Source organism: Ammospiza nelsoni, chromosome 6 (assembly GCF_027579445.1).
Source record: "Ammospiza nelsoni isolate bAmmNel1 chromosome 6, bAmmNel1.pri, whole genome shotgun sequence".
Taxonomy (NCBI): Eukaryota; Metazoa; Chordata; class Aves; order Passeriformes; family Passerellidae; genus Ammospiza; species Ammospiza nelsoni.
In genome coordinates, this window is record NC_080638.1 from 54,633,152 (window position 1) to 54,775,815 (window position 142,664).

The window sequence follows — 142,664 nt, forward strand, 5'->3', positions numbered from 1 at the left end:
CGGGAGTGTGCAGGGTTGCAGCTGCTGTGCAGCACCGCAGGGCTCAATAGATCTGCAGGAAAAGCTGCCCTCCACCACTGCTGCCTGCAGGGCATTGCTGCAAGGACAGCCTGGGGCAATGAGAGGGCATGAACCTTGGGCTCAGCTCAAGGAATCTCGCTCTGCTGCAGGGAATCTCACTGCCCCCCTTGCAAACACCTTTTGTAGCTCGATAAGCTGTTACCGATGTATCCCGCTAATGGCTGATGGTACACAGTGATGCAGGTGTCAGGAATGCAGGATTCAGGCGGCAGCAGCAGCAGCAAGGCCATGGTTTGCACCGGGGGAGGGGAGGAGGTGTCCTGGTACCCTGGGGAGCCCAAGGGAGGGGGAGAATCTGAGCTGCAGGTGATGCTGTCACCATCTCCAGGCCCTGTCTGCTCCCTCCTGAGCTCAGCTGCATCCTGCCTCAGCCACGATTTCATGGAGCTGGTGCCCGGAGCCTGGCTCTGGGGATGTGGCAGTGACAAGGTGTGGTGCCAGTGGGGGCTTGGGAGAGAGATCCTGCAGAGCAGTGATGGGATTACCTGTGGGGTTTGGCCCAGGAGCATCACAACAGTGCCAAAACCCACTTCTTGCCTTCTGCTGGCCAGCCTGACAGGAGCTGAGTAGCTGTGAAGGATGAACCGGTGGCCTTTTCCATCTCTCAGTGCATAAGAAAATATAACTCCTGCACCTTTTCCTAAAGTACATGGGAGTGCCAATGTGCAGGTCTGCTCCTCCAGAGCCTGGGGCTGTGTAACTATTGGCTCTGCTGTGTGGCTGCTGGAAGGAGCTGGGGACCAGCCTGCACAGGAGACAGACAGACAGACAGACAGACTGACAGACTCTCCAGGTTTGCTTCCCAGCTGGGGAATCCTGACCTGTTTCTGCTCTCTTCTGATAGATAACATTTCTATAATTCTTGCTTGTGTTTGGGACTCCTGAAACCCCTGCCAACAGTGTGTGCTCTCACCTTTGCATGCCTGGAGCCCTTTGGGGTCTGTGTCTCACCAGAGGAGTTACTACATGGGGTTTTCCAGGGACTGTCCCCTTCCCTGCTCTGCTTGCCACTATCCAACTCATTGGCCAGAGAGGAGGCACGGGCACGCACATGTTTCAGTATGAGTCTCTTTTTAATGCATTTATTTTTAGCTTGTTTTTGTGGCCCATAGAGGATTCCACAGGAAATCCTGCAGCCATGGGATCATGAAAAGCTCAGGTTCCCGATTGTGTTACATACGTTAACAGAGATGTGATCTATACAGGGTTTTTTAAAAAGCAGCTATAAATACTTCCTCCAGCTGCACCAATATCCCCTCATCCCTCTGCTCTCCATGGCACCTGTTGACACTCGTGTACCCAGTTAAGATTAGCTGCAGCACAGGGAAGGGGAGCCCTGGCTCTGCAGCCATCCCTCCCTGCTCTGCACAACAGCACCTGGCTGTCCTGTTTGGGGACACGCCTTGGGCTGGCAAAATCTGCAAAATCCCAAATGACCAACTCCCCTGATGGGTTTGCTTGGGCCAGCAGTGGTGTTGGGCAAGAGCCACAGGAACCAGCCCCATGTGGTGTGGTGGCACTTTGCCATCTGAGCCCCAGGCAGCCTCAGGCTCCATCCAGGCAGCCCCATCAGGGTGAGGAGGTTGCCAGTGCTCAGCCCTGCTCCTTCCCAAGCCCAGGCTGGCTGGGGAAGCAGGGGTGCTCAGGGCTGGTGTGCACACTCACATTTCATTCTGCAGCCAGGGGGTGCACTGCCAAGTGCATCATTTCCCTCCAGCTGTGGAAGCTGATGGCTCTTTCACACGACCCCTCCGACCCCTCCAGGCTCACCAGGATGTGTAATGCCTGCAGGGCTGGCCTGTGTTTGGGAAATATGGAGATATGCAGGCATGGAACTGGAGTTCATGGCATTCAAGTGTGTGGGAGACCTCTGGGTCCTTATGACTGGATGCAGAGGGGCTTTTCACCTGAGAGAGGCAGCTCTCAGCCTCCTCACTGCCTTTGAGCTTTGTGGGGGAGAGGTGCTGCACAGGGTGCCCCAGAATGAGCTAGGACATGTCTGGACGAGGAATCTGCTGGGAACATGTTCCATTCATTACATGGTACATGCAGCCTCCAAACTCAGCCCTGAAACACTTTTCCATGGAGAGCAAACCCCAGCAAGGTAAGAGGGAGCTGTGCCAGGGGCCAGCCCCTGCACGGGGGACACTGCTGGGGAAAGTCCAGTTCCAAGCTGGGCCCGTTTTTTCCCTGCCCATGTGTCATCATTCCTGGCTGCTGGTGAGTCAGCCCCTGGCCCTGCTGGTGCCTCCACAGCAGCCCTGCTCTGCTGCTCTGCAGAAAACCTCAGCCATCAGGGGAGCCCATCATGTAGAGGCTGCAGGCAGTGTTCCCCTTCCATGCTGGGGGGGAGCCAAGACTTTCTTAAAGGTTTGTTTATGCAGAAATTATTCAAATCATAACGAGAGATTCCTTCATTTGCCACTTTCTCCCCTACGCAAGAAGCCAATGCCATAACCCTTCACACTCCTCTGGTCCTGGATTTGCCTAAAGAGTCTGTCCTGGAGCCAGAAGAGCTGTCTGATGAAACTTCAGTTGAACCTGAAACATGAAATATTGGCTGCACCATGACACTTGATGTGGGAACTGGAAGATGTACTCAGTTCACAGTTAAAGCAATCAGAAATTTACCCCAGCACTTGGAAACTCTTCTGATCCCCTCCTACACTCTCCCAAACTACACCTCTGAGTGTGCCACACTCCCAGGCTGGATGCTGGGCTGTGCCCCTCTTTGCCAGTGAGGGGGATGGATTGTGAGCCAAGCAAAGTCCTTCTGCCCAGCAGACCCTGCTGGGATCCCAACGTGGGTCCTGTACAGGGGGGTTCAGACAGGTCTTGTCAGCCCTGTCAGTATTGCTGTACTCCAGCAGACCCCGAGCTTGTACAGATGGGATGGCAGAAATCCAAGGAAAGGCTCATGATACCAGCTCAGAGAAGAGCAGAGAGGGGAAAATGGGGTTGTGCAGGCTGAGCTGATAGAGAAAATGGCAAAGTCAGAATCAGAAGGCAGAGGGTTAGAGGTAAACTAATTCTGTTTATGTAGATCTGATGTTCATTGGTGTTTTGGTTGTCCAAATCACCACAGTGAAGCCCATCCTGGGGAAGATGCTGTCACACACTGTGGCACACACCAGGACTGCCCTGGTCCTCTGACTGACCAAGGCTCCTGGATCTGGAGAAGGTCTTGCCAGCAGGATCAAATATAAAGAGTGGAGGAAAAGGAACAGAAGTATTAGCTTTCTTCTGCCCTCCCTGCTCCTCCCAGGCTGTCACTTTAGTCAGGGCTCCTGACAACCCCTTCAGATGAAGTGTACTCCAAGAATGCACGCTGGGGTTATGTAACACTCTGGTACCTTTGGTGACTCACAAGCCTTGTCCCAACACGCCGTTCCCCAGAGCCATTGTGTAACCTCACTGGGAAAGCACGCAGCGGCCAGCCCGGGATGGGGAGCTGCTCTGGGATGGGAGCCATGGCCCCAGAGATCTTCCTTTGTGCCCCAGGATGGGGAGCTGCTCTGGGATCGAGCCATGGCCCCAGAGATCTTCCTTTGTGCCCCAGGGACAGGGAGCTGCTCTGGGATGGGAGCCATGGCCCCAGAGATCCTCCTTCCCAGGAAAGGCAAACCCACTGAAGGATCATCCCATCCCTCTCACACATGGAGATGAAGGAGTCCTGCTGCAACGTTGCTCCTGCAACTGGATTGATGGTCAGGGAGATGAAAAGTGTGAAATTTGTGAGACTAAAAAATTTCTGGTTGGCATCCAGACCTATGGTTTTCCCTGTTGTGTGCCGTACTGAAAGGTCTGCTAGTACTTGTAATCAAAGGAGTCACTGGTAGGAGAACAGGAATAGGGATATCTTCTTCCCTTGTCCAGGGAGCCTTCTTCCTACAGTGAAGGAGCCTGAGCTTTCTCTTATTTAAGCATGGAAGCATCAGCATAGACTTTGCAGCCAGCAGTGGAGATACTGCCTGTCCCTCTGGCACAAAAGGAGGACCAGGCCTTTGAGCAGTGAGGGGTGCAAGGACCCAGGGGCAGCTGCACTGGAAGTGGGACAATATTCCCAGCAGTGGGGTGGGGACAGAACAGCCCAAGGGTGTCAGGATGGATAAACCCATGGGGACAAATCACATGTGTGTCTGTCTCGGTGTGAGAGGCTGTGAAGGAGAGGGACTGTGCCTGTGTATGAGGAGCAGCCTGCCTGGGGCTCCTTGCACACAGGTCCAGTCTGCCATGTTCTGCCATCTCCTGGGACAGCACCCCAGCAGCACAGGGCAGAGGGCCTCAGCTTTCCCCCTATTCTGACTCTGCTGGAGTCTACACTTGCTGGACACAGCTATCAACTGGACAGCTGTACCTCACTCAGCATTTTGTGTGGCTGTTGTTTGGTTTGGATTTTCACCCTGCCCTTATTCTGTGTTTGAATGCATGTGCTGTGAACCCAGCCCAAACACCTCAGCCCTCAAGGCAGCAGAGCTATGGTAATGTGGGTATGTTTGAGGAAGGCTGAGACTTGGCAAGTCAGCAGCAAACTCTGCTTCTCTGAGCTCACAGTGCTGAGAAAGTTCAGACTTCATCCTGCCTTGCACTCGTGTCTGTCAAACAAATGAGAGGCACAGAACAGCATGCTGCAGGTTTGGTGCTGCCTTGTGACTCCAGGGCCAGCTCATCAGCTGGGACAAGTGAGGGTAGCTGCCCTGAGGCAGCCCAGATGAGCAGGTATTTTCCTGACATCTTGCCAGTCCTTGATTTCTGTCCAGGACTCCACACCTACCCCAGCCTATCTTCTGGTGCAAAAGTCAGAGGTTTGAATCATGCAATGGATTTACTGTCTGGCTCATAGGCTGAACTGAAAAATAAAGTTTAAAGAAACTTTTCTTGTTTGACTAAGGATCTGTTTTCTACTGTTTTGTAGCTCTGCAATGGAGAGATAACATATTAGGGCTGAGTCTTGGCTTCAGGACTCCACTTTTAGACTTGTATAAAATCACAGTAACACAGGCATCAGACTCATTATTTTTTATACAGTTATGAATTATACAATTTTGCCCCCTCAGTCCATAGCTAGAAATCACCACTTCCCACATACAGCATATGCAATGCTTTATTTTTAAAAAACAACTTCCATCTTTCTAAAGAGTAAAGGCAGAGCAAAAAAACGAATTTATATGACCTATTATTAAGTTATGAAATGCTTACAGGCCCACAAAACCATGCATGGACTGAGCTTCCTCAGGACAAAGGGCAACTGCAAGGAATTTTGGAGACAGCACCTTGCCTGATGGAAAGCAGAAGCCACTGACTTCAGCAGGAATGTCTGCTCCTAACTGCAGAATTGGTTCCCAGAACTGGCTCACCATGAAGCCCAGAGCTGGTGGAGCTGAGGGATATTCATGAGAAGCAAGCCAATTATTTTTCCTGATTAATAAGGCAGAATGATCCTCAAGCCGTGCTCCAGTGGCTACTATCACATGGGCACCAGGAGCCAGGGCTGCAGGAACACAGAGGCCCTGCCCCTGCCGGGCTGCTCAGGCACAGGGTGTCTCTGCTGCTGTCACCATGGCACAGGTGCTTTCTCTAAAACCTGCTTCAGACACATTTTGTCAGGCTCTAACCACCAGGGCTGGCCCGACAGATGCCAGCTGGCTGCCACACCAGATCTCAGGCAAGGTAGTCTGGAAAGGGAGAGGCTGGGAGATGACAGAATTTGTCCCTCCCCTTTTGGGATGACGAGGTAAAGAGAAAAGATGTGGGCATCCTGGGAACAGAGGGGGAAGTCTGAGATAGGGTGGGATGGCTGATGAGGATACAGAGCTAGGGGAAAGGAAGGAGTGCACCTCAGAGGAGATGGGACAGCAGGAAAGAGGAGTCCCTTCTCCCCATTAGGATGTGTCTTCATAAATGTCTGGGGAGAATCACATGTTCCCACCTGTGTTTCTCCTCCTTCATCAGCTGGAGCCTTCTGGCCCCATGTCTCACATTGGCTGATGCTTTGTGGCTGGCAGCCTTTCACTGGGACAAACACACTGCTAGATCCCATTACACTTCTCCCTGTGGCCTCTGTACTCTGGCTGTGCTGCTGGCCCTGTCACCCCCAGGTGGGCCTGCTGGGGACTGCCGTGTGCTCTGCTGGAACCCAGGAGCAGCCCCACAGATGTGAGCATGTGTGCAAGTGACCTTCAGAGAGCTGAGGTCACACAGGCACTCCAGGGGCACGAGCAAAGCTGCCTCTGCAGGTTTCCCCTTTCACTGTTTCCTCAAGGCTTCCCACCCAGGCTCATCTCCATGCACAACATGGATGGTTCCTACCAGCAGAACAACACCAGAGCCACAATCCTGCTCTGAGAGATACCTGAAGCAGCTCTGTGTGAGCCCTAAAGCAGTGTAACTGCTGAGCAGAGAGGAAATCAGCCCATTCTGCTGTGCTAATATTGCATTTCCATTGCTCCTGGTAGAGGTACCTGCTGTAACCCAGCTAACCCAGCAAAGGGAATTCCTCTCCCACACACAGCTCTGCTCCCAGTGCAGGGAGAGTGTGCAGGGGCCTCTGGGAAGGCAGCATGAACTCCTGTAATTAAAGCCTGGATCCTAATGTGCAAGTACTGAGAGACCACATGCTGGCTGGTTCTCTTTGTAGCTTGAATAGTGTTCCTTTAATGTAGGTGGGTTGTTTTTTTGGTTGGAGGGTTTTTTGTACGTGTGAGAAACATAAATAGGCCTTCATCTTTTATGCATTTCCTTGTGCCTTCCAGACCCAGAGCTCCTCTCCATCATTTGACATCATTTCTAGCTCTGAAAGACGCACTTACTAGAAAAAGATAGAAAGGCATTTTCATTGCAGTACATCATATTCACATACATAAAATATTAAAAGCAATATAGATGCACCCAAAAACAATGCAGCACTTTAGAAAATAGTATTAGTGTTTTCCCTAGGTGTTGGAGAAGGAGATAAATCCTACCCTGAGAGACATTACAGCCTCCATGGACTCCCAAGGGGAGTGTGTGTCATGCTTAGAGATACCAGGAGGGTCTTTTACAAGGGGAGCAAAAGATTTCCTGCTATATGCATGCAGACATAGAGGAATATAAATGTGTGTGTGTGTGTGTGTGTGTGTGTGTGTGTGTGTGGATGCTTACACAGCATTTGTCAGCACTGCCAAGGAGCATTGGCTGTGCCTGCCCCACACTGCTGTCTCCTGAGGACAGAGTGCATTTCCTGAGTCCTCTCCCAGCCTGCGCTGGGTCTCTCCAGAGGTCCTGAAATCGGTGGCACAGTGCCATGGAGAGGCCTGCAAGACGTGGCACTGAATGGCAAATGCAGCCCAGTGGAAACAGCAGGTTTTTCTCTAATGGACAGCCCCACTAAAGGAGCTCTCCAATGTCCTCCAAACATCCTTGCTCAAGTCACTGCAGTCAGACTTTGGCCCCAGGTGAGCCCAGGCTCGGTCTCAGGTGACTAAAGGTGATGGATGTGTCTGACCTTCAGCAGCACCTGGAGACAAGTGCCCTCACAGGTCATCTCCCTCACATAGAAGGCAAAATGGTTTTCTTCCTCTTAAAGGATGTCCTAGAAGCTCAGCCCCATAATAACCAACTGCAATACTCACTGAAGCCCAGTAGGATGAGGAAACAAGAACTCAAACCATCCAGGATCACACCCAGCATGGGACCTAATGCAGCTCTGAGTTCCCTCCTCTTTGTGAGAAGAGATTTACTCCCAGGGCTAGTGTCTGCATGTTTTTCCAGCTGCTAGCTCTCTCCCCATCCCTCAGATCCATGCGCCTTCCCAGTCTGTCAGTTCTTCATTCATGTCCACATGTGTGTTCCCTTCCTGCTCTCCCACTGGGAAGCCTCCCACAGCCCACCCAGCTCCTCCAATGCCATCCTCCACTTCCCCTCCTGGGACAAGGCAGCAGGAACCAGCACTGCTCCCACGTCCCTGCTTACTGGGGTTAAAAACACCTCATCTGCTAATGTAGACACACAGAAGTGCTTTCAGGAAAAGCTCTTTGGAAAACAGGAGCAAGCATTTACTGAACCTTTAAAAACCTGCAAATTCCTCTCCATTCTATTATCTTCCCTTTTTTTCAATCTTCCCTCTTTTATTCCCCTTTTCTCAACAGAAAGATCTTATATTAATAATTATTGATGTCTCCTTTTCATGGGTATTTGATTCCATATTGCTGCTGAAAAAAAAGGGTAAATATAAAAGGTTCCTAAAGCATTCAGTCATACACCCACATTTCTCTCCAATATTATCTTGCTTTGCAAAGTTAGACTGAAAAATCTACAATTATTGTAAAAGTTTTAAAACTAATTTAAAGGTCTGATTCCTCGAAGCTCAGGTCATCCAGGCTTCAGTAGCCACCAAAGAAAGTAAAATCAGAACCAACAGAATATATGAAAATCCTTTTACAGGCAGAAAAAGTTAATGGGAGAAATGTTAAAGGTGTTAATAGTACCAATGCCATATTCAGCATCTCCTATAAATGGGGAAGGGAATGTTACTGTTGGCAACCCCAGGCAATGACAGGAAGTATTTATTAGCTCACCGGGATCCTATATTTGCAAGGGTAAATCCAGCCAGCAAGAATTATCACTCTGCTGACAGACAAGCTAAGGGGCCAAGGAGAAGGTAGGTGGCAAAGTGGGCACTCACTGAGGGCAAGGGAGGGGTGCAGAGCCCCCAGAAAGCAGCATTTCCCAGGCATGAGGGTTCCCAGGGCTCCCCTCCTGCCCTGCTCAGAGCAGCTCACAGCTGTGGCTGCTCTGGTGGTATTTTTATGAATGGTGAAAGGAGATTTTGGTCCAACAAGTCATAGAAGTGCTGGGCTAAGAGAGAGAAGGGCAAAAGAGAATAAAAGCAGTAAAAGGTGATTAATGCTATGTAGTTGTAGGTAGATGCTTGCCTATAAATCATGTGATGGTGTGTAATGTGAAAAGAAAATTGAAGCATGTTATTCAAAGGGAAACTCCATGACACATGGAGAAAACTCTTCAGCTGTGCACCACAGGCTTGATTTTCTCTGCTCAGAATACCTGCAGCAGGCATGGACTCCACTGCCAACAGGGACTATTCATTTATTACGGTTATATAGTGCCAGGCACTTGAAGCAAGTCCTACAAAGCTCTGTGATTCATACAGACCACAGACCTAATCCCAGAATGTTTATTGTCATCAGTGAAAAAAGGCTAAGCTGTGACAGGCACTCTTGGCCAGGAGGAAGCAGAGCTGGTGCCCTGACTATTTTGGGACAAAGACGTCCTGTTCCTCCGTAGCCTGGGCTGGGAGTACATCTTTCCCACTGGGAAGCACCAGCCAGGCTGGCTGCAGGGGCAGCCAGGGGGAACCTGGCCCTCTACAGCAGCTTCAGATGCCTGCTCATAAATACAGATGAATAAAGGACTTGAGCTTATTTTTTGTGCATGTGTTTGAAATGATGATAGTCTTAATACTTGTTTTTCATTATGATAATAATAAAGCATTCCTTCTAATTCATCTTGCTATCTTGAAAACTGTTCTATGCATCTTGAAAACTGTCCCATGCTTAGATGATAAAACAACGCCTCTCCCTCCAAAAGTGTTTTTATGTTCTTGTGTGATGTGAATTATAATCAGGATTGGGGCAATAGCATTAATGTGGTATTTTTCCAATTCAGTTAGAAGCTATTGACCTTCTACCCTTTGTAGCCATAACACTAGGTTGTGATACAGAAACTCAGGATAAACATGCAAATAAAATATTTCTTCTTTCCTTTTACAAAGGTTGTTTATGATTATAGAGTTATTATACTATATTGTTCAAACCCCCCTTGTTTCAGTAGCACATATAATGTTGCTGACTTTGTCTGGGTAATTATCAACACATAAGCACAGCAACACAGATGCCTGTGATATCCAGTAAGTTTTTGGGCAGTGGGAAAGCTCCAAAGGAAAGCAAATGTTGGAAAAGCTTTTGGGAAAGGTAGAGAGAAGGATCTAAGTAATCACAGGCCTGTCTCCTGACACGAGTCCCAGCAGTATAATGGAATGACTCATATGGATCCAGATTAACAAAGAATCAAGGGAGGAAAATATCATTAATGCCAATCAACAGGAGTTTATGGAAAGAGACCCTTTCAAAGTGACTTGTTATCTTTCACCAAGGAGATTGTAAGGGTGAGTGATAAATGTAACAAAGCTGATGTAAAACACTTGGATTTCTTTGAGGCCTTCAACTTGTTGCAGCAAGACATGGTGATTAAGAAACTGGAACAATCCAAAGCCAATGTGACACATACAAATTGGGTGTCTAACTAATCATCCCTGAGACACCACCATGGGTTCCTGGAAGGGTGCTTGGGGCATTGTGAGCAGCAGGCACTGCTGGGTGCCAGCCTGGGACCTTCAGCTCAGTGTCCCACCCCAACCATTTATTCAGTCCTCAGTCCTTGCACCCCTTCCCCTTGCTTGCTGGAAGACCTCTCAGCTGTGTTTTTTCAGAACTGTTTATTTTTCCTTTCCCACCCTGGATGGCCCATGCATTGTGTGAATTTTCAAGATGGTAATTACTTACTGACAATTTTTAAACATCAGAAAAATGCAATATGGTCCCATAACACTGCACAATTAGTTCTTCATCTTCACCAGGTGATATTTTATCAAGAACTGTAAAGAAACAAAAGGATTGTTGATAAGGTTTGTGGATGGCACCAAGACAGAGAAAAAGGCTAAAAATAAAAGATGTGTCACCAGTACAAGCAAACCAGTTTACAAAATTGCATTCAGAAAAACAATAGACATTTGAGTATGACCAAAGGTAAAAATCACACCTGTAGGAATAATAATAATAAAGAGTAGTTTCAATATGGGAGATACCAAAAGGGCACATAAGACAGCTGAATGTGAGTCTCCAGAGTTCAGTTACAGTAGCTGAGAGGGCTAAATGGGTTCTTTGGCATCAGCTAAATAACCTATGTCATATCTGTATTTAGGTTTCATGTTATTACAGATGAAAAACCATGTTCACATCTGGTATCCACAGCACAAACCAATGGATAAGGCAGAAATTAATCAGAGGAAACATGCATGCTACTGCTTACAAATTTGAATAGGATGTCTTTGACAACAGACCCCAGGACTTCAATCTCTTTAGTCTCTTGAAGAGATGGATGTGGGGTGAGCTGGGTCCTGATTTGGAGTAAAAGTCTGATCATCCATGACACAAAAACAGGAAAGTTCCCACAGCTGGAAGATGTCATTAGCAGGCATACCCAGAAGAGAAGCAAAGGTTTCTAAAAGCAAGGAGGAAAAATCACGTGGACAGTCTTACTAAATTGTTCACTGATTCCTTGCCTCTGGTAATATTTAAATAAAAGATACAACCCAAATCAAACACAAGTTACATCAGGGAAATACACAGAGGGACTTCAGGGCTTGGTTCTGCTAAACTTGGAGACTGTATGAGCAAAAACCTGGGTCTTCACCTAAAGTGCCTTCAGAAAATGCTGAAGCTCAGCCTATGTCTGGACCTTGACACACACTCTAGTATGAAGAAGGTGGATTTAACAACTGTGGGCAATACCAATTTTTAGTACAACCTGTACCCCAAAGCCCTGAAATTTATCTTACTGCTACAAAACACTTCCCACGATTGCTTGGGCACCCCAATTCTTAACCAGCACTTGAAAACATGACATTTTCAGGAGTCATCTATTCTTTTCCCATCATTGTGAATAGAGTCATTGATTTAATATCAACCACATAGGAAATGGCATAGGAGGCACAGTAACGTGCCTGACTTAGATGGCAAATTATCTAGGATGTTGCTTTGGTGGGGTCATGTGCTAAGAATGGAAGAGGCTTGCTATAAAACACCTCTTTTAGCTTCAAACACACAGAGCCAAATTCAGAGCTAGCACCACCACCAACTGGCTACTTGTCCTTAGCGTTGCCTTCGTAACCCACATGGTGCCAGGGTCACAGAAAGCCAAGGAGGTATTTTCAATTCTCTGCTTCTCTAACAGTGACCTTGTGCCAAGCCATGAGAGCAGTGCTCTCAGCAGCTCTCTGCAGCACTGTGATTCTGTCCTGGAGCCATGATCCATACAGGCATTTGTGTCAAATGGCACCAGAACTAGTGCAGTTCAGGCACTTGGTAGCGATCCCACCATGAAGGTTCACGTGCCTTGCACCGCACTGCATGGCTCTGCAGGCCAAGCACAGCATGCCTGGCCCTGCAGGAGGGGAAATAAATGAGGCATGCAGTCCAGGAACCAGCACTGTTTGCTCCTGTTTGCCCACGGCTGCAGCCCAGCCCCTGAACCTCTCCCCACCTGAGCAATGCAGAGCAGCCACAGTGCCACGGCCACTCTGCTGTCCCCAGGCACTGGCATGGACCAGAGGGAGAAGCTAACGCACACAAAATCTTCTCCCACCTCTCAGATCTCAGTCTCTGCTTGAAGGAAGATGTTTTCCCTTTCCAGTGTTTTCTCTGCTGTCCACACCACATTTTGCTCTGGCCTTGCAGGAGGTTGCACTTAGGCCTCATCATAACTGAGTGTGGACTATTGATTCAGGTTGCAGACAGTATCCAGTCCTTTTCCATCAATAGCTTTGCCACTGACATTTTAAAAATCTCACTGTTAAAATTATGTATTGCCTGGAAGTTAAGATTTTAAAACCAAATACAAATGCCAATTTCAAATGCAAGGAATTACTTCAGTTCTAAAGACAATTCTAATGATAAAACAATCATGGAAATCTTTCACTGCATGGAATTACCCTAGGATTTCTACAAGAAAAAAAAAAAAGGCATTGGAATAAGAATGAATAATATTATCTATATCCCAGTGGATGTAGCATATTTTAAAATGTGTTTTTCAAAGGCTTAAGGAAAAAAAACAAAAAGTTTCATCAGGGTTAAAGACTATCAGTCTAAACTGGAATTTTATATAAACTAAAATGATTTAATACCTGGGCAGGTTTCCAGCTGGTAAGCACTGTCATAGCTGCAGAACACAACAGAGCACCTATAACAATTACATTGGCTGATTCTCTACTTGTCTCTACCAACTGATGTCTTTCAGTCCCCAGCCTTTAAAGAGCAGTGAGTGGAATACAAATTCCTCAGTCAATTCTGCATTTGTAATCCTTCTTCCAGAATTAAGACTCAAAACCTGTGCATATGAATACATTAAACTTAATCCTTATGTTTTGCCCAGCAATTGTAATCAAGTCCAACATTTTTTGCTCTGATTGCAAATGCTGTTGGACTCTACTCTGTGCAGTGCAGTGTTAAGGGGATCTTAGCATGGCTTTTAATGTCCAGAAGAAAAAATTCTAAATTTTTCCCCACAGTGATGTCATTCTGCATCTTATTGTTTTTTCTGTGAGGTGGCAGCCAAATGAGTGACATCAAAACATTACCTTAACTGGCAGAATCTGGTTCCAGATGTTTTTGAGTCATATTCTCCAGCTGTACTGCCAAAAGTTTTCATAACTGCTAGCACTGCAGCCAGTACAGCTCAAAACACAAATTGCAGCCTATTCTGGTACGATACAAACACTATCACTGAAGTCCCCCTTACAAAATCACTGCCACTATTACTAGTGATAGCACAAGAACCAGAAAGCATGATAGGATTATCAGACTGCTTTCTGAGTTTTCAAAACCTTTATATAGGAAAAGAAATCACCTTGTGATTTGTGAATGTGGCTTAAGCAGTACCTGATAATACACAGAATATTTACAGACAACAAAGAAAGACAAAACCCATACAATCAGCTTTTTTCTATGGCCCAATTTCTAAGAAGAATATGAATGCATTTTGAAATTAACTTCTCTGTTCAAATGGGAGAAGCAGAATATAGCAACAATGAAATGCAGAAGAAAGCACCTGCTATGCAGTTTGTCATTCCCTGTGCAAGTTTTGCTACACAGTAAAACCAGCTCTAATCAATGTTGTCATTTAATGGCAATAAAATAGCAAAATCAGCTACTGTTATTTTTGTGGTCTTAAGCACTTCTTCTGAATTTCTTACTTCAAAATCCCTTTGCCAATCAAAAACGTGACTCTGAAAGATAGTCATCCCCCACAGCTCCCCTGTTCCCCTTGCCCTTTAAATTTGGACTGCAAGTATTAAATGTAGGCTTTATCAAGGGCAGTAGTGGAACTCCTACTGTATCAACAGGCCCAGGAATTCCATCTGACTATCCACCATTGTACAGCTCAGATTTTATCTGAGTGACTACTGCTTCCACAGAGCAGAAATGCAAGTATGTAAAACACAATGCTGCTTTGAATGCCTCTTCGTGCCCGTGCACAGAACTTGCACAGATCAGGGCAGGCACACTCCTAGGTGCAAACAGCATTACGTGTGCTTCCCACACTGTGCCAACAGCTCCAACATGGGCAGCTCAGCCTTCCCAAGCTGGCTGCAGTGCCCACGAGTGCAGGGTGAGAGCTCCAGGCTGGGTAACCACCCCAAGAAACCTCTGCCCAATTGCTGCCCTTTTTCTGACTCTGTCATAACTCAATTACAATTTTTTTACAAACACATCATAAAGAACATATTCTACTGGCAACCAAAAAGAAAAAGATGAAGCAGCAGCCGTGTGGCAAAAGCAGAGTCAGGAGATCTGGATACTTTTCCTGGCTTTGCTTTAGATTTGTGACTGACCTTGACGAGTCAGATATAGACAAATCCCACTCCCTGCTCTGTGCAAGGGGTCCTGCCTGCTTCCCAGGGACAGTTGCTCTGCTATGAGCATGTATTGCCTGAGCAAAGACACACATGGATGCGCAGGTACACACAGAAATACAAACATTTGCACAAGGGGTGAGTCCTGAAATCCAAAATTCCTGTCACTGACACAGAGTAAGACATCAGCTTAATGAGAGGTTGGAAGGAAAATCTGCAGGTCAGACATTGTGGAGCATTTTGTAGTCCTGATGATGAAGTAACAGACATACAACATTATTGGGGGGCATTCAAAGGCCATCTTTCCTTGTTCATGTCTCTAAAAGCAAGGGAAATATCATCTACATCATAGGATGGATTTCAGGGCTGAGCTGGCAAATATTTATGAGAGCCATAAAGTTTAGAAGTCTAGTCTAATCTTTCCACTTTAGAAAGACAAAATGTTACTGCTAGGCTGCCAGATCCACAGATATGCCAAGTCTCTACAAATCCCACCAGACCCAACATTTTTTTTCTACAGAGGTTCATATTTTTTCTGTTAAAAAAAAGGACAAAACCAAACAGAAATAGGTTTGGTTTTAAACCATCTACATGCTGAATATACAGAAGTTATTTCTCTTTCTTGTTTTTCATTCATAATTTGATCTACTCATGACGATACCAAGATCTTCTTTATAGACTTGAAAAGGACTATGCAGAGTAACTACTGGATACACAAAGAATGTTTTGATAGCTCAGGCTTCCACCCTCCCTAAACAAATGAGCCAAGCATCAAGCTGGTATGAAAACACAGTGCTGTAACACTGTATGGGTGTCTGATGGCACAGGTGAGATCTGCCAGCAGCAGCCTCAGACCCCCGCCAGGTGTGAGCTCCCTTCTGTAACACACACCATCCTCTGGGCTGGGAAAGCCCAAGGAAAGGAAGGACATGCTTTGGCAGATGGCCCAAGGACAGAGCCCTGAACATGGATGACCACTCCCGGACTACACTTGTCTGTGTCCCTTCCCTGGCTGTGAGCGGGGAGTGGGGTCTGTCCCCTTCCCCAGCCAAGGGCTGGCTCTGTAGGGAGATGTGCCATTTCTCCAGCCACTCTGTGCACCATCCCCTCTGCCCCACGGGGCTCCCCAAAACCTGAGCTCCCCACCCCACATCTCTTCCCATGGCAGGGGAGCCACAGCTCCCTGAGGGCCTCTTTACAGAATCAGAATCAGAGGCTTTTAAGGGGTTCGAAGAGCCCAGTGCCAACCCCCTTCCGTGGGCAGGGACATCTCCCACCAGACCAGGTTCCCCAAAGCACTGTCCAGGCTGGGCTTCAACACGTGCAGGGATGGGGCATCTACAGTTTCACCTGTTCTGGTTCCTCACCACCCCCACGGTAAAAAATTTCTTGCTAATATCTAATCTAATTTTCCCATCTTTCAATCTGTATCCATTACTGTTTGTCCTATCACCACAGCTGCTCATGGAGCGTCCCTCTCTAGCTTCCCTGCAGACCCTCTCAGACACTGGAAGGTTGCTGAGGTGCCCACACCACCTTGTCTTCTCCAGGCGGAACAGCCCCAACCTTCTCCATCTTTGTAGGGAAATGCTCCAGACCCCTTAACAACTTCAAGTTCCCCTCTAGACTTGCTCCATGCCCTCCTTGTATTGGGGACACCAGAACTGTATGCAGTGCTCCAGGTGGAGACTCACAAAAGCGAACCCGCCCCAAGCCGTGCCCCCCGGGGCTGCTCCGATCCCCGGAGGGCAGGGGCCGATCCCCGAGGCCAGCGGGGCCGGCACGGAGGGCAGGGCCGGTCCCGAGAGGGCAGGGTCCGATCCCCGAGGCCAGCGGGGCCGGCACGGAGGGCAGGGCCGGTCCCGGCCCCGAGGCCCCCGCACACGCCGGGCGGGGGGCGGGACCTTCCGGTTCATGTCGGCGCTGGGCTGGCGCGGAGGAGCAGCGCGGCCATCTTGCCTCGTCGGGGAGCGGCGGCGGGGCGGGCGGGGGGCAGGCACGGAGGGAGGGAGCGGCGGGCGGGCACCCACCGAGCGTCCGCAGCCCGCGGGGCGCCGGCCTTCTCGGAGCCTAGGGCGGGCCGCGATGCGAGCGGCGGCGCGGTGAAGCGGGGCCGCGGCGGGGGAAGGAGAGGGCAGCCCCCCGGGCGGCGGGCCTGCGCTAGCCGTGCCCCGGCGGCAGCGGAGAAAAGCCGGGCTGCGCGGCGTCCCGCCGCCGCCTCCTCCCGCCCGCCCTGCGCTCACCCCCTCCCCCCCGGAGCCGCTCCCTCGCCGCCTCCCTTTCTCCGGCTCCATCCCTTCCCTCGGCTCCATCCCCTCCCCGCTGGATGAGGCGGCCCCCTGCCCGCTGCTGACCCCTGCGGACCCCGGCTGTAGGATGAGCCCGAAGGACTCGGAGGGGGCGAGGCCGCTCCGCTCCCCGAGGAGGATCTAGTGGGGGGGCACCGACGCGACGCCGCCCCCCGCCAGGCACCTCGTCCTTCATGGTGGCTCCCTGCGACCACCATCTCGGAGCAGACGCGCAGCCCGGGGCCCGTGTGTGTGTCTGTGCGCGCCGCCGCCGCGGCCGCCCGAGTGAGGGAAAATGTCCACTCGGACTCCATTGCCCACGGTGAACGAGCGCGACACCGAGAACGTGAGTACCGCGGCCGCGGGGGACCCGCCGCGCCACCGCACCGCGCCCGGCCCGCGCCGCGCGGGCATCGCCCCGCGGGGCGCTGTCAGCAGCCGCCCGTACGCTGCCCAAATTGCCGATTTATGCTGAATTGATTGTTTTTTTAACCCGTTCACAGCACGGTTCGCCGGATCCGTGGCGTTTGCGGGCATCCCTCCCCCCTCCCAAAGCCGGTGTCCCCTCTTTAATTCCCCCTGGTTCTATTTGAGTGTCGCAGGGTGGTGTGAGGATCGGGTTGGTCGTGTCGGTAACGGGGATCGGGGTGGGGAGCGCTGGGGGGCTGCTGCCTTCTCCTGATATGCCAACTTACTGCCAAAGCACCCGAATAAACCTCTGGTAAACAGATGGGAATAATTCAGCTTGGTTAGGGGTGGGCTAGGTGACCTAGATAATAGGCCTCTTCCCTGCTTAATTTGCAGGGTTCTCGATGGTAATGACGCTGGGAGGCTAGTCACCTGTTCAGATGACATTAAAAGGGTTTCTTTATTGGAATTACCCTTTGCGCAAGGGAGCCTGTTCCCTTCACACCGAATACCCCCTCGTTTTTGTTTTTTTTTTTACCTTGACAAAGCCAAGGTTTGAGAATTGACACTTTATTTACAATATTAAGTCAGTCGCAAAGGTCGTCTGCTAAAGGAAGAAAGAACAAAAAAATAAGCTAGTCCTACCTACCACATGAGCATATAGCAACAAACGAAGCTCGGTAGGAGACTCCCTTTCTGCAGATAGAAACTGTGTTTCTCCTGAGTTAAAACTTACTTGATCCTGGTGTATCCTGTCTGACCATTTTTCTGCATAGGCTCTGACATGTCCCCGAATGATAAACAGAAGGGAGTTGTCACTCACTGTGGTCTAAAATGAGTTGATAGGTGAACTTTGTATTCAGCTTTTTGTGAAGGCTATCTGATATTCTTTATGCATCAAGATAGATGCTAAGCTTGACTGAAGAGGCTTTTTTTTTTTTTGCTTTTTTTTTTTTTTTTTTGTGAGGGTTTCTTATGTTTTGGACTGGCATAAAAGGTGGAAACTTTGGTTAAAGATCAGGAAAAACTGTTGGATTGTTCCAGACCATAAATAGTCTGAGAAAAGTGATGGTAGCCCCATTGTTTAAAACAAGACCAGACAAAGCGTTAGAAAACATGCTGCATGGAACAATTACTGCATTACCAGGGATTTAGATTTTATTGACATAATAGGCACTTCTAACTTCTGTGATCTTTATTTGCTTTAGGACTACATGCAACCTGCAGGCTAAGGGCTGTATTGAGCAAAAAGCCAACTAAGCATATTTGGTTGTAAAATCTCAATGAGCTTCCTGTCTTGTGGAAGAAAATAATTAAAATATTATGCAGCCCTTCCTATGCCATGGGGAGAGTTGAAGTTGAAACATAATCTACAAAATACTGTGCAGAGTTTATTTGGATGAATTTGGTCTATACCAAACCTGACTGGACTTTTCAAGCTCCATGTGAATGTATGGAGGCCACATAGTAAATCATTTCAGAAATTGTTCAGATCAGATTCCCCAATTAATTCAAACTCTACTGTGGATAACTTAACAGTGGAAAGACTTAATGTGTGCTTGAGGAAACATAATTATTCACAAGCTGTGTTTTCTAGCACTTGAAGTTAGGTTTTTACATGTCTTCCACTTAAGGCACCTTATTCTCACTTCAAAATATTGGTCTAACACTTCTGTTTAGTTATCTTCATAATCTGACATACATGGATTGTCTTGCTTGCAGAAAAATTGCCTTAAGTTTAGAATGAGGCATATTTTTAAGCTGCTGTATTCTGTGCTGGTGTCCACAGAAATACCTGTAGGCAGTGATATTGACAGGGAGTGATTAATGCAAGCACTCGCCAGATCCAGTCAGCCAAGCCCTCCCCAGTACAATGCATATTCCTCTGGAAGCTCTCTGATGTTTTGGCCATCAGCTGTCTAGAAATTTACCAAACTGTATTTTGTTATGCCTTGCTTAAAAACTAAATTTAAATCTGACATTTAGTCTATCTGAATTACCCCTACAGCTGAGAACACCAGATCTCTTTTTTTAATACCAAATGCAATAATTTTGATTCTTCAGCTAACTGTTCTTTACCCCAAATTTGGGTGTGTTATGTTGGCAGGTAAATTGAACCTTGATTCATTCTCTTTCACATAAGAGAAGTCTAATTAGTTAATATTCAGAGGGCTCTTTGAAGAGGCTTAGGAGGTGCCAAAGTATTCAGCTAGCCTTTGGGGCCATGGTTGTGGACCCTGTTAATGCCTTCTCTCTGCTTGGAAGGTTACCACTGCTGACAAAGTCTTGGCTGGTGTTGAATCTGGTTGAAGTGTGCTGATCACAGCTTATCCATGCCTATACTTGCAGTTTTGAAAATGAAGTTAGCCTCCAGAATGACAGTGAGTGTAAATTATCATTGTCTGTGCTTGCACTTAACCACGTTTAGTGGTTGGCAGGTCCTGTTGAATAAAAAAGTGTAATTGCCAGTACTTGATTTTTATTTTTTTTTCCCTAAGGCTTCTTATCAAGACATGCTGAAGTGGAAATACTGACTGTCACAGTGGCTTTCCCCAAAAGCTACTCAGAGCTACCAAGCCTTTGGTGCCTTTGAGATTAAAGAATTTGGCTGCGAGTCACCTGGTTTTGAGAGGAAAGGCATCCCAGATGATCTGTGATCATAGGAACTTCACACTTGGACAGTTGGAAGCTGGCTGGTGGCCTGCCATGAGCAGAGACACAGCAGCTCCTCTCTGGCCATGTCTTGTGCAGCAGGGGCTGCTCAGGGGACAGAAGTGCAGGACAGGATCAGATCTTCTCTGTCTTTTGCAAAAATATGTCCTGCATGTGAGAAAGAAAGCAGCAGAGACCTCCTTCGTGCGAATCTGGGAGACAGGATAGACACAGAAGAAGGACTTTAGATGACAGAAGAATGAGTAAACCTGTTTTACTAGTGATGAGAAGGGAGAGAAGATGGAGGAGAATAGAGTGTGGCAACACAGTGGAAAAGGAAGATAGAAGGTGGAAAACAAAAGATGAGAGGAGTCACAGAGGAATGTGCATATGGCAGGATGGAGGACAGCCAGTGACAAAGAAATAGGAGCAGAAGGAACAAGATTGTGAGGAGTAGGACAACTATTCATTAAAAAAAATATTCAAAGAGTGGGAAGATGATAGCAAACTATAGATAGAAACAAGGAAATACAGGTGGTATGGAGGTTGGAAGATTACATTTTTAACAGCATGAAACAGAAAAGAATAATCTTGCATTAAAGAGTTTAATTAAAACCTCTGTGTTTGTTGCACAGCTGTGTTTTTTGGGGGGGAAGAAAGAGTAACTCTTTTGAATGTGTTGGTTCTGCAGGCCAATCTGAATTAAAAATTTAAATAATTTGAGGGAAAGCAAGACTAAAATATACTCTTATCTCCATGACTGTGCCTAATGTGAAAAATTTGCTATTGAAAAATGCCAGCATGATGGCAACTGTGCTTGCACAAAAGGATTCTGTGCAGCAGTAGTACCACCCCTTTTTGGTTTTTATTTTTTTTCTTTTATTTAAAAAGATTTAGCAAAGGCAGAGTTAGGTACAAAAATGTATTTTGAGCTACTGGGAAAGTTAGTGCAGTATGTCTTGGTTTATTACCAATTAACTATGAAATGCATTAGAGCATTTGCAGACAATATGCAAGCTTGCATTGTTCTATATATTATTTATCAGTCTTCTCCTATTACAGATAGATCTGTAATTTGAATGCTTTCTTCCGTAGCATGAAATCCTGTGGGGTTTTTAAAGAAGGGACTGAGGAGGGAAGCGTTCCTGTGGCCAAGACTTCTGACAGATTTTCTTCTACAGGGCCATCTACACTATTCCATATTTTTCACCAGTTGTAATAAATGTTCTGGTTTGAATTAAATTGGGAAAAGATGGCAAAATAACTAGAAATAAAAAGTATTTTAGGAATTCACCTGGCACGTATTTTATAGTGCCAAAATTCCCCAGAGCAGAAAAAAATGCTGATGCTCAATAGGCCTGGTACTGTGTCCTCAGAAAATACCTGGTGAGCTGCATGACACTGCGAGTCATCAAGTGCTAGTATTTTCACATTTTTGCAGTGAGACATTTAATTCTCAGCTGTGCTGAGCAGCCTGTGCTGTGGTGTTTAATCACTTGGCTCACAGTGATGGGAGGCTGCTGGGGGCAGCAGCCTCGGGTGCCCCTTCCCACCCGCGGTTTGTGCCAGCTCTGATTATCACGGGGCTCTGAGATGAGTCTGGTCAGCTCTGATCCGACTGGTAGAAGCCCTTAAGAAAAGTGGAGTTATCCCCATGCTGTGGCTGTAAACAGAATGCCCAGTGCAGGTGAGGAAGGTTAGAAATGCTTCCTAGTGGTTTTGTTTTGGTTTGAATTAAGCCAGTCATAGCACAGCGCCCTAGGGCTAGGGTAACTTGAATTGTGCTGCAACTGCAAACAGATACATATTTACAACAGTGTTATTTGGATGTTTTATTCCTGGAAAGAATCTTATTTTCTTCCTTTCTTACATATTTTCAATAACTCAGAAAAACTAGGTTGCAGGACCTTACTCCAGAAAATGTTACATAGTAAGACTTAATTCATTAGCACCACCAAATGTGGCTTATATTGTGGGCTTAGAAGTAGCAGCCTGAAAAACAGAACACAGCTACTGGAATTGCTGAAAGAAAATGAGAGTAAATACAGTATTTAGTACACTGAACTTCACAGCCTTCTTCCTAGCTTTTGTTACCCACACACCTGGTATCCTTACCTGCTTGATTCTCCATTTTAGTTCTAGCCAAAAGATATATTCATGTTGATGTAAGCGGACAGTTCCTGTTGACAACATGTCTCAGGTGACTCAAGTCAAAGGAATTCAAAGAGTGGAGGCATTTGTCTCTCCCAGTCTCCATTTCATATGATATATAAGTAGCATGTGTCTGCAACTTCCTCTTCTCCTCAGTCAAGTAATGCTGCCTCATGGGTGTCAGCCAGATCAAAAATGGAGGTCACTTTTTTTTAGGCTCATGGCATATCAAGGTTGGCTCTGCTTAGCGTGGAGATCATCTGCCACTAAAATTCTTTAGAACATACGATAAATAGGTGCATACTGCTCTTAAAACATAAACCTGAAAGATACTGAGAACACCTGTGATGAGGAAGAAGCCCTAACCCTCCTTGGGTTAGGAGGAATTCTTGCCCCATAAAGCAGCGAGTTGCTGAGCTCAATATGTGTGTATATATACATATAAACAGAAATTGACTTTCAAATAAAATTTGTTCCTGCAGGGTTTAAGCCTAAGCAAAGCTTTCTATCTACAAGCTCAATGTGGTTTTTGAAAACCAGCTGTGAGGTGGTTGGGTTTTTTCTTTTTTGTTTAGCATGTAATTACTGACAGTGATGATTCTGGAAACAACTTAGTTGGCAGTATTGTTGATGAAGAATAGAATATGGTTGGCTCTTTAGCTATTATTCCCCAGGCTGATGTCAATAAATATCCATTTTAATCAGCAGTAAAGGAACTTTGGCTGGAAAGATATGATGAATGTCAGATCTTGATAATGTGAAGCAACAAAAGAGCTTTTAAAGAGCTTTTCTAACCGGCACCAGACTTATCTTTTTGATTATATAAGCAGGATTTCTTCACTGTTTTGTTGTTCAGTGCTAATCATGGAATTACAGATTCACTCTCTTTCATATGCTGTATAGAGCATGAACCAAATACTGCCAAACCCATCTCAGAGGCTGTAGTGATTTTGCATGGGAGGACTCTTGAGCCCCTGTGTGTCTGTGGGGGGAGCATCCTGCCTTTGCTGAGGATGTTGGTGCTTGGCTGTCAGCACTTCCCCACTCTGGTCTTCAGGGCACTGCTGCACTTGTCACTAGCAATTCCCACTGCAATTCCACTGCTGGTCAGTAGCCAGAATTAGGGGTTGCTTTTGTGGCAGTGTTCCCTCTGCCAGGTGAAAGTGTCCTGTGTCCCTACTGTCCCCCTCCATCACACTGCCCAGTGTAGGCTGTTCCATTGCTATGCTCACTTGGAGCTGTGTCCTGAGCATTATTCCTGTTTTTTTTTTTTTTTTGCCTTCCCCACTGAGGTGTGGAGGAATTAGGAATGTGTGTCAGAGGTATAGCTTCCATGTGCTAAAGGCTGTTTACTCTCCAGGTTCCCCCTTTAATCCAGTGGTTTGACAGATCTGACCTAATTAAAAGAGCCACTCGTTTTCATGAATGTCATACCAATTACATGAATGAACACTGTGACAGGCTGAGACTGCACAGTGAAATCTTCCCCTTTTGACAATGGAAGCATCCCAATTAGTGTTTTCTCTCCCTTAACATCTATATTATATTTCTAGAAGGTCTGCTTGTCTCCCTTGACGAATTCTGACCCTTTCAGTTGTTCCTCTCTATCACAACGTCCGTAATGGTTGGGCTGTAGCCTACATCAGTGAATAAATCTGCCCTCATGGGTTGATAGCTTCAGTGTCACTTTAGGTCGATAGCATTTTTCTTCTTAGCAGACCCTTTAAAATTTTGTGAGATGGAAGCCATGACTGTTTACCTTTAAGATTGATTATGGAGCAAGCTAGTCTAAAAACTGCCTTTTAATTATATGTGTTCAACCAAATAATTGGTTATGCAAGCATCAACATATGCATGCTGGATCTGACAAAACCCACCTCACTCCATATCCTGATTTGTGCCTTGGTCACTGGTAGGAGGGAAGTAAAATCAGGACAAGTAAAGGGCATCTTCACCTGATGTATTCCTGTTTATAATTTAGGAAAATAATATAATATCTTATAATACATGATGATTTAGGGAATCCCAGAGCAGTAACTGGTATATAAACAATTGTGGATGAGTGTTTGCTGTGACACCCTTTGGTGGCTGCCAGAAAGGTAAGTCTGTGTTTTGACTTTCCAGCAGAATTCCTGTGTCAGCAGTTGCAGGATGCCCTGCTGTGCTGTTTCAGGGATATCTGTGCTCAGTAAGATGCTACCCCTGTGCATATCCTTAGGGCTGCATTTTTGCCCTTCCACTGGTAGTACTCAGCGGTCTGAGTCTTCCTAAACATGTTAATGAGAATGGGAAATAAAATACATCACGTTGTTGGGAAGGGCTGCAGTGATGTTTTGTCTTTGCATGTTTGATTTAAAATATTTTCGAGATTTTAAAAAAACCAAACTATTGTACGTTTCCTGTTTTTCTGTAAATACAGTGCTAATGGAAAGTGCACAGGCAGAAATTACCATTTATTTGTATATTGTGTGCCCAGGTTAAGGTAATGAAGCAATTTAGTGTCTCAGAAATTCATGTCCTGAAATGCTTACATTATTATTATAAGGTATAGGCTTTAAGTACAGTTTTTTCTTATTACAATTAAAAAAGCTGAATGAAATGAGGCTGTCATGATTGTTACTGGTCTGACAGATTTCCAAGAAATTCTGTAATATCACTTTGTAGTATTTCATGCAGAGGTTAGGTAACAGCTAAGGTAATAAACATGCCTGGAGACTTCAGTAAGATTAAATTTTATTAGTTTATTTTTGCTGATGATACACTAGTTCTCACTATTTAATTAAATAAATACTTCTAAAAAATGCCATTTGTTCCCTACATTTCAGAAAGAGTTTCCTATTTACTGTAATTAAACATGGATTTTTGCAGGTCTTGGACATTCTGATTTCTTACTGTTTTCCAGCTCTTTGAATGCATATCAGATTCTGTTTCTTTCAGGTTTTTTCCTCAACTTTTGGCACCTTCTTTAGCAGTTCAAGAACTTTGATACTAGTCATCCCCTGCCCTGTGTGTTTCTAATTCTCTGAATGTTAAGATATCTGAAACCATACAGATGATGGATAAAACTAACATCTACCAAAAAGATTTCAGTTGTTGACACCCTCATACTTCATTTGCTTTTTACTTTTTTTCCTTTTCTTTTTTCTTTCTCTTCATGCTAATCATTATCTGGCTATGAAAGGATGCCGGCTCATCATTGGGGGAAGGCTTTTGCGAAAAGGTGGGTTTTGTGTTGTGTTCCAAATGTAGCTGGTCTTGGGTGCAGTCCCTCCCTTGCAGTAAGGTCTCTCACAAATGGACATGTTTTACTTCATTTCCTTCTGGGTTGAGTAATAATAGGGTGGGGCTGAGGGGAGGAGGAGAATGTTTTGTTTTGGGGTTTTTTTTAATGACAAAGGTTGTCCTGTTAGCTTGAAAATGGATGGTGCAAAAAAGAAACAAACATTTAAAGTATTTAAAAGATTTTTAAATGCAATCTGGTGCATGCCAAGACACGGAAAAAAGTGCTTTATTGTCATGAGTGGATTTCAGGAAATTTTTCTTTTAAAAGAGGTGGTGACTGGCAAACCTGAAGTTGCACAAAGTACCTCATCTCCTTGCCTTAGTTTCCCTCTACAGTGTAATGGTCTTGCTTTACATGAAGACAGATATTTTGGGAATCACTTAGCCCTGGTGAGTTCATTAGCAAGTGTTATTCTTACACAGAAAACACCTCCAGGAAATACAACTCACCTACCACAATATATGGAAACTTACTAGAAATGAGCACATGCTGATTTTAAGTTTTATGTTTTTAAGACAAAGCCTGTATCTTCTTGAAACCATATAAATGTGGACCTGGAAAAGAAGCCTGAAATTGAAGAGAGTTTTGGAGGATCAGTATAGTGAGGAAGGCAAAATCTGAAGATTTGAGGGAAAAGATAAATGACATTCATCTCAATTTGGGGAGCAGAAGATGCTATTGCCATTTCTTTGGGCTGAGATTGGCACTGTTAACGTGTTTGCTGAGGAAACTGCCCTGGGAAGTACTTGAGCACAGCCAGATGCTGTACAAGCCAATGCATGATTTGAGCTTTTCTTGGACCACCTATATTTTGTTTTTTGCCCACACCATTTATCTTTCCATCTGCCTATCATGGCTTCTTGAAAATGACTAGGCTGGGAGAAACACTTTCGCTCAGTTTTGAGTTTATGCTCTTCATTTCCATATGCAAAAGAAAATCCATGTTGAAATGGACAATCTGTTTTCTGTGGTTTTTAGAAAGCTTGTTGTCTGTTCAGTATAATAATGTAACTGACAGAGGAAGGACTTGCTGATAGATTTATTTATGTGAAGTGGAATATAGTCCAAATTAGATATGGTTGCAAATGGCTGGATTTCTATAGAGGGAAGCATGGCTTTGAGCAAATCAGTTGGAGAGAACTGAACTGCTTAGGAACACACAGCTTGATACTTAAAACCCACAGCTGAAAAAGGTCATATTCTTGAAAAGAAATAATCTGGGTTGGAGTGGAAATGCAAACCTCCATGCAAGGAGATTGTGTTCAGTTTATCAGCCCTAGTCCAAATCAGTTCACAGCTTTTCATGCTGCCCTTTAAATGCAGAGCTAGGAAGCATGAAAAAAGTATAGGACGCAAGAAGTCATTTCTCAACAACAGGACAGTGAAGCTCTCAAGACACAATTACTGTGTGGTTTGCTATGTGGAATAGAGCTTGTTAGTATAACAGAACCTTTCCTTTTCCTGATAGTGCTTATGTGAAGTAGGGTATGAGTCAGATCAATTTTGGCTGACCTGTTCTCTGGCTTGTGACTGTGTCGTGCCTGATGCCCACATCTCAGCTGCTTCTTAGGCTAGCTCAGGGCTAACAGTGTTTTTGTTCCAGCACAACTACTGTGTTTTCAGAGTCAGCTGTGTGGTTCAAAAGCTGTTGAATTGAAGTTGTTGAATGTGTCTGCTGGAGAGCCTAAGCTAACAAGCCCTGCTGGGAGGCAGTCTGGCTCCTGCTGCAGGCAGCTTGTGCTGAGTGCCCAGGTGTGGAAGGGCTGTAGTTTAAATAGTTCTGATACACTTCTTCTTTTGAGGAAGGTTATCAGCTGAGTGAAGTGCAGTGTAAGTAGTACAGTGTATTCCTGGGATGCTGTACTTGAACTGAAATGAACCTTCCTCTAATATATCCAAGAAATATCCTTATGGCCCTGTACAGAACATCCTGGTCCCTGATCACCAGGGGTGGCAATGTGGGAGAATGTTAGCACCTAGAATCAGCAGTTGCTGCTTTTTTCTAGCTGGTCTGAATAATTTGACACTGAAAGGTATGAAAGGAGCTGACAGAGAAGTTCTCTGCACTGTGTGTTGCAAGGTTTGTTAGAAGTCAAAGTTTAGGGAAATACAGAGGATTGGCATTGCTATGCCAGTGCACACAGGGGTGGCTAAGGTGGCCTGAACAATCAGCACCAGCCTGGCATTAAGGACATGCAAAATACTGACATTGTTGATATAGAATTTCACTGGCTTTAGTAGGTCCTTCAGTTGTTGACTGCTTGTCCTTCCTCTCCTTGAGAATTACTGATTGATAAACACCCCGTTGTTGCAGGTCTCAAGATATTATTGAGAACACTGAATTATTATCAAGTCTTGAATTTTTAAGGATGTCCTTCTTGTTCTTGTGCCAGTTATTAGTGGTTTGGAAAAAAACTCTTGCTCTTGAAAACTGTGATAAAATTGCTAGACTATGAAATAGGGCAGGATAGGCCTTTTATAGGAGCACTTGATATTCTGCATGAAAAGAAACTTTGCATTTCACTTCAGCCAAGTAGGGATCCAGGAATGAGAAGAAGCAGCAGATCAGGGTTGGTGTTGAGTGGTCAGGTACAGCTGGTCTTCTGCAAAGAGGGTTGGTTCTGCCCCTGTGAAATCAGTGGGGTGTTGAACAGAAGATGCAGCCTCTGTGTTAGTCCTGCTGCACCTACTCTTGGTATGGTAGGTCCATGTCTACCATGAGCCCCACAAAAAGATGTTGGAAGAATAGAGGAGGGTTCTCAACAGGAGTACAGGAAATGTTTCTTTAATCATTCATACAGCAGCCTGTTCAGGGAGCTCAATGTACATATCACTTACTGAAATGGAAGGGTGTTGTCACCAGAGAAATGAAGTACCTTCATGGGAAGTGCAAATCTTGTGGCAATGCAGTAGCCAGGCAGTAAGGAGAAGCTAAAGCCATATTGATACTAAAACATTGTGTGTTTTTTAAAATAGTAACTATTGAAACAATTTTCCAGGAGTTGCCATAGACTCCTATCAGTAGCATTTCTTAAATGAAAGTATTTTTAAAAATAATTTGATCACAACTGTTGCACTCAAATGAACAAATCAAGGAGCCCAAGATGGGAGAGTGTATGGTCACAAGGTTACATCAGGCAAGTGAAACTCGCCAAGTGTCATGCAAGCACGGATTTGTTCATTTGTGCCTGTACCATGGTTGTTAGCTCTTGAGGTATGATCTCATCCTCACACACAGTGATTTGCAGACCAAATGTTGCTCTATGCCAGTTTCTTGGTTGTCCCAAATGGGTTTCAGCAAGAGGAGAAGTAGTAGAAGAGCAAGATCTGGGGTTTCTGGGATGACTATGAATTTAATGTGTCATCTTTGGTGGAGTCAGATATTTGTTCCACCTTTGAAGGCCCCTAAACATTTTTAACTAATACTTTAATGAGTGTGGTTGGTGTATGGGCCTTAACCATGAGTGAAGAATGTAAGAAGGCGCCTGCTCTTACATAAACAGGCTATCAGGAAGTGAAAAAATACTTAAATCTTTACCGTGTAATCTAATGAGTAAGGACTGTTACAGATAATATATAACCATTCCTTTTTGCAATCACTAGCTGTTCAGGGAAATGAGAGTGAAAGGAACTTGAAAGATTGCAGACAGTGTCTCAGATCTCTGTAACTGGCTTTCAGCTTATCAATATTCAAGGTTTCAGTTATATTAGGTAAGATTTCTTTCCTTGTTCTCCAGGTCATCCTGGGTGTTTGCAGTCATATGGATCTGTAGGAACACAAGTTTAGTACAACAGGAAAGAAAAAAACCCATTTTTTAAAATTAGTGTAAGTTGTCCAGTAAGGGTTAACAATTTGTGATCTTGGAAAATCTGTATTCGTGTTTCCCTTCCAAAGGCTTTCCTGCACTAGTTATGCAAATGGGAAATAACATTAAACACCTCTATATTTTGTGCCTGATGTGGCAGTCCAAGTAAGTTACTTAGAAATGCTCAGCTGTTGCAGTGCAGGTGATGTTCCACTGTCTTGACCAGGTGACGAGGTGAATTCTGTGTCAGGAACTGGGCCCCACTTTATTGCCCCATCAGAACAAAGTTCAGTGTGAGTGTGAATTTTCAGTTGGATCCTTTGAAGGTTTCTTCAAAGGCATTGCTGATGTTTTTGAATGCTGTGTGCTTGTCCTCATTGCTGTGTTTTGTGTGTGTTGCTCAGCCTTACCCTGTGTGTGTTTTTGTTGCAGCACACGTCCCATGGAGACGGACGGCAGGAAGTTTCCTCCAGAACTGGGCGCTCTGGAGCTCGCTGCAGGAACTCCATAGCCTCCTGTGCTGATGAGCAGCCACACATTGGAAATTACAGACTCCTTAAAACCATTGGAAAGGGGAATTTTGCAAAAGTGAAGCTGGCAAGGCACATCCTAACTGGCAGAGAGGTAACGTGGCATGGGTGTAAACAGCAGTGAGTTGCTGTAGGTGTGAAGGTTCTCTTGGAATAGCACCATCTAAGTTGGTGAACACAGAGCACATTTTACTAGAGATATTGCCACTGATGCAGAAAAAAGCAGAAATTGAAAACTTTTTTTTTAGTACGATTACAAAACAATTTCTCTTGGAAATGGTTTCTTAAACTTGTATTTTTGGCGAGTCTCTGTCCTGCTGAATTATGTTAAAATTTGCTTCTAATATTCTTGGATAAATCCTCCATTTTCAAAAACCAGATCAATATACAGCAATTAAATAAGCTTGTTGGAAGGACTGCCTCTTAGTGTCTTTATACTTCAGGGCTGTATTGGAGGTAAAGTCAGACATGAGAACTAAATGTTGTCTTAATTATGTTCCAAGTAGCCCAAATGCAGTATTTTCTTGCCAGAGCCATGTCTGTCCCAGGAATCCTAGGGTGGATCATCCTAGGGTGTGTTTAGTGCTGGGTGGCTTTGGGAGGATGCTTCAGTTTGTTCAGGGATAGTCTTGTTCCAGTGACAGTTTCCTCAATGTGTATAGACAAGCTTCCTCTTGCATCTCTTCTTGGAGTCAAACTCAGCTCCATATTTAGTTCCTACATGCCACTGCAAGTAATTAATCACTGGCACTTAATGGTGATTCTGATTTAGTGATCTATAGTCCTGTCTGCTTGTTACTAGAAGGTGTTTCTTGGTGCTGTTTTATTAAAAGCAACCTTGAAGTACTGAAAGAGGGAGAAGCACCTTGCTAACCTTTTCTTGCCAAACCTGTCTGATGAAGTGAATGTTTGCTGATACCAGCAGGGACTTTTACAGAAACTGTGCTGCTGACTGCAGTGCTTTGAGGGAATTTCTCTTTTCTGAGGTAATACAGGGCTCAGTAGCAGGAACAGAGGGAAGAAGAAAGGGGACATATTTTGCAAGAGCTATTGAGATAGATTTTATTTTTTTTTGGCTGACAGTTCCCTTTGTCTTCTGATGTTAAAGTTAGTTCTCATTTGTAGAGAAAGTTTTTGATTAATTCCTTTCCCCTTAAGTTCCCTCCTCTTTTTACTGATGCTTAAGATGGGATGTGCAAGTACTTGGTTGGTATTTCTTTGCTCTTACTATAGGTATAGAACTTGGAGATAGATATGTGTCACACTTTGCAAAAAGCAAAGTACATTTTTCTTTACTTGCAGATAACTGTGTTGACCTCTGGTTCATTATTTTTGTTTGAAATTTCAACAAATAAAGGGGACAGTGTAAAATTTTTGGCTAAATTTGGAAAGATTTGAGTACTAAGCTTCTTCCACTGTCATGGAATTGATGTAGTTTGATCAACTGAGAGCATAAATACTTTCTGGGTTGTGGCTATTGGAATGAGTGTCATTCCTTAGAAAGGAACAATTAAGTTAATTTTATAGGAATATCTTCAAGATATTTCAAGCTTTTTTCTTTTTTTTAAGAGGGAGAAGAGTAAAATTTCTCTTCCTGCTGGATAAACTGTACAATGTTGATAATTTTATATGCCTGTGACCAGAATTGTTTCCAATATTCTGGAGAGCAATTTCCCCAATGTCATTACTTCACCCTTGCCCTTACTTTTTATATGTATTTATCTGATCAATCTTCAGATTGCTAGGCTTTCTCGTGGCTGTTAAATTGATGTGTTTTGCTTGTGATCAGCAGCAGCACCAACCTTGTATGTTGAATCTCAGTTTCATTGCTAACTCATCTCCAAGGCTGTTTAAATTGGTTTTCCATTGTGTTTGATGGTGCCTCTTAACTCCTTCAACAGATTTAATCATTATGCTTTGACATCCTCTGCTAAGGCCACTGATACAGATATTAAACAAGATTGGCCCCAAAATCTTGTCCTTGAAAAACTCTTACTCATTTATTTCCAACTTAATACCTCTTTAGCCTCTTTTTAAAGGAAAAAATAAAAACAACTCCATGCACTTTTCAGCTTATCTAGTTGAAAAATTTCCATGCAGCCTCTTAGATGAGGCTTTTCATTAGTCCAGGTAGTCAGGTCTTGTGTGTTTCCATAGGGTACAGTTAACTGTAGGAAAATATGTTGCATTTAAACCTTCTCTTTCCTTGGTTTTCCCTGCCAGTTTCAAGTTCAGGAATTTTATGATGAATTGGAAAAAAAAAATTGTCTGCTCATTTCTAAACCCAGCTCTGCTCTTCTGTTCTTGGTAGATGCTAGGAACCTGTGCTGCAAGAATGTTTTTTTTCTTTCTCCTTTGAAAATCTGTTTCTTGTAAGAATTCCAGGGTCATATTCTCAGCCTGGCCTCAGCCAGATGGCACTTAGCTTTCTGAATTTGTGATTTCCTGCTTTACACTCTTTCTCCTGCAGCCTGTCCTTTGTTCCTGTTCTTTTTTCCATCTTATGTACCAAAACCTAAACTAAATGCTTAGCTTTGGGAGTTACACTGAAATGAGTTTTCATCTCTGCTGTGTTCTTGCTGTATTTGAACCCCACTTATCTTTTCCTTGTTATCTGTGTCTCTGTTCTGAATGTCCTTTTAAGCAACCATGTCAGGTTCACTTTTTGGCAATTGCTTCTTTATATCTCTGTGCTGAGTAGTTTCCAAATCCTGAAGCAGATCAGCACTTTTCTGTCCCTTCCTGGGAGGAGGATATGTTTGTTTAAGCATTCTTTTAGGGTAGCTGCTCATCTCCTTGCATCTGGAGTCCTTCCCTGGGAGTTTTCCTGTTGCTTGAGATGAAGATTTCATGTTTCCAAGTGGAGTAAGTTCTAGGACTCCTTTTCATTTCCATTTTTAGTATGTCTAAATGAGTGCTCATCTTCAAATTACTGAAAGGAAGAAATGATCAGAACATCAACCTAATTTGAGGGGGTTGAATTGTCTTGCAAGGAGTGTGAGGCCAGAGATCAGCTTCACTGCATTAGGGCTGGTGCTTGGACACACCATCCTTCTTGGTCCTCTGCCTGGGAGAGTGTTACTTGTAGGCTGTCTGCCCTTTTGAAACCACAAGTCTTCATTGTCAATCTGCTTTTCTTAATTCTTTGACTGCAATCCATGCATTTGCTGTTGTACTTTTATCAAAAGGTGTTTCCTCTGACAAGTTTTCTGTACTTGCCAAAATGAATCTAAAAGATAAAACTACCTTTTGCTATTACTGAGGTGGCCAAAATTATTCTGGACCCTTCTGTTCTTTAAAGACATGTTCAGTTAATAGCCAGGGAGCTGAAGTTTCCCAGTGAGCTGAATTCTTTCAGAACTCAAGTCTGACTCCAAGGAATCTATTGTCATCTTCTTTCTGTTCTTCTCTTGGAAAAAGTGAAATTTAAGAGGGAGAAAGCATTCTGAATAGTAGCAGTTTGGCCAATTTGCTCAGTGTTCCAACTCCTGATTTCTTTCACTCCCTTATTCAAATCATGTAGGAGGGATGTTTTAAGTCACATTATTGTGAATGGTGGAAGCAAACTCAGTTCTAATTCTATTAACAATTTCACACAGAATATCATGGCAATGGTGCAATAGTGTAGGTGGATGTGCATTTTTCAGCACTGGCCCCAGCTCACAGTGCATGAAACCATTCCAAATGCACTTTATGTAAAGAGAGCAAAGTTTCTGCTTTAAAAGGCAATTTAATGTTTTATTAACTGTACTTAGAAAAGTCTCCATTTAACTTTGTCAGAACTGCTCTTGAGGGCAGGCTGCCTTTGCCTGTGATTTGGAGACCTTATCAAGGCACCTGAAGTTGTTCCCTGTTCTAATGATGGGTTCAAGCTGTCACAGCCCATGTTAACACATTGTACTCTCAGTGTTCATGTGGACAGGAATTCTCTAAATTCACCCTGCCTTTAAGGCTATAATTAGTGCACTGAACAGGCCTGAGAGTCTGTGTTCTGGAAAACTGAGCTCTCTACCTTCCCTTTATCTCCAGGGCTGAATTTGCTTGGCAGTGTGAGAGCTGAGGTGAGCTGGTTTTGCAGTAACATGGCACCTTGAGGCTTGGTGGGTTAAAAAAAGTTTACATCTTGTAAAGATTCACCAGAATGGTGCAGCCAAGAACAAAAATGCAAACTTCTCTGAGTGGAATGTGCTTACTAAGTGAACAGCTGTGGGTAGTCTTGGGGCACCAGGTCACTTTCAAATAACATTATCTGCTGTTGACAAAGGCAGTGCTCACGACATCCAGCATTAGAAGAGTCCAGCAGTATAATCCAGAATTATAAGAGATTGCAGGAAGTGAGTAACTTTGAACTATTGTCACAAAGTTAACAAGAGGCATAAAGGTAGAGATAAAAATCTTTCTTGGGTTTGTACACAGCTGCTAATATAAAAATACCTATTGCTTAATGCCTTTCTCTCTTGTTTGTATTTTTGAAGTGATTTCTCAAGGTTTTGCAATGGAATTTTGCCTCGGGAAACAGTGATCTATAATTTCAGTAGCTTGCCTTAGAAGAAAACACTCCCCAGAGTAAAAACATTCTTAGATGGCTTCTCAGTTATGTCTCATCGTATCTTGCAGCTAGAAGAGCTCAAAATAAGTCTTGAATATCAGTTTCAGAAAGCACCATATCCATTATATAACTCTGTGATGCACCCAAGCGTTGAACACCGCTCCCCTCTTACCCTCTCCATCGTGACAATCCATCCCTGTGTTTTTGCGCTTGAATGTAGGGATATAAATTGGCTTTGATGTAAGATATTCTTTATTCCATATGTCACCAACCCCAAGTTAATGCGGTGACAAAGATAGCTCAGAGTGATGCAGGGAAATGGGAGCTGTGGCATGGGAAGGAGCAGCATCTACTGTTTGAGCCAAAAACTGAAGTGGAGTTGAAAGCCTTTGCTTTGCACCAGTGAGGTATTATAATCAGCTGAGTTGCAGCATCTTGCCTCTTTGAGAGGCACCATCTCCTTCTGTAGAGCTTCTTCTGGTGTGTTTAGTCTCTAATTTAGAAAGGAAAAATACCAATTGGCATGTAATTCTAGAAAGATTCTCATTTCTTGTTCTACCTCGTCCAGTATCCAAACTGCATTGCACTGAAGTTTCTGTTGCCTATTCATTGCTTCAAATCTTCAGGTTCTGACTAGTTAGCATGGTATGGAATTCTCTTCTGCTTATTGTGTGAATTTTTTATTATGTTCTTTAATATTTCTGTGCAACATTTACTCAAAAGAGGAGAACAAGGAATGTACTTACCCAAAGTGTTGTACTACAGCCAATGTGTTTTTGTTGATTTCCAAGTGATACTTTTTTTAATACCCATCAGGGAGCAAATTGACACAAATATTTAGTGAATTTCCAAAGATGAGCTTGCTTCTTGCCAAATTTGTGTGGAAATGCTTTCAATATGCTCTGAAATCTCTGCTTTTAGAAACTGCCAATGCCCAGTCACTACTGTGTAATCTGTTGTGTAATTAGACTGTGTAAATATTATCTGTAGGCACACTGCTCTCTATCAGGGCACTGTCTGCTGCTGGAGCTTCCACTGTCATGTCTGTGATGGTCTTAATGTCAAGTCAAACACTCAGCAAGCTTCTCATCTTAATATCCTTAAAATACCAGGCTTTTTCCATTCCTGCTTCTAGTTTAAATACAAGTGTATAATTTGCAGAAGGACCTTAAGCATTTTTTGTGTAATTTTCATGTTTTCCATATCTGTTACTGGGTTTGAGCATGTTGTAATAACGTGGTATTGTTCCTATGGAAAATACTGATCATGAACTCTTCCTTTAGGTTGCCATAAAAATAATTGACAAAACACAGCTGAACCCAACTAGTCTACAAAAGGTATGTTTTTACATTTAATCTTTCAACTCTATTATAACTTGTTTGCTTCCCCACCTCTTCCATTAACCCTGAATGCCTGTGCTGGAGAATCTGAAGCATTGCATACCTTTGCACACATCTGACTACTGTATTTAATAACTGGTTTTGTAACAGATATTTCTGACAGCCCTGCAGTTGTTGAAGCTGAACTCATGTGGAGCTGTAAACTGAGAAAACAGTGGTATTTGCCACTTCCTTTGTCTTCCAAGCAGAGCTGACTCTGTAGAGAGGACCTGTGGTTTGGTGTCATGCCCCCATGTCTCCTTTGTGCCGGTTGCTTTGTTAAACTTAGAAATGCAAAACTTATGTTCTGTCCTCTTAAACTGGCCTTGAAAACACTGCCTGTGGACTGCAGGCCAGGCAGTATCTGTGCCTTTCATGTAGCTTGCAGCAGGAGAGGTGATGCAGTTGTGTGAAACAAATTAGGCCGTGTCTATTCTGGTTTCTTCCCTCTAGCTCTGAATGTTTAATGTGCTGTTACAGTTGTATCACCTTATCTTTTTAGTACAGAGTGATAAACCCTGCTCTTTCATTAGGCAACCCAGTCTGTTTGGGAATCCATGCAGGAAGTACATTTAAATGTTACTTTTACTTGGGACTTCTCTAACTCTCTCCTTTTAAGTTCTGCAGTCAAAGGCTTTTTGTTTACTTTTGAGTACTTTGATAAAAACCCCCTTGAAATATTTCTGTTTGAACAAGAGAATATGCAGAATTTACCTGCAAACAAAATGAAAGAGGATAACTAGAGCAAACTGGAGCATATACACATTTGTATTTTATGCAAATACTAAAAAGATCACTTGACTAGACTTTTTATCAATATTAATGGTGCAAAAGTAAATTGGAAAAACACACAAGTTCTTACATTTTATGGTTTCATTGAGAGGCAAAGAATAACCTGTAGAAGAAAGGCTCCGTCATCCAAGCAGGTGGCAGCTTTTTGTGACTCTGTAGACAGGGTAAAAGTAGATAATCTGGTTCCATTTTTCTCAGAATTTTTCTCAGTTTAGTCCCTGAGGTTACTGGTGGTTTCTGGGTAAGCAGAGTGAAAATAAAGTGCAAATTAGGTAATATGATGGATCAGATAAAGTTGATTTGTGTGGCAGATTGCAACTTGGAATGCCTAAATAAAAATGGTTGAATGCTTGAAGCACTTGAAAGTGAAACAAAAGCTGTGTGATAAAAATGGGAAATACCAGGGCATGGGAAGAATGGTCAGAGGGAAGTAAAGAGGCCATGTTTTCAGTTAAAAATGTAAAATCATAGTCCTTCGAATAGTGTTACTTGAAAGTGGGCTCTAATGCCAGTTTGAGCTCATGTGGGGGCACAACACAAACCTTTTACACATCACAGATGTTCAGTTGGAAAAGCTACCAGCTGGCAGTGTGCATGATGGTCCTTTGAGTACTGGTTTTCAGCTGGCTCAGTGTCCGCTAATGGCTCCATCTCTGTTGTAATTTAATTTTCATTTACAGTTTATAAAATTAGATTATGAAGTGTGATTTGTAGTGTGATCTTGTGTACCACTGAATTTCTTAACTGGAATCTGGAAGAATAGTACCAAATGGCAGGGCAGATATCAGATCAAATTTATGGAGTGAAATTGCAAATGTGCTCTCCTTTCTAAGCTCGTTTGATATACGAGGACAAGAAGAGTTTAGTGAGGTGTATCAGTTTTCAATTAAAAAACTGAAAGCATCTTTATTAAAACTAAATTCCTGCTTGCCATAGGAAGCAGAGGGAATGCCCAACATACAACTTGCCACCTTTGCCTGACCAGGGCTTTTTGTGTTGCGAGCCTTTGCCCCTTCCCCCAGCGCTGCCGGCGGCGCCGCAGCCTCACAGCTGCACACAGGACCTGTGGATGCGGGGGAAGCTCAGATGGAAGTGCTTCTGACCCTGCACTTCTGCAGAGGGAGATAAAATATTTGAGGTATGGTGGGGAGGGAAGGGCTGTGCCCAGAAGAGGGTGTGGTGTGCAGCGTCTCAGCTGCGGTGTAGCTGCATGCCCGAGTCATCCTTAGGTGGGGAAACGAATGGTGATTAAAGGCTGCCAGTTGTGATTTCTTTGTGTTCCATCTTGCACATCGATACTTCAGCTGCCGGGAAGAAGTTAACCTTGTTAGGGACAGGCTTTGCTTTCCGGAGCAGCCATTCCTGGTATGCCCTCCCTGACAGCTCTGTGCTGACACTCAGCAGCGCAGCTCTGAAGGGTCGGGTTTCTTGTCTGCTGCTGAGGAAGTTCTGTGGCAGCCACATGCAGCTACTCTGTACTGTTGTTTTAGGAGCCAATTACTGCTCTGCTGCTCTTGCTTAGTGAAGAGGAAGCTGTAACTGGTACTTCCCTGCATTGAAAGAAAAGGGAATTCTTAGAGGTTTTTTCCCATGCTGGCGGTGTTAGTCATAGTCACTGTTCTCCACAAATGGACTCGTGTGTGCAATTCCAGTGGATATTGGTCTCGCTGCAAGCAAGTGCTGATGCTACAGAGTTCACTTCCTCCTAAACAAAAAATAAAACAGTTTGGGTTTTTTTTTTCCTTTGATTTACCAATGCCATTATATGCAAGGGGTTTTTTAGCAAGCCCGTGTAATAGCACTAAATCATTTCTCATTTTCCTGTTTTAGAACTTGGCTCCTCAGCCAAATATTTTTGCTCATTATGTGCAGATGTTTTGCCACTTACTTGGGCAATATTTATTGTTAAAGCATTTAAGTGTTCTTAAACATCAATTGTAACATGGTTCATGTCCTTTCTGACCATGGGTCAATCAGTGTTTTAAGAACTGCAAGAAAAGTATGAGAATTTTAAATGCTCAGGCCCTTCTGTTTGTAATGAGTACCCCTTTCTGTTTCCAAGTTGTGCTTAGTTTGAGGCAAACTTGTATTGTGTAAAGGCTTTTTGCTTGAGGTTCTTTATTAGTTGTAGGGCATATTTCAGTGAGCAGTTACCAGGAGAAGACAAACACACAGGTCAGGCTTGAGCTGGCTTGGGACAAGATGCTGTGAAAAGCCTCCTCCTTTAAGGGACAAGGTGACCAGGAGAGGTTGGTGCTCTGCAGCTGGCACTGACTCACTTTTTAGCAAACTTTTTCAGTATTTTTAAAATAATTTGTTACAGTCTTTTGATAGCTACTGTGGGAGCACTTCTAGTCTGTCTTTTGCTGCGTTCAAAGAGAGTTAACCTAACAGAACCAGCTTCCATTGCTGGTTCGTTGGGGTTTTTTTATTCAGTTTTTTGGCTCACAGCATTAATTAAATGGCATTCTTTTCCTGTATCTGACATGGCTTGCACTCAAAGGACCAGACCACAACAAAGCTGAAAGCCATTTGTTTGGCAGACTAAGGATGTTTGTCTTTGCCTGGAAACGTTTGTAGAGCTCCTGTTGATGGAAAATGAGCTGTTCAACAAGCTGGGAGTAGTTTTGGATCTCAGTATTAGAAATTAAACTGATGAGAACTGTTTTCAGTTGTTTGTGTGCCTTTATGGTTTCATTGTGACCAGTAATTTCCTAATACTAAGAACATAAGTTTCTGTATTGAGAACCTTCGTGTTACATTTTCTGATATTGCACCTTGTTCTGTGTTCCTGTGAGCAGGGAACCTCAGAGGTGTGAGGTTTTATCATACCTGGCTGTTTGCAATGAATTTTATTGTGTGATGATAGTTACCAGGTCATTTCCTAGAAGCTGATACACATAATAAAATCTGTAAAACCTTTATCCAGCATACTTTGAGAAAGTTTTATGATATGTACATTTTATTCCTCTGTCAGAAACAGACTATAACACATATTACAATGTCAGGAATTTATAGATAAATATATCTATTTCCCCAGATATCCCCATATTTGTCAAAATGTGACATATAACAGATAAACTGACTAAGGATGCATGATCTAAAGTGCATTTATCTAACTAAAATTACAGTTTGGTGGTGGTTGTATCCTATTCTCAAGTATTTTTATTTTTAATTTCCTCTGAGGCAGAAATAGTCTGTTTTTTACAAGAGCTTGTTCCTAGTCACCCACTTGAACAAATGGCTCATGAAGGAGAAGCTGCTTTTTGACATGCTTCATTTGGGTTAGTAAAGCAGAGCAGTCATTTTGTGGACCAGTGTTTTGGTGAGGGTGTGACCCTGTAGGCTTTATCTGGGTATTGGGGGTGGAAGATATCAGGTACCGATTGAGAGTGAATTAATCCAACTCTCTTTGAAATTGTAACAACTGATAAGAGCCTTTCAGTTACATAAGCTATGATTAAAAGTATTAATGGAGCACTCAGAATATATTATACACCAGTTTAGCTGAAATGAATGAAAAGCAAGAAAAAATAGCTATAGATTCAACTGCTTTTAAATTCCTGATGATCAAGAGAGAGATGATGTAGTCTACCCTGTCTGATTACATATGAAAAAGCTCCAGAAATAACATAGTTTAAAAAAGAAAAGAAGGCAATTTTACCTCTCTAGAGGATAAAGAAAACGTGTGCACAGAGGTTTTGAAACTATTTTCCATGGCCAATAATTACTTGATAAATCAATCGTGATTTCATTTAAGCAGCTTGTCATGTAGCAAAGTGTCAGGCACAGACCTGGGTAACAAGATAATTAAAAGCATTTGGAAAACTGTTTGTTTTTTCTCTGTTCAGGTAGTGTGCCAATCCCAGCTGGTGCTGTAGCAGAGAAATGGTCTCCTGGGCAGTGCAGTGAGGATTGCTCCCCAGATGTTGGCATTTCAGAAATTCTGTGATTCTGAAATATCAGAAAGCAGAGCATGGTTACAACAGCTGGTCTCCAAATTGTGAATTTGTCCTATTGATTTATTTAAAACCCACCCCTTGCATTTTCTTTTATTAAAAATCACAAAGGCACAAGGATTTTGCTTTGTTGACTCTTTGGTTGTTTTCTGTTTGCTTCTAATGTTTCACCTTTTTTTTATTACAAAGTTTCACCTTTTCTTTGCTATTACTGAGTAAATACACTTACAAGTTTTTGAGTTGTTACTAATATGTGTAGACATACCAAATTTCTTCACTTTATCTGAAATCTGACCTGAGCCAAATCCTCCAGCAGCATTTTTTTCCCCTACTGTAATTAACTATGCTGTTCTCCCTATTCTATATTTACAAAACTGTTGGCTTTTTTCCTATGTCTGCATTCACCTGGAGCTGTGGACTTCTATTCTACTTCAGTCTCTTTACATGAAGTTCAATATGATGTTCCACTGATATTCCTGTAGAAATTTGTGTTAGGTTTCTCAAAAAACCTCTTGATTACTCCCACTTTTTGAAGCATGCTGTTAGAAAATAATTGACACTGAAGAACATCAGCCCTCTGCAGTCTTGGTGAGCTGCAGAGGGAGAACAGCTCCACACCTGGCTGCCATGCAGTGTTGTGCATAAAAAGAGAATTCTTTGGTTTTCTGAATACAAAAGTATTTATGCTTTTTTTTGTAATAATATTTTATCTTGGAACTGCTTTTCATTTATCTGCTATTTACCAGCTTTGTTCAAAGCAATGTTTCATATTGCAGAAACACCACCTGTGGCATTTTTAGTATTATGGTTATGAATTTCTGTGTATCTTACAATAGTCTTTTGCAGAAGAGAGGTGAAAATAATTAACAACTGTTCAGTCATGACTTTGCTTTCATTTCTAGTTTGTTAAATGTCACTCCCTATTTTCATGAAGCTGCAGAAGGACGGAGTTTGCTCTGTGTGACAGGCAAAATTGAAATATTCAGAAATAGTTACTCAAGCAAAGCGCTCTTCACACAAGTATTGGCAGTGGGGGAGGAACAGACAGGACATGAAACGTGACAATATCCTTACAGTCAGTACACAATCTCTGGATTTAGGGCAGGGGATATAATCTCATCCTGCAGCTTGAAATGGGCAGTTGTCCCTCACCATCATCCTTCTGGGATGGTGATGGGCTAGAGATGGAGTGCTTTTATATGGGGAAGTTGTGTGTTTTGTGAGGTATTTCTGTTAAATCATTCCTGTACCTTGTGTGTCAGTCAGGGTTAGCAGCAGTGCTTGCAGGAAGGGAAGCAGCAGATGGGGTCAGGAAAGCACCATTTGTGTTGTGCCCTGTTAATTTTGGCCGGTGCATTCATTGTGCTGCCCCTGGGCAGTGTCTGGGGCTGATCAGGGGAGCTGTGCTGGCAGACCAGGCTGCTGTGCCTCTGTTGCCTTGCAGCAATGCTTCTGAAGGGCTCAGGGCTGCCCTTGTCTTCCCTGCTCTCTGCAGAACTTGCTGGTGTAGGTGGATAACATGGTTTTTGCACAATATAAACAGCTGATGTTTCACCTGTGAGCTGCTGCTGCAGCACAGGAATTCTTGGGCTTTAACAAAGTACAGAAGAATGCTGAATTTGTACCAGTAACATACTGCAGTGGTCTTCTGAAGGTGTTCTGGTGGGGATTCACAAGAATTTGGAGCTGTACTTTTTGTGAAGGGAGTGAAAGATGTGCGAGATGTATTGGTCAGCAGGAAGCTGCATGGGCTCACAGTACTCTTCTGACCCCAAAAGTCTGCAAACCACAGGGCTAAGGTCACTTCTTTCCTGAGCTGTTTAGAGTTCTTCCTGGGTGTTTGCACGTTTTTGAGGGTTGATTTGTTTGGGAGGGGTGTAAAGCAGGCATTTAACTCTTCCTTTCAAAAAGTGCTTAATTAATGAACTTCATTGATAATGTTTAATAATGTTTGCCCTTTCTGTTTAAATGACTGTATCAAAGTCTTTAATCTTTAAGGAAAATGGCTGCTTGTTAGTGATTTCATTAACTTATTTAATGTTTTATGTTTATTTCAGCTCTTTAGAGAAGTAAGAATAATGAAGATCTTAAATCATCCAAATATAGGTATCGTGTTTCTTTCACATAATTTCCGTCTCTGGAGAAGTTTTAGCTTTTTCACTGTTAAGATTGCTGTGGCATGAGTTTAAAAGATTATTTTGCACTGGAGTGTGAATTTACTCTAAGATAGCAGTAATAACTGGTATTTCAGAACTGTGTGTTTAAAAAAATAAAATAAACATTGGGATCCCATTGCACAGAACTGTTATTTGCATAGCTAACTGATAAATTTGCTCCTTTTGAATATAGTATTGATTTTTGACTGAATTCAGGTTCTCATTAAAAATTAACATTTAAAATTTAAAAAATAAGAAATCTCATTAAAAATTAGCATATCAAAACGAAGAAGTGGTCAAGAATTTTTTCAAGTTTGTACATTTAAATGATGTGGTACTCCTGTGGGAGTGTCAGCAGGCTGGTAACTGATTTGTCACCACGTGTGTCAGTTCAGTGCACGTGTGTGGCTATTGCTGATGCTCAAATCTGTGCATGTTCTGCTTAGTTCAGTTGTGTTCCCATGTAAATGAAGCAAAGTATTGATTCTTGAGAATATGTTGTTCTGTATGAGTTGGCCAAATGTGTTAGAGTATTTTCTGCTTAGGAGCATTAGACAGAAAGCTTCTTTAGAATAAATAGTCTGATATTATCAAGTGGCAGGCAAACAGTTTGGGCATTTTTCTCTCACAGGATTCTGTGGGGTGTTAACATAATGCTTCTGCAGCTAGTTAACTGATGACTAAATGTCTTTCTCTTTTAGTGAAGCTATTTGAAGTCATTGAAACTGAAAAAACCCTCTATTTAATAATGGAATATGCAAGTGGGGGTAAGTACCTCTTTGCTGCAGTGACACTCTAAGCAGATTGCCAAGTGAGAGAAAGCACTTGTTTTCTTGAAAGCTTTGCTTTCTTTTTCAGCAAATATTTATGTCAAGGTAGTGTAAAATATTAAGCAAAATCTTTAATATTCACTGTGACTTGTTTGGTCAACATAAATAATTCATGTAACTTGTAAAACCAGCTTCTAAATTTACTACAACTTAGTAACATTTGCTTTTTTTTCACAACTCTAATTAACTGGGAATCTTTTCTCAGCCACTGATTGTTCCTGCCCATAACAAATACTAATGTTCTCAATTTACTGTATTCAGTTCCCTACCTCTGGTGTCCTGTTTTGTATAAGATATTTGGCAAAATCATGTTCAGATGAAACATTTCTGTGTTTCTTTAATTGTTGCTTTCAAAAGCATGAGCACTGCAACTTCTGTTTTTAGATGTTGATGACATCTTACATATCTTAATCACAGGCCTTCTACTGTCATGAATTGTTAGGCTTAGCCTTATGCCATTTTAGAAGGAGCTTAAATGCTCTTCCTCATTCTGCAGGGGATGGAAAAATGCACATTGTGCAGTGTCAGATATTTTCACCAGAGCCAGAATTAAGGTATTCAGGCTTAAGTTACTCCTTGCTGGCTAGAACTTAATATCACTCAGCTTGTCAGTGTGACCCTTGAGCACCAGCATCTGGGAATCTCAAACAATTGGGGCTTTTCTTTAGGGGCAGGAAGGAGATAGCCTTTTTTCAGAGAAAATCACTGTTGAATTCAGACTCTTACATTAGATTATGTGAAGTTTAATCAATTGCTGCAAATAAAGCAAGATTCTCTACCCACCTGTCTTTTCTTCCAGCAGCTTCCTAAATGCTCAGCCAAGGTTTGCCTAAACAGGAACAGAGTGGGAATAGTCCCATTAAAATATTGACTAGTACAGGTGTTTGGGGAGACATCTTTGTGTTGTTTGATAGTCTTAGACTTAAAAGTGAAGTCTTATTGCCATCTAGTGATTGGCTTCTAGGAGGAAGAAAGGCCAGTGGTTCTCTAAAGGAATGAGGACCTTTCCTGGGGTGAGAAGGGAGAGGTAAGAGCACTGTTCTGGTCTAAAAGGCCAAGAGCTGTACCTTTGATGTGCCATGCTGTGCTAGACAGGAATGGCTGGCAAGAACAGAGCAGGCATCACCTTCCCTGTTTCCTCTTTATCAAGGTAGAGGTCATCTTGTTGCACATGAACTCTGGCTGCAGGATGAAAGACATGATCGCTACAGCTGCAGCACTTCACATAAATTTGGGATAATTCTTTCCCTGGTGTCTTTTCCCCTGAATTATGAAGAAGTGTTCAGGTTTGCTGCTTCAAGGTTTTTTGAGAAACAGCTGTGAAATACAGCCTAGGAGAGTTACCTGAGTTGAGTATTTAAGGATACCCTGCAGAGAGAAAACTATTTTATGGGAAATCCTGACATTCCCTCAGATGGCTCAGTGCTTGCTGTTCCTGCAGTGTGACTCCTTTTTTTTTTTTATTGCAATCTGGTGGAGTTGCATCTTTTAAAAAAATAAATATGATATTACTCAGCTCTTCCCTTGTGAGGTGGCTGTCTACAAAACCATGTTTCCTTGCTCAGTAGGGAATGTTTAAATTTTATGGTTTTTGCATACTAGTGAGTACTTTTAAAAGCTGTGTTATTATTCTGTGTTTGTAGTTCTTGCCTACATGACTGTTGGTTTTTAGTAAAGAAAATCTCCCATGCTTTCACAAACATGTCAGTGTTTCATGGGCCAGTGGCCTGCACCTAAAGCTCAAACATTGTAGTCTGTGTTGATGTGCTCTAAAATGACTGCATTGATTAAAGAGGGGAAAAGTGAAACACAGATTTTCAGTCATCTTTGGTCATGCACAGCTGTACAACAGTGGCCTTGTTCTGTGTGTTTTACAGGTATGATGGTTGTGTGAGGGATTTATCAGTGTGTCCTGCTGTGCTTATTCTTGACCCTCCTTGTGGGTACCTCTTCCAAGCCTAGGTTAAAGCTAAGGTTTTTGGTTTTGTTTAGAACCATTTTATACACATGCACAAATTAAAATTCTAGTGCTGGTATGATGGCATTTACAAATATCATCAATTGTTCTCATGTATTAAACTTTTTTTTTTTCTGAAGCCAAAGAAACTCTTGTGAGAAAGTCTGTGAAGGGGTAGATGTCATCTTTGTTTACAAAACAGAAGTATGCTGCTCAGTTTCTATCCTAAGTAATTGGAAGGAAATGGTTTCCTTTGTGTATATCCAGTCACTCATTATTTTCTTGTAAAAGAGAGGATGGTGTAGTAAATTGCACAGCAGTTGTGCCTTGTTCTCTTGAGCTGTCCTGTAATCATAAACTTGAAATACAGTAATTCCAGTGAAGCTGCTGTGGGCAACTGCTGGAGAAGAATCTCTGCATTCTGAAATTGGCATTCATGTATCTTGTTATTGGATTGTAGGGGAGGTGTTTGACTATCTGGTTGCACATGGAAGAATGAAGGAAAAGGAGGCTAGAGCTAAATTTAGACAGGTATGTATAACATTCCTATATGTCAGCTTTCCCCTCACCCCTGTTTTTACTGGTGAAATGAGTAAAACAGCTGTCCTTTGCATTTGACTTAGAGCAGTGTTCAGCATGCTGTGGGCTTGTAGCTCTGAGTTAGAAAGAACTTGTGTCACAGCAGTGCTTTAAGGAGTCAGAGTCTGTTCAGTGGTGCTGTTTCCTTAGTGCTGAGTGCCAGGGTGTCCAAGAGTGCCAGAACACAGAGACTGCTTGGTTTGGAAGTGTATTCCATTCCAAAATGCATTTCCTCTGGGCTGATTTCATATGTCCTTAGCTCAGCAGGTCTGTAACATTTTGGAAGTTGTTCAAATGTAGCAGGCTCCCAACAGGCCAGTTTCAAACTGCAGACAGTGCTTGTAGTAGGGATCCATTCACATTCATCTGCTTACATGAGAAGATACTGTTTAATAGTTGTTCTAAAAAGTCACAGAAAAGTAATGTCTAGACTTGTTAGTTTAGCTTTCTTTATGATGGATAAGCTAGCCCTGCCAAGGTGTTGGAATTTCATTGATCTGCAAAAAGCATTTCCATTCTACAGTCAAGCAGTACTGAACAAAACCAGATATTTTTGCATAGCTAATTTAAATCCAAATGTCTGCTCTTGTAGCATGTGGAGTTTCAGATCTGACCAGTCTTACACACTTGTTTTCTGCTCTTGTGCTGAAATTTGTAAATGCCTGTTCCCTTTGGCCACTTGGATAGATTCAGTAATGTTGTGACAAGTAATAAATGTCAAGATTATGCTCCAACTTAATGGCACTTGAAAATAATGAGTAGGGACAAGAGTGGTTTTTTGAATGGTGTGTAGGGGTTTGGAACTGCTGGATCAGGGCAGTGATGTTGTCCTGTTGGAAGGGGAGGCTCTGATGGTTTCATTTCTTAAGCATAGCCATACATAATAGAAATTTGATGTAAGATATGAGACTTCCAGGAACCAAGTAATTGATTTTGCTTTGTTTTCTCTCATCTTATTAAATCTTGTATTTACCCTTTTTAATCTTTTGGGGGAAAAAAACCCACACCAAAACCACCACCACCAAACAAACAAAACAACCTAAAAGCAGCTGTAGACTTCATCTCCCCAGAAGTCATTTGTGATTACTGGAGTTATACAGCTTGACAGTAAGGAAAACTTTTCTCACTCTTCAACAATGTGTCTTTTTAAAGCTGCTGCCTTCACTTTCATACTTTGGTAGGTAGGGAGTTTTCCTTTGTGATTGAAGGTTTCTGGTGTGTGCTTCTGTGCTGTGTTGGCAGTAGGAGTGGTGGGATGTGGAACAGCCATTCCCACTTCAGCCATCTCTTCTACGTCCCTGCCTGTTGCCTTTGTAATGTCACTTGAAGAGCTTCAGAGTAACTTGAGAGGATTGACTGTTCTCTCTCAGATGTGAATATTGGAAAGTTCTGCTGATGGACTCTTTGCTCTCAGTCCTCAATTTCTTTCATCAGGAGCTATGTGGAAAAAAGATCTTGCAGTAATTACATTAAAATTACATGTTTCTTCAATAAATACCTATTTTTTCTAATGATTCTACTCCCCTTTAAGTAAAAACATACTTACAAACAGGTCAAACATGTTTTACAGGTACACTTAGTGCTTAATTTTATGGGATAATGTGGGTAGTACAGGATATATGTAGCTTCATTTTCAAAAAGAAATGTGGAGGAAAAGAATTTAACAGGGAGTTACCTGCTGAGCTGAGTGTTTGACCCATCAAGAATTGGGTTTATGTACTCTCAGCCTGATGATTTTTTGAGTTGGTTTGTAGAGTTTTTTGTATTTCAGTAGAATAATTGCAGTTTATAAGGATATATAGATGGCCTCACTTGTTTGCACTGGAATACACTTCTCAGTTTTTTCATGCAAGTCTCCTGGTGCAGCCAGTTGTGCTCTGTCCTCCCCCAAGAGCTGATTTCCTGGCTGCTGAGCTCAACCAGTTTTAGAGGACCTTGATCTCAAAGAAGGGAGGTTCTTTAAAGCTTCAAAAGCTTCAGTTCCTGGGAAAAAAGAGAGAAGCCTGGAAATAAGCAGAGGAGAGAAACTGTAGCACAAGCTGATTGGGCTAAGCAGGAGAGAAAAGCATTGATGCTGGATGAAAGTCAGGTAACTTTGATCAGAGCTTGGCATTTTATTAGATGCTAAAGCTCAGCCTGAGGGACAGTGTCAAAGGAAACAAGGAAATTAGATCTTGCTGGGTTCACAGGTCATGAAACTATTCATTTCACCTTACTGTAGCCCTGGAATAGCTTTGTATCACTTTTGGTCATTGTTGGAGGAAGAATGCACTCTGCAGACCTTTTATCTGATGCAGTGCAGCTGTTCTCTGTTAGGTGGAGACTTGTGACATAATAGTCTTTTTTTTTTTTTTTTTATTTGTTAACTGTTTTAGCAGACAGTGGCTCCTTCTAAACTGAAGAAACAGTTGTGCCATGGTATTGAGATTAGTTCTTACAATAGGTTGTATTATATCTCATTTTCAGATCATGTTTCTTCTTCCAGTAGATGTGATTTCTGGATCAAACACTTGTGTTTTGTCTGAGGAGACACTTCCTCTCTAGCAGGCAAAGCGCAGGTTTTGGTAATTCTCCCTTCTTTGTTTGTTAAAGATTTTTAAAAAATGGTTTTTAGTCCATTTTGTTAAACATATGTAAGGTTTTCAGCAGGAAAAGAGAATATAAAAGACAGTAATCATATTATTTCAGTTGCACTTGACAAGGAACACAGGAGAAGGTACAAAATCTAAGAATACAACTATGCTACACAGTTCTCTATTTCAAACTCCTTTTGTGTAGCCATGTGGGAGAAATTCAAATTGAGAATGTTTTGCATTCTTAATGTCACCTTAATTCTTCTTCCCCATTACAGACTTCCAGGCAGTTCTGGTTCAGTTTCATCCTTTTTCCACAAAAAATCTGATGCAGAGCAACAAGTCTTGTTAAATTTGTGTGTATTAATTCCCTCTCTTTTCTGCAAGCAATAAGATCTGGCCTTTTTCAGTGTTCTCACTGTTTCCCTGCTGAAGCAGTTTAGAATTCTTAATGCTGATAGATGTTAGGACAGATCTTAGAAAATTATAAAATCCACAAAATACATCTTATTGGTGTGTTCCAATAAAGCAACAGAATGCTCTTAGCAGTGTGGAAGGGGCCTTGAGAGGTCAATCATCCTTTTGTCATTTAATCCTTTTAAAGAATGGTTCTTCTGCCTAGAGAGAACTTCTTCAAAACCTGTATTTATACAGATTTTTAAAATCACTCTTTAGAAAAGTTTTTCAATGTTCCAATTGTTACTTCTAGCAAAGACCTCAGATGCCTCTCCTCCCCTTCTCTTCACGTGCCAAGTGTCAGAAAATTCCTCACACAAGAGGGTTAGGAAGTGAGGGAGCTGTCAGTGGAAACAGTGATGGAAGCTGGAAGACAAAGGTTTCAGTCTGGAGCAGCCATGCTTTGTGCTATTTTTCATTCAGTTATGTTCTTCAATTATTAATGTCCTAGACATTTGATGATTTCACTTCACATGGATGGGACTCACTTCTGCAGTCTCTGTGCCATCCTGTTGCAGTGCAGAGGAGTTCAAAAGCATCTCCAAAGGAAGCTGCTGATTGATCATCTGCTCAGCCTTCTGCTCTTAGGCAGGCACAATAAAGCAGCTCAGGAGTGAGTGAGTGGTGCTGGTGCTGTGTCTCTGCAGTCCTGAATAAAGCCTGAGGTGTTTGTCATGCTGTCAGCACTGGAAGCCCCTGCAGAGTGAGCTTGTGGCTGGGGCTGAGGTAATGGCAGCAGAGAGAAAAGGAAGGGGAACCAAAAGAGGGGACGAGTGGTGGCACGGGAGCACCTTGGCAGTTTCAGTAACTGGAAAAAGCTGAACTTGGAGTCTAAAGAGGGAACCAGCATATAAAGGAAAAAGCCAAACCAGAATGAAGGTGTAAGGAATGGAAATAGTACTTCAGCTTTCCACCGTCTGCGTGGTTTCTAAGGTGACATTTTGCATTGGAGTGATTCAATGTTACAGGGCACAAAGATCACTTTGGTGCTTAAGTTTCAAATACAAAACTTACTGGTGCATCAGTTATTTGACCTACCAAGAACCTACCAACAGCTTTCATGTGCTGTAAATGCTGAGGGAGAGAACCTTTGCTCCTTCACCAGTGCAGGGGACCCTTAACTAAACTGGTGATCTGATCAGGAGTTATTTTCTTGTAACAGTAATGCTACCTCATCTTTCTGCTGGGGAAGTCTTCTTACTCTTGAATGAAGACTGAAAATTTAAATTTATTTATTTAAATATAATTACTATTTTTATGTGCACTTCCACTTATTTAAACAAGTCATAACATCTGCCTCAATTCTGACCATGCATGCATGACAAAATGCATTTGACTGCATTTGTGGTCATGTAAGAATAATACTTTATCCAGCTTTTCCATACATGTGAATTTCTGTAGCAATGCTTATGACTCTGAGAAGCAATGTACTATGACACTGCACTGTGTAAATAGCTTATATGGTTTGCAGGAAAATCTTTATGATATTTGGAAATTATCGTGGAAGAAATTATTCCATTGCACTTGAGAGACACAAGAGAGTTTTTCCATTGAGCTTGCTATGGTATTCAAAATACACTAAACCATATGCACTTAGCAGATCTCTGTCAGATGCCTAGTTGCTTCTCATTGCATAAATTTTGACAAACAGGCTGTTTCCCAGTAGTTTCTCAAGTAATCAAAACCCATTTCTTACCCTTTTCTCTCTGGCATGGCATGAAAAATCACCTTTGCAGAGGGCCTGGAAAACCTCAGTCTAGGGGGAAAGCTTTTATAGCTGTATACAGTATTGGAATGGAAATACTTCAGTAACCTTTCTGAAAGTCATTGCTTCTACTGGTCTATAATTAGCCCCACAGGAAAAACAAAATCCTGGTTCAAGTATAGGAGAAAGCAAATAGATCAAATAACATTGAAGTTATTCAGCAGCTTTTTCCCAAATATACTGGTCACTGTAGGAGTTGGTTATGTAGCTCTGACTGGATAACTTCATGTCAACTTCAGTAATAAATGTTGAAATCTTTGATTAAAGCTCCTGCTTCTTTGAGATGTCACTTACATAATTTGGCTTGTTTTCTATCCAGATAGTATCTGCAGTGCAGTATTGCCATCAAAAGCATATTGTTCATAGAGATCTCAAGGTGAGTAGGAAAAAGTGTGTGCAGTGTTTGTGTGTCAGCTTCTGTACCTGTGGGTGTGACCTGTATTGTTTATAAAATACAGTTTATACTGAGCTTTCTGATTTATTTATTTATATATTTGCATATGTTATAGTGAGTCTTGAGAAATATTTGCAGCTTAGATCCAGTTTAAATAAAAGGAAGAGGATTTATAAAGCTTTTAAATGCAAACATTTAATGGCTGCTGAAAGATAACCTCTCCCCCAGTGGTCGCATTGAGATCTCATGCAGGTCAGTGTTAGATGAGAAATCTTTTTTTTTTTTTTTTAAGTGATAGTTTGATAGAGATATGACAAGAATTGATGTTTAACAGAATGAATTACCAGTAGTGATAATGAAACTGAAATATGGCTTCTTTGTAGCTTGGCATGAAACAGCATATCTCTTCTTTTAACTGTGCCTTTTATATTAATAGTACTGCCACGTAATTTGTTCAACTTGTCATAGCTTTGTAACTTAAAAAAAGCAAAAAACAATACCACCATTAAAAATAAAAAACACTTCAAAGCACTTTAAATGTTATATTTATTACCAAATTACTGCAAGAATACCACATGCAATCAAGTATGGATAGTGAGACTATATCTTATTTTCATCTGAATAGATCAAAATGTAAGATACATTTCTGTGGAGAAAAACATGGTAACAAGTTTTTGGGCAGTGAAACAGCTCCCATAGTCTGAAGCCATTGTACAGAGATTTTTAAAACAGGACATGCTAATGATTGACTAACGCACACCTAAAAACCTTGCAAGGAAGGGAATGTTTGTGGGTATTTCAGCTTCTTGCCTTTTAAGAATGAGTAAAAGCAATCAATAGCATTTTAAATCAAGTATTTTATTCATCTGCAAACCATTCTTTCTCTTCCAGGCTGAAAATCTATTGCTAGATGCAGATATGAACATTAAAATAGCTGACTTTGGTTTTAGCAATGAGTTTACAGTTGGAAATAAACTGGACACCTTTTGTGGCAGCCCACCATATGCTGCTCCAGAGCTCTTTCAAGGGAAGAAATATGATGGACCTGAAGTAGATGTTTGGAGTTTAGGTGTTATTCTTTATACTCTTGTGAGTGGATCTCTTCCCTTCGATGGACAGAACTTAAAGGTAGATTTTTGGGGACTATGTTGGCCATGTTTATCTAATATTTTATCTAATATTTTAAGTAACTTCCTGCTTACAACTTACTTTCTGTTCTTGTTCTGTTGCCAAGGAACTTAGAGAAAGAGTGCTAAGGGGAAAATACAGGATTCCTTTCTACATGTCCACAGACTGTGAAAACCTCCTCAAACGTTTCCTGGTGCTAAACCCAACAAAAAGAGGCACTCTAGAGGTAATTGCACAAATGAGGTGCATCAAATTCTGCAATGTGCATTTTTGAGCTGTAATTTATTATATCCATGCTGTTCCTATGCATATTTGGGGTGGAGGTGGGATTGTTGATGAAAGCACATGACTCTTCAAAGATATTGTTAACTAGGGTTGTAATATACCTGTTTTGTTACTTTCAAAATCAATGTGTCACAACACTTTCTACGTCATATATAACTTTTCTTGGTGGTTAGCTTGTGGATTGCTGCATCAATGGATGATCCACCACATTGTTTTCCACATTTTCAGTTGTGAGCTGGAGGTATTGGCTGTTGTAGTTGCCCTTTGTACCCTCATGGAGGAGTAAAGACCAAAACAGGGCTTCCATGGAATTCTGTTGGTGGAGCTTGGAATTCCAAGCCATGTCAAAGTTGTCACGCTGCTCCTGGTCTGCATTGCAGGCTCTCAGCTGTGAGCTGGAATACAGCTGACTGTGGGGAGAAGCTTGGCTTCATGTGTGTAGCTGATTCTCCTCACTGGAGCAAAGCAAGAGGTGCTGGAAATGTTCTGGAAAATAAAAACTAGGAAAGACCTTAGTGTTTGTTGCATAAAGAAGTTGTTCTTCTCACAGCTTGTTTTCTTTGCTGCTAAGTGTACTGTACTAACAAAACCTTTTTTTTCATAGCAAATTATGAAGGACAGGTGGATCAATGCAGGGCATGAGGAGGATGAACTTAAACCTTTTGTTGAACCAGAACTAGACATCTCGGACCAGAAAAGAATAGGTAATTGGTTACTTTCCAGAACCACAGTACTGTTTGCATGATGTGGGAGGGTTGTTCTTTTTTTCTTTTTCCTCTATCACCACTCTGTATTTGTTTGACATTTGGAAAAAGTAACTAATCCTTTAAAACTGATACTTGATCAGGTTTATGTTCTCAAAATTAATAATTCTCTTTTAATTTTTTAAATGTTCCATCCTTTTTTTTGAACGCTCAGCCAGCCTGAACATCAGAGTTTCAATTACTTACAGAATGTCTGCTTGGTTTTAGATATTATGGTAGGAATGGGATATTCTCAAGAAGAAATTCAAGAATCCCTTAGTAAAATGAAGTATGATGAAATCACAGCTACATACTTACTGCTAGGAAGGAAGTCATCAGAGGTAAGTGCCATTCTTAAAACTGCAAAGAAGCAAATCAGAAAGTGTCCTTAGCAGAGTTAGAAGCAAAAATTAAGTCAGTTACTGTAGGCATTGCATTCCTGCACAAAAATCCTTTGCACTTAAAGTCATGTTGTTCTATTCATCAGCAGTCCAAATTAAGCAAATTTGTTCTCACCTGATTTTGAGCCAGTGAACTCTTGCTTTTAGGCTTTCCAGAACTGCCCTCTTTGCTCAGCAGTTACTGTCCTGGCTAGTCTAGGAGCTCAGGTGTGAATGTGCCAGCTGTAACTATTTTAAGAGAACCAAGGAGCAGGACTGACCAACCTGAAGAAGTTCTTTCATTGTACATTGCCTTTCCATGCAATGCTGAGAGGGCTCAGTATCAGCAAGGTGCTCTTGGTTCCTCTGCTAGAGGAGTTGGTGTGGTGGCCTCTACAAAGTGTATCCTCTCTTCCTGTAAAAATCTTGGAGACCTCTGAGGGGACAGTTCTGAAAGGACAAATGGATTTTCTTTACTGATTATCCTTTGAGGAGCTGAAAATTCCACTGAGTTTTATCTAAGACAGTTGTACAACAACCTTAAAGAAGGTGGGACCTCTAGGCAGCTGCCCATGCCATCAGTAATTTCCCATACAGCAGAGCCACCTTCCACCCCCCTGTTCCTGCTCCCAGAATGTGCTGGATGTTTTAACTTGTTTTGTCTGAACTTCTCATTTTCATACTCTCATTTCTATCGTAGTTGGATGCAAGTGATTCAAGCTCCAGCAGCAATCTTTCACTTGCCAAAGTTAGGCCCAGTAGTGATCTTAATAATAGCACTGGACAATCTCCTCATCACAAAGTTCAGAGAAGCATATCTTCCAGCCAGAAGCAGCGGCGGTACAGTGATCACGGTGAGCTTTTCTCATTTCCATCTTGCAGAGTACAGTGACTGCCAGTTCTGCTCAGTTTCTGGGTTTGTCTCCATCCCCCAAGTGTAAGGAGGATGACAACAGCATAGTTCACAGCATGGTGTTTAAATATTTTAGTGAATAATTGATTTTTTTTAATTGGTTTTGTTATAAAGCCTTCAAAAGAGCTTTTAGAGGAGCACTGAATACACCAACTTAATTCTCTTGTTCTGCCTTGTGTTGTCCCATAAATTCCTGACTGTGCTGGCAGAATCTTGTTACACAAATTGAAGAGAATGTTGCAACCCCCTTTTTCATGAAAAGCACAGCACTCCTCCCCCATCCTCTTGTATGTCTGTTCAGCTTTTGTTTTCTTTTGACACTAGTAGGTCAGCTTGTGTCTAAAACTTGAAGAAATGTCAGTTTGCCAATATTTCTGGTTTCCTGTTTCCTGAGGCTAGTGTCACTTGGTTGTCCCCCAGGAATTCCATTTCTGAAGAACAATGACTCTGACAAACTTACAACTTTTCTGCTTAATGAGAGTGCAATGTAGTAGATTAGGATTTTCTAAATGTCTTAAACATCCTCCTGCTCAGACACTTAACTCATGAAAGGAATCCCAGTTTAGGCATTTTCTGCATTCAGAGGTTGCTTTGCTTGGGGAGTCTTCTGGGATGCCAGTTACTGGGGTTTTTGATACTTGTAAAACGTGTTTTAGCTACATATTATATATTTATATGCTTATGCATTTATATGTATTTTTTCTGTGTATGTATATACATACTTACACTTTTTGATTAATTCTGACTAAAACATTTAAGTAAGAAGTTAATGTAACTTGATGTTACAGAGGTAACATCAGAGGTCTGAGATGTCAGAGAACCCAATCCTGACACAGCCCACAGACTTTTCCCAGTCTGAAGAAGGTTGTTAAAGCAGGAGGGAGCCTGGCACTGTTGAAGGGGCTTCCTCATTCTCAGGTGTGGGGCAGTTCCTGGCACACGTGGGAGGCTGAGCCACTGCCGCTGGTGCAGGAGCACAGAGCAGCAGGCACCAGTGCTGCTGTGCCCCAGGGCTGTGTCACCACCTGCCTGTCTCAGGAAATTGGCTTGAGCAGCACATGGCAGCTCTGTGCTAATGAGGGATGCTCTGGTTTGAATGAGTCAGTTACTTGTTAAGTGTCTTTAAGATGTCTCTAAAATGTTTTTCTAGCAGCCAAATGAGAAACCTTAATGAAATTCTTGGAACTTTCATGGAAATCAAGTTGTACCTTCGCCTTAAAAGGTTTTTGTTTTTCACAATATTCTACTGTTTCCTGAAATACATTTATTTCAATAATTTAATTATCTTTTTGCATCTCTGGTTCCCAGTGTTAACTGTGTTGGTTCTCATGTGAATACATTTCCATTGTGGTAAAAAATAGTCATTGAACTTCTGAGAAGAAAAATCCTTTTCCTGTTTCTTTTGTTTGTTTTTGAAGCTGGACCATCCATCCCCTCAGTAGTGGCATATCCTAAAAGAAGCCAGACTAGTACCACAGACAGTGACCTCAAAGAGGAAGGAATTCAGTCAAGAAAATCCAGCAGTAGTGCTGTTGCAGGAAGAGGAATTGCACCAGCTAGCCCAATGCTTGGGAATGCCAGCAATCCCAACAAGGCTGATATTCCTGAACGTAAGAAAAGTTCAGCTGTCCCTAGTGTAAGTACAAACGTTTATTTATCAAAACCTTGAATTTTTTTGAGGTGTAAAAAAGTGTTAAATGTGTGATTTATCAGTGATGCTGATTTTACTTTTCATTTATCAAGAGTAAATGTAGGTGTTTTTTCCCTTGCAGTGTCAGCTATTCGAGTTACCTCTTAATAGTCTTGAAGTAGTCAGTATTCATAATTAGCATAAAGTAGCTCTTGGTAAACAGACATGATTTGGGTATTAAGAAAAAGAAAACCAGAAAAAGATAGTTGTGTTACTCCTGATACCAGCCACTCCTCTGTGGCCTCTGTACAGAAGAATGAAATCTCTATTTTTGTTATCCTGTTTTATAGTTTCATGTGTATAAGGAGCCACCTAATCTTTGTCCTCAAACATTACTATTTTAAGTCATAGTTATGTTGTTAAGAATATCAAAGAAATGTAGTTCTAAAAACCCTTTAAAGACGTATTTCAGCCTGTATTCAAAAGGAGTGTTCCTGGCTTTTGTCCTTGTGGGCTTCCCCCACCTGCCTCTAAACCACAACAACAACAATAAAAACATACAAAGGAGCAAAATAGTAAATGTTCATGGTTTAGCAACAGGCAGTGTGCCAAAAGAAAGAAAATCCTTTGTTCATTTTGGCTTTAACTTGTGTCCTCTGTGGTTCCTCCCTCAAAGGCAAAGTTGGAAATCTGTTTTCACATAATGCTTCAGTCATGTGACATTTAATTTCTAAAACTTTGGGATTTTGTATTGAAAAACTTCCTTCTTTTCAGAAGAAAAAAATTCTTAGTTCTTTATTCAATTTGTTCAACTTGCGACAGAACTTTTATTTTTTTTTAACTCATCATACAAAGCTGTCACAGTTGCTTTGGTCACAATAATTAGCACCATTACTTACAGCAAATAAGAACATAACTTCCTGAGCTGCAGGACAGTCTGAAGCAAAAGAAGTGAAATGAAATTTGGTTTACTTAATTGGCCCTGTCAGTTGACTCAGTGGCTAGTAGTGACTTGGCTCTAGGATATCAGCCCAAGAGTTTCCTTGGAAAAACACATCTTCAACTGTAGCATCTGTTATTCATAAATGTGAACAAGAATTCAGGATTTTGGGGGACCATTTTTGTTTTTGTGGTCTTCCACAGTTTCCCTTTGTTCTTGATCAGTCCAGAAACCATTCAGATTTGGTTTTCTCTTAAAAGACAGTTCTTAGCTATGGAATCTCAAAATGGTAGGATAATCAAATCAGTTTTGTCCTACTTTGGCCTTCACTTGGTATTGTATGGTGTCTTGTTGAAAATATCTGTGTCACAGTTACAACATACTTTACATTCAGTATCTTTTCATCTGCTGTTCTGTGCCACTCCCAAATATTGGGGATTTATTCCAGTAGGCTTATTTCAAATTTCTTACTACTGTACCTGAAATGAAATTTCAGCTCATAATCATTTGATACTTCCCTGACTCAGTGTGCAACTGGTCCAGCTGATCTTTTACTAGCAGTGATACCAGGTGGTGAACAGGAAATCAGACTTATGTTGTCACTCAATAATTAGTGTTTAAAATTGTCTCTGTTTATAGCTCTTCACACCAGACAGTTCAAACTCTTTTTTTTTCCTTTCCTTTATCTCCCCCCTGCAAAAATGACACTTTGGCTTTCTGGTTGTTGGGAGTGAAGGGAAGCACTGAAAAAATGAGTTTTTAGTCATTTTCTGCAGCTGAGTAGGGAATTCTGTTTCTTACAGTGTTGGCATGCATCCAGAAGGAAAACAATACAGGAGTTACCATATTGTCCTGAGGTTGAAAAAAGTTTGAGGTGAAGAGAGCTTCTGTTTTACTAAGCACTGAAGTCCTGAAATTTGTAATATGACAGAAAAGCAATGAAGAGATGTAAAAATATCTTACAAAAACAATTAGTATTTTCACAGAACCGCAAAAGCAGTAGAACCAGTCCTTGCTGGAGACCCTTAGTCAGATGTGTGCTGCTGATATTGAGTAACAAAGCACAAAAGCCTGCACTTAAGGATAGGAGTTGTGCTTGGAGAACAGATAGCTGAGTCCGGGACTGGAGTGAGGGGCTCCAAGCTGTACTTCTAAAGCTGATAAGAGTGTTTAAACTCTTGTAAACAAAATTGTTCTGCAAGCTGAACAAGAACAGATCAAAAATCTTCAAGCTGTTTGGGCAAATACCAAATTAATAATGAAAACCTGCTACAGACATTGGATAGTTAGCAGGAACTGAAATATATGTGTCTTAATAATTCCTTGATTGTTTATTAGAGCTTTGGATTTTTTCCTCAATGTTGTAATAAAGCTGTGCCAGAACCCTTAGAATAGCTTTGAGAAAACTGAAATAGGAGAATAGGTGGTACATTTGAAAAGTTATCCAGGACAAAATACCATACTAGTGCTCTTAACTAAATAGATTGGTTCACTCTTGTTAGTCAGAAGCTTTTTATGAAAGTTTTTCATCAGTCCTTCCCCTGGTGTCTCTTCATGGGAAGCAGCCTGCCTGAGCAGGGCACACAAGACTCTCTCTAGGAAAAGAGGAGGACTCTGTACCACAAATTCATCCTCTGTGCAGTGTTGGACCTTGAGCATGTGCTCACAAGTCTCAACATGTGCTGGGCTGTGTCAGTTCCTCCTGCAAAGGAGGCACACAGTGCCATGAAGATGAACTTAGGCAGCCACCCCTGACCCTGGGAGTTGTCATTCCATCAGGGAATGCTGCTCTCACCAGTTTCCAGGGCTGTGCACCTGTGCTGTTTAGTCATGTCCAGAGATTAGCAGTCTGCAGATTGGCTGAACAAAAAGTCACAGCTGAAGAGCTCCCTTGATGAATCGTGAAAGGTCATGCACTAGAAAGTGTAAAGGCCCCAATATCAAGACTATTCTTGCCAAAACTGAAATTTGAAACCTTGAAGTGCTTAAATCTCTTCCTCTGACCTCTGAAATCTGAGTCAAACAGGAAAAAATGTATACTGGTGCTTCCATCTTAGCATTTCAGAATGAGCTGGGAGAGCATGTCCTTGCAGTCCTCTCATTTCAGATATGAATACCAAAACTCCCAAACCTGAAAATGCATAGTCTTAAAAGTCTGGTCCAGCACAGAGATTGCAGTCTTGTCTTTCCAGATGTGCCACATGACAATACATTGTAATGTTATGTGGTATTTTCTCAAGGGAAACCAACATTTCATGTTCAAAGGGAGCAGGTGGAAAGAAGGAAGCCACTGATTATTGTACTTATTTCCCACCAGAAGACCAGTGTTGGATGTTTTAGGTGCTTCATCCTCTAGTATGTTCAGAACACACAACAAAATGATCTGCAAATGCTAATAAGCAATATTTTGCTGTACCATTGGTTTGTAAGGCCTCCAAGAAGAGTCCTGCACAGTGTGGCCTCCCAAGAGCAGATAAACAAAACTTCACCTTAGGTGCACAGCTTTCATTGCTGACATGCTTAGTAAAGAGAGAGGAGTTTATACATTGATAAATGTCAAAGTGGAAGAATTGGTGGTGGAGTATTTTAAATAAAATTTTATTTAATATTTTAAAATAAATAAATGTATATGAAGACAAGGGATGTATAAGGAATAAAGTACAGGGAAAGGGCCAGGAAGGCATGTGATGCTTGCCACATGCTTATCCTTAAGGAATATCTAGTGAAGAATACTTAAGAACCCTTTAGACAGCTGCATGCATCTAACATGTTAATTAATTGTTCTACCAATCTAAATTATCCTTTGTCTTTGTACTTTTTAACACCAGGAGGTTGTGCACTTCACTGTTGCATTTTAATTTGTACATTTGTGTAAAAGATGTGTAACAAACAGGTCAGCAGTCCCTTAGACAAGATGGCTTCAAGGTTAAATGGCTCAGGGAATGTGTTGCTTGAGACTCCCTTGATAGCAAATATTTTGCCTTAAGACCCTGGAGGATCTTTTGGTATTTATTGAGAATACGCCACTTAACAGTTTTATTTCAGGTTGGGAAACAACAAAGGTTTGGCTACTCTGCTTTTGTGCTTGAACTAGCTTTTCCTTTCTTTTTTTTTTAATCCTTCTTGCCATGATTCTCTCCTGTGACCGTTTATGCAAAACCTTTTCTTAATGCTATTTTTAAAATCCACTGAGTTTCCCTTGTCCGTCATAGCATAATTCTTCAAAGAGCTCCAAAAGGTTAGTTGAGCATGAAGTCCCCTGCCTGATTCTTAGTGGCCCTCCTTACTCAACATGTGCTTATCCAGGTGCTGACCAGTCATTCCCTTAAGCTGACCTCCTCCAAGACTTTCCCCAGCAGTGATGTTTGAAGTTTATAGCCTTTTCTGCTTCCCGCTTTGCCCTGTGATCCTTTTCTTTAAAGAAAACTTTTAAAGATTTTTTTTCTACTTTTTCAACCATTTGCAGTTTCCTGTGTTTTGTTCTTGGGGTGGGGAGAAAAAAGTACAAAGGCTTGCCAGCTTTTACTTCCTCTACGACCTGGGGGTGCATGTTTGTCTGGACCACCCTGCTTTTCCTACAGTAATTGCATCTAACTCTATAATTCTGTTATCTGTGAATTACCTATAGCTTCTCAGTCGTTCCTGGAAAATTGACCGCCAACTTGGGCATATCTCCACCCTCTTTCTCTGTAAAGACAGAGGCAAAGTAATTCTATTTCTTTTCTCCCCTCTAAAGTAAGGTCTGTAGTTTAAGTCCCCCTGGTTCTCTTGTCCTCAATGTATTATGCTTGTATTGAAATGTGTATTTTAAAAAATGTCTTACTGAAATTCTCTGCAATTTGTCTCTTATTCTTCCCTGTTTTTAAAACTTGTTTAGTGTTTCATAGTATCTTAATATTTAGAAGTCCATGTTTACCTTCCCACTGAATTTTACCACATTTGTTTGTTAAGCCTTTGCTTTTCCTATCTTGTTTAAGGGTATGATTTTAACTTAAAGGAAAATTCTCCAAGCTACAAGTGGTAAAGTATTTCAAAAATAGGTTATAAAGATACAGGTTATGCAGATGTAGAAGAATGCTGTATATACTCAGAATTTATAATTCAGAACATTTGTAAATAAAACCTTTAAGGAAAATAATTTTGAGCCATCAGTATGAAATACAAGAACAACTTGTTAGAATTATTTTTTCTGATTGCAATATTCCTTACAAATACTAGATGGAGTTTGTATAATGAGTTATTTCATTATTTTAAGTTTTAGAGCTGTGTAGAACTAGCATTAAGTAAAAAGCCTTCAGTTATATGCAGACTAACCTCAGAAAAGCCTTCTGTGGGGAATAACAAACCTGTGTTTTTTAATTGTAGAATAATACTACCCCTGGAGCAATGACACGGCGCAACACTTATGTTTGTAGTGAAAGAACCACTGCTGATAGGCATTCAGTGATACAAAATGGCAAGGAGAACAGGTATATGAAATGTCTTCCTATGGTGTATGTCACTTGTCTTCACCTTTCCAAAAAAACTCTAATGGCTAATTTAAAAATAAATGGTATTCTAATGTAATTCATAATGAAAGGTAAGTACAAATCTTTGGTTATGGAGCACCTGTAAGTATGTTGGGGCTATATTTTTTTTTTCTATATTTAATTTTATAGTCTTTATACTTAGAATGTAAAAGGAAGTTTCTAATTTCTGGTTAAATACATGAAATATTTGTAGCAGCCTTCATCTTAAATCTTTTGTGAACTCCTGTGGCCAAACTCTTCTGCATGTACTTGCAGAAGAGCCTTGTTTAGTGTCAGACTACAAAGTCCATCTCTCTTGAACCATTCTCTTTTTATATTTCACTCTAAACTTGCTTCACTAGGATTATTTGAAATACCATTTTTGCTGCAAAGTCTCAGGGAGAAGGTAATTTTTTCTGAGCAAAGATGAAATGGTGATCCACCATTTTCTGGGACTAACAGTGTTCCTTGATGATACTCTGGCAGTCTAATTGTTTCCCAGGATTTACAGAACTCAGCTGCTTCCCTCCTCAGGCTATCTCCATATTCTGAGTGAAAACAATCAGAGAAATAACACATTTCTTTTTAATTTACTGAATGAAAGCCTGAGTAGAGCATGCAGTGGAACTGGAGCTAACCACTGTATGTGTTGGCACTGTGGTCACATCTACTGCCAGCCTGTGAAGACTGAGAAGAGCTGTCAGAAACAATATTATAGTGAACACAGATATCAGGTACAGAGTAGCAGCTGGGAGGAACACCACCAAATTTCCTGCCTGCCTGAGGTATTTTAATTTCCAGCCCTTCTTGTCAGAATTTTACTGCTGTCAAAAGATGGTAACAATTAAGTAGTTAACCCTTGCCAGGAGAGCACTCAGCTGGTACACTTTAAAGAATGTGTACCCCTCTACTGTGCTTCCCAATTTTTTCCAGCCCTTCCTAATATTATGATATTTTGTAAAGGCTGGGAAGAAAATACCTATTTTCTAACTTGTGTTTTTGAACAAAATTTTTTTCCCTCCTTTTGGGAGTTGATGAGGAATTGTGATGTTGACTGGAAAGCCTGTCTATTCCCTGTTTGATTCCTGGAGCCTAGGGATAGAGAGCATGATTTTGACCCCGTCTCTTCCTCCTAGCTCTCTGCAAATGGAAAGTGATTAAGGGAGCAGTCAGGTATAAGTTTGAAGACTGCCAGAAGTGCAGTTGGCCAGCTGGGCCTGCAGTCACCTGTCCTGTGAAGCAGAGCCCAGCTCTTTGGTGCTGTCCCTTAGTGTGCCTGTCTCAGCCCTCACTGGTTACTCCTTGTTAATGATACCAAGTTGTTTAGGGTAAAGGTCACCATCCTTCCTCTGATTTGATGTGTTAATAGCTTTTTCTTTCCAAACACTCTTTGAAAAAATTAATCTTTCTGTCCGTAATAGTTTTGCTAATTTTTTATTACTTGATTACTTGGTTTAGTACCATTTCTGTTCATAATTAAACTAATATCTTGCCTACAGTTTCTTTATTGCATTTTTAAAAGCTACTAGATATTACTTACTAGGAATGCTTGAGATTTAGATATTCCCTTAATTCAGGAGTAAGTTCATACTCATGAAGAACTATCTTATGAAGTAATTTTGTTTCCCCAATTTTCAGTTTCTCAGGAAACTGATGTTTTCTGGTTTGTCACATATAGACCTTAAACTCAAAGTTAAGATTGAGTAGCACTTGACAACTATATTAGTTATGGTTTATATTCCTAGTTGGTTATCCTTGTGTAAGTTACCTTTTGTTGTCAATATGGTATTTAAACATCATTAGTTTTTCGATAAACTAGCCTTATTTGGGTCATTTAAAATGTCTGAGAATTTATATTTGCACAGGTAAAAAATGTCTTCATAGCTTTTGTAATGCATTTTTTGATTTTACATTCATTACTTTTTATAGAGGGTTAAAACCAGAAAAGGTAATGAGAATGCATTGCTAATTGTATTATAGTTGGAGACCTTTCATTGTCTGAAATGCTTCAGTACTAAACTGCATGTTCATTTTGGCACAGTTTCAGAATTACTGTGATTTTGGCACAGATTTCAGAATTTACATCTGAATGTATTTTGTTGCTGTAACTGGGTGAAGCATTGACTGGTCACATAAAGTGCAGGGACCTTTAATGGAGGAAAAATCAACATGGTGATTGATGGAACTGGCTCTTCTGAATTAATCTTTAATGTTTCTCTACTCTCAGCTTGGCAGAAAGTAACTCTAGAAACTTATTCTTTTTTCTTCTGTAAAGCAAGATCTGAAGTTGAACCTGAGCTTTGTACATATCCAAGGTTTAGTTAAAAATTACTTCTATGCTTTTGAAATGTCTGTTGGCGGCACATGTTACAGGCTAGAGTAATTGCTGTAATTGGTTTATTACAGATTAGATTTTAGATTTTCCATAGCTACTCAGATACTTACTGTGACTCAGTGAAAAGCTGGGAGACTTACCATAAAAGGCAAGATACACACATTTAAAATCTCTATTTTTCTGTAGAGAAAGCATTAAAATATTGCTTATTCTGCTTTTATCTTGAATTCTGAGAAGGCATTATTTCTGAAAGTATGAAACCTTTAAAGAATCACTAGTCAGTAGATCTGATGTTGGAGACAATAGTCTTGAAGACCCATGCCAGACTGGTGGAAGCAAAGAGTTCTGTCTCCCATCTCTCTTTAACACATTGTGTGGCTGACACAGGCGTTCTGCTGGAGACAACTCCTTTGGCTTTCCTCCAAAGCCTGAGCATTAATTAACGCACTTGGGGACTCATGAAACACTCTTCATAATGATAGGCAATTGCTTTAAATCATTTGTAACACAAATGATTTACAACAGCTTCAGATTTTTAATAAGCCTTGGCACTAATTGGTGATTGTTAGTTCACTGTTCCCGTGTTCCCAGGCTAGTAATCCAAAGAAGCTGATTTCTAGCAAAGCATTAGAGAAGGAGAAGGTCCTTTATTGATACCTTTAAATGTCACACCTTTGGAGGCAGGTGACTTGGGTCCTGTGTTGTAAAACTAGAGTCTTTATCTTTTGCAGTAAATATAGAGGAAATGAGCTGGAGGAGCTTGAGAGGCTAGTGACCAGTTTTGTGACTTCAGGGTATTAGTTTTGAGACGAATGTTCATTTTCTGAATATTCCTTAAAACCCTGGGGTAATGTAAATCCTGGGCCTGTATTGAAGGCTTCATTGTAAGTAGTGCTTGTAGGTGTCATCCTGATGGATTCAACATTGTTGAGATGCATGCATGAGTCAGATGAAGTTTTTCAGATCCTGAAAAGTTAAAACCAAACCAAAACCAAGTATGTTTTGCTAAGCATTTTAGCTAACAGTTCAGATGTTTGAGCTGTGTGATGCTTTGCACTGGTGATTTGGGAGCCAAGCCTGAGAAGTGGGGGAGCTGACACTTGTAGCTGCACTAGCATTCCAGAGTCTGATGTACCAGAATTTGGTAACAGGACTTGAGGTTTTGTGTGTAACCAATAAGTAACTTGGAAGTGAACATGCAGTGTCATGAAACTGTCGCTGAGAATTATTGATTTCTTAACCTTGAGCAAAATTTCTGAATTATAGCTGTCTTACTTTTAAAGCAAACTTCATGTGAATTAGGTGGTGGTGTAGTCTGAAAGGCCCAAAATGTCTTGTGGCTTCTCACTTTTCTCCTATCCTTATCATTACTAGATAATGTGAAGGCTGCAAAGAGTATTTTGGCCTAAATAAATAACTAAATTTAATGCTCCTATTTGAACATACCATGCAGCTGGCAGCTTAGTGGCCGTTCTGCTAAGACAGTGCTCTATACTTTCCTTCAAAGCCTGAATGGTAATTTGGAAAATTTAATGTTCATGGTCAAAGCAATACGAAATACTCTTCAACAGTCATTCTTCTTTCTTCAGGGAGCAGCAAGCATGTTCAGTGCCTGCTACACATACAGGTTGATTATTAGCAGCCTTTCTCTTTTGGCCTTTCTGGAGTTGTTAAAGATCATGGTATTTTTGGTTTTGATTGTACCTGTGAAGTCTCTCAGTTATCTGATATAGATTTAACAGCTTGCCCAGCTTTCGCTGATTTCTTTTAACACTCTGAAAGCAAAGGATTTTGCTGTAGTAATGGAGCTATCATGAGTCCTTTAGAAAGTGCCTTTGGTGGGGGTTTTAATGCATTGTTTACTGTTAAGAGCAATACAAGTTATATCAGTTCTTTATCACAGAGCTTTGGCATAGAGTTCTGAGTTACTCAGGTTCTGTACATCAAGGAGGGAATCACTGCAAACTAATGCTAATGGTAAGAGCATGGGCACTTAGAGATGTGCAGTGCCATGCAAGTAAGGATGCTTTTTAAGGGGATCTTTTAGAGATGTGCAGTACCATGCAAGTAAGGATGCTTTTTAAGGGGAGTGTAGGGCAGTTACTGCTGTTACATAGAAGAGGAGGGCTGTTAGAGTTCGTGTTCTTTGATAAACCAGTTAATAGAAGGAAAAGTTTGCTTTTTTTTTCTATGCAGTAGTTTGTTGTTGGTCCATCATGCTCTTCTTTCTGCCTCTGCCTGAACCCAAACCCCCTCGCAGCCTGACAGAAATGTTCGCTTACGCAGCTAGCCCTGCTTCAGTTTGTACCACATCCTTCTCCAGTGTTCGGCTGCGACATCAGAAGTCGATGTCCATGTCAGCCTCTGTGCACACGAAGATGATGTTGCCTCCAATAGACAATGGCGCAGATAACTTCAGGCCTATGTAAGAACCAGAAATCGTTGTGACACTAACTTATACCCACTGCTTCTTAACTTTGTGCTGTGGAATTTTAGTCCTAGATTGTTCTAGTATATTTTGCCCACAAGATGTGTGTTTCCTCATTTTTTTAGTCTCGTTTACATTTGTCTTGTGGTGTGTCAGGCTGTCTGTGACATAATCCTGCAATAGTGAACCTTAATTTTTTCCTATTGTTAGGAGTATTGGACATTCCCTATTGTCAAAGTTTGTGGGAGACTTTAACTGTGTATCCCGAAGGACTTCACTACTTGGAGCGGTTTGCTTGTAGAGAATTTTTTGTAGGATACTTTCAAATTAATTTTGTGTAGGATACTTTCAAATTAGCAAGACTTTCAAAGTTGTATGTACAGAATGTGGAGGGAGAGACATTAAAGTTACCTATTCTCTTTCCTGGGAGGAAACTTTACCGATCTATTCTTTTATCAATCTTCTCAGCAAAACACTGTAGGCCTGGTTTATCTGGTCTCTTCCAGGATACTCCTGTTGCACTTTTCTGCCTATGTAGGTTTCTGTTTCGGCAGCCTCTTACTCCTAACTTCTTACGAGTTTTGATTCCATACGGTGCTGTAATCACGTTGGTATTTCCAACCCGGGCCTATACCAAAGTGTGTGCTTATGCTTGACCATAGAACGTAGCGTTTTGTGTTTCCTGCTGAGCCGCAGTGCCCGTGCGAAGGCGTTCTAGCGTTGGTTTCTTTGTTTTGTTTTCTGCCCTAGCGCTATTCCCGATCAGAGAACTCCCGTTGCTTCCACCCACAGCATTAGCAGTGCGAGCACCCCTGACCGTGTTCGTTTCCCCAGAGGGACGGCCAGCCGCAGCACGTTCCACGGGCAGCTGCGCGAGCGCCGCACCGCCACCTACAACGGCCCGCCCGCCTCGCCCAGCCTGTCCCACGAGGCCACGCCGCTCTCGCAGACCCGCGCCCGCGGCTCCACCAACCTCTTCAGCAAGCTCACTTCCAAACTGACCAGAAGGTAAGCCTCTGCAAGTGCCGCTGCAGCGTGTCTTTTGTCTCCTTTTTGTGGTAGGAATACTTCATTGATTAATGGCTGAAGTTCTGCAACTTAAAATGCAGTTGCATGGGATTTTTTCATAGGTCTACTTTTCACCCATTTGTTTTTGGGTGTTGAGTCAAATGGGATTAAATGGGAGACAGTTTGGTCTGTGCTGTTTCTTTTGTGCTCTTCAGCCTCATGTCTGCAGAGATGAAACATTTCAGCTCAGTTGAAGAGCTGCTCATAGTCCATCAGTAGACAGCATAAACTAGGAGTCCAGTCTAGATATTTGATGTAGCATTGACAGCTCAGGTTGTGTTTCCCATCAGTGTTTCCAGCATTACATTGCTGGCAACACAGAAATATCCCAGATGAAAGGGTAGGGGCAGGAGACAAAAGCTTCTGTTGGCAGTAGTGCTGTCACAGGCCGTCTTAAAATAATGGCAGTATTAGTGTTTCAGTCTAGACAGGAGTCTGGTCAAACATAAAAAAATTTATTCCTACTTTGGCCTTTAGTTGATGTGCAGATTCTGTGTTAGGTGTGAAGGTGTGGTGGTCCAGCCAAAGCCAAGCATCAGCAGGTCTTGCTCCTGCACTAACAATTTTATTCTAACTGAACTTCTAGTTTCAAATCCATGTATTATTTAGATTAGTTATTACAAACCCTAAAATTGATTTTTTTTTCCTTCTGTATTTAAAACCTGTCAGTTGCCACACCACATACTTCAGAACACTGATCTCCACAACTTGCATTTGCAGAATTGAGGCTTGTTTGTCTTTGCTGTAAGAATAATCATCAAGCTTTTGTACACTCCTTATCAGGTGAAGTTTTTTGGACAAGATCATTCTGATCTTGGGCTGCTAGCTTTTGTTTTAAGCTTATACCACGTCAGCAGCAAGCCATTTCCTTCCTGTTTGCATTATGGCTATGGATGCCTCCCTCTCAGTATCACCTTTGCAGTCTCCCATTCCTACAAAATGATGCTAAGCCACACTCCAGTTTTTCACAAATGGCTGATTTCAGTTTAGGGTGTGAATTTCTTTAAAAATGTAGAAAACATTCTTTGCAAAACAAGAACATGAGAGTCTAGCCTTTTATAAATGTTTTAATTTGCTCAGTTCTCTGCCAGGTAACATTTCTCTGGGAAAAACTGTGCTGTAGGAAATTTGGTTTGGGTTTTTCCCCCTCTTTTTATGTTGAGAGAGAGAGAAGTTTAATTTGAATATTTTTTAAGTGTTAAGCCATCTGCTTTATGTCAAGTGAAGTCTTGATCAGCCACATCCTTTTGGCAGGTCTTTCTTTCTGTACTTTTGTTTGTAATATCCTTACTTAATTTTCCATTTGACGTTCCAAATGTGGAAAGTCAAACTGTGAACATGCAAACTTTTCACTCAGTTGTTTAGGCAGCATTCAAACTTCTATCATTACCTCAGAGTTTCATCTTTTGCAGTGCAGTGTGGTTTTCTTGAAGAAGTCTTTCCCCACGACTTTTGACAGTAGTTTAAATTCCATCTGGACTTGATTAAATAACATGCAGTTGTAACACAATAGCACAGTTACAGATGATTAGTTTGCTCTTGGAGGATCTCTTGCAGCTGGGGCTCTGTTATATTCAGTGCTGTACAAACTACTGAGGAGGTGGATAGTGCCACTGAAGGACATGGTTATGCTTCTTCCTGTTAAATTGATTTTTTTTAAACCTTATTACTCATTAATTTATTGTAGCATTCTCTATGGGGAATCAGAATTCTTTTGGTTATGAACTACTTATGTTCTGGTGTAGACAATTATTACAGCTTCTGCCACTAAAATAGCTAAATATTTAAGGCAGTTTTTTGCACAACATGGCTGATGTTATGAAGAAAGGAAGCAACCTAACTCTGAAGATACTCAAGATAGAATTATGGTAGTGTTACTGATTTTTGCTTTCCATGGGAAATATATGAAGAAAATCCAAACATATTTTTACCTGACCTTGCAGATTTTGAGTTTTCAAGTATTTTGACACCAGTATGTATTTTAATTCATAATAAATACTGGTTACATATTTCCCAGAAAAAATTGAAAGTAACAGTGCCAGGAGTTTGACTCTTCAGCCCCTAAATCATCTGCCTAATCTGAGGATGTATTGAAGTGTAATTTAATTGTGCATTTAAAATGAGATATTTTTGCATGTTTCGCTTTAAATGCCTTTTTCAATTTATTTTGTACAAATTTTTTTGTTAATTATTATTTTGGCTTAATTTCTTTTAGAAACATGTCATTCAGGTTTATCAAAAGGTAGGATTTATTTATATTTAAAAAAAAGTGGCTCCTGCAATTAACAAAAGATTTGGCTTTTCTAGCCTTGGTTTTCTGAAAACTAAACTTCCTGCTGAGAACTAAATACTTTCTTTCTTCAGAGGAAAGCATAGAATAAATCCATTAACTCATGATGATACCTAAGAATCTGTGGCACCATCTGTGTTGTATAACAAGATGCTAAGCATGCCTTGTGAATTCTTTTTTCTTTGATAGAGTTGGTAGTGCCAAAGTAATTCTGTTCTCTGTACTAATACACTTAGCATGCTTATGTTTGAAGAATGAGGTGTTTGATAACAATGATGAAAGTATAAACAAAACATAAAGTTACAAGCAAATAAAGGTAAGTGTTGTTAAATTTATGTTATCTCTCTGTTTTATGATATTGAAGAGAATAAAAGGTTTGAAACATTGCCTGCAGCTGAGCACAGCTGTGAGATGAAGTTTTGTGTGGAAGATTGAATGAAGATTCAATAGCTGTATATTTATTTTAAAATGGGGTGCATTTGTTGAAGTGAGTTGCAGCTGAAGTGCAAATAGAGCTCTTCAGTTCTAAACAAAAAGTACAACATTTATGCAAATTTATCAACAAAAGGGAAAAGCTCAAAAGTCTGATTCACATTTCAAGCCAAAGGAATGAATTTAGTTTTGAAATTTGGGAATGAATCAAGCTGCTATATTTCTCATTAATCCATTATGATTCATGAAAATGGCTTATACAGTTTTGATGTGCAGGTCAATTTTCCAGTAGTTTTGTAATAGCCTGTTTAGTTGTACCACATCTTGAAACTTCTTAAAGGGTGGTACTTCCAGTTTCCTGCTACTGATCAAAACCAGGGAGATAGGGCCAGAAACCAGGCATCTGCTTTAACCTTCAGAATACAAGGCTGAATACAAAGATTAGGGAGTCCCAACATATGTAAATTGCTGCCTGAATGTGGATTTATTATGTACAGTGCAAGGGTGAAAGTACCCTACCTGATGAACTGAGTAAATCCCATGCCATGGTGATGATAATCAGTGCTCTTCCAAACATGTCCATGTTTGGAACTGGTGTTGCTTGGCTTGGCTGGCATTGTCACAGCTGACTTGAGAAAAGAAAAGAAACCATGCAACTCAACCTAGAGCTGGAACTGAGCAGGGACAGTGGCTTTAACCCAGTGTGCATCATCAGCTGTGGGCTGCAGCCCACTTCTACAACAAAGCACTTTGATGTGTGCAACCCTCCACAGCAGGGTGCATCTACATTTGTTCTGAAGAAAGATGGAAAATCCTAATATGGGTGCAGTTTTAAGCTAAAAGGTTATTGTTTAAACTTGAGATTTCAGGTAATTTTTAGGTAATTTTTTAAAAATTACCTTTGACTTGAGGCCAGGAGTCTTAGACCATGTTGGAAATGTCTGCTACAGCTTCCATGAATGTGTCTTTTTGAATAAGAATTTTTTAAATCTTACACAACCTGCACAGGAGCAGTGTGCTTTTTAAATTCTGTTTTAAGAATGTGTCCCTCCATACCTGATCTGTATGTAGGTACAAAAACTGAAAATGCTGGGACTTTTGGCAGTTTCTCCTGGCTATATTTGCTGTGAATCCTACCTGAGCTCACTATCTTTGTGGTTCTGAAAGAACTACAGTAACCTAGTAGCATGTATACCTAGTGCCACAACATCAGTGCTAGGGAGCTGAATGAAAGTTGATGATCAGTCACTCCTTGTTAAACTGCTGAGTTTTAATACTGTGCTCAGTACACAGAGGTATCAAATATATATATATGTGTGACTATATATATATATCTATCTTGTACTATGCACTGTCTTTGCCAATCTGCATATTGTGGAAGTCTTAACTTTTTTTTTTTTCTCTGACAGCAAAAATGACTCAATGTTCTGGATTTTATTGCAGCATCATTTCTCTGTTTCCATAAATTGATCTTATTTTATCATCTTGCACTTTTTGTTGATTTTCAGTATCTTTTTAGACAGTTTTCTTTGTGTTTATTTGGATATTTAAAACAGCATACAAAGATGTAAAGAACAGGAAACACAGCATAATCTGGGACAGATGTGTGGAAACAATCAGATTTGTGAAAGCCCTTCATAAACCATAAGGTAGATAATGTGTAAGCAAGGCATGACAAATGAGAACAGAACTTGTCTATGTATTTGTTCCATTCTCAAGACCGAGAAGCATCTTGGTCCATAAAATCAGTTTATGTAAAACACAAGCAAAAGCAGAAAATTTAGAGCATAAACTAGCACAGAAGTGAAGATTGTATTGGCAATTGAGGAGGCCTCAGGGCTGCCTCTGACTCACAAAGCCCAAGCAGAGCAATCCTGGCAGTACAGGCAGTGCCTGTTCCCAGAGCAGAGGGTTGGACCACAACCATGTCTGCCATGAAGGAAGGAGCACCTTGAGACACTGGCACTGCTCTCCTAAGCTTGCCATGATGGCTCACACTTGAGGTTCTGTGTCACTTCATGCAGCTCCTCCTGCTCGATGAATGGAACATTGATGCATGGAAAAACTGAGCAAAGTGAGGGTTTTCTGAGAGGCTTCCATGAGAATGTTTATTATTTCAAAGTGGCAGGTATATTCTAAATAATGACCTTTCTTAGATTTAGAGTACTGTGGTTTACAAACTGAACACTTTGGCTTAATTTCAAGCTGAAAAGTGTGTGAGACCATCACTAGGGATTTTTCCTTACAGACTTTTCTGGACAGATTCCAGCAACAGTAAGACTGTTCATTGTTGGGGAAACTGCTTGTGCTCCCATTTTCTTCAACCTTTGGCAAGCTTCAAAACAAAACACCAAAAACCCAACAAAAATCTGTAAATGTTTGCGGCTCTTAAAGCTGCCATCTTCCACTTCCTAGGAATACAGAAGGATCTCTGAAGTTTAAGTACTCTTAATATTTCAGTTGAGGAGTGTTTTCTAACTTTTTTGTTGCTTTGCCCAGTAAAATAATCATCTGAAAAGAGAAGATCTGTTCAGCTGGTCCATGTGGTGGTTCCTACCTACCCCTTTTTTGGTCCTGTAGAGCTCTCCTAGGGGATGACTTCATGCTTTTGGTATATACAGGCATGAAAAATCTTTTTCCGCCTTCTCTTATATCCACCATAGATTAGCAGCATGAGATCTCATGAAAATAAATTCAATAACTGCTCACTTTGCTCTGGGACTTGCAATTATCTTCTTCTCATTTTTTCTGTATCTTTTTTGTTTACAGCTGTGCATTTGCCAGTGGCATTGTCCCTGTTGTACCATGAGCTGTGTGGTACCTCGGAGAGCAGGGTCCTGCTTGGATGCTGCCATGACCAGCACCTCTCAGCTGAGCAATTTTGCACCCTGTTGAGTGCAGTTGCTTTGCAGTAGCCCCTGAGTTGAATTTGAGCTGATTCTGTGCAGCCAGTGCTGCCACCCTGCCCCTCACAGTGCCAGCACTGCTCCTGGTCCCCTGTGACACGGACTGCCAGAGTCACTTTGCAAGGCTGATCCCTCAGCAGAGCTCTCAAAAGGAAGGAAAGGAGGAAATCACGCCTTGTAACACCCCACACACCCTGATATAAATATCTCTCTGCATCAGAAATCAGGTTACTGTCTTATATTGCTGTCCCTAGACACCTGCCTCCCAAACTGCAGTGTTTGTGGTAGTCAGGGAAGCCATGTACTGCCTTGGTCTGGATGAAATCAGTGTACAGGAGCATCCCCCTGAGCAGAGTTAATGCTGATGTGTAAACCATCCTCCTTCAATGGTGGGAAGGTAGAGAAAGATAATTTCCTCTTAATTCTTCTTGACCCTGGGCTTTCAATAGATGGTAGTGACCAGCAATGTAGCCTTAAGCACTGCAAGAAGACAGAAAGCTTAAGCTTGTTCTTGGATGGGGAAGATGCAACAGTGTGGAATTACTGGGATGGAGTTACCACAGCTTGAGAAATCTTGGATTTGGCTCTTAAAGTTCTGTTAAAATGTATATGCATCTTCTTCTTTTGCATTAAGGTATTTTGGTATTGTTTGAACATGCAGATCTGATGAACATGCAAATACACAAGGTGATCAGACTTGTCTGCAAATAGTTATGGGGATTTTTTCAAATATATACTTTATTCCAGATAAAACTTCTAAATAACATTAGCCTAAAAATATTTGGGAGTTATTTCTCTTTTATGAGGTACTTAGTAAATAATACAGTCACTTCAATATGCTTTGTAACTTTACTTTCACATTTTCTGCTTTTAGAACTTCAGATTTATTACACGAGTTCTGCAGATTTAATATATAAACATATACTGTTAAAATACTGTTAAAATTAGTTATGGTCAGTTTAAAAACTTTAAAAATGGAAGTTTATAGACTTCCATTTGGTTTGACAATATGTTACTTTCTGTGTTTGTCCTGACCTACCAAGTTCTTTACATCTTTGTTGTTTTGCATTTTAACACACCTTTGGTATGATTGCAGTTATCTTTTAGCAACTACTCAGATATTATATATTGTAGTGTAAGATTTGTCTTCTCTTTCCCACTTCCTTTTGCTTCTGCATTCTTTTCATTGAGGCTCCCGACTGAATATGAGAGGAACGGGAGATTTGAGGGCTCAAGGTGAGGGTAAAATTTTTGTTTAAAACGTTGCTTAGGTGAGTTTGAACCTTTCTTCCCTTGACTATGTGGCATAGTGGCTTCAGGCAGCAGCTTTTTTTTTTCATGTAAGTCATTGGAACTAAACAAAGAAGCATTTCTGTCTGCAAAACAGCTATTAAAGCACTGACTGACTTGGTTCTAAACTTTCATCTTTCCTGTTGCCTTTTTCCTTGTGTGGTTTTTCTTTTTTTTTGCATTTTAGTCATTGTAATTTGCTGTTGTCGTGTAGATGTGTAGATGAGTGGTCTCTAGTGAGGCTGTAAATGTGTGGAATAACCACTGAAAGGTGATAAGATATTTCTCATCTCCAAAATCACAGGTAGTTAAATATTTTTCATGTTATACTTCTTGCAAAATCAGCATATCAAAAATCTATTAGAAATTATTAAACTGCTGGGTTTGCTGACTGTTTTCAAGTAGAAAAAGCTTCCAAAAATAAAATGAGTATTGAATAAAAATTGGGGTTTTCCCTGGCCCTTTACAGCCCTATTAAATTAAAACCTTAAAACAAAATACTGTTTAATTTGTGTGATGAATTTTGTAACATCTGGCAAATCACATTGCGTAGTCTTACGATTCTCACAGTCACAAGAAATCTTTTAATAGAAGAATTATGAAATAGGTTATATTTGAGAAATATATTTATTTAGTTGTGGCCTTGCTATCACTTTTTATTTAACTTTTTCATAACTGCCTGCTTAATGATAGTAGAAATAAAATGTGGTGTAACCATTGCCATCTATTTCAAAGAGCAGCTTGGCTTAATATGGAGGCTCAACATGAGACCTAAACTGCATGGTTGGGGGCCAGTCAGGTTAGCTAATAGTTAAGTATGACAGTCAATATATTTAATTAAATTTAAAGAGGTGACTGGCAGTGTACAAATATTCATAAAACAAATCTGTGTTTTGTCCCTGGAGGTCCAAATGTAGTTCCTTATTCTTTAGCTGCATGACTACTGATTTTAATTTAAGTAGAAGAATGATTGCAAGCTAGAAATTTCTGGAACATTTCTTTCCTTTGTCCTGTTTAACTTCACTTACCCATACCAAAAGAAAAAAAAAAAAAAGTTGCAGATTTGGGAACACACCCTAGATATTTTGTGCTTCATCTCTTAAAAGTGTGACAATAATGGTACCCTCTCACCATCTTTACAAACTGTGTTCAAGAGGTGTCTAATAGTGACTTCCAGCTCTCTCTATACACATCCCCATCAGAGGCACTTAACTGCAGAGCTTGTAGCTGCAGAGGTTGGTATTTAATGAATTACTGACCAGCTCAGGAGGAGGCATCTCCTCTCTGGGCAGCACCCAGGGTGTGTCCCCTGGGATCATCTCAAACTCGCCCCATCAGGATGGCCAGAGTGGAACTGAGCCAGCCCAGGTCTGGGGCTCAGGGTGACCCTGGGCAGCAGGAGGGTGACCCTGGTCCTGCTGTCCTTCCCTCTGCTTGCATTCAGCTGCTGTGGGGCTCCAGGGGCCCTCCCAGGGCTCTGTCTCCTGGCTGCTGCCCAGGAGGAGGCGCAGAGGAACACCAGCACCTTTGTGCATGGGCTCACCCCATTCTGTGCAAGTGGGCACCTCCCAGGGCCTGGCCTGAGCACATCCTGCCACAGGGAGCTGTTATTTCAATGTTCCAGAAACTTCTAGCAGGGAGCTGGTGTTTCAGCTGTCCACATGGCCCGAGAGTAGAGTTTTGAGCAGAACCTGCCTTAAAATCGAGTTGTAGGTGCTGCATGTAGTTCTGCCTCCAGAAGGTCATTGCCCCCGTGCTCCTGAATCCAGTGAGTGCCAGTTGTGTCCCAGTGAGTGCCATTCCTTCGTTCCAGCCCCAGCAGCTACAGCTTTCCCTGTGTGTGTGTACAGCAGCTGGGGGAGCTGGGCTTGGCCCCAGCCAGAGCCTCCAGTGCTGCTCTGGTGTGGGTTGAGTGGTGGCTTCACTGAGGTGGCCCTGGGGAGGGTGGCTGGCCCTGCTCACTGCAGAATTCCTGTCTTTCAGCCGCAATGTAGCCGTGGATCAGAAGGACGAGAACAAGGAAGCCAAGCCTCGGTCGCTGCGTTTTACCTGGAGCATGAAAACCACCAGCTCCATGGATCCCAATGACATGATGAGGGAAATCCGAAAGGTCCTGGATGCCAATAATTGTGACTATGAACAAAGAGAGCGTTTCTTGCTTTTCTGTGTCCATGGAGATGGGCACGCAGAAAACCTCGTCCAGTGGGAGATGGAGGTGTGTAAACTGCCAAGACTGTCCCTGAACGGAGTTCGCTTTAAGCGGATATCGGGAACATCCATAGCTTTCAAAAACATTGCTTCCAAAATTGCCAATGAGTTAAAGCTGTAACAAGAAAAACATAGTTAAGTTGTAAATTAGTTAGCAATTTAAAGTGTTTTTGAGAATTCCGATGGAAATGTATAGAATAACATTTAGGCAATAACTTCTGCATCCTTCTGAATAGTGATATTAAAAAAAAAGCTGCTGAGCTGGGAGGGAGAGTTGGACTTTTTTATAAGTGCACTACAGCATTAAAGTTGCCTACTATGTAAAATATTACCCCTTCTGCTTTATTTCCATTGCTCCTAAGTCTTTGACAACAAATTGAAACACAGAATATATTCATTTAAATATGCCTCCTGTTTGTGTGGATGTGTGAATGTACAGTATGTGTGTATAATATATAAAGTATTATATGTAAACGATTCATTTACAACATCGAGCTGTACCAGTACCTCTTTTTGGGCTAATTTTGGTGCTAAAAATTGAAATGGCCAAGGAGGAAACACTTGAGTTAATATTTAAAATGACTGAAGCATTAACCAGTAAACGCAGGTTTACAGTTCACTGCTGTGTTAAGAAAAAAGTGTGTGAAGGGTTTGGATTTATGGTTGTGAACATTATTAGTCCTGTTTTCTAAGTAGATCTCATAAGATGATTAAAAATTCACTTCTACTGAGTAAGTCTTGCATTATATTTTGCCCACCTATTTATTATTTAAGTCTGAAGCAAATTTTAAGAATGTAGTTAATTTGTGCATTTAATATTTGGGTAAACGCTTCCATTCTTCTGCTTCTGCTAAACTACTAAAACTGTATCTTTGTCCTTTTGGCTTACGAGTATTGATCGCAGCTACGAACGTTTCTCTGTTGTTCCTCTAGGGAATGAGGCAGTGTAAAAGGACGTGCTAATTGCTGAGTAGTGGTTTTCTTTCAGAGCGAGTTTGCCACGTTAGACTAGGTCAGATACAAAGCACAAAGGGACTCCCAAATCATGGCCATTCTCTGCCAGCTCCGAGGCCTTGCTGCACATGGGGCAGTGCTGTCCCTTGCCTTCCAGGCACCCTCAGCATTGAAACCCAAAAGTGGGAATCACATTGGCTCCTGATCTGCTCTGTCCAAATTCCAGCTTGCCAAACTACAGCCATAGGAGGAGCAGTGGAAGCTTTTCCTTGCAGCTCTCCCAGCGTGCTGCCCTTGGCTGGGGCTGTGCTGCTGTGGATGGCTCTGTGCCAGCGTGTCTGTGTCCCCATGCTGCCAAGGGAGTCCCCTGTCCCTGTCCCCGTGCAGTGTGGCACCCGCCCCGATGAACTCTGATGGCCAACTGGCTTTGGGTAGGACATGGAGCTGCTCTGGGACAGCCCCCACTTTTTAACCATCACAGCGGTGAAAGGGATTTGATTTTGCAACCTAGCACGAGGAGATTTCTTCACGTGTTGTTTCCTACTGATACTCGGTTTATTTCATCGAGGACTTGTGTAGATAATACCCTGCATTATCTACTTGACTTTTTGTATTAATGTTTTGTGGTTATATTTCAGTGAAGCACTTACGCATGTACTTAACATGTGCTTTAAACTGGAGCCTAAATTTGCATTTTAAATTTGCAGTGAGCTAATAGTTACTCATAGTACACAGTTCAGATTTGACCCGAGGTGAAAATGCAAAGTCCTTAATATTTTGCAAGTTAGTTCTTGTGATCTGTAGTCTGTGAAGGCAGCAGACTTCCCCTGTCTTTCCCCACTAAGCATTGGTATTGATTATGCTAGTTTAAAGGGTAACCATAGTTGTTAAATGTAGTAAATATTCCTGAATTTGCATTTTATTCTCTGTATATTCTGTATCATGCCATGGCTTGAGAACTCCAGGTGCTACCGGAGTTCAGTTGGCTTTCAGTGCTCTGCCCATGCCTGTGCTGCTCAGTATGGGTTTTTTCCATGAAAACTCCATTTTGTAATAGCAATAAGACATTTCAGGGCAGTCATTGTACTTTCTCAGGTGAATGGTCACCTATCCTTTCACTCCCTACATTTTAAGCACTCCTCCAAATGTATTTTTTTCACCTGGCAGTGCACTTTGTTGTCTGAACTGAAAAAGTGTTCTGATAAATTATGTAAATCTGTATTCGATGGAAGTTCCAAAAGGTTTCATATTAAATGTTTTCTGAAATACTCTCTTCCTACTTCACCTGTTAAGTATGTAAGTGTTTCTAAAAAGTGCACCAGTATCATACTTTGGATATTTAAAGTTTGTACTTTGGTATTTTTCTTAAAGTGTTCTCAAAAGGTTCTTTCAGTAAATCTTTATTTGAGGTATTAAAAAAAATCACTTATTATAATCAGAAAAATATTTTTAACAGCTTCCTTCCCAAATGCCTTGTAAAATTACCTTGTGTGAGAATATTTAGTACCCTGCATGCTTGGTGTTCAAGCCTCTGGGAGCTGCCTGGGAAGGAAAATTCTTTCTTCAGCTCTCCAAACCAAAGATGAACTGCTTCCCCAGCACAGGCTTTTTACCTGTTCATATTTCTTGGGAATCTCTGTAGGTTTGCAGGCAGCACTGCTGATGGGACTCTGCAGAACCACACCTGGTTTTTCTCACCTTAAGGGGCAAGTTTTAAAAATAATCAGAGGTCAGTGTGTGGTGAGGAGGCAGCAGCAGGTCTCTGTGTTTTGAGACACCTGAACAGCAACCAAGAAGTGTTTTTATTTCATGACATGACTGAGTCCTGGAACGTGTGGTCCAAGTGCTGTGTTAGGGGCTGATTGTAATGGGCTCATGGCTGAAGGTTTGCATCACTGAAACCTGTGTCAGCCTGCACTGACAATGTCTATTGATTGCTGGATCTGGCAGAGAAAAATGTATTAAGAGTTTGGGTTGTGGGGTTTTACTTTACTAAATAAAAGCATTTAAAGATACATACATAAAACAAAACAATGAACACTGAGCAGGAACAAATTCAGATACACTTTTTCTTACGCAAACCTTCCCTGTACTTAGAATTTTTAAAACACTTCAGCAGTTTATTTGACCTCTTTACAGGACCTGAGGTCCTTGACCATATTGAGAAGTAGAGGGAGGTAGGCTGGAGGAACAGCTAGTCCTGCTGGGCTAAACGTTTTGCACACTACTTCTGATCCAATCTTTGGGGATTTAAAGATGTATAGTACAGATTTGGGCAAGGTTGAGCTTTTTTTCTTGCATTACACTGAGGCTTCAAGATCAAATATAGCAAGATACTGTATCCTTTTTTTTTTTATTACAGAAGTTTCTGTCAAGATAAATTAGATTATTTATAAAAATATGGAATTCATATCCACATGTTTATGTTGTAGGAATGAAGTGCAGGGTTCAGTAGTCCTCCCAGTCATATGGAAAGACTGTGGCGTATCTGGAATTTAAATAAGAGCTGTCTCCAATTCAGTTAAAAGCTCAGCTATACATGGGCCCGTTGGGATAATGTGTAGATGCTTTTAATCAGTATTTCCCACAGCTGCTGTGTCACAGACCATGTTGTGGATTGCAATTTAATTAGGCCTGCAGCCAGCCCAGAGGGCTGTTCTCCCTTGGAGCAGCAGTGTGTGCCCCCTGGGCTGGACCCTGCTCAGTCACAGTGGCCACTGTCCCCAGAGGGCTCAGGTACCCCTGGGTGTGGCAGAGGCCCCTTGAGCCAGTGTCACTCTCTGGATCTCAGGGAGGGGCTGATTGGGTGTTTCTTGCTGTGCTATCCAAGACCACATCTTTTCTTAGTAACCTAAAGTGTTAAATATTTAGAGAATTTCAGTAGTTGATGGTATTTCTGCCATCTGGGCTGGGGGTGGGGGGGGTCATACTAATGTAACATTTTGGTTTCTGATTTACAGCAGATGTTTAGGAATAAATACAGTTTTGGAAAGCTGGTACCACTGTGGATTAACATTTAATTTTAAATATGTAGGCTTGTAACTGTCTATACTATCTCATTTCTGTAAGTTTTCACAGAAAAGTCCTGGAGCTTTACAGTAAAGACAGGCTCATGTTATTACAGGTCACTGGTGCTGTGAATTAAACCCCTGATTTGACATTCTGATGAAGTGGAGTTTTGAAAATTGCACCTTTGACTGGAGTTTTTCCCCTCCAGTAGCAGTGAATCATTTCATTGATTTCACACTGACAATTACTCTATCACTATATAGAATAAACTGTTATCCAGCAGGAAGGGGTGTGAGCTTTGGATAAAGCTCAATACAGAGAAATGAATAATTTGTTAGAAGTTCAACTTTTTCATACCCAAGACCAATCAGAGTCCTGCATTGCAACAGCAGTAAGTGCTTAAAGAAAACCAAGAACAAGGGGGATGTTGGAATTGCTGTCTCTGTGCGTGCTCCTTACTTCTAGCAAACTTAAGAGCAAGAAAAAGCTTAATTTTTAAAATTTTAAAAATGTCTGTCTTTAAGAAAAAGACAAACCAGTAAACTTTGATAACTTGCTGGTTTTTATGTTCCTGTTTCTGCCAGTCTCTTTTTAGTGCACTACCAGGTACTGCCTACCAGCAAAGGGGCTGGATAAAATGAGCAAAACCACGGAGGAACAGATTCTTAACCACTCAGTGCTTCTGAAGTTGGAACAGTTTGGTATTCAAAACAAAGGAATTTGAAAGACCCTTAACTGTTCTCTTTTAGCCTTCTAAGAATGCTTTAACCTTTGGTACAAACAGCAGGCTCTTGTTCCAGCACTAACAGAAAACAGAAGGGTGTCAATACCAACGCTATGAATCCTGCAAGTATCTCTGCACAGAAGCCACATTCAGGGCATTAATTGTCAGCTGTTGGGAGTTCATCTTCACCTAGGAGTGGTTGTGACTTAGCAGGTAAGATGTTTATTGCAGGGGGAAAAAATGCTTTTGCTTGGTTTTTCCTTATGTGTACTGAGCACTTGGAACAGCATCAGACTGGGATGTAAAATCCATGAGCAGTGGCCATGGTTATGGTTGCTGTGGGAACCACAGCATGGAGTTTCAAGGCATAGATATGTTGCAGTTCTCATTCCATTTATACCCTTATGTTATCATTTAACATCCTTTAAAATTTCAGGGCATAAAACCAAAATACTTGTACAGTTCATGTTTCCTTGTAGTTGCTGATCACATTGAATGTATTAGGTGAATAAAATCAGATAACAAAATAGCTCACCACGAAAATAATTCTGTTAAAACATATGGGGATGCAAAACCAGAAAGCAAAATTCTACTGGCATTTCAATCATATGGTTTTCAATCCTTTGCCTGTCTTGAGGTAAAATCCTGTTTGCTTGGAGGTGCCTCTTACCAAGACCTCAGCGTGAGCACCACAAACAGCAAAGTCTCTGAGCATGGGATAATTTCCTCCCCTGGTTCACACAGTGAAAAGGCATGAAATGAAGTGTTTTCACATGTGTTCCCACATGGATGGGAAAAACACACTGATAGGAGCTGGGAGGCATTGTCACAATGGTCCTGTGTCTGTGGTGCCCAGAGGAGCTGGGGCTGGTGGTGGGACGTGCCTGCTGAAATGTCAGGGATGGATGGATGGATGGATGGATGGATGGATGGATGGATGGATGGATGGATGGATGGATGGATGGATGGATGGATGGATGGATGGATGGATGGTCGGTCCCCTCTGCAGGGCAAAGCGAGCTGCAGAGGGACGTGCAGTGTCTGCAGTGGCCACAGGATGTCTCCCAAACGCAGAAACAGCTCTGGTTGGGGTTCTCCTGGAAATTTTTTAAGAAAAGAACATGGATCACTCCCTCCCTGCGATTTCACATCGGTTAGCGGTGTTACCATCTGCTCGGACACCTTTCACTTAATTACAGAGGGAAACTGACCACAAGATATTGATGGGAACTGTATTTTTCACCTTGAAATGCACCCTAATTATATGTTTATTTTTCCATTAAGTTGTATTGCTTTCTGAGCTGAAGTGTGGTTCCAATGGGCTTTACCTTTCCGATGGAAAACCTATAGGGCTACAAATCCCTTTTTCATTTCTTTGTTAAGCCTTGCTCAGTCTCCTTTCCTAGAAAATGACCATGTCAGGCAGCATGCTCTTCTGCTGAGAAGGGCAAAAGTCATATTGAATATTTAAATTCATTTCCAGCTCATTTTACGAGTAAGAACCTTCGGTTTCCTCTTCGGAAATTTAATTACTGAAGTTATTTTACTGTTCATCCTTTAGTAATCAGTCTAATCAAGGCTGTAAATTGCAGCCAGCCTTTTCTAAAATAATCTAGGATCGCTTCCATTTATATTCCACAGTATTAGTAACTCTCTAAAGCTTTATGCCTGGCATTTTCCATGCCTGCAGTCTATTTTATTCTTCAAACAAATCATGTCACATGTGCTTCTAGTAGGCAAGAAGTGAAACTTCCTTATTTGCTCAGGACCTCTTTTCAAATTGCATATTTTGCTCCAGCTTTCACTTGTACTGTAATCCAAGTTTTGCTGTTGTGGGATTAATAGTGACTGGTACTAATATTTATCACTGGGGTGTTTGGACTTGGCAAGTGGGAATGGAGAAGCTGTTTATTTCAGGCTCCTTGGTGCTTGTTCTGTGAAGGAGTCCTGTGTCTCATCCCATCCTTCCTGCAGTCCCAGAACCATGGGCTGCAGCTGAGCCCTTTTCTGAGCCTCCCAAGGCAACTCCTGGAGTGTTGGTTGTGGTGAGAGACGTGCACAGGGTTCACCCCACTGTGTGTGACTGCAGTGGGGGCAGCAAAAGCAGAGTTCTGCTGTTGGAAGTTCTGTTCCTCATCACTGATCTAGGAGCAGCACCAGAGTAACTTTGTTAGGTCAAATATATTTTAGTGGTTTTATCTAACTGACCCCTTGATGAACCTCTTTATCCTTGGCTTTCAAAACTTGTTGCTTACTCCTTATCTCCAGAGACAAGCCTTGGCTGAACCCTTCTGAGCTCAATCTTGCTTCAAGGGACAGTCCCTTTTAAAGGTTTCCTGTGGTGTCAGAGCTCCATGAGTCTCTACAGACCAGATCTTGAGTGCTTTTCTGGCTGGAGAAGGAGTCCAAATGCTCTGGGGTCCCTGAAGCATCTCCCTGCTGGCCCATGGTGCAGAGCATGGCAAGAGCAATGGGATCTCCTCAGTGCTCAGTGAAGTAAATCCAGACCTGCAGCATGGCTTAGCTCAATTAAAGTCAAGGCTGTAATGAATCTAGCATTTAGAGCAGTCCCTAGGATAGGGGAAAAGAGGGACATCAGTTCTGGATGGCTTCAGTTCCTGGGTGTTTTCCAGGCCTCTCATGAGGGAATCAGCCACCTCACCAGAACACTCCTTATTGGGTGTATTCTGTAAAGCAGGGGGCAGAGATGGGCAGGGAGCACAGAGCACCCCAGAGGGGCTGGGAGGCTCTGGGTGCTCATGGACAGGGCAGGGCTGTCCTGCTCTTGGGGCTGCCAGGGAGCTTGCTCTCACTGCAAGGCTGCCGTGAGCAGGAGCAAAAGCTTGTCCTGGCCATGTTACTGTGGAAAACCACATCCATTTCTCTTCCTGGTTGCCCTTCAGCTCCACTCAGACATGGAAATGAATACTGCAGGGTGAAAAGGGAGACATGGTGGGAGCTTACTATGACAGAAGAGGAGCTCAGTGAGCACCACTTCAAAGGGACCCTGCTTGTGTGGATTTGAGTCTGGAGCTCAGTGCACTGTTTCCCATATTGTCTCACAGTCTGCTGGAAAAAACAACTCCTGGAGTGAAGCTGAAGCCCACAGGAGCTGCATGGAGGGGGCTCATTCCTCTCAGGGCACAAGCAGGGAGGTTTCTCTCTGACCCTTCTGCCTGCTCACTTGCAGGTGCCACAGCTCCAGGGGGCACAGACTGAGCCCAAGCTCTCACACACAGTGTGTGGCCACATGAGGCTGGTTTCTCTGGGAAACCAGCCCAAAAACTGTGGCAGTTCACAGCAGGGACCAGAGCTGCTGGCCAAGAGGCATCTCATCTTTAAAGGTCACTTTTTAGGTCAGAGCTGCACTCAGGGTGAATCCTGATGGAACAGGGGAGAGTTCTGCTGGGTGCAAAGGGGAGCTGAGCTCTGCTTTGTGCACCAAATAACTTGGGTAGTTTAAAATATCAAAGATGCTTCTCCAATTTTCTGTCTACTGCTGACATTATGAGCTGGGTCTGCCAGGGTGGGCGTTGCATGATGCAAAATAGTCAGGAAAAAAAAATGGTCTTATGTCTGGCTAATGCTGCTGAAGGAATGGGGAATTGTGGAACCACCTTTGCAAAGCAGTAGAAGTAAAGGCAGTGACAAAGACATTCATCAAGGCTAAAAATAAAGCAGAGGGATGAGAGCCAAGGTTTATAGGGACAGACACATGCTGTTTATCTAACCAGCATCCAGCACTTCTCATTAACTTACTATTGCTTCTACCTTACCCTCCCCTTCTGTCCTCCAACAACATGTAAGAATAAAGAATGCTTCATCCTTGCCTTTTTTTGTCACTCAGATGATGCCTTTTCCCAGTTTCCTGTCTTGGGAGCAGTAGCATTCCACATTTCATTGCAAAGCTGAGTTTCATTGATCTAGCAGCAGAGTTCAGGGAAGGCAGGGGATGAAAACAAGTCCTAAATTGGGACTGAACCAAAGATAGACATGCTGCTAAAGGAAAAACCAAAAGCCTGGAAGGAAAGCTCTGGATCAACATGGTACTGCACTGAAATTTGTGGTTATGGTGATTGCACCTGTTACACTGGCTATGCTGGAGGATTTTCTGGATGCCTCACAGCCAGGCTGTAGGTGTGGAAGTGCAGTGAAGAAGAGGAGGCATCCCCAGTCCTGATGGTGACTAACCAAGGCTGGCACAACATTCAAGCTGAGAACTGAGCCTCAGTCTCTTCTCAAAGGGGACTGAACCCCCCCCCCAGCTGCAGAGCACCCTCCAGCCTGGCTTCTGCTGCAAGGGGCATAAAAACAGGTTGCCCATGGAAAAGGTTGCTATCTCCAGTTGTGGATGCCCTGTCTCTGGAACAGTTCAAGGCCAGCTTGGACGAGGCTTTGAGCAGCATGGTCTAATGGGAGGTATCCATGCCCATGGCAGGGGAGATGGAACTCAATGGTCTTTAAGGTCCCTTCCAACCCAAATCATTCTGTGACTCTATGAGCAGCTTATTTAGCTCATAGGCCCAATTTACGCAGCTTGGGAGGACCCAATGAGCTGCTTGTGCTCATTTAGAAATCAGTGCATGTGCAAAGAGTCTGCAGTCACCAGCAAACCTGGGCTCCCAGACCAGTTCTTCAGCCCATAGCTGCTGGTGCTTGTGTGGTGCTGTACAACTTGCTGTTGAGCCTGAAGGGCACAGAGCCTCCTTTCCTCATGTTTCTGGGGCAGACAGCAAAGGAAATGAGGTGTTAAACCCAGTAGGAGCTAGAACACAGCCCTGCTCAGCCTTGATGCCACCAGAGACAAAAAGGGCTGCCAGCAATCCCACTCACCAGCTGCCGTGAGGAAAATCCTGGAGTGTGCTGAGATTTAGGGAAAGGTACTAAAATCTGTCTCTGTGGGTGATGGGGGTCCCTAAATAGGCCATGTCCTGAGGCAGGAGACTGAGCAGGAATGGAGGCAAATCTAGAAGAGGAAAGGTTGGGGTGATCTAATCTTGGCTTCTATTTTCAAGCAGGTGGAATAGATCTATGGGTTTCAAAAGGGAGTAGCAGCAGCTCCTTCCCTTGGCACACCTCTCTCCAGGCATTGCTGGAGGATTGGGTCAGTTTTTGGGACAGCCACTTGTTCCTTCTCCCAGTGCTTGTATATAACAGGGAGCCACTACCAGTGCGTGGTCACAGTGGTCACCCCTGCCTGCAGCAAGGGTCCAGCCTGGCAGTCCTGGCAGCAGCACAAGAAACAAGAGCCCCACTGGCACATCCCTCTCCAGGTGGGGATTTCCTCAGCAGAGCAGCCTGGTCTGCTGCTGTGTTACCCTGTATCCCAGAGCTCTGGCTGGCAGGGGTGGCAGCTGGGGGGTGAAGGACAAAACTCTGCCTGATGGTAGCAAAAAGTCTCTTCCTGTCTCAGCTGGTTTCATTTCTCTGTTCTGGTCTGAATCCACACTGGGTTGGGGCCAGGACGCTTCTGAGCCCTGGTTTCTTGTCTAGTTGCTAAACCAACTTCTTCTTTGGCTGGCTGGAAGCTTTTTTGCTGCCCTTCCACATGGCCAAGACTGGAGCCTGTGTGAAAGAGGAAGGGAAGGTCCTGCTCTCTCACTCAGAGGGAGTGGTGCAGCTCGTACAAGTGTCTGTCACAAGGCAGGAAGAGTAGGAGTCAGACTTTCCCAAGGCTCAAGTTAGATCTCTGTCTGGCCGCCGCGCTGACGTGTGGGACAACAAAAGCACTCTGTTGGTAAATGGAAGTGGAGTCGTTTGAGAAGGTCCCAAATTTTCTTCCTGGCAAAGTGAGGTGATATGTTTTCACAGGGCTGTGAGAACCTTTCTGGAATTTTCTCTCCTGAAGAAGGGATTCACAGTATGCAAGGAGGACCTTCAGGTTTGTTTTATAGTCACAAGGCTCAGCAAAGAACTAGGAGGAAGCACAATACCACAGCCCTGTGGTTACTTGTCCTGTGCTCAAGCTGCTGCTGTCCTTCTGGAGGTCATAAACAGTCAGTCAGCTCTGAGGATCAGCCAGTGATGTCTCTGGGGAGTCAGAAAGTCCCTTGGATCTTCACTGTACAGAGCTGGTGTGTGTTTGAAGCTGCTGAAAAGGACTGTGCATCTCATTGACAGCCTGTGGCTGAGGAGTGGCTGGATGTGTCAGCTGGACCTGGGGAATCCTGTGCATGTCCCAGGGAGGGAGGGAGGGAGCTGGGGATCCATGCTGAAGTCTCCTTGGATGGCTAACTGTGATTGCCTCACTTCCACTGCTGAAGGAAGCAGCAGGCTGTTTTGTGAACCTCTCAGCCTGCAGTGATCCATAAAAATCTCGAGCACAGGCACCTGCTCAGACTGTCTTATGCTTGAATTCAAGAGAAGCTTTCTCCTTTGGCAAAGAAGTGAAGCCACCTCTGGTTTGGTGCTAGCCAGGAGCATCACCCCTTCCCCTCCTGCCCCATCCTGAGCTGGCTGCCAGAACTCCCTCCCTCCTGCCATGGTCCTGCTCTCTTGGGCAGCTCCTCCCTACCTGTGACGTGCTGCAGACATTGCCCCCGGAGAATACAAAGGAAGGAGCACTTGTCACCAGGAAGGACAGGTCTTTCAGACATCTTTTGAAGCCTCACAGCCCTGGGAGTGGGCAGGGCTGAAGTAATTTGTTCCTGGAGCCAGAAGTCTGGAGGAAAAACAGTTATGGAAATAATAACAACAGTGACAATCAGAATAGGTGGGATTGTGCTCAGTGCAAAGACAATGTGTTGGCTGAAGCAGGCATCTGTTTCTGTGGAAAAAGTCATCTGCTCCTGTGATGAGCACCCCTCCCTGCCTTTGGGAAGCTGGGAGGAGGAGGAGACAGGAGGGATGGAGGTGGCTCAGTGCACACAGACCTGGCTGTGCCTGGACTAAAGGCAAAGTTTGATGCCTTGGTGTGTGAGTAGGAAAAAGCAAGGGAGCTCTTTGCCCCTTTCACTGCTCCTGGACAGCATCAGCTGTGGCTTTTGTGAACCTGTGAGCCACGCTACACCTCAGTGAGGTGAAGACATCAGCAGAAACCATAATGCTTTGCTTTTGTGTCAGGTTTGGCCCCACTCACCTTAGTGGACTCTGAGGTGACAATAGGGACCATTTGTGGTTTAAAACGGGTCACAAATTGCAGTAACTCATGGTAGCCTCACGTGTGTGGCCTGCAGGTGAATGCCTGGAAACAGAGCCTCAAAGGGAAGTGGAATCCTGTCCACAACCTGCTGCTGTGGGGTCAGCCTGGGCTGAGAGCACTGAAATTGGAGGTCACAAACCCTGGTCAGTGAAGGACTGTGTCCTTCCTGCTGGCTCTGTTTGTGCAAGCAGCTTTCACCTGCCAGCCCAGGCTGAGCCCAGCCCCAATCCAGCCAGGTGCTGGGGTTCCTGGTGCACCTGCGTGCTGTGACCCCTCAGTGTACACTGTGTCTGGTGGGTGCTCCCCTGACCTGTCACCCCCATGGTGGAGCTTGTCCTGCCAGACCTCAGGGGGCCACGTCCCCCTCTCCTGACACGTGGTCTTGTCACCTGCAGAGTGACATCCAGGCTCACAGAGCATCCCTCAGAGCTGCAGGACTCACAGTCCCACACCAGTGTGGGTCTGTCCCAGGGCAGGGCAGGGCAGCCCCACACAGGCAGTGGAGTGGGGGCTCAGCACCTCGGCTGTAGCAGCAGCACCCAGCCCGTTTGGCATCCCAAAACAGACCTGACACCCTAATGACACTTGCCAAGGGTTTCTCCTGGGCTGCAGTTTCCAGCCTGCGTGAGCATCACCCGGCTGGAGAGTAAACAATATCCTTTAATAGGAGCAGGCAGCGCCGTTCGCAGCGCGGGGAGCGGCGGAGCCTCCTCAGGCAGCGCTGGGCCGCGGCGGGGCTGCCATGCCCTCATTTGGAAGTCTCTTGCTCGACCCAGCTGCTCGAAATGCGGCTGTTTCCGACGCACAGGCCAAGGGAGGCTTTTTATTTAGAGGATGCTTGGCCTGTTCAGTGTAGAGGGGAAGCCGAAAGGCACCAGCTCTGCTCCTGGGCTCTGCCGGCTGTGACTTGGAGCTGGAGCAGGCCCAGGAGCCTCCCGGGTGTGCTGGTGCTGCCATTTATGGGGCTCCCCCGCCGAACAGATTAGATAATGCTCTCCCTCCTGAGCCCCGGCTCTCCCTGCTCCTCCCCGGGAAGGGGCTGCTCTGCGTACACAGGAGCTGCCTTCAAAAATAACCTGAGGAAGCAGCCGTGCGGGGGGGGGGGGGGGGGGGGGGGGGCACCGCTCCCGTTTCCATGAGAGCACGGGGAACGCAGCCTGCCGCGGCAGCTCAGCCCTGGCCTTGGCTTTCTGACCCCGCTCGCTTTCTCCCCAGCTTTTCCCTGCTTTTCTCCCCTTTCCTTCTCGGGGCTCTTTTGGGTGGGCCCTTGCTGTGGGCCTGCTCTCTGCAGCCTCTCCCGCTGCCTCCCAAAGCCTCTGAGCCCTCCTGGGGTAGCAAAGCCCCGTTCTGCCCCCACCAGCACCCAAAGGGAGGAGTCCCACAAAGGATCCCTCCCCCAAACGGGCACAGCCTGGAGGATAAAGCCCCCTGTCTGAAACAGTGAGGCTGGCGGCTGCAGACAAGGGTTCAGCCACATCTCTGGCAGGGCAACATTGCTGCCAGCTCCTGGGCTGGCACAGGGATCTGTCCTGAGCTGGGCTAGGATGGGGCCCCTATGTTGCTCTCCTCATGCTGGTGGTGGTAACCTGTGGGACAGACCAAGGTGTCCAGCTGCAAGTGGACCACAAAGCTTTTCACCTTTGATTATGTGCTTTTTACAGTCTTTTCAATTCCCAAGAGAAATTCTGCAGGAATTTTCTATTTCTGCAGGAAAGGCAGCAGGGAGCTGAAAGGTTGATCTCTCCCGAGACCTTTGTACTTTATTTTTACTTTTGTTGTTGTTTTTATTTTAATCTTGAGGAAGGAACAGGCTAAAAGAGGCATAAATAAAATCCAGCTAGTTGGGACAAAAATACTTGGTTGAAATCCTTGCCCAGCACTGTGGGTGAGTTTGTACATGAGAGAGACACTCAGCTAAAGGAGGATTCTGCATCTCAGACCAGGATTTTTTATCTTTCTCTGTGATGCATCTGGAGAAGGAGAGTGACCAGGTTAACCTTCACCTCTGAAGAGGGTGAGCAGCACAGCAGAGGATCATGTCCAACAGCCACCTTTGTCACCCTGTCCCCAGCCTCAGCAAAGCAGCTTCCTCCCTGCTGTGAAATGGGGCTAAGATACCTTCCAAGGGCTGGTAAAAAGCCTGAATGATGCTTTGATAAATGCAAGATTACAGAAGCACAAAGTACTGTTAGCACTAAGCCTGGCATAAGCTGAAGGAGCAATCTTGTTTTCTTTTTCAAGATAGACTTTGGGATTTCCTTCACCTGGGTCAGCACCTGGAGGTGTGTCAGGAGGCTTTTTTGGAAAGGAGAAAAAGTGCTGTCCAGCTTTCATCTGCATCTAAAACATGTTTTAGCCTCATGCTTCATGCTGAGTACAGTGCCATTGCTTAAAACAAATATATACATCTCTAATTTCCTTGTGTTACTTTCCAAAGATCCCAGTGTCAATGTGGCTTCTCAATAGTCTCTCACCACAGGTTGCCCTCTCTGAGAGGTTCATTTCCAAGTCCCAAAATGTCTCCCAGAACAGTTCCTTTGGAAACTGCAGCCCCTTGGCCATGGCCACTGTGCCCTGGGTGCCAGTGTGAGCCTGGACTGGCCACCTCTGCCAGCACTCCAGGGCTTTCTCAGTGGGGTGGCAGGACAAGACAGAACATGCTGAGAAATAGCAAGGAGAGAATTGTTATGCCAAGTTCAAAGATTAGTGGTTGGCTTATTAGGTTTTCCCCTGAGCTCAGTATTGAGTAATTCTAAATGACCCACACAGAAGTCTGAAGGGAGGATTAGTAAAGTTTAATGGTGGAGGTCGGTGTTTGGAAGTGTCATGGGACTAGAAGTGCTGCCAAACAACAAAATGTTTCCCCCCTTGCTGGTAGATGTTTCTTAGTATCTTAAAAATTGTTTCAGCTCACTTGCTAGTTTTCTGAATCTTTTTAATAAGCATTCCCATTCCCATTCAGTCTCAGACAGCTCTTGGGTTTCTAAATGTACTTCATTGTTTCTCTGTATCTTTTTGATGCATTTATTCCAAATCCTTTTTAGGTAATCTAATCTCTGGTTTTGGTGGTCCTTGCTCAGGGCTGGCCTTAACTGGAAGTGAAGAAACTGAGCTGAAAGGCAAGTCAGGTGAGCACTTAAATAACTCCTACAGAAGATGGTGGCTCTCCAGGGAAGTTGCTCTTGGTGGAAGCTTCCCTCTTGAACTAAGTAGCATGAAAATAATCTCCATGTGGCCATGTCAATGGCAGTGGAAGTTATCTTAAAAGAGAAGAAGGTTGTACAGATACCCCAGGAAAGTCCATGATGAGTGATGGAGACCATGCACCAACCACAAAAACATGTCATTGCTGGTTTTGGCACTGATTTATATAAAAGTATTTGGAAACGATGCACTGGCCATCTGCCACTTCAGCTGACCCACTGCTTGGTATAATTTCTCATAAATACTGTTACAGGGACAATCCTTCATTCCTTGTGAGGAAAAACAAAATACAGTTTCAGTCTGCTTTTAAAGCTCCATCTTATACCACATGCAAGGGTTTTCCCAGACACATGTTCTGGGGTGTCACACCCGAGCAGCAGGGCCACCTGAGCCCAAGGCATCTCCAGGGAGCAGGAGGGGGCTGCAGAGGGGGGCTCTGCCCCTGGAAACATCCTGGTACCCCAGGAGAGGAGAGGGACACTATCTCTTTCTGACAGTGGGTAGCAGCTGTGGGCTGCATCCCAAAACATGCAGTCCTGCTGCTGATGTGAGGACACAGGTGACCACTAGCATGAAATGCTGCTAAGCACCTGTGGCTGCTGCAGGGAGAGAGGCTGCATGCTCCATGGGTGCAGCCAGACTGATGATTCCCACTGGAACTGGGGCCTGGTTCTGTCCAAAATTTGGGTCACTGCCAGGTGATGCACATGAGCCAGGGCAGAGCCCCGTGCTGCCACAGGGACCCTTCCCCACTGACACACTCAGGATCCAGCCTGTGCCAGGGGTGCTGCCCTGCTGGAAGGGACAGGCCTGGCAGAGATGGATGTCTCCACGCCATGCTGAGGTTGTCCTCAGCTCTGTTTCAGCTCAGCAGTGACCCAGGCTGCTGCCTGCAATCTGAGGCTCCCCCCACGCTAAGCTGCAAGGTCTCCGTCCTGCTGACAAGTCTCTGCAAAGCACAGGGTTCATTGCAAAAAGAAAAACCACACAGAAAAAAAGGCCAAACCACCAAGTAACAGAAAGCACAGACCCTGGGGTGCTGGGCTGGCCAGTCCCTGCTTGCTGGCTCAGCCTGGTGCCCAGGTGAGCCCTGCCCCACTGCAGCAGCCCAGGGAATGGGCTGGAGCAAGCACAGCAGTACCTGGCACTGGGCAGCTCAGCTGCTGCACAAGGTGATGCTGCTCAGGTGCAAGGTGTGATTGCCAGCACTGCTGCATTAGGTGTCCCTCACACAGCCTGCCCAGGGCTGGCTGGAGCAGCCCTGCTGATGATCATCCACCTGGCTCTCTTCCACCTAATGCAGTCAGGAGCTGGCTGCAGTGAGCAGCAGTCTGTACAGTCACCACTGGCTGGGGACCCTGGCCAGGGCTTCTGGGGCTGTGGGGAGGTCCGTCCATCCATCCATCCATCCATCCATCCATCCATCCATCCATCCATCCATCCATCCATCCATCCATCCATCCATCCATCCATCCATCCATCCATCCCCAGCACATACCTACTGCTGCTGGGATAGGGCTTCAAAAAGAGTTGGGAGGTGGGAAGCAGGGTCACTGAGGGGTGCTGGGAGCAGTACTCTGAGCTGAGATCAGCCCCTGGAGAGCCACAGGCAGATTTGGGAGCTGCCCAAGCACCTGGTGGGCACAGAGGCCAAGCACTGGGGCAGCTGGGCACTCTGCAGCCCCTGCACATGTGGCCATGCACTCCTGACCTTGCATTCCCTCCTCAGCTCTCCTTGGCCTCCAGGACAGCAAGAAACCTTCAAGCCTCTCCTGAAGCTCTCAGCAGTAGGAAACAGCTGAGCTGTTTGATTTCTCATGGCCCTTCCCACCCTTTAGGCAAGTGCAAAGTTTGGGGGGCCCACCAGCCTTGGCAGGATCAGAGAGCACCCTGTGCCACCCACCAGATGGAGGAGGTGAAGGGGCACTGACAGGGACAGAGAGGGGGCATGCCAGAGTCAGAGGGAAGGAGGTAGGTACCCATTCCAGCCACAAGGGAAAGAGCATCCTCAAGATGCTCAATGCCTTTTTCCCTTAAAATAATGGCTTATTTAAAAAAAAAAAAAAAAAAAAAAAAAAAAAAGAAACAAACAGAAAAAAGGCAGCCATGACTCTCCCATGGTGAGGAGCTGAAACTCTGGGACCATCCATTGCAATCCCCTTGTCATGCATATTCCCACAAGTATTTCTGGAGCCATCTCTCCCAGACAAGTTCCAGCTTGGAGGCTGTTACAGCAACAATCCAAGACAAAGCTATCTCATTGTCCTCTGCTGAGCACAGCCCACTCCCTCATGGAGCAGAGGGGTTCCATGGCCCTCCTGTGTCCATTCCCCCTTTCCTCTCCTGCTCACCTGGACAGGTGCAGTCCCTGGCTCCAGCAGGGGCTCTGGGTCAGCAGTGCCAGCACAGGATGGCAGTGCCAGCTCCCAGTAATGGCAGCCTGGGAGCGCTGGCAGCCCCAGCAGGGATTAGTGATGATTCAGGGGATTTCACCACAGCCTGCAGGGAGAAGGGCCAGTTTCTGTGGGCAAACCTCAGGGCCTCAGTGAAACACCAGCTTCCCTGCCTGAAATGGTTTCACCAACCGTGCCCCAAAGCCACTTGGTTTGCACCTCACTGCCTCCAGCCTGTCCCTGGCCAGCTGGCACAGTGCAGCAGGACGAGTCACCTCTGTGCCAAAGACAGTGCCCAACCTTCATCAGCTCCCATGGGCAGAGCTGGCACTAGCTTCGCTGCAGTTTGGATGTGCAGCACATCTGAACTGCAGACAGACAGACAGACACTATTCACACCCCAGCAAACCTGCCCTTGCTGAATGTGCTCACTGCTCTGCTGGACCAGGCATGGGGTTTCAGGTGAGTTAATTCAGTAATTTTCCAGTCACTCTTTCCCATGTAATCCAGGAAAGCTTTGCTGTGCTTGAGTGCTACCATCAAACACCATCACAATAAGGCACTGCTGCTGACACTGCCAAGGTCTTCCAGGTTATTCTCAGTTTCACTCCCTGGTCATCAATAATGGATGTGGAAAAAGCAACCAGACTGCAGCTGTCAGCCAAACCTCACACCCACCTGCACAAAACACAGGGAAAAGCAGAGGTCCTTGCAAAGATCTGGAGCTTGCATGCATATGGTAAATTAAACTTCACTTTTGGTTTTATTCTGAAATTGCATTGAAGAAAGTTCAGGGTTGCCCATTCTTGTGTATTTTTAGCTGAACTTTTCACATTCATTAAAAACTTCAACATTAACATTTTTCTACCCATTTTCCTGGGTGTTGAACATGAGGCATTCTGCCCTTTTAAAAGTTTAGTTCATATATATATATGTATGTGCATATATATATAAATGTTTTCTTAGAGTCTTACTCACTGGCTGAAGGAGAAAAACAAAAATGTTTGGTAGGTCTGGATGCGTCTGAGTTTATTTTTACCCTGTCTGATACTGCAAATTTCCCTGCTAATTGTCAATCCCAGGCTGAGCTCATGCTGCCAGTTTGATCACTAGACTCACACTGTGGGGGTAGCAGGTACTACTTCTCACCTGGCACACTCAGCCTGGCTCTGTGCAGCATTTGAGCAAAAAAAAACCTGCCCAGATGGTGTTCCAAAAGGTGGGGGAAGCCCAGTGGTTCAGGACTGACACCTTGGGCAGCCCTCACCTCTGGCCAGTGGCTCATGGCTGGTGAGGTGCTCAGGGACTGGGAGTCCAGGGCAAGTGTCCCACATGGGCCTTGAACAGCAGCTGGTCAGGGGCTTGTGTGATTTCTGTGTAAGAAAATAAATCTAAAATGTCATAGCCAGGGCAAGAGGGTCAAGCAATGCAAGAGGCCCAGTTGTGCTGTGGGGTGCTCTCCATTGCTGAGCTGGGCTCCCCTCCACTGCAGACAAATAAAGCCCAACAAAACCCTGTGATGGTGGGGAAGTGACCTGCCCCACTGGGGGAGAGCTGGAGAAAATATCACCAGGCTATTTCCAGCTTTGTAACTATGTTTTTTAGGAGGAGGGAAGGCAGACTAGCCAGAGGAATGTGGAGCAGCCAAAGGAGCCTGCTGGCCTGCTGCTTCCCCAGGGGAAAAGCAAAGCAAACAGGAGATGAAAAGCTTGTGATGCCATCTCCATCCTCAGAAGAGTGCCTTGCCTACCACACTACCACATTTTTTGTGTGTGGGTGTGTGGGTGGAGAAAAGAACAAAGATCACGCAAAGTCTTCTGCTCAAGTTATTCCATGTTGCGTAAAAATATGGTAATGCTCATCTGAAGACAGGCTGGAGCCTAAACCCTCCCAGGTGAGTGCTGGAGACATTAGGCAATAACACCTTCCTTTTCCTTCTTGGCCTAGTAATGGATGCTGAGCAAAATGGAAAGCTGGGGGAAAGCATTGCCCTGCCCTAGGCTGTGGTTGGAGCTGAGCAAGAATCCTCTGCAGAGAGCCGGACTGGAGCAGGAGCCTCCTGTGCCCCAGGCAGAGCACTCACCAGGCATCCAGCAGGTAAAACCACCTTGCTCCATCCCTTATTTTTGTGAGAGAGGAAGGTTTGGCCACCTTGTCCTGGGAAGCAGGAGCCACTCTGGAGCAGCTGGAGCTTCTCGGGAAGCAGCCACCCTGTCCCTGGGCTGACCAGAGGCACAAGGGAGCGTGCGGAGAGCCTGAGCCCTGCTCTGAGGGCTGGGAGCCTCCCCCGCCAGGGCTGTGGTGCTGAGCCCACAGCAGGGTCAGACACCATGAATCACTTTCCAGTAGATAGCACGGAAGTGGGATAAGGAGCATTTAAGCTGCCAGTGAGTGTAACATGAGAGGCAAATGGTTTCCCAAAGAGATTCATTTCTTGAGCAAGGGCTCTGGGGTGCCAGCAGGCAGTGCATTGCCTGTGCCACACGTGTCCAGAGGCAAGGCTTGGCACCCCACCAGCCAGGGCTGGGCAGCTGCTCCCTGAGGGAAGCAGAAACAGGAGGAAAATGTAATGACAAATAGAAATTTCTCTTTAGAACATTATAAAAGTGATGCATGTCTCACAGCACCCAAGGGGACAATATGCCAGCCTGGGGGAGCAGGGGCAGTGAAACAGGACAACACAAGGGGCTGCCTTGCAGCAGCAGGATGACAGCAACCATCCCTGCTCCCCTGTCTATAGGGGAGAAAAGCTCAGCTGAAACATCACAGGAAAGCCCAAAGATGGCCCAAAGGGCTCCTGGCCCCTCTCCTCCCCCAGCACTGCTGGGACCAACAGAGCAGTCCCCGTTCCAGGCCTGATGAGGACACTGCCATCACTGTGGGGGTGATGAGAGCAGGAGCCACACGGCTCCTTTCCAAAAGCTACGGGACACAGGTGGTTAACGCAGGCTCCCTGGATAAAGCACAGCACTGACTGATAACCTTCCTCTCCTCTCCTGCCCCATGGCAGCCTGCCAGCACCTGGCACCATTTTCAGTGCCCAGAGCACAAACAAGGCTGCTCCATACAATCCATAATGGGCACCCAGGGTACAAGGGTGAGTAATGCCAAAGACCAAACCAAAGCTTTTAAGGTGAGGCGGCAGGAGCTTTAATCTCTCTCTTGATCAGAGGTTTTTAGAAAGTCCCACCTGGGGTTGGTCACAGTATCCACCTTTTGCCAGGACACATTCTTTCCCTGAAACACTTGCAATTGCTTTGCTTTGTACAGGCTGAAACAAAAGCACGGTCGCATGGCAGCAACACGAGGGAACACAGCAAAGGTAGTGGGTGGGAAAGAAAACCAATTAAAAATAAGTATTTTCTAGCTGGATGCAGGCATTAAAGACTGATTTGCTGCTTTGAGCACAATTGTTTAGCCAGCTACAGGTGCTGTCTCAGACTGCAGGGACTCAGGGGCTGAAAGCAGACAAATGTAACAGCTCTGAGGGGTTAAGAACATAGGCGAAACAAGATGCATAGAGAGAGAAATGTTTTTATTAGTCCAGCTGATATAGCTAGAAAAAAATAGACAAGTTTTCAGGCAACTCCTTTCATTAGGTAATTGCTGTGAGCGCAGTAACGACGCTGTGTTGAGGAGAGGCACCACTAAATGAACACTCTCTGATTACAAGAAGCAGAACCAGCTATTTGCCAAGCGTCTGTGAACAGTGACATGAAGCACAGCATGGGGGATCTAAAGAATATACAGAACCAACTGGTTGTCTCTTGCACCATTTTCTCTTCCCTGCTCTCAGAATCTTCACACAAAAAACTCCTGTGCTGATTAACTCAAATACAGGAACACCCAGTACAGAACAAAACTCTTACATATGATCTCCTCTCCCCCACCCAATTAACTTTGAATACAAAGTTTCACATACAAAGCTGTATTAAAAGAAAAAAAATCTTATCTGAAATGTTCACTCAGCCTTTTCTCACCAAAATTAAATTAGCTTACCCCAGCTGGAATCATCTTTTCAGCTAAATGACAGCCTGCAATCACAGCCTTAGAAATATCACAGCCTTTACAAAAGAAAGCTTCAGTTATCTACACAAACCTATATAAAGCTGCACGCCAAGGAGCTCTGCATCAACCCCTCATCACGCTCCCTCCATCAAAGCTGTGTTTTAGCAGTGGGTAGAGCTGCTGAGCAGGTGCATCTGCATGAGCTGCAAAGGCTGCTCTTCCCAAGGGTCTGATGCTCCCAGTTAGCAATACTTGTGGGAAATGCCGCTCCTGTATGTTAATAATGTGATGCTTCCACACAGCAAGCACACATGTACGGCCATTCTGGAGAACAGACCTACTTGATGCAATCTTGAGCTCATATCCAGACAACTACCTGAGCTTGCAAGCCAGGCCCAGTTTGGGAAAAACTATTTAGCATGTTTTAATTGACTGTACTGCTCAGTTTTAGGTTCATGGGGCAACTGGTGCAGGGGCCAACAAGAGTCAGCTGACTAAAGCTCATTAGCTGGTATTTTCCTGTAAGTGGCAGCTTACAGCCCCTATCTCTGTCATGGCTGAGCTGAAATCACTTGAGAACCACGGGCTGAATTAATCTAGGCTTCACCTCACCCCTTAAAGTGTTGTTGTTTACACTAGCTGTGTTGAAGACAAGCTCCTCCCCACAAGCAGCTCAGGGTCACTAATACCATGGGCTGGAGTCTGACCTCAGAGCCTTGCCCTGCAGCCCCGAGGGCCCATCTGAGACAGCAGCAGCCCTCTGTCCCCAGCCCTGCCTCCCCTCCCTCACAGGAACCAGCCTGGCTTGCAGTACTCAGGATAATGAGAGTTTACAGTTGGCATGAGCAGATGCACAAGTCAAAGCCTTGGAGGTAGGGCATGTTTGCAGTGACTCATGTTTAACATTAGTTCTCAAATTTACAGCAACTACAATCAAGTTAAGAGGTTCAACTTCTGAAACTGCTTTAACAACATTTCAACTCAGCTGGTCTGCAGCAGCACACCTAGGAAGATGTGCTTGCACACAAAACCAGACCACCTAGCATAACTATGAAAACCAAGTCACTTAAATCTCAAAGACATTCAGTTAACATATCTAAGACATCTCAGGCCAAACAATAGTTTATTTCATTTGATTTTCAGCAACATCTCAACCATCAAAAAAATAAACTCTAACACAGATGGATGGAAGACTTCTCTACAGTGTAACTAAGTGGGCTCTGACCCCAAGGATTTGAATTGGAGTGACATTTTATTATTCATCCAATAAGTTAGGAAGCATGAGAATAAAGTGCTTTATTTCTGAGCTGGCATGAGGTCATCAATGGACTGGCCTTTTTCAAGGCGTTTCTCCATTTCAATGAGGAGCTTCACTCCATCCACCACCATCTGCACCAGCTCCACCTCAGAGAAGCCGAGACGATCAGCATTGGAGACATCAAACACTCCTCCAACAGCAGCTGTGTCCACACCACCTGCAGGCAGCAAGAGATACAGTTACAACATTGACCTCAGCCACAGCAGGTGAGTCTGCCTTTCCTCCCTCACCAGCTTGAGGCAGGGACACAGCAGGACCATTCTCCACAAGCTGCCACTGGTGCCTCATCCTACATGCAGGAAGATAAAGCCCTGTGTGACTGCCAACATGAACCACAGAACGTGCAATTAGGCAAGCTCTTTATTCTTCTGACCCATGAACAATCTAACCTGAGGTCACAAGAACCCACTGGAGCCATCTCCTAGCCATAGTTAAACCAGGATTCCCACCCTTGCTCATGAACAGGAACAGCTGTCCCCAGGTCCACCTAATCTGGTGCTCAAAATGACACACAGGACATTAACAAGACAGCCAGACAAAGGACATACTAAGTAGAGAGCTGGCATCCTCAACTCCTCCACTGTACAATTTGGAAACTTTTTTCTCTCCACGTGCTTTACATGGGTTTCCCTTGGGTGATGTGACAGGCACTGACAGTGTGAACCAAGAGATGGTTCTGGCCATAACCAGGCATTTGCTGCTGTCCTAGGGCAGGCTGACTCAGCCCATCAGTGTTATTATCAACTCTCACCTGTGCCTCGTTTCTGCAGCCTAAGTTTCTTGAGGACTTCTCCAAATTTCTCATGTTTCCCAAGGTGTGGGAGCTTGATGTGCACACCAGCACGGAGCCCTGTTCCAAGGTTGGATGGGCAGGTCAGGATGTAGCCCAAGTGTGGATTCCACATGAACTCATAGTTTTTGGCCTTGAAGAGACTTTCTATCTATAAATAGAAGGAATGAATGTTTAGAGATTGTTCTCTACCTTAAGATTGTAGAACATCCATTAGTGTTCACTTGCAGCTTCAGTCACTCAGCAACAGCCACAACACTCAGAACAGCTATTTCAGCCATATAAGCCTCCTCCCTATGGAAAAAATGGCCACCAACAAGGGGCTTTTCAGGCCTTCATCTTGCTCCTAGCAGTGAGACTGGCTAAATTTAAAAACTACACTCCTTATGTCACTATTTATACATGTCATGATTTATACATACATGATTTAATACATGTCAAGCTGGCACATCTCTTAGGATCAGGACAGGGGCTGGTAAAGCTCAAGCTTCTATCAAGACTAGAAATAGAGAACTTGAGCCCAGCTTTGCCCATGCACATTCAAGCAATCTCTCCTCCTCCCCAAGGTGTCTCAAAGCTTTAGAGAACTATGTAGAATTTCTTTAAAATACAGTTGAGACATTTGGATAAGGGTGCCACCACATCAAGCAAACATCCTAGATTACACAGCTACAAAGCTTTTTGCCAAAACACCTCTTTTGGAGCCCTCATAGCTCTGCATCTCATCAGGGTGTTCTCAGAGATCCAGGCTGTGAAACACAACCATGGAGGACTCCAGAGGGGGCCTGAAAGCTGCATTCTCATCTCTAACCAGAGAGCCATGTGCCATTTGAACCCACAGCCCAGACAACGGTGATTTACCTTTGTTAGTCCAGTACAGAAGCGGCTGAATACTTCCTTCATGTTGCCACCTTTCTGCATGGAAATAACTCTAAGGTGATCCTCCTCATTGATCCAAACAAGGAAAGTCTTGTTATCATTGTGCCTAGGAGACAAAGCAATCAGTTTGCTGTCTTGCCCACCTCACATTTTGAAGATGATCCCAAATTGCTCATCACTGCAGTTTTTAGTTCAAGATACTCACTTAGCTGCTTCAACAAGATTGATCTTCCTTCTTTTGCCCACACAGGACCTGAGTTAAGCTGGTAGTTGTTACCCTGCTCTTTTCAAGAGGTAATTTGAATTGGCCTTTACAGAGTAATAACATGGCATTACCTAGTCTTACAGTATCAAACCTAAAACTCCCTCATCCCCCTAGCTCACTGTGGCTCCAGTTTACAAATTAAGGTATTTCTGCTCAGCAATTTGCAGAAAGGTGATCAATAGACTTTGAGGGAGTCCTGTACAATAATGTTCATAATGACATCATGTGTAACAAGCCTTTTTTAGCAGTATTTTGTCAGATTATGTCAAACTGCACTTTGTACCTTACTTTCACTATGAATTTTAGATCAGGGCTCTTCAGAGATGCTATATAAAAATCCTCTGAACAATGGGCTCCTCCTGCCCCAGCTTGCAGCTGACAGCAAGTAGTATCATCCTTGTTTATCTTGCTAGTAATTTCTAAACTTGATTAGGATCAAAAATTAGCTAGTACCCGAGGAAAGTTATTTATGCAGACAACACTAAGCTATTACACACTTCAAGTCTGTAGATTAGTCATGCTCAGATGACAGCACTATCTGGTGCTGGCAATCTGCAGGTAGATGATGCAATCTTAAAGGTGACCTACACAAACAAAGTGTGCTTCCTCTGGGTTGTACTGAAACAGCTGCAGTAATAAGATTGGAGCATTCCTGTTGATAAAAACCTAGCCCTTAGCTTACAAGGGAGCAAGTTAATTATGCTGCAGAAGCTCCTGAGATGCAGTTTTATGTAGGTGACCTACATTTAAAACAAGCAGAATCCTTCTATTCCACACCTCTGCATCAGACCATTCCTGTCATGGAGTCTCTGGGGACAGGGGGAGAGCTCATCACTAGCACAGATAAAGCCATACCAGCCCAGCACCAGTGAGCTTCTGCAAGCAGAAATGAAGAGACTACAGGGGAGTAACCATGCATCCAGGATCACCCCTGAGCTAAGACAATGCTATGGTTTGTACCACAAGTTACTCTCAACTCTTGTGGGAAAAGCCGACTGTAGTGGCACATCTGTTCCTTCACAAGTGATCCACTTCCACAGGCTGATTCAGTTTTTGCATGGTAGCTCACTAACCCATGCAGGCCCTGGTTCTGGGCTAGCCAAGCTGGCTGTTCTTACCAGCATAAGAACACTTGTCCAAATTTTGCTGGTTAACTGCAAGTTCTCTGTAGAAGTTTCTCATCAAATACAGTAATATAAGGTGAGAAGTTACTACTTTGCCCAATAGTACAAGTCACCACTGAAGCAGCAAGATTTTAACTTCTATGACTGCTTCCTCACAGACATACTCACCAGATACCCCTGGCATCAGGCCAGTCTCGTGCCATCCCAGATGCCAAGAGAAGAGGAGAAACTGGCTTGTCAAACAAGAAGTGGTCATCAATCAGCTGCTGCTGCTCTGCATCAGTCATGTTCCTCAGAGCATAGTACTTCCCCTTGAGATCACCGTCCAGACTACCCAGAGCTGAAAGAGAGACTCTTTTAGAATGGGACTAAAGGTTCTACACTTTCCCAGCACGTTGGAGACCACACACAAAGTATGGCAATGTTTGATTTGCTGGGTCTGGTTCCTCCCTTGCTTTCATCTCCAATAGCAATGCCCTTGTGGCACAACCTGAGGCAATATCAGATGATTTGTCTGCACCTTCCAGGCTTGTACAAGTAGCCTTTGTTCCCTTACATGCAGTATAGAATCATTACTGCTGGCTGAACTCTACAAACGGAGACTGCTTTTTCTTACAAGGAGAGCCAAGGTTATGACTATAACAAGCAGTATTATTCTAGTCGAGGACTGTTACCCTGCCCTTGAGAGGTTTTGAAACAACTACACTCTCAGCCTCCAGAACTGCACCTTGAGCACTGGGAGGCAATAGGAAAAAAAAAACAACAGCTGAAGAGCTTCAATGAAAACCAGTGCTTATTCTAGTCAGCTGCAGATTTGGAACAAGACTACATCTCTAAGCAAGCTGAACATTAATGAAAGTCAATTAAATGCAGCCACAAAACACTGCACCCCATGACTCAAGCCCTGTAGTTGCTACATACCTGTTACATTTCAGGTTTGAGCCCTGATGAACCAACCTCTTTCCCCACACACACAGACAGAAGCTTTTGAGATCAGCACAGGTCAACTTTAATGCAGTCCAACTTCCCTCTGCCATGTGCTCTCGCTCTCAGCTACAAGCTGCAATGCTGAGGCAGCTCTAAAGCAATGAGCCTTTTCTAGGGAAAGCTCCAAGCTCAGACTAAATCTCCAGGGAGGTGCCTTTGGCCAAGTGCCTCCATTTCAAACTGCAAAGAGCACTTCTTGCACAAAGGACAGGACAGCGTCCCTGGTGCACCCAGCTCTCACCTTACCTTCAACAGAGAGCTTCTCGATGGCGCGCCGCTCTCCTCGACTGCAGTGCGGGGGAAGGCAGAAGCCACGGATGCTCCTGCCAGTTCTGACACGGGAACTCAGCACGTAATTGGGATCCAGGTCATCCCCTCCCTGCAAGGGGAGCAAACCAGCAAGCACAACCCTGTCACCAAGATACCTAAACACACGTAGCCACCGTGCATTTAAGAATGCACTTTACACCTGAGGCAGCGACTCCCTGGCCTGTGAGCCAGTGCCTCACTTCAGGGCGATTCTCTTCAGCATCACATCAAGCACCTGTGTAACACAACTCCTGCTCTGAGGTTAAGGCTACAGATACTATGTAGTCCTAGAAGACAGGGATATGACCAGAACATCAGTTCCATGTCTGTTTCAGACTGTGGTCTGGACTTCTGTTATCCCTTACAGATTTGCAATCTAGAGACAGCAACATGAGGCAAAAACCTTCTTTAGGTATGAGAATTATTCTTTCTTTACTGTTCTCCCAAGTCTCTTTATTTTCAATATGATTTATGGCTAGCGAATCAATATGGAGTTACAAACTCCCAGAGTTTCGCTAACAGCAACCTTTAAAATCTGTAAAATTATTAAAAATCCTTACTCCTAGCTGTAAAAATATTTATTCAATGGCATGACACCATCAGCTGGTAATTAAGATCCAAGATCAGACAGAAGAAAGTGTTTGAATTTTATGATAGTCCTTGATTTCTAGGGCAGTATTTAGGTTGACTGTTAGAGCCCACAGCTCACAGAAACACACACTGAAGGTGTTTGGCACAACTCACACTGCAGCAGCACCTGAGAAAAGCTCCTGCTGCACACAAGCTGCCCAGCCACTGACATCCCACAGCAGCAAGCTCTTCAGGCTGCTTGCACCAGACTCACAGCCCAAGTGCCCCTGCTCAGTGGAAGCAAGGGGACAGAGCCTGAGCAACCAGCTTAGGCAGCTGCCAACACCTTCACAGTCCTCAGACCAATAATCTGTAATTGATCAAAACTTTATACCTGCAGGTTATCAGCATTCAGGTCAGTCTTGTGCTGATCACTTGGTTTGTAGCCACCATGCCTGTCTTCAATAACTGGATCAAAGAGCTCCTTGAACACTTCATAGCATTCTTCATCACCAGCCACACATCCTACTGTCATTATGAAGGGATGGCCTGGAGTGGTAATAAAGTCAGAAGAGCTAAGTTTGAGTGACATTTGGCTGTAGTCCAGTGCAGCACTAACCAGGCAAGTTCTTTAGTGGCAAGTCTAGTCACTTAGAAGTTCATTCTTACATAGAAACATTTGGAGAGACCCTACATTTTACACTTCATCCAGTTTGTCAAATGCAGTGCTATGGAAACCCATAGCTATTGTCATTAAACCAGGCTCATTTGTCAAGCTTGGTTTAGGACAAATTTGCACAGCACATCTAATTTGACTAGCTAATTTAGATCACTGCATAGAACTTCATGGCTAAACAATCATGCTTTGCTGCAAGCAAGCATGCTTTGCTTTTTGCTCCTTCTGCTACAGAGCTACATTTCTGTAGTCTGCTCATAAATGCCACCTCCACAAAATTAGTTTTAAGTCACCATATTCAAAAGCACCAGTTACTTCAGCTGGTTCACACGGAATAGTCTCAATGCATTTTACCAGGATTATCAACCCCAGTCTGAATGACATCATCCAGGGTGAAGCCACTGGGTGTGACTCTGTCTCTCAGTTTCTCGTATAATTCCAGGGTTAGAACTTTGGCCATGTGGTTGTTGTGGCTGCTCAGGTCCGGATACTCCTCATCAGGAGGCAGTCTCTGATTATTTAGTTGGGCCATTTTGATATTGCTAGAGTAAAAATAAATACTGTAATGTTAACATGTAAACACATCTGCTCCCCCTTTTTCATAGAAGTGCTAGAAAACATAATGTAACCAGTTTGGAATAGGAAGAGACCAAGACTGCCAGGTAATCTTTTTTTCCCCCCCCTCCTCAGATGAGTTATAATTAGAACGCATTTGGTTTGACTTTTTTTTTTTTCTCTCCAGATTGAAAGTATTTAGCAGAGCAGTTACATAATTGAAGTGTCTGGGAATTGGTGTGTCAGATCACAGCATGAAACAGTGCTTGATGGAAACATGGCCTCCCAACAGAGCCATGCCTTTAGAGCAGTCTCTCAATGCTTTAGATTTGTCCCTCAGTAGCTTGAGAACTTTGGGTTCTCAAGCATTGTCAAGAAGCACTTCCAGTCAGGAGGGAGAACAGATCATTATGCAGACCTAACGATCCCATTACCTGGGTTGTCAACCCCAGTCTGGATACAATCATCCAGGGTAAATCCACTGGGAGTCTGTTTATCCCTCAATTTCTGGTACAGGTCCGGGGTCAGCACCTTAGCCATGTGATTGTTGTGAGCTTTCAGGTCAGGGTACTCATCCTCAGGCTTGTACTTCATCTTCAGGAGGTTGTGGCTGTTTGAGAAGGGCATGGCTGACCCTACCGCAGTCACTAGGGGAGAAAGACGGGAAGCCTTTCACTGGGGGTTTGGCAGCCTCCGGACCGCCCGGGGGAACGCCAGGCACCCAAAAGGTCACCTTGGCTCACGTTCCACCCGCGCCCTTCACACTTTTGCGGCTACACCACCTTCCACAGGCACCGAGGAGGAGCAAAGAAAGAAAGTTCTTCACCTCCAGCAGCCTTGCCCCGTGCCCACCATCCCGGCCGCGGGGGCACAGGTTCTCCCGGCTCCGGGGCGCCGCCCGACTGAGGGGACGCGCCCAAGGTCGCAAGGAGCAGCCGTAGCACATCGGGCGGACCCCGCGGGGCCCCGGGGCTCGGCCGGGCCGCCCCAGCCGGGGGTGCTCGGCCCCGCCGGGACCCCGGGCCGGCCGGCAGGTGAGCGGGGCGGCACCGCCGCACCCTCGGTGCGCGGCCGCGCCTCCTCTCGCCGCTGAAGGGCGAGGGGAGCCGGAGGAGCGACGGCGCCCTCCGCGTCCGCGGACAGGCGGCTGCTCCCCGACCGGGGAGGGGAGGGCAGCATCCAACAAGCCCTTACACAACAGACGGCTCCCTCAGGGGACCTGGACGGGGCGAGCGTATGTAACTACCCTGCTAAATACCGGGTTAATCTGGTTTTAGAGCCCAACCAGCCCGGCGAGCACCTGCGCCGCTCCCCGCGCCCCCCGCCCCGGCTGCGCCCCTGCCCCGCGCCGCCCCTCGCGCTCCTCCTCAGCCGGACCGGCTCCACCCCACACAGCGGGGGAGGGAAAAAAAAAAAAAAAAAAAAAAAGAAAACAGGGGGAAAAAAAAGGAAAAAATAAAATCCTTTGTTTAAAGGCTGCAGAATGGCTCGGCTGCCCCGGGACTTACCGCGGGCTTCGCAGCTACAGCAAGAACCTCCGCGGGGCTCCGCGTACTACACCGCCCAAGTCCGAGTGAAGCTCCAGCAGCCCCGCCGCGCGTCTTTTATATAGAGTACCAGCCCGCAGCCCCATTGGCCGTTATTTATAGCCCATTCATTCCATTGGGCCGCGCAGCCGCGGGCGGGGCGGGTGCTGCGCCGCTGGCCGGGCCCGCGCTCGCCGCCATTTTGCTCGGCGTCGGGGAGGTTGGCGGTGGGTGGCCGGACCCTGCGGGCCGCTCCCGCGGCGCTGAGGCGGCCCCGGCGCTGGCCCGTTACCAGCGGCGTGAGGACGGGAAGCCATCTCGTGTGCCACCGGCCGGGGCGTGCCATCGCACACCAACTTGGCTGGTTGGAGGCTTCACACCTTTGCCAACACCTTGGTCGGCAGTTCAAACGCGGCTCTGATAATGCATCACCCCAAAGGAAGGGTTATGCGGTGTGCGGACTGGCCGTGCTGTGAGCCGGGTGGGTGCCCCGAGCTGGCAGAAAGCGCTGAGGCGGCTGCGGATGTGGCGCCCAGCCCCCGGCAGCCCGGCTCTGCAGAGGGAGGACCTGCACCTCGCCTCCAGCACCTGCGAAACCGTGGGCTCGTTTTACAGCTTCATTCGAAAGGAAGTAGGGTGATGGTGTAAATCGCAGTGAATCCTCTGCTCTTGTCATGTGCCAAAAAAACAAAAAAATTCTTCAGCTTTGATTGGAGAGAGGGTGATTTCCTGCTAAAGACAGGCACAGGAACTGTGGGATCTGACCCATCTAAAGCTCACCTGAAATTCGCGAAAATAGTGACTTCCACTGGTCTTTGTAGGAATGAGCAGGTTTGTCCCAAAGCAAAGATGCAGCTAAGAATCCTGCTGTTTGCAGAAATTGCAATATGTTAACAATGTGAATGAGTATCTTGATTTGACTTTCACCTTTACATAATAGTATCTTTATCTTTCTCTGACGTGTTTCTCACAGCAGAACTCATGTTTATCCTCCTGTCCAAACAGAGTGTATTTATCCATGAGAGTGCAGATCTGAGTTCCAGAGTTGCTTTCCTTGACATGAGCTGTGAATGTCAGGAGACATCACCTGAAACTTTCCCCATCACAATCCTTTCAGCACCATGACCAGTACCCTCACCCTAACAACAAGAAGCATGAGCACTTTACTGTTAGGACTTAAAAATAATAATATACATATAGAGGGAATCATTGCAAAATAAAAAGCCTAGACTGCTTCAAATAAAAATGTGCTGTGTTTGGCTGCCATCCAGATTTCCGAGTTATTCCAGGTCTGGTAGACTGAGATGCTGAGTATACAGATCTCCAGGAGAAGCCAAGGGCTCAGCATCTGTGCAAGTCCGGTCTCGGCTTCCGGATCAAAGAACAAATCCTCTCTCTTGGTCTCCTCTGCACTTTTAACCTCACAAAGTCTTCCCCTACACACTAATAGTTTCACACAATGCTCATGTTTCAGAATAGTGTAAATTGCAAATAATGCATGGCTAGACAAGTAGTAAGTCAGAAATATACTAAAAACATTTTCTTACATTATGGCATATTTTCGTGGTGGTGTTCTCCACAAAAAGAAAAAAAAAAGCCAGTATGGGTAGGTTCTGAAGGCTCCTTTTATCTTATTCCATAATCTATTGCCACACAAACAAAGAAGCAATCAACTGTTCTGTAGTTTAATTGTTCAGGAGATTTGTGGAGTCAAGGTCACCTCAAGATCCAAAACCCAAGGATCCATTTCATTGCATATGCTCTTTTTCTCCCAGTCTTGCAGAATAGGGAATACCAGTCATGGTGAGCAGGTAGAAGTCTCAGTGTGCCAAACATTACAGCACTTCCAACACACACACCTCTTCTTCACAGAACTTGAGTGACATGGAAAGAGTCAGGAACATAAAATCACTAAAATATATCCAATTTACACGTTTGACAAACAGTGCTCCCTGTACTCCCCTTTTCTCACGACTGTTTGACAAATTTCTTGCACGCAGTAAGTCAGAAGTGGCTGGGTTTTACTCAGACAGCATTTAAAGATTTGCTGAAAGCTGTGTGTAAATTGGATCCTATCTTTGTCACAGCATTCCGTGCCAGCTTCCCTAGTGACTTAATTACAGATGCTGTGCCCTGTGTCAACAGCCTCTGATCACCTGCTTTATCTGCCTCATCTGCTGGGAAACACTGGCATGGATAAGCCTGTATGGCCTGTTAGACTGTGATAAGGGCACCAATACTCACTTTCCATGCTGGGATGGTATCTTAGTGAATACTGATTTATATGTTACATTTCCAGTTGGAAAGGTGGGCTGATTACTCCAGAGATCTTTGCACTGAGCTTTAACAATGAAGAATTAAGGGAAGTTAATCAAGGGCCACGCAGCTAACTTCCTAAGAGGCTTAATTATAAATGTTGTGTGGTGTGCAAGTGCAAGAGGAGATGGGTGTTAGCCAGTGAATGTGTCTTCTGAAATTACTTTTGTGAACATAATATGAACCTAGAGAATTAGGGGATAAACATCATCTTGGAAACACAGAACAATATTCCAAATTAGGAGACAAGAGAAAGTGGTTTGCTGTGAACAACTGAATTGTTTCCAATTCCTAATCTACAACTAAACACCACTTGAAAATTAAACATAACACTCATGTACCAATAGATTAAAGAAATTGGCCATAGCTCCATCTGCTTAACTTGTCAAATGAAACTTCTCTTCCCATTTATCACTTAAAATGTATTTTCTTAGTTATTATCCTTGGTGTATTTTTTTCTCACTGCTTAGGCATGCTGTTGAAAATTACTGATTGTTTCCAGTGAGCTGAGTGCCTATGGAAATGAGGAGTTGCTGAGTGTCTCAATCTTGCACACAGTCAGGCCCACAGTGATCTGAACAGCAGCCCATCATGGGAAAGAAAGGACATGAGAACATAAACAATGACAAATATAACCAATGACACTAAAAATGACAGAAAATTAAACAAAGTGGGTGCAAATATAAAGGCACAGCAGAGCCATGATTGCCAGTCAGAAAAACAGCTGAGTAGGAGTTTGCAGTTTAAGAAACCTCTGAAACTGCATACATTATGTTTAGATTAGATGGAGAAGAGTTTCATAACTAACAAAGACTCCTGCAATTATGCTATGGGCAGGTCAACACCATAACAAAAAATATGTTCTCACTGAAGGTAATGGGAAAAAATTCCCTTATTCGTAGTGTAACCACATTAATTTAAAAAAATCACAGATCATCATCTAAACAGCTCTCCGTTACTGGGTTTGTGATTGTGAAAGGATGACTTTTTCTCCATTATTGTGTATTACAGGTTACTGGTGAATGCACCACAGTACAGAGCGTTATCTGATTTAGCTGGGAACACTACCTGCAGCACGTCCAAGGTGATTCACACGCTCCCTGCTATGCCCATACCGCTCCCATGCCAGGTGGCCTGGGCTTGTTGTGAGCAGAGAATGAGGCAACATTCTCCTCCTTTGCTCCTCCTTGCCTCCTGACTGCAGCCCCCGTACCACAGGGCAGGCAGGGCTCTCCACATCACTTCCATCCTAAACACGAGACAGAAGTAGGAGTTAGTACCATGCTGTTAGGGGGTTAGATAACAATTCTGCTGCTTCTGAGCCCACAGTGTGGTTTCTCCTGCAGCCTTATGAAACCCCTGTGAAGAGCTTGGTTGGCCTTGAGCTGCCTTTTCCTGAGGCTGCCCTGGGGGAAGGGCACGCAGAACTTTCTGGAAGCTGTCTGCCTGGGGGCCATGGAGGCAAGGCCCAGGTGTGCCAATGGCAAAGCCATTCCCTGGGGAAGGGGCTTCAGCCCTGCTGGCGGTGGCCCTTGAGAGACCCCACACGTTCAACGCCAAGTTCCCACTGGGGCTCTCAGTCCCCATTGCTGCTGTTCCCAGTGACCCACTGGGACCCGTCACTTTCACTGACAGGGCAGCTCCCGAGGTAGGAGCACCCATGGGGTGCCAGGGGGCTGCTCAGGGTGGTCAGTGACCCTCCCCACTCCGCAGGACCCAGCAAGGAGCGCTGAGGGGACGGGCGGGGGCGGTCAGCAGGGCACTGCGGGGGACAGGCGCCTCGAAGGGGCTCAGGGCACGGGTGTGCTCAGGGGGATGGATGCTTCGATGGCGCTGTGGGCATGACGGGCTCAGGGGAGCGGGTGCCTTGAAGGAGCCGCGGGCATCACGGGCTGAGAGAAACAGGCAACTCAGCAGGGCTCCAGGAACGAGGTCTGATTGCGCCCGGCTCAAGCGGCGGCGACTCCCGGCTCCAGGCAGGGCTGGCGGGGGCGGAGGCAGTGGGAGCGTCAGCAGCCTGCGACCGAGGCGGAAGAAGGCGCCGGGCGGCTCCGCGTGTGAGGAGAGCCGGGCCGGGCCGGGCTTGGGGAGGTAAAGGGCTCGGGGCACGGGGAGAACCATCCCCGCGGGGACGCGGGGCGCTGGGGCCAGGGCGTTCCTGCCCCCGGGGCCGTTACGGGTTAACGCTGCTCTCCCGCAGGCGAACGCCGGCTCTCACCCCTTCCCTGCCCAGCCCGTGCTTCTCACCTGCCCGCAGCTGGGGTTCCCGGGTCCGATGCGCTGCTGGGGTGTAGGAGCCGCATTACCGCCCTCGGGATACGGAAGGGGCTGAGGGCAGCCCTGGTATCGGGGTCGCCTCTGAGCGGGGGCACGGAGCGGCTCCCCAGCCTGCGTGCGCCTGGGCAGCGAGGGGGCCGTGCCTGCCGGAGGTTCCCCGCCAAGCAGCCCGGCTTCAGGAGAGGGCAGGGGCAGCCTGCCAGGTCCCTGTGGGAGCTGCTCAGGGAAGAGAGATGTGTGCCTGCGTTGTGATTGAAGGGAACACAGAATCATGTTAGTGGTTTTATTTGTGAGGCTGCGAGGGATCCCCTGGCGCGTTGGGTTTAGGTCGCTGCAGCCATGGCAAACCCAGAGAGAAGTCCTGACCCCGTGTCGGGGGGCACCGCCTCGGTTTCCCCCCACTGCCGTCCCTCCACCGCCATTGCTCCCACACCGTGTGGCGAGAGCGGTGCTGCAGCAATCCCCTGAGTGCTGCCCGGGGGAAAATGTAACAGTGCGGGAGCCTCTGCACTGCCAGGCAATGGAGAATACTGGAAGTGGTGGTAGCTCACTGTGCTCCTTGACAAGGGGGCAAGGCAAAGAAACTTCCAAAATTCCTCACAGACACCAATTATACCCCAAATGTATGAATATAATGTAGCGGGTGAGGCCTAAGGGATGCGGTGTCACTTGGGATGTCAGCTTGCACTGATATGGACTTGCTGGACTTGATGATCTTAAAGGTCTCTTCCAGCCTTAAAGATTCTGTGATTCACTGCTGTGACTATTAGCTGTGGTAAGTGTAGTGGCTCAAAGGAAGGCAAGGGAGCTGGGAACCAGCTGGTTGGTGTAATCAAAGGGAGAGGAATTCGCTCAGTGTTCCTGCAGGCTTGCTACAGGATTCTTTTGCACATGGGTGTAACTGCAGTAAATACTGTGAAAGAAATGGATTCCGTTCGAGGTCCTTTCAGATGACGCTTGTGAGAGCTGAAAACTGCACTGCATTAAAAGTATCTGGAATGAGAACTCTGAGTATCATTTATGAAAGATTAAGACATGAACATAATCATAGGGTGCAGGCTATAAAAGACGGCATTTGTTCTATCTCACAAAGTCCTTTGTCTATACATTTCTGAATTCATGGGATGCTCTTGTTACTATTTCACCAGATGTCCAGACAAGCCTCCTCTGCCTTGGCATCTGAACACCTTATGCAATAAGCATGTCATAAGCTTTGGAAGTTTCAGCCACAAGCACATCAACCTCAGTGACTGCAGTGGAAAAATTATAAATCTAGCTGCTTAACAGTGAATTGAGCTACACACAGGAACCAGACTACAGACACCAGATTACACTTTGAGAACTGAATGTTTTTAATTGAAATGATGAAGCAGGACCAAACTCTTAAACATTCAACACAAAAGTACATGAATTCAGTAATTGTTCTGAAAGTAAAAGTAACACTGCTTTTGATTCTGCCAGGTATGGTGTACCAAAATCTGACTTTCAAACCCTTCTGTCATAGGCTTTAATTTCTAACTTTAGTATCCCTGTTACTTCATTAAGCAATTCTTGCATGAATTGATCAACCTGCAGCTCAGACAGTTAGCTGCTTTATCTGAAAGGCAATATCAGGTTTCATTGTAAGCCACCTTCTGATTTCTAGATTGTCTTCTCAAAGCCATCAAAATTTAATTGTAATTCTCTAAAACAGCTCTGAGACCATGGGGCTGAAGTGATTCAACTGTTGGCATTAGCTTGCAAGTGGTTGTTTACATTTAGCTGGAGCAGAGATCACTTCCCAGACAATTACTTTGCACCCCCAATGGCAAATTAAAGGCCACAATATTCTTTTTCCATGTAGTTAGTCAAGTTTATGCATAAATTAATGTCCTTAGCCTATCTCTAAACGTTCATTTGGAAAACTTTCAAGTACACTTTTGTTAGTGGTCCTAATAGCTGGTGATTGAGGTCCAGGCAAGTAGCAGAATGTCTTTATGTTGTAAATCATCAAACAATAAGCAAGAAGATGGGAATAGAAGTTAAACTTAATAACATGCTCTGAGTGCTCAGGAACTGTAATTGAACAGGGTGCTGAAATTGGTACTAACCTGCGGTAGCATTTTGGAGCAGGCTGAGTAAATTACAATGTATTTCCTGATTTTTCTTTAAAATGTACCATAAACCAAGAAAAATACTTGTTATTTTCAAATCTGTGGGATCCTTCCATTGATTGTAATTGGATCAAGAGTACAGTGGAGAGCAGCTCCCTGAACTGCCTGGAGCTCTCTTGTAGCATCTTATCTGCACACTGTGGTTTTGTTCTGTATTGGAGAAAATAAAATCACTTGGTTTTATGCCTGTAGGTTCAGCTCCACTGTGGTCCTGTGGAACTCTCCTGACATATTTATTCTTCTCTAGGTGACAATCATCAGCCAACACAAGGTTGTGACCATGAGTTTTGTGGAATATGGAGATACGATAAAGGATGGTGACACGGCTATTGTGTTCCTGGGCCACGAGTCCATGTTTCCTGTGAAGGTGCAGCATGGCTCTGTAACACAGACTAAGTATGGGGTCATCAGGCACTCCACAGACCTCATAGGCAAGAAATATGGCTCCAAAGTGACCTGCAGTAAAGGAGGATGGGTGTTCATTCTTCATCCAACTCCAGAACTGTGGACCATGAATCTCCCGCACAGGACACAGATTCTGTATTCCACTGACATCTCCATCATCACCATGATGTTGGAACTGAAGCCAGGCTCCATAGTATGTGAATCAGGTAATAATTACTATGTTGAAATCCTTTATTAAGAACTAACACCAACACTTTCATGAAAAAAACAGGGTTTTCTTTATATTTTGCAAAAAGTTGCACTTTCTTCCCACTGTGATACATTTTCCCTGCCCACATGTTGAAGAATGCTATGTCATGTGCACATGTTATCAACTGGTTCTTGAAAAATTGGTGCTACCTCAGCATGCAGCCTCATTTATGTGGGTATAGCTCTGAGCATGTGTTTGGGTAATTCATCTTGGAACAAATATGTAAACATTTTCTTTTCCCTTTTCTAAAACTGTCATTAAGTACTTAAAAATGTTTGTAAATACATGATTTAAATCAAGATTCAGACTTTGAATTTGCAGTTTCAGAGGATGTAGTTGAGATAAACTGGTGAAACAGATTCTGGTGATAGGGTGTAGAACTAATAAGATAAATTGGCAGTATTTATATGTGCTACCATGTAAGTACATAAATTTCATTCTTCTTTTTCCAAGTGTAATCTACTTGTAGCACCACAACCTCATGCAAAATCACTGATTAAATACAATCGATGATGTGTTCATCACAGGGCTGTGTTTTATTTCTAAACTTGCTTTAATTTATTACAGCTTGCATGATTTTGCTTGATTTGGTAGTAAGGAGTGAATATTGACATAAATGTTATCTTAGTTACATAGAGTTTATAATAATGTCTTCCTAACTTTATTACTACAGGCAGTATGAGGCTTGCTTCATTTGAGAAAATCTCTGTAGTTTGGAGAAATAGCAGCTGAGGTAGTTTGTCCTTGTTTTTTCTGGCTGTTGGAGCATTTTTGAAGCAGTTTCATACACCTCCCTCTCAAGCATAGATATGGCAAAGGATCAGCATGATAGGGCTGTGATGCACTGTGCTTTCTTACATTCACCATTTCCTGTTCCCACTCATGCATAATTTTGGGCAGCTTTTCAGGCATAATGACCACTTTCCAACACAACTGAGACAGCACTTATCTCTGCACCCAGTTGGGAACCAGGCAGTGTGTTTAGCTGCTTGCTGTACAGCAGCTCTTGAAGCAGGCACAGCCCTGTGCAGAAGCCTCTGATACTGTGAAAATAGCTGGGTCCTGTGAGTTTGTGATTTGGTTTGCAGGATGATCAGATGGTTTTAGTTTTGTCATGGGAAGTTTCTGTATTCATCAGCTCTTCCTCTCCCTGCTATGTTTAGACAGGATGGGAAAAGTAAACAGAAAATTATTTGGGGGGCAGGGGGAAGAGATTGGAATTGCTCCATGTCCTGGCTCACTCAGACTAGTCAAATGTACAGAGCTGGATATAAAATATTTTCAATAATGTCAAAGGTGCCTAGAGAGGATAAAAATGTTTAATCTCTTGCTTATCTAAACATCTAAGAAATGGAAACACTTGATGATTTCCAAAAATGTTGTGAGTCAAAAGTCATAGCCACAAATCAACCATTTTTGCTAAGGGGAAACTGTCCCCAGGTTCATTTTAATGCTTGTACTGACATTGTATTGCAACTTTCCAGGCAAAGTGAACACTTTTACAGCTATAGTTATGCTTGTATTGCTAGCAAGGTTCACTCTTCACAAAGAAAGGAAAGAAGAAATAGTACTATAATAAATCCATCTGACTGACCTTGAAGCAGGAGACCTTACTGCAGATTTACTGTGAATAAAAAACTTGACAGGTATTGACAACTGGAGCCTGTTTTGTGGTGATGTAGCCTGATATAGTGCCTGCTTTGTGGGGATGTAGCCTGCTTTGGTGCCATCCTAAATTCTATGGTGTTTGGTGATCCAAAATCATTAGCTCTATATCAGCCTTGTGTGGGCTAGACAGAACCAGCCCAATGGTGATGAGTAGAAACAAGACAGGAAATCTGGTATAGTAAAACTTGAATCTGCTTCCTGCTGGTGCCAAGTTAAGGTGTATTTTAAGCATTAATTAGCACAGAGGTCTGTATTTTTTATTATTTGAACTTAGATATACAGTTGCTGTATGAACTGGCAAGGCAGGCTCTGTACAGCATGCTGGGCTCTTTTCCTCTGGACTTAGTAACTCAGCTGTAGAGGTGTGTCCTGTATTTAGCCATTGTGAGCTAGCAGAATGTTGAATTGGTCTCCCCAGCTGTGAGAAGAAATGATTGAAAAAGTAAGAGGAAATACCCTCTGTGTCATGTTGAAATGCTGTGAATATAAATGATCTTCTGCATGTGATTATAAAAATGGAGTAGAATAACCAGAAGGATTAATTTTATGTTGCTTTAATTATATAGTTTAAATTGATTAGTCAGTATTTGTCCTAAAAGATACAAACATATATTAATATTGTTTTTACTATGTTTAATCATCTTCAGTAAACACATAAAGAGCAAGCTTGTCAGCAGCACATGCATAATTAAAGTGACCCAGGCATGCTCTGTTGAGGAGGCCATAAGGAGACTCTGCATCTACCTGATGTTTCATGACAGAGGTGTGGGAATATGATCCTTTTTCTGTCTTCTGCTAATTTCTAATTTATAAAGGTATGTTGAGTTTTAAAACTGTTAGCACTGCTACTACAGCTAAGATCTTTTTAAAATATTGGTCCCTGCTCTAACAAATTCCACACTTGGATAGAGTTTTTAACAGCCCTATCTTTCCAAAATTATGATACTCAAAATAGTTGCTTAAATATCTGTTATGAGTGGCCCAATAGTATGAAAGTTTCATTGTTGTCAGGTAACTCTAATTATCCCATTTGTGTTTATTGCATGTGCAGCAATGCCTAGATAAAGGAAAAGGCTAAATCTTTCCCTTCTGTCTCACCCCACTCTCCAAATCAACTTCCCAGGCTAGGCTCTCTGTAGGATAATTCCATTTGACAGCTGATTTTGAGGGGTTCACGTTTATTTTTAATACTATACTGGAATCAAATATGAAACCTTTCAAATATTTTTCCAAGCAAAATCCTTTTCTTTCCAGCCCCCACACATCAAGGCTTCTTACTGTTCTCACTCCATGGTGAGATGTAAAAGAGTGCCTGTCTTAATAGTACAGCATGTGAAATCTCATTTAATCTGATAAATCTCAGAAATATTTTGGCTTTGATGGAGTGTAGTATTTAGACAAAACATAATTTAGTCAGAAGTACTTTAACCACCATCCCAGTGATCCTTCAGCATTCACAAAATCAGACTCACGTGAGCAAAAACGTTAATTGGATTTTTTGTTTCCCTTTAGCTAAATCCCAAATTAAAAATTGCTAAACCCTGTTCATTGGTGCGCAGCAATGGGTTTCTGAGCTGAGGGACTGGATTTCTGAAGGCTGAGAGCAGTTCTGGCTTCTCATGGTTTCTCAGAGAAGGAGTAATAGGAGCTGCCACCCAGCCTTACCCTAGTGCTTCTCAAAAACAATTATGAAATTTTCAGACTCACAGCCTGGGTATAGATTTTGTTAAAGAGTACACCCATAAAAAATTAATGAGGACTTAATGATTAATGAATACTTAATAAATGATTAAGAGTTTATTGTGGAGTCCCAGTAAGTCAGCTGTATGCTTATGACTCTTCTGAAGTGCTTATAGACTTTTTGACAAATGCTGCTCCTGTCTTCATTATTTTTGTGTCATAAGTACATCTAAATTGTTTGCAGCTCTGTTTTTGGTGTAAAGTACAGATCAAAGTTAATTTGATTCTGGAATGTGCCCAAACTAATTATGTCTGTGTTTTATAATGTCTCCCTTATCTACCTCTTAGCAGCTGTTCGGGTTAGAGTGGGAGAAGAATTAGAAAACCCGATCCTTGTACAGCACCTCTTGAAGTATTAGGAGAGCCTCATCAGTACAAATGTCATAAACCACAACATTCTCTTGCCACACCAAAGCACTGAACTGGTGCTGGGGCCCCAACAGAGGGGCAGCAGAAAAGATGGGCATCTATTGGAGCAAGTCCAGAGGAGGCCATGAGGATGAGCAGGGGGCTGGAGCACTTTCCCTATGCAGACAGGCTGGACTTGTGCAGCCTGGTGAAGAAAAGGCTCCAGGGAGATCTTAAAGCACCTTCCAGTACCTAAAGGAGCTGCAGGAGAGCTGGGAGAGGGAATTTTACAAGGGCACTGGGTGATAGGACAAGGGGTAATAGGTTTAAACTGAAAGGTGAATTAGGAGGAAACCCATTACTGTGAAGGTGCTGAAGCCCTGGCACAGAGTGCCCACAAAAGCTGTGGATGCCCCATCCCTGGAGGTGCTGAAGCCCAGACTGGATGGGTTTTAAGCAACCTGGTCTAGTGGAAAGGTGTCCCTGCCCCAGACAGGTGGGTTGGAACTAAAGAATCTTTAAACATTGTTAATCCCAAACCATTCTGTGAGTCTGTGATGATTCTATGAACCAAATCTCTGACCACATGAGGCACCACTGTAGTGTATTCAGACTTGTGGCTGTCATTAGCTGATGAGGAATGCTCTTCATACCCTAAAGTGTTTGTTTCCAGACTTTCTGGACTCACTTTGATCTTGTAATTTCACCTGACCACCAAGTACACTTCTCATGCCTCTCTGAACCTAACCCTGTTGTTAACCATATTATGTCCATTCTGTAGAAGATTCCTTCCTAAAAAAATCAGACTTCTGAATCTATAAGGAAAATTTGTCTCTTCACTTGAATCTCTAAAGAAAAAAATAATTCTTCATATTCTTTTTAGGCAGTGCCAGTCTTGAAAATCTCCCTACTCTCCTTCTCTCAGCTCCTCAGTCTGGTCAGTGAGCAGTGGCCCTCTCTGACCTCCAGCCTGTTGCCTAAAATTCAAATGCCTGCTTCAGCATGGTGTCCATGACACACAGGCAGATAAGCTAATTTTCTGTCAGGGGAACTTCTTGACTGCAAAGTGAACATTTTTCATTAGGTATTTTCTCATTCATCCATCAGTTCAACTCCGTGAAATTCTCTCCCTCCCCCTCTTCCTTCTCTCTGTCCCTGCTACTCCTGTGTCTTACCTCTGTTACCATGATTTGGACCCTTGACTATCTTCCCAGGAAGATATTTGGGTTAATTTCCATCAAATGCCTAATGTCTTTTCATGTATTCATTATAAGTCATTACACAAACTTGTCATGTAGAGTGAGCAGTCTTTCTGTTCAGTCTTTCTGTTTCTTGACAGATTTTAGCTGTGGAGTTGTTAGCTCCGTCTCAAGATTAATTTTCCCCTGGTTTTGAGGCTCCTTCCGTTCTCATGGCTGATTCATGACCTATCTTACTATTTGCTAGGACTAAGTGGTGTAGCTAGGAGACAAATAGAACAACACTGTCATTGTTTTGTTTTATTTACAGATTTCTGAATATCTTAGGTAGCCAAATTATGCATCAGAAGCTTAAGCTCTCCTAAAATGTTATGAGGTATTTTAGAGACCCAGTATTAAATGACACTTTGCATACTTTTCTTTTTTTTCCTGTTTCCAAGCAATATGAACCTTTTTATGCACTTAAGAGCTTATTCAGCTTTATTCCAAAATGCTTTTGCTTACACACAGCTGTACACATCTATAAATCCTAAATGACAATTTGTAGCCCTTTTTTAAAAAGAAGCACCACGATGAGAAACTTCTAGGGAAGACAAGCCAAGCAGTAACCTGCAAAGAGAAAATGTAGTGGAGCACAGAATCAGGTCACTTATATTTATGGCATGGGTAGGATTCCAGGAGATTAGACAAATATCGTTTGCAATAAGGAAACAGAAAACAGTGTAAAAAGTACTTTGACTTTGTATCTTATATCAGTTAAGTGCTGTGATGCTGTGGTGACAGTCTTGGCAGCATTCTGTGCTGAAATAACATGCTTTAGTTTTGAGCAGCTCAGATATTGTCCACTTCAACTTTTGAGAAGGTGAGAAGTTATTTTAACATGGTCATTGTTTCAAGATGGCTGAGGTGTGTGGAAGCTTCTCTGTGGAAAACCTCACACTTGAATAGGCAGAGAGTGAGAAGATCTGCTGGAGGTCAGGGCAGTTGAGAAGTTCATCTGATCAATACTGGCTTGTCTGCAAATCAGAAGGAGCTATCAGTAGGTGCTGAGCTAGAGTGTTTTATACAGATGTCCACTTGCTAGGACTGAAATCCTAAAGCTGCATATTTTAGGAGAGGGGCAAAAACACTCCCCTGGACCTTATATGTATCAGAGAAGGAGAATGTCATGTGCTTGAGCCCAAGAAGAAGGAAAGAGCACTGCATCAGTGTGCAGGGCCATTAGCCCCTAAATCATGGGTGTAACACAGGGGCTTAATTCCTGCCTCTGGACTGAAGTGGAGCCCATTCCTGGTTCACTCTATGCTGATCCCCTGCACACTGCTGCCTCCTCAGATGTTGAGCTTTGAGTGTGGCATATTGGGGCCCCTGCAGTGTCTCATTAAATGCCTGCAATGCAGATGTCTGCTCTTTGACTAAGATGTTTGAGATCACAGAACAGTCAATGTAAAAGAGCATCACATTTTGCAAGTGAAAATTAGCAATGACATAAGTGCTCACCTAAATGAGCTCTAAAGCAGCAGCTGTGCTGCTAAGGTTGTCTTCAGTACAGTTTGAATTGTTGTTTTACTTCTCTTCTGTAGAGTCCATTCATGATTAAAACATGGTAGTCAAGTGGGCATTGTCCTGTGGTAGAGAGCAACCATTTTCTAAGGCTATTTATTGTGCAGGCTGTCAGAAAGGGAGCATCCTGGTGTAAAAATTATAATTGTTATAGTCTTACCTTCTGCTTTCTAGGTCATATCAGGAACATAGCAACACAGACATTTCACTGTACCTCTGTGAGAAAGAAAATCCACTGGAGTTCTTCCAGTTCTGATCTTGCCTCTTCTGATACAAAATGTTAATTTTTGAGTATCCAGTTTTCTGGTTCAGGTAATTTGTATACAGGTAATTCAGGAATGCTATTTCTGGTTTGGTAACATTCTGCTATGTCTGCAGTAGTACTCCTCGGGTTTTGTTACTGCCCTGACTGATTCTGTATCATGCTAGGATACATTTCATTTCCCAAGGAAACTTGTACCCAACTAGAACTTAGACCAAACTGGTGCCTAAGACTCTTTGAGTCATATTTTGCTTTTTATCAGTAGTGATTTTGAAATAAGGACAAAGAGAAATTGAGATGGTTGCAGGAGGACAAAAATATTGAATGTTGCACCTTTGTGGGGACACCCCTAATTAATTTCCTTTCTACTTGTTTCTGAGCTGCTGTAGTTCAGATTCTGTGAATATAAACGTTCATTTCCCCTTCTACAACATCACAAAACCAGAGGGTTGAACCCCTGCCATGTGCAGACAGTGCTGATTGGGCTTTAGGGCTTGTGGCAGGTATGGACTCATGCCAGACTCATATTAATGGATCACATCAAATGTGCTGATCTATTGGGCACATGAGTGAAGGGTCATCATCATGTCACATGTCTGGGTTCAGAATGTATTTTCTGGGAGAGATTTTTACAATAGTGGGTGATTCATAACCATCTTGTTTCCTGCAGTTTTGAGAGTGTTGTCACGAAGAAGACAGGCAGCATCTTCAGAAATACTTCCATTAATAATATTAATGTGATAGAATTTGATAGATTATAATGTGATACATATGTATTGTTCTCATGTTTGTGGTAGCCAGTCAACAATAAATAATTCCTGGCAACTTTGTTTAACAAAAGCTCTGTCTGTAATAAGCCTGTAAGTGGTGACTTCCAATATCTTGGTTTTGGTTCAGGGCTTGGCTTGGAGTGTTTGTGAATAAAAGAAGAGTTTTAGAAAAGAAGCCAAAAATATTAATGGGTTTTCCTATGGAGGAGACAAATGGTATCTTCTGCGGTGTTTTTAAGAGCAGATTTAAAAGGAAAGTGATTAAAAATGTAAAAGAATATGAACAAGGAAACTGGATACATGCACAAGCTGCCTTGCTCTTCTGCTTACAGCCCAGGCTTGTTCAGTCCTTCAGATTATCAGGGAGAGATGCAGAAAGTGTGCAGCACTACACATTTGAGAGGTACAATAATTAAATTTCCTCATTTTACAATAGTCCTCAGTTGTGTAATCCTCCCTTTTGGCATGAAATGCAAAGGCAGAATTTCAGTCTTTAGCATCCTGGGAGCAATAGTCCCCTGCTTTTGTCATTAAAAAACCTATCAATGGAATACTATTTCTTTGTTATGCACATATATCATTGAGTTTTCACAACCACATGGCTGCTGTGCTACCTTTACTCCTGTGACCAGGGAAAAGTTCATTTTGTCATTTAGATCCTTCAAGTGCTGAGACAGGATGGTTTTTGCTGTATGTAGGTGTGCACATGTAGGTGTGTTTTGGTTTTTCTTTGTTTTGCCTGTACTTTCACTTTATTAAATGCAGTGTGTAAATGTTTCTCTCTTCTCCCGGACCTCTCTGAAGCCAGTGCTGAAATCTGCAGCTCCTCCATCCCTGCCTGTGCTGTGCTGTGCCGTGCTGAGCTGCGGCGATGCCCGTGTGCCCGCCGGGGTCAGGGCCCCCTCTCTGCCGGGGAGCGGTGCTGCGCTGGCCAACGCGGGCCCTGAGCGCTGTTTACAGTCTGAATGTGCCCCCTTTCAGAGCTGTGGGATTAAATACCGTGCCACAGCAGTGTTCCTCCCCTTGTGTGACTGGAGGGCAAGAACCTGGGATCTGCCACTGAACTCAGACTTCCTGCATGATTATGGAAAGTACTGCGCCAATTAAGCGGCTGTACCAGCCCCTGTGCCCCCTAATTAATTTCCTTTCTACTTTTTTCTGAGCTGCTGTACTACAGATTCTGGCCTTTATATGTTTTGTAAGATTTATGCTAGCTGAAAGGACTCTCCTCAGGCTGAACAGTCATTGAAAATAGCTAGAGACAGATTTTATTTCTACAGGAGAAATGTGTTCTAAGCACAGGATTATGAATCAATAAACACAGAGAATTCAGGCTTGCTGTGGGGTTTTGAATTTGGGGGATTACTCCATTAAATGCCACTTGAGTGACTAATTTGCAATGAGAACTGGTATATGGGTGTTTTCTTAAGTGAAAATCTTTGTTATTAGTCATCCATCTATTTAATATGCCAATGGATAATTTAAAGTAAGTTTCCTAAATTATCAAACTAAAACAAGGAGTGTCTTGTCAGTCCCTGTTTGTGTGTGGTAGTTGTGGTTACCTACAATTGTGTGACAGATTTTGTTAGACTAAGTTAAGCTTGTGTAGGTGAGTATGTGTGTAAGTGACCTGTGAAAACAGCTGTTTGATCAGTGTGGCTGCAAGGAGCCAAGAGGCCTTGGTTTGGGGTAATTCCAGTGGGAATTGAGGATGTCTCTTAAGAGATCTGTGCAAAGCAAACCATATCCTGAAGGCCATTTGTTTGCATGGATATTAAAAGGATTTTCAAGCACAAACCCATGCCAATATATTTTCTTTGTTTAGTAAAGTATAAGGTTTTGAAAATCCATTAAAATTTGCCTTAATCTCTTTTCGCCCTAGAAGAGCCTGACACTTGGGAAAAAAAACCTTTCCAGTTAATTTCCCTGAATTTTTCCTGTTGCATTTACTTCCTCGTGTTCTCCAGTGCCAGTTGTTAGAGCTATAGCTGACCCTTGGCATTAGTTTCCTCCTCCAGGGAGATGGGACAGATCCTGGGTTTGCAGGATTTTGTAATGAATGCTTTGAGGACCTGGAAGACTGTTTCCTAGGACACCTAGTCCCTCCCTCCTTGTGCAGGAAGGACTGTTCTCTTTCAGGAGCTGAACAAGTGGTTTGTGTTCATTTGAGTTGTGAACAAGTGTTCTAAGCAGGAAGATGAATGCAGAAGACTTTAGTTCTGATGTTTGTCCCTGACAAGCCCAATTTCATGAGTTGTTTGTCTTCCCCAGGTACAGGCAGTGCCTCCCTCTCCCACGCTCTCATCAGGACAGTGGCTCCCACTGGGCACCTGTACACGGTGGAGTTCCACCAGCAAAGGGCTGAGAAGGCGCGGGAGGAGTTTCGGGAGCACGGGGTGGAGCACCTGGTCACTGTCACCAACCAGGACGTCTGCAAAAACGGCTTTGGGGTCTCCAGCATTGCAGATGCCGTGTTCCTAGATATTCCATCTCCATGGGAAGCCATAGGACATGCCAAGTCAGCATTGAAAGCTGAAGGTAACTGCATTTTTCTCTTTCTGTGCGCATATCTCTGCCTTTGAGCCATACACTAGATGTGCTCCCTTCCCTGGTGTGATCACTGTTCTCAAATGTCAATCTCCAGGCATTTTTAAGGCTATAAAACCTTCAAAAGGCTTCTTCAATTTACAGTGGAAGATTTGAAAGGAGAAGAACAATTTTTTTCCTGCAGGCCTGTGAGAACTGCTACAATTAGCATGGGCAGTTTATAAAAACTCCTTTGAACCATTCTCAAGTGCATTTTGCTAGATCTGAGGCGTGTGGGAAGCAGAAGTAACAATAAATGCTGAAGGCAAATTTCTTTGGCAATTCAGTAGAAAGGTGTTTGTATAAAAGGTGTTCAGCCTCAGTTCACATCAATCATTGCAGATTTGTCCCCATTTAACAGAGCACCCCAAGGGTAATGTTAAAAATGAAGTGGTTACACTGAAATATGCTTGCCAGTTTATGTCCTAAATCTTTGTGATTGGAGCTAGTGAGAAGTTTGCCGTTGGATGCAGTGGGAATGGAACATAAAGGATGTTCTAGCTTATGCCAGTTACTCTGGGATTCTGACAGCAAGTGAGAACTGATGTTGGGATTTTGCACAGATTTCATCACTTTATTATACCTCTTTACCCTATTGAAAAATAAACTTCAGTGAATAAATAATTCTTTTATCCTGAAATAAGTTTTAATTAAGTTCACAATTTTGTGGATCTGAATTAACTTTTGCCAAATTGCTTACATCTACAAAAGTGACTTCTCTAATCAAGAGAGCATGGAATGCTGAACAGTGTCCATGCTGGGACATGAGTTTAAAAAAAACTTGATTATGTGCCACGGCCCAATTCTTTGTTAAAATATATAGTCACAGGCTGGACTTCAAGTGAATTACAAAGTCTTTGTGAAATCACAAGATTGAAGCTTGTTCTTAAAGGTCACTGAATGTGCACTGCCTTGCTGAGTCAGGACCAGCCCTGCTGTTAGGCTACCTCAGCTGCTACTGATAATTTTCTACAGAGCTTTGTGATACTCACGTAACACACTGCCTTTAAAAAGTGAATAAACACAGTGAGCCTTGTTAGCACTCTGTACCTGCAATGGTTACAGTTCAATTTGTAGCAGATTTCCAGTGTGTCCTGAGGGGGAAGAAAATCACTGCACTGTACAATGCCCTTCCCATGCTCAAATTATCTAATCTAGTGAGCACAACACTCAGCTGACTTCCCAGCTTAGAAGGCGCTGCATTGCGCAGTCCAATTTGAATTATTTAAGTGGTGCATGCTTAGCATACTAAGCAGGGCTGCTTGAACAGTTCCAAGTTTTGAATCCTTGTCTCACTCTAGCATTTGAAATCCTAGAAAATGTAATACAGTCCCAAACCGGCCGTACCATCTGGCTGTGCTTTTCTGTGCTTTGCTACAAGGTTACATCTGCTTAGGCAATATAAATAATACTTCAGAATCCCACATTTTTGTGTTTGTGAAGCGGTGTCATTCACTTCATGAGCCACTCAAAAGGGGAAGTTGCTGATCCTTGCTGCAGTTTTTGCTGCAACCAGCCTCCCATGACTGAGATCTGGTACTGATCTAAGGCTCCTCTTTTGGGCAACTTTGTACCTGACTCAATAGGTGCATTTTTTAAATTTTGCTATTTTGCATATAAACAAAAACCAGTTTTCATATAAAATGTAATTGATTGTCGTAGTAAAATGTAAAAACTTAGACATTTTCCTGTTTTATCCTGAGTCATGGGAGTAGTTTTGTTGTGGTTTTTTTACTGCTGTTAAAGCTAAAATATGGCAGAAGGTTATCTGTAACTGCTTCCCTTTCCCTACCACAGGCAGATAATTTAATAGTGCTCCTTTGTTTTGTTTTCAAAGAGTGAAGCTTCTGCAGTACAGCCTGTGCACATTCTGCTGTTACTGTTCCAGGGTTGGTGTAGTGATAAAGCATCACTGCAGGAAATGAGTTCCACTCTTTTCTGTCCACGCCCTCTCTCTCAAATCTGGACAGGGTCACATTTGAAGCATTCCCACTGTGGGTTTTGTTGTGATGTGCCCTGCAAATGTCACAGCTGCACTGCCAGATAGTGGTAATTTAGTCCCTGAAGTCTTAAGGTATTTTGAATTAAATGAGAACTAAGCAAATTCTATATATAGCATTAGCTACTCTCTTCCTTAAAACCTCAATACTCACAATAGAGTTCAGCTGAGATGATATGGGAGAGTTCTCAGCCTTACAAAACCTTATCAGATCAGTGTTCTCTCTTCCACTTCAGCTCAAGGTCCTGAATAGTTGCCACTCCTAGTAGGCTGAGTGTTAATGAACCTGTTTACAGAGTGCAACTATCACTCACGTTGTGCCTTGCAGGATGCTGTAAATACACTGCTTGGAGCAGCTTGGCCTCCCATTTAAAGCACTGCCAGCCTCTGAAAAGCTGAACAAATAAAATGGCACAGGAGGTTTGTGACTGGAAGGTTCTTGTTCTCTGGTGATGCTTCAGGTTTGCATCTCAGCTGCATCCTTTTGTGCTGATGTCACCAGTCACTCTTCCAGCAGAAAAGCTGCTTGTGGCATCTCTGAGGCACTGCTGCACTGCAGAACTTCCTTTCATTGCCAGACCTGCACTGTTTTTCTTCTGCAGCATCTGCTGATTAATGCTTTTTTGTTGTCATAGGTGCTGTTCCCCATGTCTGACCTCGGTGGTTTTTGCAAAGTTGACATTAACCCCTTCAGGCTAAACTTTTAAAAATTAGAAAATGAGAAAATTGTGAGGTAACAAAAATATCCTCAATATTCTACAGTTCTTAAATGCCCTGAAACTTTTGACTCACAGTCATTTCTCAGCTGAGTACTGTAGTGCTTTGAATATAATTCTGCACCCACCTACTCTACTCTCATAAATACTGTCTATTTCTTCCAAAGCTGTGCAAGATGAGGGAGAAACCCACTGGTACAATAATTTTCATACAGATTTTAAATTTTCAGGTAGGGGGATGGAAAATTACAGCCATGTATTAGGGTGGATTAGCCTCTTATATTTTAAGTTGCTCCTTATGGTGTTTAACAGTCTGAGTCACAAAATTATTAAAACCACCTCTCTTTTATTTCCTTTCTTTCTTTAAAGATTTTACTCTTTAATTCAGATTCTCCATTCCCTCTGGAGCATCATAAAGCCCCTAAATTATGAGTTTATCAAATTGTGATCCTTGAAAACAACTGAATCAGGTAACACGGTGCTCTCAATTCTACCCCCAGAACTCTGCAGATAAATTTCACTTTGAACATCTCCCTCTTTGGGCTCTGCACTTCCATGTCCATGTAGGAAGCCTCACTGGCTATTTTTCTTGATCTCCAGGGAGATCCCAGTTTTAAACCACCCAGGTGTGGCTTTGAAGCACAGCTTCTGTCCCTCACCACATGAAGGGCTTGGACTCCTAATTCATCCCTAGCTTGGGTCTGTCAGGGCTGGGTAGGTCAGCTGCACACACAGTGGGCCTGCCTGAAGTGATTCTTTCACATGTAGAGAGTCAAGCAGAAAGATTCCTGCATCAAAATCCTCACTGGCCAGCCAAGCTACTGGCTTTGACACAGTTTGAAGGAAGTAGTTTGGGATGAAAGGATCCCTAAAGAAAGTTGTTAGGTTTTCTTCCCCAGTATGGAGCCGACTGATTCTTTAATTTCCTTGTTACATGCTTTTACCAGCCCACAATAATGAGCAGGAGTAAATTCCTTTTGAATGATGCACCTACAAGTGCAGAGGTTAAGGTCACATTTGCAGAAAATCACATCAAGCTCCTATTAATGAGCTGGCAAGTGATTTGGAGAAAATTCTCTTTTCTGAATCAAGAAACATCCTTTAATTTCTTCCAACAGCCAAATCCTCTAATTTCACTTGTCAGGGAAGCTACATCAAATCGCCCACGAGCACATGCACTTAAAGGACATTCTGTCCCCTTTTGCAGAGACAATATTTTTGTCACAGAGTAAATGCCACAGTGATGCTGCTCAGTGACTCTCCTGCCTCACCCCTACACAATGATAATGCCTGTGTGGTTTTTTTTTTTGTTCCTTGAGATCTTCGTAATGTAATCTTCCAGTTATGACAATGCATTGAAGTCCCAAACCCAAGCTGTGTTCTTTTGCCAGAGGTAAAAATGTTGTGCTGTATTCTTTATGTCACAGAATCATTCTAAAAATTACTGGCCATTTTCTCTAAAACTTAATGGTGCTGCACTTCATGTGCATCATCTGAATAATACTGAAATGATGAAAGAACCTGTCAGAACACTTGTAACACATACAATAACCTACAAAAATAAGAGCACATTTCTTGGACTTGTTTTCTGTATCATAAGCACACACTGGAGTTCTTGTCAATAATAGCACTGAGATTTTCCACACCTGAAACCTAATGCACTCAATAGCTAAGCAGAACTGGTAGAGATATTAGTCCTTGCTCAGACAAACCACAAACAAAGTTGTTTGTTAGAGTTGCACAGGAATATTCTGGCAACTTTTGAGGCACTGGCTTCTTGTAGAGATGCAGTGGTGGGTCCCTCAATTACCAATTAGATAAAGTCTGTTGAAATGTACTGTATGGATGAAAATCTTCTGCTTCCCTCTTCCCTTAAGCTCATTTTTCTAATCATTCCAGTCAGAGTTGTACTTCCATTTTCATGTCCTCTCAACCCTGTTGGTGGTTACAATGACTGCCAGGACTGTGTGGGCTTGTTCCAGGCTATGGATTCAGGACATTTAACCTCTCCATTAATGCTTCAAACTAACTCACTCCCTGTAAAACTGAAGGTAGAAAAAAACTTAAGTCTTTCATACAGTCTCATTATTCTCTTCTCCTCAACTGTAGCACTTGTCAGATGCATTATACATGAATAAACACATTTTTAGACAGCTCTTGAGATCAAAAAGCTCACACAGCTTCCCAATGTGAACAGGATTAATCTCTCATAATTACTATATCAATTTATGATGACACACAGATCTCATTAACCAAATTTAGGAACGGTAGCTCTCCTAAAAGGAGAGTTCTGAAGGAACACAAACCAAATTTGTACAAAAAAGTTTCCATTCAGATGTTTTCAGTGCTCTCTAGTCTAGTCCATCCCTTTGTGATCCACAGACAGAGCAATGTGCCCCAGGGAGGAGAGTGGGGGAGTTCGTGTCTTTTCTTCATTCACTGAGGAATCCCTGGCAGGGCAAGACAAAGCAGTGCACATTCAAGTCCTTTAAGCCCTGGAAGCCTCTTGGTGTCTAAAGGACAAGAGGGCTCTCAAGAGCCTGAGAAGTGTGAATGCTGAAATCTAGATTTATATTTGTTTGGTGATTGTGACAGAAGGGGTGTTGCCTGGCTGTTAGTCCAGCTGGGTACAGAGGGCAGCCCTCAGAGTGCAGAATTCAGAAGCATCTGCTCTGTTCAAGATGACAGTGTCTCTGCTCCTGGGACAGATGAGCATCTCCTTCTGAGTGCTGGTTTTCTACTTTCTTTTTTGCTGGTCTAAACACACCACAGGAATTGAAACTTCCAAATGTTTCTATTTTAGACACCCTCTTGCAGTCTGGAGCTGCAATTTCATTTTTGCCTTGCAGCCTTCTGCTAACTGTAGCTTTCCAATCTTCACTCCTAATATCTGCTTAATCACATAATTCCAGCCTGTAGCTGCAAGTCAGATCTGGCCTGCCTGGTGGTACAGAAAAAGCAGAGGAGACTCCTCTCCCACTTGTTAGGATCTGTAAGGACAGATGCTTGATGGGTTTGCTTCTAAGCCCTTTGTGGGTACATTTATTTGGGAGGAATGCATAAAATTAATGAGAACTATAGGCATGAAAGGGGAAAACAAAATTGACAGAACTATTAACCATTGGATGGTCTCAGATAGATGGAAGTTCACTCTTTTCTCATCTTTCACACCTGAGAAACTTCCAGCAGTGCAGGAAGTAAAGTAATAATTTTTGTGCTTGCCTTCTGGATATTTGCTGCTGCAAGCAAGAGCTTTCTCCTTATTAAACGGCTTGAAAGGCTGTTTTCTGTAACCCTACTTCCCCCAGCAGCTGTGAGGAGGCAGCCTGATAAATCTTCACCAAGTTTGGTGTTGACGTGCTGTGCTCAGCTGACCGGCCCCAGGCAAGGGGAAGGGTGCTCTGCCTTTAATTGAAGGCTTGACAAGAACCGTAGGTGGCTCTGCAGCTTGCATGGCAACAGCTGTGTGCAGGCTTTGAGTTTTTGACTCTAAATCCAGAGCATGTGAATTCAAAAGCCTAAACCTATCTTCAGACCCTTACAGTCAGAATAAATAAAAACAGGCTTACTGTAAATGTAAATATATTATGCTTTCTTTATTGCAATATAAAACCTCAAAACCAAAAAGCCTGAATGAAGTAGTAGTCTCTGGTCTCTCAGATTCTTGCTTTGCAGACAAAGAGTTATTGTGAGCTGACATTTAGTTAAGTCAGACATTTGTTCAGTTCCCTACACAATAAGAATATAAATTCTTTCTTTGTAACATGTGTGCATCATACTAGCTTTCTTATTATGTAACAGAATTTTTTTCCTGAGCTTTTCTGTTTTACATCTGCAACCATAGAGCAGAGTGTGTAAGTTCTTTGGGCAGGAAAGATTAGCTGTCAGATTCAGGAACATTTTGGTAGTGCTGGCCATCCTGATGAATATACAAATCTAATTTCATGGGAGTTAATGGACTGGGCGTGCAATTAAATCAGCATCAACAGACTTGGTTCATAAAGACACATACCAGCATTAGTTTTGCAGGTGATTATTAGATTTGAGTTTTAATTGTCACTCCAGGGAATTACTTGTCCAGGGTACTTTGTTCTGAAGATTCATGATAAGAACCCCTTGGTGCAGAGACTTTATTTGAGGACTAAAATTAAATCCTGCTTAGTGTATGGTGGATTAATGGTTGTGGAAAGTGCTCTTCCCCAGGCAGCACCAGCACATCATTGCTGCACAGTAACTGGAGTGCTACAGTGACGCTTTCAGACCTGATGCTTTCTTTTTTTAGAGATCTGACTTTAGAAACGAAAAAGAAAAAAAAAAGGGGGGGAGTTTGAGATAAAGCAGGCTTCATGTAGTCCTAGCATTGCCTCTATTTTTAGCAGGATGCTTTGCTCTGGCTTGCACGGGTTCTTTAACTGCTTAGATGGCTGGCATTGGAAGGTTTGACTGGAGCCCAGGAGAGGACTGGGGAGGAATGTAAATCAGGCCAGCAGGCATCTTCATCTAATTGTAATAAATGCAACAATAGCTGAAGCTGCATTGCCCAGCGTTCCTTCCTCCTGCACAAAAGCTTTTCAGGAAGGGCAGTTGCCTTGGGGGACACTGTGTCCTGGGTGAAAGCACATGCCCTGGCCTTATGGCAGACAGTGTCCTTATAATTCTTTGATCTGATTTGGCTGTGGCTTTTCAGAGTAAATCTGAATCATTCTATTCTCAGCTGTTAAGGTGACATTGTAGCACTTAGAAAGGTGTAGGGGGCCTATTAATAGCCCGTATTAAGAATCAAAAATCAGAACTGTGCATAGACAAGGAGACAAGTGTTAGTTTATCACTTGAAAGTCTTGTCCTTGAGTTTTACAACATTTTGTTGTAAGCCTGCACTGGATGTGATATCCAGTAAAGTTCAATGCTCAGGAGACATGTTGACTAAAAGGGTAAAGCCTTAACAGCACTCCATCTATGGCCTGGAGAGCTGCCTTTATTCTGTGCACGCATACCATGGTCCTCAGCAAACACAGCCTCTTTGTCAGGGCGTGTGCAGTGCTGGGGCTCCAGCCTGGGCACTGTGTGGAGAAGGACTTCTGGCTTTGTGTATGTGCCAGCTGCACTTTGGTGCTCACTCCAGAACAGTGGAGACTGATTCCAAAAGAGTTGTGCTCTATAGGGACCAACTTTAACAGTTTTGCTGTGAGCAAATGTGGAGGGCAACATGGGATGTGGAAGATGAATGAAGTTGCTGGTGTTGTTTTTAAAGGGTCTGAAGCATCCTGTGGGGTTGTCGGTGTTTCATTTTGTGCTGACACTTTAAACCAACAAAGTTGCCATGTGAAGATTTTCTTGAAGAATGTTTCCACTTTGTCTGTATAACAGTAATTCTATGGGTATCTGTGAGAATTTGAAAAAAGATGAAAAGTGCTTCATTTTGGCTTTTGCCCTCTTTTCCACTACCTGTCTTCTTTTGCAGGTGGCCGCATCTGCTCCTTCTCCCCCTGCATTGAACAAGTTCAGAGAACCTGCCTGGCCCTGGAAGAATCTGGTTTTACAGAGATTAACACCTTAGAAATTCTGCTCCGAGTGTACAACGTAAGGACAGTTAGCCTGCAAATCCCTGACCTTGGAAAAGGAGCTGAGGATAATTCCAGCCCTGGCTTTGACAGCGGCAGCCCATCCCATCAAGGCAGCTCGTGTGCTAATCTGCAGCCAGGGACTGTGCAGTTCAAGAGTGGTGTGCCACTGAGGGAGGTGGTTGGGCACACTGGGTACCTGACCTTTGCCACCAAGAGCCTGCTCTAGTACCTGCCCAGTTTGTGCAGTCTGGAGTGGGGTTTGAGTGTATTCTGTTTTCGTGGCTCTTTTCTGTATGGCATCCAAAGTTTCACTTGTCAGGGAATTCCATATATAGTCAGATTTGGTTGGAATATGCTTTGTTTAAATAGCACACAAGCATTAAGCAGAGCAGCATCAAGGGAATGTTGAAACTCTGGAATGGTGCTCCACTTGCTGCCAGAAAGAAGATAAATTAATAGCAAATGGCCATTCACGGGTATGTGCAGAATTAAGATCTCTCATAAGTAAGCAAAACAAACAACAGACAAATTACAAATAAGTTGAATTTTTTCCTCCTTTTTTTCTGAATTACTTTCCCAGGTTTATGTTTTTATTTTTCCCTAGCACCACTGGACGCTATTCTTTTAACTTCTCTAGTGTCTGTGTTGCTCTGAAGAATGTGCAAGTGCCTACTTCCTCCATTTTAGATAAGAAAGTTCCAAGATTACAGGGTTGCCAGCACAACTGTTCACAGAATCAGTGTTTCCGTGGAATAGTGTTCCAGGGGATTATTGGCAACACTCAGGAACACAACCTCTCACTCCATTCCAGGCTGGCATCTGCAAATCATTTTGACTACACAGAGGTCAAAGAAATGTGGTAATTGTTGGATTTAATGTAAATTGGTATATTGTGCTCATCATTTTGTAGTAGAAATTTGAACCTGGATCCACACGGTCATGTTCTAACAGAACAGCCACTTTTATAGTTGATGAATCCACTGTGAAAATTAACTGAACAGCTGGCTAATACTATCTGACCACCTCTTTGTAAGTGGTGTGGATGAGTTTCCAGTTGTTTGGTGGTTTATTTCTATTATGGTGTATTGTTTTCCTGCAGCTGAATGACAGAAAGATTCCTTTTGGCAGGATTTCTGTCTCCAAATCACATCAATAATGCAAACTTAGTAAAATCCTCAACCAATCTTATTAATTAAGTTTTCAGATCATTTACTCTTTGGTCTTCCATACAGAGCTGGTGGGTATGAGGAACTGTTTGAATGCTGGATTACATTTTGTATTTATACATTAAAATAATAATGCAAATTTATTGAAGTTCCTTCTTTTTCTCTTATTTAATTTTTAATAGTAAACTCACAAATATTCCTATTCCAGCAACTAGTGCTGCCACTCAAAGCATTTAGCTGGGCCTTGCATGTACCTGAGCATATTGATTGCTGGGCAAGGGAAGCAGCCATTCATAAAGTGCTGCCTGAACATGTAACCTGATATCCTCCCCCTTTCTTGACAAAAATAAACAAAGCTAAGCTTTTAACGTGGTTCAGCAGAACGCTAATCCATAACGGTTTAAAGAGAGCTCAACCGATCACGGCTGCAAAGATAAACTGTTGAGCAGATTAAAGGCAGAAAGCAATTCTGTTCAGCTAAATCAGTTATGTAAGTTGGCCTACAACTGCAGCATTTCCCCAGAAACTATGGGAAAGTTCCCTTTCTGCTGCTGTTCGTGTTCTCCAGGCTGTGCTGCTGATGCTGTGTGTGGGGTTTGGTGGCTGTGTTAGAATGTGTGAGTGTGTTTGTGTGTGTGTGTGTTTGTGTGTGTGTGTGTTTTTGTGTGTGTGTGTTTGTGTGTGTGTGTGTGTTTGTGTTGTGCGTGTGTTTGTGTGTGTGTGTGTTTGTGTGTGTGTGTGTGTGTTTGTGTGTGTGTGTGTTTGTGTGTGTGTGTGTTTGTGTGTGTGTGTGTGTTTGTGTGTGTGTGTGTTTGTGTGTGTGTTTGTGTGTGTTTGTGTGTGTGTTTTTGTGTGTGTGTGTTTGTGTGTGTGTGTGTTTGTGTGTGTGTGTGTTTGTGTGTGTGTGTGTTTGTGTTGTGCGTGTGTTTGTGTGTGTGTGTGTGTGTTTGTGTTGTGCGTGTGTTTGTGTGTGTGTGTGTTTGTGTGTGTGTGTTTGTGTGTGTGTGTGTTTGTGTGTGTGTGTGTGTGTTTGTGTTGTGCGTGTGTTTGTGTGTGCTGGGATCACCACCCAGCAGCACAGCACAGCTACTGCCAGACTCCAGAGGAAAGGATGGGGAATTACAACCACAAGTTTCTCCTTTACTTCCTTCAAGGTCATCCTCATTCACTAACAAGGGGGATCCCCAAGCTTCTCCAGGGATAATTCTAGCCCCAAACTTGATTGGTCTTTCCAGATAGACCTTATTTTAAAGTAATGTAACATCTAAATTGGACTAAAAAGGAACAAAGTCACGTTTCTGTGCTACAAATAGATGTGGAATGGAAATACCAATGTGTCTTCCTGGAGTTTGAAACAAGGCTGATGCCTTTTTGCCTACAAAGCCCAATTCAAAACCCCTTGAAATAAACCATTGACTTTGCTTGGTCCCATATTGATTTGACCTCTGCTGAGGAAGGGCAAGCACTGCATAGAAGAGAAGGATTTCATTTCTGTCTTTGCAATATTTAAAAGGCTTTCTGTGGTTTTGTTGCTGATGGCAGCCATGGCCAGCAGCACTGCACCACTTCCTGCTGCTGCTTTGTTGTCAGGGTCACAGGGAGGATCCCACACTGTCCAGTGTGGGCAGTACTGTCCTGCCAACCCCTCCACTGTTTAATGCTGCTTATGGTCACCTGTGTCCTACATTCTGGCTGCACTCCCTGCCAAAAGTGGGAGATTAGAAAGATGGGTCTTTCCCTCCACACTGGGGAATCTGCCTGGGCCATACTTTTAGAGACTCATTTCTCTTCTGAATACATTTCAGTCTCCAGTATGGAACAAAACACTTCTTTGTGCCCTGGTGCAGTTCAGTCACATGTTCAGGTGAACCTTTTCACTGCTGCCATGCACCAGGATCCCTCAGCCATGGATGAGCACTAGGACACAGCCCTGCACAGCAGCCAGGTCCTGTTGTGCCCTGTGCCCTGCAGGCTGGCATGGAGAGCAGGCTGTGACACCTGGCAGCCCACAAGGCACACAGCAGTGACTAAGATGAGTGACATGAGAAACACTCAGAGCTCTGCTGCTGTTCACAGTTTAACTGTGCTTTAATTAAAGCTTCACAGATCTGCATCTCACTGTGGTTGTTTCCTGCCTACCTGTTAGCACAACACTCTTCTCTGAAGATGATCATAAATCCTGCTTGAGAACCTTAAAGGGATAAAGTGGCAAAAATTGTAGGAACTCTTCTGTTGCATTTCCTGCTCTGCCTTCTGCTTAGGTACTTTGGGATACGTGATGGTGAGGAGATGGTTCTTGCTGGGAAGCATTCCAGAGATGAGGGTTCTGGCTCACACTCAGTCTCCTGAGAGTCCATCTGTGCTCCATTAGTGCTGGTGAGCAGGATGTCATGGTGACCCAGGAACGAGGGGGGCCCAGAGATGCAGTGATGTACTTGGGAACGAGTGCTCATCCCTGCAGGGGCTGCATCACTTGGCTTCAGGAGTGCACTGGGCAGCCTGGGTGTTCATGCCTTCCCAGGTTTGTTCTGGTCAGAGAGTGGAGATCTGTGCCCTCCTGGGCTGCAGCTCAGGGTGTTTGGTGGTCCCAGCTCACCTCTGTGCCAGTGGGAGCAGAGCAGGCTCAGAAAAGGAAGGTTGGGAAATGCCTGAGCTCTTGGAGGCCATTGCTGGACTCGGTCTCAGCTTCTGTTGCACAAGTAGGAGAGAGGCACGATAAGAGCAGAGTGGGAGAGTCAGCGTTGCATAACCATGATGTTACACCAAAGGTACGTGCAGCTGTGACCAGTCAAAGGGAGGAAAGGGGTTGCTGGAGTACCAGAAAGTTCTGTCTGTGTCACCATGAGGGAAAGCATTTACATGCTGCTTGGCCTCTCGAGTGCTCCTTAGGAATGATGTTGTTTAGATGCCAAAAGAGGGGAGCCAGACTCTGTTATTTCCTTTCTCCCTACGTGACAGCTTCTGAACTGGAATGAATCTGCATCAGCACCAACACAGGCAACAGAGAAACCTTGAATTAAATAATGAAATAAAAATAAATCTCCTCACTGGTATGCAGCCCTTTACCTGCATATCTCGCCCAGGAGATCTGTGTCCTTTTGCAGGCTGTTGTCCTCTGCTGCAGGGCAGCAGCTTTGAACTCTGAGGTAAACTGGCTGATGTGCTGCTGATAGGAACAACCACAAAGGCAGCTGGGAACAGTCCTGTGGGCATCTCACTGCACCTTGTGCTTCCCCCTGGCTGCTAAGGTCAAGTGCCCACAACTGGGCTTTCCCTTGCTATGAGGGGTCCCCTCTCATCATCCCTGCTCCTGCCCTCAGACCCAAAGCCAGCAGCCATTCCTACAGCATGCACCAGCTCTTCCTGCTGCTCCCAGCCCACTGAGATTGCACAGCCAGGCTTTGGGCAGAGCAGTTTCCTCTCCTCTTTACTGCAGTGCAGGACCAGGGCTGTATTTTGCCACCCCTCAGGACCTGCAGGTACAGCTGTGTGCTCCTGACCAGGCACCTGCAGAGAGCAGCAGGTTGGAGCTGCTGAAGACCTCAGCCTGAAGTTATTTCAGTGGGGGCTGAGTGGGTTGATGCTAAACATCATATTTCTTTACAGTTGTTAAGAGGGCAATCTGCATGAGTGGTTCCAGTGGAGCTCTCCCCAGAGGTTCAGGTAGCTGCAGGATATGTCAGAGACCAGGACTGAGTGAATTCAGAGCTTCTGCTGCCTGAGGTGCAAGCTGAGCAGTCAAAGCTATGTAAGGAGGAGAAGGAGCCTTTTCCATCTCTTTCTGAGCCTTTTCCATCACCTTTCTGATCCTGATTCACCATGAAGCCCATGTGCATGACTAGGTCTAGCCAGCTCAGAGAAGCTGTTGCTTTAGCAACCTCCCTTTGTATTAGGCACCGTGCAGGAAGGGGAAGTCTGCAGTGGGATTTTCCTCTCCCTCATGTTGCTTTGGGAGAGCTGTATTCCCCCCCTCCTAACCTGAGCCAAAAATACATTTGCAGTAGTTTTGTCTACCATGTGTCTGCAATTCAGCATGGCTGGTCCCTGGGCATGGGGAATGAAAGTTTGTGATGTCAAAATATTCTGAGCCAGAAGTTTATTCCATTTGAGGGGTGAGGAAGATGTTAAAGTTATAGGCTCTGATATTTTTTACACTGGCCCCTCCTCCCCTTAGAAATTGTCCATAAAGTACCATTTCAGAATAATTAAAGAATCAAGGACCACCTGTTCGTAGGAATCAGCTGGATTTGAGAACCAAATCTGCTTGGAGAAAGCAGGGGAAGGAGCAGTGGTAAGGTGGAGAATGATTTCTAGGAGAAAGCTCTTCCTTTCCTTTCCTGGCCTTTTGCAATAAAGAGGCAATTTCCCAGGAAATTCCAGATTCTCCTCTTGAAAGCTGTGACTCAGAAATGCTCATTAGTGAGGATGTCAGTTCAATCAGGCTGTTTTAACAGGGGATGTAGGGTGGGATCTACAGCTGATGGAGTGGAAAGGAGGGAAGGAGAGGGAAAGAAGTCTGCAGTCAGCTCAGCCTGGTGCATCATGTCACACTGTTAGAGGAGTTCAGTATGGTTTAAATTATGTCAGCAAAATACACAATGTAGTTATGTATTATACAAAAAAGAATGACCCATTTCAGGACATTACTGGGCAAGATAATTGAGTAAGAGAGAGATTTGATTGCCTATGTTGAAAAATCAGATTTAAGTAAGAAACCAGCTAGTTTCTGCATGTTCTCTTGATGTGTTTTTGTGTCCTCTGTTGGATAAGATTGAAACATGTAAGAAAATGGATCATATTTGAGTGGAATACAGAGCCCACAAGCACATCAATCTTCCCAGACAGGAGACTGACTTCCAGTTTTTACCACCCAGTGTTCCCAGGAGGATCCTTCATTGCTGACATTTCCTCGCTGATCTTAGCAGCCCTTTAAAGAGAGAGGGAAGTGCCCTTTTGCAGCAGGGTGTGCAGGTTTTCCATGGTCACAGCTGATCACCAGCCTGCAGACACATGTCAGAGCCAGGATGGCAGCACTGGGCTCCTTTAGGTTTTTACACAAACTATAAATGGGACTGTGTTCCTCTGAAGGCATTACAGCCAGCCCTGTGCACTGCTGGCATTAGAGCAGCACCAAGAGGCCCAGGTGGGCTGAACACATGAACCTGTCACAGCTGAGAAAGCCACGAGCAAAGTGTGACCTGGTCAAAGTCACGAGCAAAGTGTGACCTGGTCAAAGCCAGGAGCAAAGTGTGACCTGTGCACAACTGTGTGGCACCACAGCAAGCCTGAGGCCTCCTCCACCTCAGGGACAGTGCTGGGCCTTGAGCATTATCCCTTGGAGCATCTTCTGTCCCCAAGGAACACAAGGGCTCAGTTCCCCTCAGACTAAATGCCTTTGCCACCTGCCATTTCTGTGCCACTTCTGACAGAGCTGTAGTCCAAGAGGCAAGGTGCAGCGTGCTTGGCTGGGAATAGAAACTGCAGCTCTTCCTCATGGTAAATCTCTGTGTGAGACAGGATTTCTGCTTCATAAGGAAACAGTTCCTCATTTATCATGCAGTTTGACTTTGATCCTGCAAACATTTACTAAGAGAGGGGAAGGGCTTTGCAAAATGGCTGTGGCAGGAGATTGGAAATCCCCGCGGCTGTTGTGAGAGCACGGTGGCACCTCCACGTCAGGGAACTGCCTGAAGAGAGAACAGTTTCTCAAAGAAGGTAAAGGGATTTCATGCCCCAGCTCCTACTGATTTTTCTTATTTATTTCAGTGGGATTTCAGCACAACTCCCTTGATGACCTGGGCCCTGGTTGTGTAGGTTTCTTTGGGAATCTCACAGCACCATGCTCCTTCCAAAGGCTGATGCATGAGGGGATTGTGCAAGGCAGTGGCAGAATGAAAAACAGGACCTGATGCTCCAGATCTCCTCACAGTTCCTTCTTAAATAACAGTGCTCTCCTAATGCTCAGCAAGAATCCCCTCCAGAGCAAAACTCTCACATGGCAGCACCCCAGTGCCCACAAGCTCTTACAGTACCTGGATGCAAATACAGTTAGATAATGTCTTGACTCATGTCACAACTCATTACCAAATCAGAGCATGCAGCCATATCAATGCTTAATGATCTTCTGAAACTTTAATTCATTTTACTCTGTAGCCATTTTCATTAATTAGCTGCATTAATTTTATACAGATTAAAAATGTAAGTCAAATCTCTTTGAAGTAGAAAAGTGGCATTTTAAAAATTGACATTCTATCCCAAGCCTATAAATACATCTGCCTCATAGAAATCAGCTGTTTATGGTAGTTCTTATAGCAGAGAGGGTGACTCAAAGAGGCTTATGTGCTGCATTAGTTTTATCAGAGCTGAAAAAACCTCCCAAATTCCCTGTGAATTAGAAGGATCAGTGACTATAGATAGATCCTATGCTCTTCCCCCACCAGCTGAAACATGGCATTGGTTTTGTATAGTCTGGATCCAAAGCAGTCACACTAGCAGAAAACAGTCACATTTTGTTGCACTTTTACAGAATACTTTCTCAAGTAAAAATCAACAAAACAACAACACCACAAAAGCTGTTAATTGCTCAAAGCACAGTCAGTGTTTTCCTCCATGCCTGCCCCACTTTGTTATAGAAAACCTAAGAGTGGTTGAATTCAATTACACAGCCCAAAATAATATTAAAAGACCATGAGTAAGGCTGCAGAGCAACCCATGGAAAAAGCTAGGGAATCTAATAGAATTAAGGCACTTTCTAAGCCATTAGTTGTAGGATAAATAAGGCTGAGTAACAAGTTCAGGGATAAGGGACAGAGGGTTGAGGTCCTAGCTGGGTCTCTCAGGAGTCTGGAGGTCACCAGTGGCGTCCTGGAGTCTGTGCTGGTGCTTGTGCAGCTCAGTGTGGTTATAAATGACCTGGAAAAAGGGCTGAGCACTTTGTCAGGGGACTCTGCTGATGGTGCACGGTTATTTATGGCACTGAGCATGGGGACAGGTTATGAGGAACTTTATGGGTGAGTCCTGCCTGATGACAGCCTGGGCAATAAAGTGCAGGTGGAACTGAGGCAGATAAATGCAAAGGGGTGATGGGGACAGCCCTGTGGGGAGCTGTGAGCTGAGGGTCACTGGGGCTGCAGCACCAGGGCACAGGAGCTCCGTGCTCAGCTGGCTGCTCCAACTGAGGAACACCCTGAGAGGGGCACTGGCATGCTCTGAGGGAAGTACAGGCTTGTTCCTTTTCACAGGAGCTGTCTGAAACCTCCTTGCAGAGCGTGACTAAGCAGAGCTAATCTAGGAGATCATTCCCATTAACTCCACTGTCCCACTGTCCTGCCAGTGATGGTCTAAAGCTCTGTGACACTTCCCAAACTTGTAATGGCTGCTTGTGCAAGTCAGAGTCAAGTTCCAGTTGTATTTTCAACCATAGTAAGATTTATCTTGCAAAACTTTAGTGGTTCTTAACAGTACATTTGCCCACTTGTAAGATCATTATGCCTTTGTTTCCTAAACATTTGAAAGCCTTTGAAAAGCAGAGGGCTTGCTCAGCTGTGTCCATAAACACTCAAATTACACTTGACTTATTTTCTACCCTGTATTTATCCTCTGTGTGTGTGCATGTTGCTGTTTAGCAAGGGCAGCAGTCCTTAGAGACTGATGATGGAAGAAACCTCCTACCTGCAGTGCAGCCAGGGCAGCTAAACCTCCTGGCTCCATGCTTGAATCTGGGGTGGACCAGAGAGTAAGACTTGGAAATTACTTATTTGAGCACCATTACACCCCAAGAATGAGGGCAGCAGCCAGTGGAGTGCCAGGAAGGTGCTGCCAAGGGCACTGTCAGGTGGCAGCTTGGGGTGCAGTGGCTGGTGGAGAGTTGGGCACCCTCCCTGTCCTGCCACTGCCCCTCCCAGCCCACTGCCTGCTCCAGGGGATGGATGGAGCCTGCTCCTGGGGATGGATGGAGCTGCTCCAGGGGCTGGAGCTGCTCCAGGGCTTGGGCTCTGTGCCCACAGCAGGAGCAGCCCCATTCCCCTGCCTGGCAGCTCCAGTGTCCTTGGAGGCAGCACAGCTCAGCAGCAGCAGCTCGTTTGCAGGCAGTGGGATTTTACAAGGACTTTTAAGAGGCAGCCCTGCCTTGGGAACAGGTGACACAGCAAACACTGGGGACGGTGCTCTCCCTGCAAGGCACCACACAGCTGTGGGGCTCATCTGCTTCACTGCTGCTGATCACAGCTGCCCATCATATTTCAGTGTATTTATGACAACCATAGGTCCAACTCTTCCACTTCTTTAGGAAAAAAAAATGCAATAAACACACACTACAATTTGCACCAAAATTTTCAACAGCCCATGCTAAAATCAGTCTTTATGTGCTTGGAATTTATTTAAAATAATTGCTATTTATGCTTTATTTTTTGGCTTTTTACCAATCTAATCAGCATAATTTGACTGTGCTGGAACAAATCTACAAGACTACAAGAACTGCTCTTGCAGATCAT

At 43.6% G+C, this 142,664-nt stretch overlaps 3 protein-coding genes across 24 annotated transcripts; 2 read left to right on the plus strand and 1 right to left on the minus strand.

Moving 5' to 3' along the window:
- Window positions 1-16,731: 16,731 nt before the first annotated feature.
- Window positions 16,732-77,086, plus strand: MARK3 (microtubule affinity regulating kinase 3). Of its 21 annotated transcripts, none has more exons than XM_059475023.1 (20): window positions 16,732-17,401; window positions 25,448-25,486; window positions 29,788-29,979; window positions 35,718-35,771; window positions 42,622-42,670; window positions 43,422-43,487; window positions 45,968-46,038; window positions 51,200-51,256; window positions 52,166-52,402; window positions 52,509-52,628; window positions 53,292-53,391; window positions 53,659-53,771; window positions 54,511-54,664; window positions 56,142-56,359; window positions 61,659-61,762; window positions 66,397-66,561; window positions 67,315-67,572; window positions 69,848-69,874; window positions 74,452-74,496; window positions 76,534-77,086. In XM_059475023.1, the coding sequence occupies exons 1-20, from the start codon at window positions 17,351-17,353 to the stop codon at window positions 76,877-76,879; spliced, it is 2,466 nt and encodes an 821-aa protein (XP_059331006.1). In that variant the 5' UTR covers window positions 16,732-17,350; the 3' UTR covers window positions 76,880-77,086. The 21 variants fall into 21 exon arrangements, with proteins under 21 accessions (XP_059331006.1, XP_059331009.1, XP_059331014.1 ...); XM_059475026.1 differs by having other exon boundaries at window positions 67,357-67,572; XM_059475031.1 differs by having other exon boundaries at window positions 67,399-67,572.
- Window positions 77,087-99,297: 22,211 nt separating this feature from the next.
- On the minus strand, window positions 99,298-107,258 carry CKB (creatine kinase B). 2 transcript variants are annotated; one of them, XM_059473743.1, is made up of 8 exons: window positions 107,173-107,258; window positions 106,099-106,311; window positions 104,828-104,982; window positions 103,801-103,933; window positions 102,736-102,907; window positions 101,161-101,284; window positions 100,261-100,450; window positions 99,298-99,666 (listed from the first exon to the last, which is right to left on the minus strand). In XM_059473743.1, the coding sequence occupies exons 2-8, from the start codon at window positions 106,289-106,291 to the stop codon at window positions 99,488-99,490; spliced, it is 1,146 nt and encodes a 381-aa protein (XP_059329726.1). In that variant the 5' UTR covers window positions 106,292-106,311; window positions 107,173-107,258; the 3' UTR covers window positions 99,298-99,487. The 2 variants fall into 2 exon arrangements, with proteins under 2 accessions (XP_059329726.1, XP_059329727.1); XM_059473744.1 differs by lacking the exon at window positions 106,099-106,311 and adding an exon at window positions 105,464-105,651 and having other exon boundaries at window positions 107,173-107,237.
- Window positions 107,259-111,482: 4,224 nt separating this feature from the next.
- Window positions 111,483-134,315, plus strand: TRMT61A (tRNA methyltransferase 61A). The gene is made up of 4 exons (XM_059474283.1): window positions 111,483-111,597; window positions 114,184-114,547; window positions 124,413-124,679; window positions 132,904-134,315. The coding sequence occupies exons 2-4, from the start codon at window positions 114,217-114,219 to the stop codon at window positions 133,230-133,232; spliced, it is 927 nt and encodes a 308-aa protein (XP_059330266.1). The 5' UTR covers window positions 111,483-111,597; window positions 114,184-114,216; the 3' UTR covers window positions 133,233-134,315.
- The last annotated feature ends 8,349 nt before the right edge of the window (window positions 134,316-142,664 follow it).

Bases quoted from the DNA above. Each gene is read 5' to 3' on its own strand.
- TRMT61A (XM_059474283.1), top strand. From the start codon at position 114,217: ATGAGTTTTGTGGAATATGGAGATACGATAAAGGATGGTGACACGGCT. The intron at 114,548-124,412 runs GTAATAATTACT...TGTCTTCCCCAG, and splicing joins CTCCATAGTATGTGAATCAG to GTACAGGCAGTGCCTCCCTC. The intron at 124,680-132,903 runs GTAACTGCATTT...CTTCTTTTGCAG, and splicing joins GTCAGCATTGAAAGCTGAAG to GTGGCCGCATCTGCTCCTTC.
- CKB (XM_059473743.1), bottom strand. From the start codon at position 106,291: ATGCCCTTCTCAAACAGCCACAACCTCCTGAAGATGAAGTACAAGCCT. The intron at 103,934-104,827 runs GTATAAAGTTTT...CTCCCCTTGCAG, and splicing joins TGAATGCTGATAACCTGCAG to GGAGGGGATGACCTGGATCC. The intron at 101,285-102,735 runs GTGAGTATGTCT...TTTGTCTCCTAG, and splicing joins CCTGATGCCAGGGGTATCTG to GCACAATGATAACAAGACTT.
- MARK3 (XM_059475023.1), top strand. From the start codon at position 17,351: ATGTCCACTCGGACTCCATTGCCCACGGTGAACGAGCGCGACACCGAG. The intron at 52,403-52,508 runs GTAGATTTTTGG...TCTGTTGCCAAG, and splicing joins TCGATGGACAGAACTTAAAG to GAACTTAGAGAAAGAGTGCT. The intron at 54,665-56,141 runs GTGAGCTTTTCT...TTGTTTTTGAAG, and splicing joins GCGGCGGTACAGTGATCACG to CTGGACCATCCATCCCCTCA.